Genomic DNA, 144,179 nt, shown 5'->3' on the forward strand with positions numbered 1-144,179 from the left:
GGAGGGGGGGTGGGAGATGGGAAAGGGGGCTAAGAATGGAATAATGTTTATCTGTGTATTGTTTTCTTTTATTATTAAGTATGTATGCATCTTGATGGAGATCTCTGTTATTTGGATGGAAATAGGTTAAATTCAAAATCGTGCAGAGATTGATGATAATAGATGGAAATGAAAAGATGAAATGAAAAGATAAGAAGGTTAAGAAGTAATTAATCAGCAAAGCTGTAAGGTAGAGGAAGGGTACGACTATAGGGAAATAAAAATAGTCGGGGGTAGGAGGGAGGGGAGCAGGCTGGAGCTTTTTTTTTTTTTCTTTTTCTTTTTTTTTAGAGCCTAATTGGACCAGCCCCTAAAATAGGTTAGTGCCCGCCAAACCATTGGGGAGGGGGGTTAAAGGTGGGTGAGTGCCCTTTGGGGGTTTTAGAGGAGGGTGGGAGGGAGGAAGTTGAGTACGTAGAGGGTGGGATAAGGTAGGGGGATTTAGGGTTTTTTTTTTTTTTTCCTTTCTCGCTGCACAGGAGATGGAGGGAATAAAAATAACCTCCCTGAACGCCAAGGGACTTAATGTTCCAGAAAAACGCAAGATGTTGTTGAATGAACTGAGACGCTCGGAGACAGATATAGCCTATATACAGGAGACACACTTCAGGACGGGAGGACTCCCACTCCTACAGAACAGGTTCTTTCCCTGTGTATATCATGCAGGAAACCAGGAAGCAAAATCCAAGGGGGTATCAATTCTGATATCTAATATAATTCCCTGGTCACTAGAAAATAGATACCAAGATCCTAAAGGCAGATACCTTTTTATTAAAGGGAGCATCGGAGGAATTAAAGTGACTCTGGCCACGGTGTACGTGCCAAATGTACATCAGGACGTATTTATGAGGAAAGTTCTCAGGGAGTTGATGGAATTCTCGGAAGGTAAATTAATCTTGGGGGGAGATTTTAATATCTCCCTGAACCCAAAAATGGATACCTCCAGGGGAACTTCGTCTACCACAGAGGGGATCAGAAGGGGCGTACTGCGAAAACTATACGAGGTTCAGTTGGTAGATGCATGGAGGACGTTGCATGGAGAGGAAAGGGACTATACCTTCTTCTCCAACCCACATCAGGTATATTCCCGTATAGACCTGTTTATGATTCCTCATTATTTGATCTCCTCTGTGATGGAAGTGTCCATTGGCAGTATAACGTGGTCAGATCACGCCCCGGTTAGTTTGCGTCTCTCCTTGTCCAGTGCAGTCTTCGCTCAAGAGAGAAGGTGGCGCCTAAACGAAAGCTTGCTACAGAATTCTGAAGTTAGGGAAGATGTGGCCCGGGAGATCATAGCGTATTTTCAAACGAATGATACACCTGAGAGAGATCCGGGAATGGTTTGGGAGGCGCATAAGACTGTGATCAGGGGGGTCCTGATTAAACATGGATCGAATTTGAAAAGGAGGCGAGAACAACAGGTTAAAAAATTATTATTGGAAATTCAGGAATTGGAACTCCAACACAAAAAGACACAAGCCCCCCAAATAGGAAGAGAGTTAGGTCAGTTGAGAAGGCAGATTACAGAGATCTTACGGTATAAGGCCAAAGCAATAATACAAAGGGGAAGAAAAATAAACTACGAATTGGGAGACAAATGCAGTAAATTGTTGGCCGGGAAACTGAAGGAAAAAAATCTTTCAACGTACGTCCCGCAAATTAAGGGGAAGGAGGGACAATTAAAACGAAAACCAAAAGATATAGTGGAAGAGTTTAGTAGATACTATTCTACTCTGTATAATTTGGCACAAACACCAGTGGCCCCGTTGAAAATGGAAGAATATCTCTCTTCAGTAGACTCAGAGGCTTTCATCACCTGCCCGAGCTAGCTTAGAAACACCCATCTCGACAGAGGAATTAAACGCAATATTAAAAACCATGAAAGCCGGGAAAGCACCGGGGCCGGACGGCTATACAATTAGATATTATAAAGAATTTGCTACATTATTAAGCAGCCAGATAATAAAGGTTTTTAATGCAATGGGCCAGACTGCTGCATTTCCGCCGGACGCACTGTTAGCACACATTACAGTTATTCCCAAAGAAGGGAAGGACCCGGCGGAGTGCAGTAGTTATAGGCCGATTTCATTATTAAACACTGACTTAAAACTTTTTACGAAGATACTAGCAATGCGGCTTCAGACTTGGCTACCTGAGTTGGTAGACAAGGATCAGGTAGGATTTGTCCCTACAAGGGAGGCAAGGGATGGTACAATAAAGGTCCTTAATTTAGTACATTGTGCCAATGAAGGGAACATTCCCTGCGTGTTCCTAAATACCGATGCTGAGAAGGCATTTGATAGAGTAAGTTGGGGTTTCCTTTTCTCAGTGCTGCGTCACGTGGGGCTGGGGGAGAAGATGATTGGATGGATAGGAAGCGTTTATACAGCCCCGCGTGCCGCAGTAAGAGTTAATGGAATATTTTCCAAAACTTTTCAAATCACAAATGGTACACGGCAGGGATGCCCTTTGTCACCCTTATTATTTGCATTATCTTTGGAGCCTTTATTAAACAGAGTACGCCAAAACCCGGATATACAGGGAATACAGATAGGAGAGGGGATGTACAAAGTATCAGCCTATGCGGACGATCTGTTATTCTCTATATCAAACCCACATGTCTCACTTCCCAATCTTGTGAAAGAGCTTGTAAAATATGGCGAACTGTCAAACCTAAAGATAAATCAGGCTAAATCCGAAGCGATGAGTGTGGCAATGTCAACTCAGAAGTGTAATATAATACAGCAAAATTTTGGATTTAAGTGGAAAACCGCGCTAAAATACTTGGGTACCCTGATTCCAGCAAACATAAAGGAAGTCTTTAAAATAAATTTCCCACCACTTTTTAATTTGGTAAGAACTCTGCTTGAGAAATGGCAACATGGATTACACTCATGGTTTGGACGAAACAACATAGTTAAGATGAGTATCCTGCCAAAAATTATGTATTTGTTTTAGACTATACCAATTACTATACCAACGGCCTTTCTCCAGCAAATGAGTTCCCTCCTAATGAAATTTATATGGGTAGGGAAACGACCAAGGATAAAAAAAGAGGTGATGAGGCTACCCAAGTGCTTTGGGGGGATGGCAGTCCCAGATATTGCTAAGTATTATCAAGCGGCCCACCTGACAAGATTGGTAGATTGGTGCAGACATAGATATTACAAACGTTGGGTTGATATAGAGCAACAGATTAGTCCAATATCATTATGCAGAGCCCCCTGGTGCTACAATGTATTACCAAGTAAACTGAAGAAACACCCTATAATCGGCCCAACGCTGCTAATTGCAGCTAAAGTCTGTAGAAATCAAAAGTTTTCAACGAGCCAATCTCCCTTGTTCCCTATAATGGGGAACCCAGGTTTTAAACCAGGAACAGAGGGAGCAGTATTCAACAAACTAAAAGAAAAGGGCATGGTGCAGGTCTCACATTTTTTGCAAACAGAAACTTGGCCATCCATCGATGTTTTAATGAAACCAGGGGGAAACTTTGAGCTAAGCTTCTGGCAAGCTTTACAAGTAAATCATTTTATGAGATCCCTAGGACAACCGTCTAATTTCCGGCGACAGTTAACAAAATTTGAGAGCTACTGTGACGATGAGGAACCAACACAACGAGTGAGTTCTAAGATGTATAGACTGTTGAATTCTCCTCAGGAGGATTTTGTGTTGCCGGGAATTAATAAATGGGAAAGAGACCTGGGGAGGAAGTTTTCACTAACTCAGCGTAAACACATTATCTATCTAGCACTAAACTCATCAGTATCTACGCGAATACAGGAATCCAACTACAAACTATTGAACCAATGGTACTACACTCCAGTAAAGATGCATAAATTTTCTATAGAAAACTCAGAATATTGCTGGAGATGTGGACTGGAACAGGGAACTCTGTTGCACATATTTTGGTCCTGTGTAAAAGTAAGGAAATATTGGTTGGAAGTCCAGAGAATATCTCAAAAATTCACGGAAATTCAGCTACCGGATGATCCGGCCCTTTTCTTGCTCCACAGTTCACAGATCCCGGTGCGAGCGTATAAAAAAATCGGTGCTATGTCATTTGATAAATGCTGCTAAAAGTGGAATAACCTTACAGTGGAGAGACACTAGGCCACCCTCCATTACGAGATGGCTTAATAGAGTCCGAGAGATAGGAGCCATAGAAGATCTAGTTCTTTCCGCCCGAAATAAAAGAGAGCAGTATGTGGAAACATGGACAGGATGGAATCTGTTTATGTATTCCGAAGAGGGGATGAGACTGATGGAGGAGTAGAATAAGGAGTGAAGAGTCAACCACGGGAGGAGTGCGTATAGGATTTTGATGAATAGAAATAAGAGAGCCCCTCCATTTCTTGTGCAGGGGATAGGGGGGATAGGGAGGAGGGGAGGAAGGGGGTTGTTGTTTTTTTTTTTTCCTTTTTATTTTTTTTTTTAGAAGGAGGGATAGGTAGGGTATATAGAGACAAGGGAATAGAGAGGCCTAAGGCGTATGAAAACAATACAGTTAACTTTAGAGATTCTAATTAAAAGGTTTAAGATGTGTTGTTAATTATACAATAACAGGGTAAGGGAGACGATTGGATAAGCCTAGTTGGTGGCTACTTTCTTTCTTTTGTGTGTGTTTCTCGCTGTCTGGAACGATAATATGTATAGAATTATGAATTCCTTGCTTTTGTGATGTTAATATCTCTCTGTGACCTTGAATACAAAAATAAAAACAAATAAATATGAAAAAAAGACCATAGGACCTCAGGAAAATGGCAGCCGAGCCATATAAAGCGTGACTACGGCAAATGGCGGCTGTTGCGCATTTAAAAAGCACCCAGAGTGACAGCACCTCAACGCAGCACACAAAAGACCCTGCAGTAAACACACACAGCCCCCGCTTACACACAGGCCCCGGTGTAATAAAGAGACCCCCGAAAGCCCCCCCCTCACAGCCGCTACCCAAATGGGAAAGGAGGGAGAGGAAAATAAGGGAGAGAGGAAAGCAGGGCAAACCCTCAGTCGACCTCCCAGGGGAAAATTCCAGCCACACCACCTTACCTGAGCAAGGGGCCACTACTTACCCATCCTGCGACCACCGGCTGGAGACAGAATCCGCTTAAACGGCATGGCTGTCGGCCAGACACACTGTGACAAAGCCATAAAGACCGGTCATATGTGTGCCCTAGAACAAGATGTTCCCCGGCCGCCCCTGGAGCAAAGGGGCCTGTCGTGGATGACCCAGAGCTGAGCTGAAGGCCGGCACACGCTCGCTGGCCGAACATGGGGGGACTACAAGAGTCAAGACCCAGCCTGTCACCCAGTCGGCAGTTGATAGAAGAATCTCAGGATCCAAAAAATGCAGGAACAAAACAATAAAAAGCGAAAAAAAAATCGCAAGAAAAAAAATCTCCAGAGTACAGGACTCCAGAGTGCCTGTCCTGAGGCAGAAAAAAAAATGGAGCTGCTAGAGCAGGGTGTGGGTTATACCCGGGGAAGCACGGCCCCTGGGAGGACCTGCACTGAGGAAAGTGTTGTGAACACTTAAAGTGCTTTGTTTCTGCCTAACTCTCCTGGAAGGAAGTGGATATAACCCTAAGGTCAAAGGCTGCTGTGTCCATCCATGAACGGAAGAGAAAGTGAAGCGGTGTGAAGACTTTCCAGATGCACTGCATGAACATTTCACCAGGTTTCCTTGCTTTATGATTTACTATTATATTGAGCTGTAGCCATGCTATTTTCTGGCACTTTGTAATGAAATCTCAGGGGTCGCTTTATAAGGCACACATGATTATTACTGCAAGAGAGGTAGGTAGAGGATTTTTGTATAGTGTGGAATTTGCAAGCAGCGGCTGGGCCACCAACCAGTGGTTATTTCCTCAATAAAAATATTCGTCATAATCTTCAGCAGCTGCACGTTTTCAGTGATGAAAACAAAAATAAAACGCAAATTAAGTCAATTGACTAAAATCAATTCCAATTTTCAACTAATGAAAATGTGAGGGAGACACGGACATTTACCCAGTTGAACTTCCACTTTGATCGGAGCTCCACCTGTCTGGTAAAGCCTCAGCCCCCGGACAAGCTGTGTTGGCAGACACAGGCTCCCCTCTGTCTGCCTGCTGCTGGGAGTTCTGGAACAATGCCCAACAAACCACATGGTGAGTGTTTACCCTCCCAGCAAGGTAGCGCTGTGTAAAATAGCCCCCCCCCCCCCCAGACCAGTTCTCTGCCCTCCCATTTACGTACTTAACCTCACTACCTTATTAGGTTTTTATTTTACGCAAGGCATATAGGAGTTTGGAAATTCTAGAAAAATGCATTACAGTTTAACCCCTTGCTGACTAGCGGCCGTCATACGGCAGCAGGTTGGCTCCCCTGCGCAAATCGCCACATCTGTACGGCGGCCGATTTAAGGGGTACGCGCACCGGAGGGGCTGATGCACGTGCCTGGCGGCCACAATGTCCACTAGGTACCCGCAATCGCTCCTGAGAGAGAGAGAACGGAGATCTGTCAATCTAAACAGATTCTGATGATGCCCTGTGGGAGGGGCGAAACGCGTCAAGCTTAGGAGTACCTGTGAGGGCTGTTTGTATGCCACGGCAGTGTTTTTTCTGCACGATTTTAAAGATTTTGTTGTAAGTGTAATAATTTGGGAATTTTATAAATAAACCTTGCACATCATATATCTTTTTCCCTTTATTGCCAGACTTTTTTTTCCAATGGATGTCCGTTGACCGTGTAAACTTGAAGGGTCCAGGACACCTGTATGGTTCCAAACACATACTGGTGGAAGACGACGAGTCATTCCTCTATAGTGGCAATATATACAAGCCCCAATCGATGATGGGAGATACAATTTTCACGCATAATTAAAGACGTATTTAAAGCTTCTTTCTGGTGAGTGGGGACCCAGGAGGGGAGCATGGAAAGTCACCCGAGAAATATTTCAGCTCGTCACAAGCCCAGCACATCATATTTGATGAACTTTAAATGATTGCGCTTTATTTGCACTGTATTAGCATTGAGCACTTTATTATGTTACCATTAGGGCTGGGAAAAAAAATCGATTTGAATCGAGTTGCAAGGGCAAATAGATTCAGATTTTGACCAAATCGTTTAGATTTTTTTTTTTTCCATAGGACCGGTGCTCCGTGGACTAAGCCGAAGCCTCGCCTAAAGAATCCTGCCCACCGCGATCCTGGGAAAAGGCCGCCGCTCGCGCTCTTTTCCCAGAATCGCTGCAAGCAGGATTTTTTTGGCGAGGCCGCGGCCTTTTCCCAGGATCGCGGCGGACTAGGCCAAAGCCTCGCCTAAAAACTTAGGACCGGTGCCGTGTCCATCAGGAAAAAAAAACGATTTGAATCTTGAATAGGAGTTTCTCTTTTTAACAATTGCAGATTTTTTTGGGCCCAAAATCACCCAGCTCTAGTATATACATGTTGGTATAGGCCAGGGGTGCCCAACCAGTGGCCCGCAGCCTCCAGCCCAGTTTGCCAGTCGCTGACCCCCCATCCCAGAGCATCAGTTTTGTGAATGAAGCCAGTTGTAGAGCAAGCAAGTGACTGCAGAGCAGAGCTGCATTAGTCGATGATTCCTGTATAGAGCTGGCTCCTGTCATGGTGGCGTGATACAAAATGCATTGTGCCTGGGACACCAACAGCCAGTGATACCTGAATGAGACTGTTATTGAAGGTAAGCCTATTACTAAAATCACACTGTATATATGGGCATATCTGCTCTGCAGTGGTTATTGGGCTGCTTTTAAACTGATCCGCAGGTGCAGAGCACCTGTGGGTTACCTTCATTGAAACAGACTTCTGTCATTACCTGCGGATTTAGTGCGTTCACAAAGTGCACCACACTTGCAGGATAAAATGGACGTCTATGGCAAAGTGCAGCTAACCCGCAGGAAAGCCACACACAAGTGCACTGCCCTGCATCCCAGGGTGTGGGTAAACCGCAGCACATCAGTGTGAAAGCAGCCTTGGGCCCCTTTCACGCGATCCTTCCAACCCAATCGGACCCTCCATTCACCTCTATGGAGCTGCAGATGTAAACCGACTTTATTACACCCGCCTACCTCCGATCCAATCTGCCAAAAAATACAGAAGGTGATCATCCCCTTCCATCTTGGAGGATCGGTGGAATCTGCTCTGCATATGCAGAGTGGACACGGACCTGTCATCTGTCTGCTCCATCATTTGTGGCCCGCAACCAGTTACCAAGTCGCTTAAGTGTCCCTCGGTCTTCAAACCGTTGGGCACCCCTGGTATAGTCATTTGAATGGTAGACGTCATTGTTTAGGACATCTGAATGTTAGAAGTTATATTGTTTGAATTACAGGAGCAGAGCCAAGCTTATATATTTTTAAATCTCCGTCCTAGTTAAAAGGAACAGCGATCGGTCTCCTCCTCTAGTCAGCCCCCACAGTTAGAAACACACATGATGGAACACATTTAACCCTTTGATCACCCCCTAGTGTTAACCCCTTTCCTGCTAGTAACATTTTACACAGTAATCAGTGGCTTTTTTTTTTTTTTTAGCTCTAATTGCTGTATAAATGCCAATAGTTCCAAAAAAATTAAAATAAAGTATCAAGTGTGCCGATCTGTTCGCTGCAATCCCACTAAAAAAAAAATCACAGATCACCGCTATTACTAGTAAAAAAAAAAAAAAATATTTATCCCCTATTTTGTAGACGCTATAACATTTGTGCAAACCAATCAATATACGCTTACTGCGTTTTTTTTTTATACCAAAAATAGAATACTACATGTTGGCCTAAACTGACGAAGAAATTAGTTTTATCGTATTCATTCTTTACAAGTCATGTGGTCTGCTCTGATTGGTCACAGCGATCACATGACACTGGCAGCGGGCCAGTACAGTGGTCAGTCATCCGCTGGACGCAGCAGGCGACAGTGTGCTCTGGGACACACGAGGTGCGTTTTTGGGATGACAACATAGGACGTCCTCACAGAACAATAGGGTTCCTGCCCAGGAGTAGGCTCCTTCCATGCAAAACCATCTATCTATTGCTATACATGCTCCAACTTAGGAGACACTGCAAATATAAGCATACGCTGCAGTACCTACATCAGTGGTCCTCTGTGTACTGCAGTCCTTAATTTTCAAACGGGTAATGTGAATTGTTAGTCAGGGTCAATTGGGTGTTTTTGCAGGCTAACTGTAAGTGTGCTGAGAAAGTTTTGCTTGCCACTGCAGAATATTGTATGACACTGTGGTGGGGACACATTTTCCTTTAAAGTGCAACAGCATATGCTTGTGTTAAATTCACATCAGCTCTGAATGGACCCATAACACAACACCACAAAAACAGGACTGTGATAACGTTTATGTATTTATTTACAAACACTTTCTAGTTTTCATTTTGGAAAGAAAAATATACATTAGATATGCCAAGTTTTATTTGGCAAAACCAAGATAATACCATTCAAAAAAATAATCATCTTTAACAATGGCACCCTGCGTGCAATGGTACTGAGGCCTCTCTTTAAATAGCATTAAGCTAGTCTTCCTGCCTCAAAAAAAATATATATTAAAAAAAAAAAAAAAACTAAAAAAGAAACTGGAAAACATTGCAAGAGCATTTGCCAACAAAATACGTTTAAAAAACTGTGAGGAATTCACATATGAAGACAATATCGCTGAAAACAAGCAATAAGGCTGTCCAATCCAGATACACCTATATAGAAATGTGTCCCGTAGTCTTCCTCACACAAGTCTGCTTTGGGGATTTGAGGCAATGAGAGAATCCGGGGAGCTGTAGTGGGTGAAATCTCTGATCCAGGACCATGAGTTCTCAAAACCAGCGACCAAATCACTGTCTGTACTGTAACGTTAGTACAAGGTAAAAGACTAGCAATAAAGATTTCTTGAAAAATTACTATTACATTTATACCAGTCTACAGAGTGGACAACATAAACATCTGTTTAAATAAGTGAACCTGTGAGAAATGGAAAAGAAATTTACACAATGATCCCTATAGTTCTACTTCACATCCCGGAGCTTGTATAGTTGTTAGTGAGGTTCAGTGATCTCATGAGCTGGGAGATTTCCCTTTTGTCGTCGTAGTCTCATCCTTGGCCAAGTGTTTCTAGAAAGAAAAGGGCATTTATTATTTCTAAAGACAATAGAAAAAAGCTGCGCCAAAAGGAAAGGGTATAAAACTAGCAGACAGCATGTACTATAAAATATACTGTACAACAAGAGTGTGTGTGTGTGCAAGTAAGAGTGTGTGTGTGTGTGCAAGTAAGAGTGTGTGTGTGTGTGAGAGTGTAAGAGAATGTGTAGAACGTACACTATTGTCAAAAGTATTGGGACAACTGCCTTTACACACACATGAACTTTAATGGCGTCAGTCCATAGGGTTCAATATTGAGTTGGCCCTTCCTTTGCAGCTATAACAGCTTCATCTGTTCTGGGAAGGCTGTCCACAAGGTTTAGGAGTGTGTCTATGTGGGAATGTGTGACCATTCTTCCAGAAGAGCATTTGTGAGGTCAGGCACTGATGTTGGATGAGAGGGCCTGGCTCGTAGGCTCTGCTCTAATTCATCCCAAAAGGGTTTTATTGGGTTGAGGTGCAGGCTAGTAAAGTTCCTCCACCCCAAACGCGCTCATCCATGTCTTCATGGACCTTGCTTTGTAAACTGGTGAGCAGTAAGGGGTCACCCCCAAACTGTTCCCGCAAAGTATATACACACACACACACACGCATACTCAATGAAAAGTGTAGGATAGCGAAAAGGGAACGTGCACTTAGGACCCATATATTTAAGGCTGCAAGACCGACCATTGCAAAAGCATGGAAAAAAACTCTCCTTTCGTTTTAGAGATAAAAAAAAGAACGGGTCCACGGTACATTAGTAAAGGAAAAAAATGACAATACTTTGACACGCATGACAAATTTTAGATCAGTTCCCATTGATGCGATCGCCTAAGTTTTATGGAATTGTAGGGTGCTGCATCAGCTTCGCTGTGTCAACCGTCCTCAGAACCAATGTCCCCACTGAAAGATTTCCCCTTTATTACTTTTCTGAGGACAACCCAATATTTGGGATTTTCTTTTACTTTCAAGGATAATGGTAAACAGAAGAAAGAGAATAAAGCTCTCTAACAGGGGCACAGACAGCATTAAAAACTGACAAACGTTCCAATCTATCCAAAACGAAGAAAAATGTTTTGCCTTTAGTTATACCGTATAACCCCCTTGGGTTCTTGAAGTATATACTTCCTGCGTATTCAATTGTTTATAGTCGTACTCTTCGTCCTACTCAGCGGAGCGAACGCCGTATTGAATATTTAACTCTGATGCTTAATGTTTACTATAGGCTTATTTTACTGCGATGTCTGATTTGTCAATACTCATTTCGGACTCTTTTGTATGTTAATTTTTTTTCCCAATAAAAATATTGTGAAAGGAAGTGTAAGGCTCCATGCACACTGGACACTAAAATAATGTTATAAAAACGCCAGCTTTGCGTCTAACCTTTAACGTTTTTGCAATAGCATTTTTTTTTTTGTTAAACAATTGTTTTTCCAATGGATCCAAAACGTTAAACGCTGGTGAGCCACGTTTTGACGTTTGGTGTTTTATGTGGTCAGAAAAACTACTCCTGAATGTGATTTTAGGGCGTCCAGAAAACAGCCCATAAACTCCACTGCTGATAAAATGTCCAAAAACATCCATGTGTGCATGGACACATAGGATAACAGAGGGGAGTTTATAGGCTTTAAAAAAAAAAAATTAAAATGCCCAAACTCCAGTGTGCACGGAGTAGAGCTGTGCGATTTTTCCCTCTAAAAAAAAAAAGAACGGATTTTTTTTATTCAAAAAAATACAAAAAAAAAAATAAAAAAATGTATGATTCGAATCAAGTCTCTTTTTATGGACACTGCACCTGTCCTGAGGAGCTGCGGGCAGGAGATTTTAGGCGAGGCTGCGGCCTAGTCTGCGGTGTCCAGCCTCACGGACTAGGCCGAAGCCACGACCTTGCCTAAAAACTACTGCCCGCAGCTCCTCAGGATCGGCGCGGTGTCGGCACTGTTCCTGGGGGAAAAAATCTTTTTTTTTTTTTAAATATGAATTAATTTGACCTACCAACTTGACTTTTATTCCCATCCCTAGCACAAAGCCTAAAATATCTGGTCCATAAACAAAGTGAGGAATAAACTCTGCAATCCAATGTCTAGAGGCGATGGCAAAATGTGATCACATACCGCCACCTAGTGGCTAAATTGCATACAACACACACAGGTTCAGAACATTTCAGTACCTGCACTGTCTGGTAATGGCGCAGACTCTTGCAGTGTTTCAGCTTCGATGCCTCATCCATGTAAAAGAGTGAACACAGCTCACAGAAATATCCAGTCTTAGGAATAAGAAACTCTAGGCCTGTAAAGAAAAATGTAGCGTTTGAAAGACCTTTCGGGCGCGTTGTACAAATCTAATGTTGCAGATGAGACACTCATGCTAAAAGATCTCTTGCAGGTTCACCCTCCTCCCCCACCCACATTCACCTTTCCCTGTGCTTCCCTTCCATTGGTGCCAGGAGTCATAACTGCCAGCTTCGTATTGATAATACTGAATGGGCAAAGTGACAGCAAGGTCAAATGTTGAAAGAATTTTCTTCTGAAAATCACAAATGTTGTGTTTTGAGATTCGGTGCCACCAGTGATTTTAAAAATCACGCACCAAACCTTTAAAATCACCTCATGTTGCTACAGAAAAGAGAGTTTGTGGTGAGGAATATTTTCTTTCCTGGGAATTTTCTTTTCTTGCACATTTCTTTTTCGATTACATTTCTCACACGATTCTCCCATCATTGATTAGAAAATGGTTTAAAAAAAAAAAAAAAATTCCAACATGCCCGATTACTCAAATGTGATGGCCGCACAAAATCGGCTGCAGCTTACTAATGGTGCAAAATGAAAACGAAAATTCTTAGAAAAGATTTTAGAATTTTAGGCATAAACCATCATCTGCTAGAATCTAGCTTTCCATTGGAAAAAATAAATAAATGCTCAATCCTAAATACGCCTGGAAAAAAGATACACAAAAGAAAAGGTTCCCAAACCCCATGTAAAGGCTCAGTGTGAATGCAGTCTAAACTCTGTTGCTGGCAAGTACTAGAGAAGGAGGAGTAAGTGTCATTCTAGACCAGGGATCTCAAACGGCAGCTGTTGCGAAACTACAAGTCCCATGAGGCTTTGCAAGGCTTGCAGTTAGAAGCATGACTCCCTCAGGCAGAGGCATGATGGGACTTGTAGTTTCGAGACAGCTGGAGGGCCGCCAGTTTGAGACCCCCATGCTAGACTGATCTGCAACAACTGACTTGAGTACACAACTTCAAATTGGTTTCTCCCTGCACCATTTTTAGGTTAAATTTCGGTTTCGTTAACACAAATTGTAATGAAAAGCTGTAGTGGTATTGTATTATGGTCACAAAATTGTCACGAGGATCAGCTGATCCATGATTGGGCAATCCTGTAACATGCAAACACTCACCCACTGGCACCGTAGCATTAAATGGGCCCAATTTGGTCTTCCCTGGGGAAGGAGATTCCAGTTTTGTTTTCTTTGCTGGAGTTTCAGAAGCTTTGGGTGCACCTGAAAAAACAAAAACAAACACAAGAGGTTGGACCAGTTCAGGTAAGTTGCAGTACAGTGATTGTATCAGTTAGCAATTTGTCTTTTTCCTACAGATCGAAGGTAGAAACAGTTCCTACACCGGCTCCATTTGGATGTTGGGCTGCTACAATTTTCTAAACCAGCTATAAGGCTGGATTCACACCTATGCAGTTTTAACACTATTTGCATTTTGCGGATTTGCTCTAAAGAATATGTTCCATAGAAAACCATGTTAAACAGACTGTAGTGCAATTTGGCAAAAAGCACAAAAAAAAAAAAAAAAAGGGTGTCCTAGCCCTGATCTCCCAATCCCCTTATAAAACGAGAGGGAACAATAAGTGCCGGTTCACACTACAGCGACTTGGGATCCGACTTGTCAGACCTCAAGTCGCTTGACATCCGTAATCCCATGTTGGTCAATGAGAGGCGTCTTAATACACACTACTGAAGTCGCTCCGACTTCAGAAAAGGTTCCTGTACTACTTCAAGGCAACTTGTACCCATAGATTTCAATGGAAGTTGCCTCCAAAGTCGGATCTCCATCTTAACTGAAGCAACTTTACAGGAAAAGAAAATAGTTTACTCAGGCAAACCCCTCTCTCCCACAGAGCTAATTATTCTGTGATTGGCCACAGCCAAAGTAGCCAGTCCTGGAGGCAACTTTAAGTTGCGTTGTAAGTTGCTCCAAGTCACGCTGAAGTCGCCTTGCAAAGTTGCGCTGTAAGTCGGGTTGCCCCTGTGTGAACCGGCACTTACTGTGGCACAAAATAATTCCTTAGTGCCGGTTCACACAGGGGGTAACCCGACTTACAGCGCGACTTGAAACAATTTACAACGCAACTTAAATTTGCCTCCAGGACAGGAAACTTTGGCCAATCACAGAATAATCAGCTGTAAAGTCGCTTCAATTAAGATGGAGATCAGACTTTGGAGGCGACTTCCATTGAAATCTATGGGTACAAGCATTGCCTAGAAGTCGCCTTGAAGTAGTACAGGAACCTTTTCTGAAGTCGGAGCGATTTAGTCACCTACAAAACACTGGATGAACAATATTTCCAATCTTCCTCAAAAGCCACTAGCAGTATAAGATTTGTTTACAAACATAAAGGGCAATGTACAGGCATACCCCCCACTTAAGTACTCAATGGGGTTTATTTACTAAAGCTGGAAAGCACAAAACCAGGCTCACTTCTGCATAGAAACCAATGAGCTTCTAATCCCAGCTTGTTCAATTAAGCTTTGGTAATAAAACCTGGAAGCTCATTGGTTTTTATGCAGAAGTGAGCCAGATTTTGCGGTTTTCAGCTTTAGCAAATAAACCCCATTGTGTACTTAAAAGTGGGGTATGCCTGTATACATTTAATACCTTTCCTTGTTCCCCCCCAGATTAACATACAACTTTTCAATTAATTTTGTTTTCAAGAAATAACTCCCTAGACTAAGTGACCTAATTGCTGAATCCTTCTACTGGCCTTCGGGCTGCAATAAGATTGGGATTCAAGGGGGAAGGGGGGATCATGCAGGCTTCATGTAGCTGTCACCAGCCCCCTACCTTGGATCTCATTTCCAGAGCATTATATTAAACACATCCCTGGCAGCCCTATAGATGTGTAATGCTCCTCCCTGCTGTAGACTATAGCTGTGCAATTGAGCTGTGATCAGTTTGCATTAAATGTGTTTGATTGCACCGAGAGGATTATTCACTCATTCTACTGTGAAAACCATACAAGAGAATGGGTGGAATGTTCATTTACTACGAAAGGAAATTAAAATATCGCCAGGAGTTCGGTTTGTTTTTTAATCAATTATATCATTTTCCTCATCACATTTCCCTTAGATTTACCTTCACCTATGTAGTGCAAGAGGCTGCCTGATTGCATACAAACTGGTTTTGGTAAAACTAAAAAAGGAAAAAAATGTACAAGAAAATTGTATGGCTAGCCATGGCAATGAAAACCTGAAACAGGCTCTAACCCATGGGTCTTCAAACTACGGCCCTGCAGTTGTTCAGGAACTACAATTCCCATCATGCCTAGTCATGTCTGTGAATGTCAGTGTGTTACAACGACTCATGGGATGAGTAGTTCTACAACAGCTGGAGGGCCGTAGTTTGAGGATCCCTGTGCTAACCCTTTCTGCCCTATCCAAAACCAATCTAGCTGCAGCTTGGCTTTACAATGCAATACGAGATTGCCGGCAGCTTAAATAGGGTTGAAGTGCTGCCAGGCTCTTCCGTGATACAACCTTTCGATATCCATAGGATTGTTAGAAATATATTAACAAAAAGGCATGGAAAATTACAGACTATCTACTCCACTTTTTGAAAACACACACACACACACACACACACACACACACACACACACACACACACACACACACACACACACACACACACACCTACCAGCTGAAGGCTTTTCTGGGGTGGCAGTAGGGTTGCCCCCTGCTTTGCCATGGTCAGCGCCTTTAGTAGCCGTCTTCGGTTTAGTCTTAGTAGGGGTCTTATCAGACTCACTGCCCATACTGGAATCAACAGAACTCTGCAGTGATGTGTCCTTGGCGTCCTCGGCGGATTCAGATAAAGGACGTTTTCTGGGCCTGCCTCTACGCCCAGCTGGCGTTTTGGATTCTATTTAAAAATAAATAAAAGATAAAAATGGGTTTGAATACCCAAACAATATCTTCTGTACCTCCATAAAAGTTGACTGCAAATCTGAGCATAAATCGGAATGAGAAAGCAATGTAAAAGAAAATCTAATCATTTTGCTTTGTAAACGCTACCAGTATAATAATCCGTTTCCGAATGGAAACATTAACCACTTGATGACCAACAATGTACCCATATGGCGCTGGACTTCAACTGGGTTTTGCAGCTGCAGGCATCATCAGGTACTTTTTTTTTTTTAAGAGCAGACGGCTGGTTAACTCATGTAACAGCAATTTTAGCAACCAACTACCTACTGGATTGCTTTTACAAGCAGTGGGAAGGTATGTCCCCTCTCTCCCGCTGCTTCTTCCGGCTGTCCCATCCCACCAGGACACACAGTCGATCAGTCAGTGCTTCCGCCGGCCGATCATAGAAAAACAAAGACCGGAACTGCTGTGTTCATCTTTAATATGGGGAACTGGAAGTGATGCCCTTACATCTGTTTTTGTTTACCCGGATGTAAACGGTGCAATTTCGGAAAATAAAAAGCATTTGAGCACACGGGTCTTGGTGAGATCAAATGCTGTTATTTAAAAACCCCAGATCTCTCCAAAAAGAATACCTGTCACATGCCTATTGCTGGCACAAGTGATGTTCATATTACATAAAAGTGAACAAAATGTAAGTGTGTAAACAGAAAAAATAAAAATAATTAAGTCCCGTCGCAAAGACAAATGCACGTGTCAGCCAAGCATGCAAATAGTGATTATTCCACACGTGAGGTATCGCCAGGAACATCAGATTATGGGCAGCAATTCTAGAACCAGATCATGTAAATCTAAAGTGGTAACCTGTAATGGCTTTTTAAAAGCGTCGCCTATGGATAGTAAAAATGTACGTCGCCGTTACACGAGCGTGCGCAATTTTAAAGCATGAAATGTTCGGTATCTATTTATTCAACGTAACATTTTATATTTTACTAACAAAAAATTGGATTACATTATCAAAAAAGTGCCTCTTGTAAAGATGATGCACAAGAAAGTCTGCAAACAGTTTGCTGAAGACAAGCAGACTAAGGACATGGATTACTGGAATCATGTCCTGTATTGTGATGAGACCCAGATAAACTTATTTGGTGTCAGGCGTGTGGCGGCAACCAGGTGAGAACAAAGACAAGTGTGTCTTGCCTACAGTCAAGCATGGTAGTGGGAGTGTCATGGTCTGGGGCTGCATGATTGCTGCCGGCACTGGGGAGCTACAGATCATTGAGGGAACCATGAATGCCAACATGTACTGTGACATACTGAAGCAGAGCATGATCCCCTTCTCTTCAGAGACTGGGCCGCAGGGCAGTATTCCAACATAACGATCCCAAACACACCTCCAAGACGACCACGGCATTGCTAAAGAAGCCGAGGGTAAAGGTGATGGACTGACCAAGCATGTCTCCAGACCTAAACCCTATTGAGCTTCTGTGGGGCATTCTCAGAACGGAAGGTGGAAGAGCACAAGGTCCACCAGCTCCGTGATGTTGTCATAGAGTGAAAGAGGACTCCAGTGACAACCTGTGAAGCTCTGGTGAACTCCATGCCCAGGAGGGTTAATGCAGTGCTGGAAAATAATGGAGGCCACACAAAATATTGACACTTTTGGGCCCAAATTTGACATTTTCACTTAGGGGTGTACTCACTTTTGTTGCCAGCGGTTTAGACATTAATGGCTGGGTTTTATTTTGAAGGGACAGCAAATGTACACTGTTATACAAGCTGTACACTCACTACTTTACATTGTAGCAAAGTGTCATTTCTTCAGTGTTGTCACATGAAAACATAATAAAATATTTACAAAAATGTGAGGGGTGTACTCACTTTTGTGAAAGAGATATATATATATATATATATATATATATATATATATATATATATATATATATATATAAAAAAATTACTAATATTCACAAATACATTTACTACAAAGTTGTAATACTTTTAATCAGTGTGCGAATGTTCTAAAGCACACGTGTAAAAAGTCTTGAATACCCCAATAAAACTAACCTGGTTGTGATACTTTCGGACTTGTTCTTGAACTTGTTCTACTTGATTGGGGCTTGGACTCTGCTACATCCTCTTTAACCTCTGAATCTTCCTCTTCTTCACCAACTTCATCAACCGTTAAGAATTGGTGTTCTATATCACCTATGGAATCCTCCTCCTCGTCGTCGTCGTCGTCTGCCACCACCTCATCCAGTGTGAGCATAGGCTGCTCTGCATGGCTCTCTCGGTCTGGCTCTTGGGGACGGACATCTGGATTCTCCTTTGTTTTGGGGTTCGCACTCTTCTTCTCCCCTTTGTTCTCAGTCTTGTGGATGGATGGCTCAGAATGTGAAGTCTGTTCTTCATCTTCGCCGCTGACCTCATCGAGCGTCAGAAGCTGGTCTTTGTCTAGGATGGTGGAAGAGCCGCCCGGCATGGCGGGACCATTTGGCTCCTCATCATCACTAACTTCATCTAATGTCATCAACACGCTCGACTCCTGTGTTCTAGAAGGGGGGCCGTTGCCTGCCTTGACTTTGTCTACTGCCTGTACTTTGTCTTCAGCGTGGACTTCGTCTACTGTCACTAGGGATTGGGCTACCTCATCCTGGGCACCTTCTGAAGTAGCTGCGTTATCCTCCTCATCGCCAACCTCATCCAAAGTGACAAAAGAAAGCTCCTGGGCCTCTCCGCTTGCCTCCTTGGGTTTCTTTGTGTCTGAAGATGGGGGATGATTTTCCTTTCTCTTTTCTCCTCTCTTGGTGGCACCAGTTTCAGACTTTTCCTCATCCCCTTTCGGCTTTTCTGGATTGTCTTCTACAATCTCATCCACTGTAACAAACTCATCAAGATTGAATGGGAAAGGTTCTTCTCCTTCCTGTAAAGACGCAAAACGAATAACTGATCAATGAAGGCGATTGTAACCCTTTCACTGCAAAGCATCGTAGGGACACAACAGAATGGTGTGCAACTCTAACAAGCAGACGGCCACCGGTCAAATGAAAGCAGCCCGGCAGCAGCGGTACCACTGCATCTTTCACCACTTGGGTAATTTATTGCCTTTGCAGTAATATTGTGCAACATACAAAAATGGAACCTACCACTATTCTCTAGGGCATTGGTTCTCAACCCTGTCGTCAAATACCCCCAATCGGCCATGTTTTGGGAATTTCTCTTAGATAAAATAGCTGTCCAAAATACCAAGCCATTCACTATGATTTAAAGCACCTGTGCAAGATAAAGCAAAACCTGCAAACACGGCCTGTTGGGGGTACTTGAGGAAAGAGTTGAGAACAACTGCTCTAGGGCATGTGTCAAACACAAGGCCAAATACTCTCCTCGCACCTCTCCCGCAGCGGGCTCCTTTGTTTCCCAGCTCCACCCCCAGCTTCTTGAGATAAGGGGGATTGCACTTGTAAGGGAGGGTGGGATGCCCTTGACATCTAAGGGGGAGGGGGGAGAGCCTGGACATCTAGTCAGATACAATCAGATTTTTGGAGGACAACCATAATGCTGATGTAGCCCACCATGAAATGGAGTTTGACACCTTTGTTCTAATCTAGGGTGTCTGCTTTCAGAAAATAAATGTTTTGGGGGTTTTATGCAATCTCCAGGCCTAAACTGATTTTTTAAACAGGTGTGCAAAACAAACAAACAGCTCTGTTTTGTGATTAAAATGGTAAGCGTGCCTGCAAAAAATAAGTAATTTTTTTGCCTGGAAAGCATTGCATTTGTGCTCAGTGGATGAAGGGTGCCATGTCTCGATTATTTACCGTATTTATCGGCGTATACCACGCACTTTTTTGCCCTGAAAATCAGGGCAAAATCGTGGGTGCGCGATATACGCCGATACCCGCGCCGAGTTTTAATACTGCGCCGACATATACCGAGCGCAGTACACTCGTGTATTGTCGGGCAGTCTCGGCTCCTCTCGCGCTGACGTCCTGGACGTGAGCGTGACAGTAGCCGAGCCTGCCCGAGTGTACTGCGCTCGGTATATGCCGGCGCAGTATTCAAACTCGGCGCGGGAAACGAGTGAGGACGACGCCGCACCCGACGAAGAGGACACCCGAAGCCGCAGACGGACCCGACGAGGCCACCGCGCAAGACACCAAACTAAGTACAAATATCTTTTTTTCCACAGGAATTGGGGCAACTTTAGGGGTGCGCGCTATACCCCAATAAATACGGTATATAGTCTATTCATTCACAGGCACCAAACACAATGAATGATGCGGCTGTGTGGGTTAAGTTCCACACGGCCGTACTGTTTTTGTATTGTAACAGTGGTTGCAGAGAGATCATCCCCGCCATCATGCCGAGAGGGAAAAGAGGCTACAGGAGCTGGAACATGTTACCTGTTGCACCTTAAATACTACCCACCCAAAGGGTGAACCTAGACTTTATACTGATGGAACATGGACATTTTTCTTTAGCTCTGTATGGCCAGACCTCACCCAGGTGTGAGACCTCCTGGACACACTGGAAATGATCTGTAGGATCTGAAAGGTGCGACTTCAGACTGTCAATCTTTTACAGCCTTACACAACAAACCAACTAAAAAAAAAAAAAAAAAATCTAATGGAATGGTCCAAGAAAAGCACAAGTCTCACCTCATTTGATTTCTGTCCTCGATTCTTTCGAGCGGAGTTCCGTACCCACCTTCCCGATGATGAATTCTGCACAAAAAAAAATTAAAATTGTATGTCAAAAATGCATGAAATATTCCTGTCATTTCAAAAACACATAATGACCTGCGCTGAGATTTTATGGCTTGCCATACAAATTCCAATACATATAAGGAACTGCGTATGGAGGCCATTACTTGCCTGGATGTTAATGCGCTCTATACTTTGTTAGAGCAAGCATGCGGCTAGTAAGCACTGAAGCTTTTGTGTGTGCATGACAGATTGGAAATTAACCATTAACCATGACAGATTGGAAATTAACCATTTCAAATGGGAGGGTTCAGTAGAGGCAGTCCACATATTGTCTCAAAACAAGTCCTCTTGAACAGAATATAACACATCACCACTGTGTTAACTGTTCTTAGAAATGATAGAGAGGGACATTGCCAGGAATAAATCAGTTCATATTATCCTCCATTACTATTATGACAAGACCAATGACTTTCTGGTGCAGCGAAAATCCCATATTTTTGACTGCACAAGGGAAAAAAAATACGTTAATGGCAACACTGCCACCTGCTGTTCCTAAAGGGAATCTGCTAAAAAGTCTGGAGCGTGGATTCAGACTGCATGCCAATTCTCAATGACCGTGATATTAAAAAGCAGACAATTGCTAGTTGGTCCCTTTATGAAGAAAAAAAAAAATCCTCCACAGAGATTCAGATTTTTAGTCCCCAAAATGAAACACGTGAAAAAGTATTTCAACGTATAGAATAGGACACCTGTCAGGTAAACCCTACCTCAGGACAAAATACAGCAGAACTTCACCAAAATAGGGAAGTTACTTGTTTGCATCCTACCCCCCCCCCCCCATCTAGCACTTTGACAGGTACCCACTCCCGGTCAGATTGTCATGGCAATCTGGAGAAGTTTGCGCCAACCCCTCACAGCCTTGTGGGACACAACAGGTTCTATAGGCCTGCAGGACCGTTCACAATACGCAGCACGGCTTGCGCATATGCTGTACAAAACTGATTTCTCTTACCCAAGATGCCAGAGCTTGCACCCAAAGCAGGCTGAAGACAGGCAAGTGTCCTTATATTAAAAGTCAGCAGCTACACTGGCAGGGGTGTCAAACTGGCGACCCTCCAGCTGTTCGAGAACTACAAATCCCATCATGCCTCTGCCTGTGGGAGTCATGCTTGCAATGCCTCATGGGACTTGTAGTCTGGAGGGCCGCCCCTTTGACCACTGTGAGCTACAGTATTAGTTTTTGCTGACCTAATTGTTTTTGTGGGCGGGGGAAGAGGGGAGCTCCTGTACTCCTTAGATTACTTTTATTTAGGCACTACATTTCAAACTGTTGTGTCAATACCCCCCCCCCAACACAGCATTTCTACCTCTCAACTCTTCCTGAAGAAATCTGGTTTGAATCATTTAATATGCATTGTTTATACTACAGGGGTGGACAAATCCTCCCCAACACACTGCAAATTCAGAAAAAAGAAAACTAATTTCACACTTGTACAACTTCAAAATTGCACGACTTTGGAGTGCAACTTTGGATGGGCGTGACTGACCAATGATAATGGACAAATTTTGCAGAACGGTCGCATATAGAACATTCAGATGCGACTTTTGAAGGTTTACATTGCAGTCCATTGCACTCCAGTCGCATTGAAAGACAGACCCAGTGCTGCAACTTAAGTCGCAGATATCTGAACGGTGTTATAAAAAATATGTTGTTAGATTTTAGTGTCCAAAATCACATGACAAGTTACACAAGTGTGAATAGAGTCAAAGTGTTAAAGCGTTAAAAATAGCGCCTGCAATCCGCCCTCAAACAGCTTCTCCATTGTCTTCAGTGGGAAAGCCCGAGGGGTCTATACCCACAACAGTAAAATATGACTATATGCAGCATAACACGCTTGCTATACTCACTGTGGGACTTAAGGGGTTAATTGTCTGCATTGTGTAAAATAGGATTTTTGTACTCACCGTAAAATCCATTTATCTTCCGTTCATGGACGGACACAGCAGCAATTGACCTTAAGGTATTATCCTCCCTTTTAGGAGATCGACTAGGCAGAAAAACAGCATGTTAAGGGTTAAACACTCCACACAGCACAGTACCTCCCAGGGGGCGGATCCCCTGGGTACATCCCTCTCTCCATCATTCAGCCTCAGTTCGTAAACAAGCAGTACAAAGGAGGGGTGGGTGCTGTGTCCGTCCATGAAGAGAAATGGATTTTATGGTGAGTACAAAAATCCTATTTTCTCTTCCGTTCATGGACGGACACAGCAGCAATTGACCTTAGGGACGTCCCCAAGCAGTGTCAAAAAAATCGAGGGGTGGGAAAACACAGCAAACCAAACTTCACCCCAAACAAACCAGAGCTCCTCAACGGAGGAACTTCAACCTTAAACAGCCGCCTGTAAAACCTTGCGGCAAAAGGAGGCATCCGAAGATGCACTCACATCCACCTTGTAAAATTTTGAGGTGTGGATTGACACACCTAGGGCATAGGCCTGAAGCACAACCTGTCTGATCCACCTAGAAATGGTGGCCGACGAGACCGACAGACCCTTCTTAGGACCAGTCTCCGACACGAACAGTGAATCCGACCTCCGAAATGGAGCCGTAGCAGACAAGTACACCCGTAGGGCTCGAACCACATCCAAGGAATGTAACGTGGCCTCCTTTGGGTTCGTCGGCCGAGGACGTCGGCCGAGGACATAAGGATGGAAGAACAATGTCCTCATTGATGTGAAAGGCCGAAACAACCATAGGAAGAAATGACGGCTGCTTCCGCAGCACCACCTTATCCTTGTGGATGACCAAGTAAGGAGCCTTGCAAGACAAGGCCGCCGTTTCAGAAGCCCGTCTGACCGAAGTAATCGCCACCAGAAAGACCACCTTCTAGGAAAAAAGAGTCAAAGGGATTTTTCAAATGTCCTCAAACGGAGACTTCTGAAGCACAGAGAGAACTAAGTTCAAGTCCCATGGAGGCAGTGGAGGCCACATGTCGAACCCCCTGCACAAACGTACGCACCAGAGAGAGTGCCGCCAAGGGTCGCTGAAAGTAAACAGCCAAGGCCGAAATCTGACCCTTAAGCGTACTTAAGGCGGGAGCCTGATCCACTCCACACTGTAAGAACAGCAGAATCCGGGACAACACGTATGTACGAGGGTGCCAATTCATCTCCTCACACAGAGATGTAAGCCTTCTACGTACGATGATAAATCTTCCGGGAAGTAGGCTTCCGCGCCCGCAGCATGGTAGAGATCACCGAGTCAGACAGGCCTCGATCCTTCAGCACCTGGCTCTCAACAGCCACGCTACTAAAGCCAACGACTATAAAGGAGGATGAAAGATAGGGCCCTGCGACAGGAGATCCTCTTGCAGAGGCAGGTGCCAAGGAACGTCTGCCACCAGGCGCACCAGATCTGCGCACCATGGGCGGCAAAGCCAATCCGGAGCGATCAGGATTGTTGGTATCCCCTCGGCGCAGCAGACGAGGAAGAAGCTTCAGAGGAGGGTAATCTGGGTAATCCAAACAAGCGGAACTACGTCACACAAACACCTCCGGACGCTGAACCGCTCAGGTACCGAGGTGTGGAACGCACGCCGGCGGAGCGATACGGAGAGCAGTAACGCTGGACAGACTAGTGCCGGTCAGGATAGGCACTAGATCATGTGAGTGCAAACTTATTACGGGTTGTGTGAATACATATCAAGCCTTTTAACTTTAAAAGTTACTCTACCTTATTGGGGAAAGAGCTGTGGAAAAAGGAGAAACTTCTCAGATCTGGGGAATTGCAGGCGGATCCCGTTACAGGCTTTAAAGTGTGGTCTGGTGAGCGCATTATTTGTTAAGTGGTGGTGACACAACAAGTGAAAAAGTCACAAATATTTGATCGATTTAACCTAATGGAATCTGCAATAGCTGCACTTTGAAAAGAAATGGACTTTTTATTTGCACTTTTCACTTATTGAACCTTTTTTGGACTATATATATGGGTTGGAGCACTTCTTGTTGTTTTGGTGTATATTGATTATCGATTTATTTATTTAAATTGGGTATGCATATTGGTTGACGGAGTCGACTCACAATTATATATACAACTTTTTGGGGAATATATAAATTCATTTTATATATAAATTCACTGGTATATCATATTCACATTATTAATAGGATCAGCGCAGTAATATATGCATACACATATATATTTATTTATTTCTTCAGAGGAGGGAAGGTGTAGATTAGGCGATAGTGAGCCCACGGCGTCTGACGCGTCCGCCCAAGAGTCTCTTGACCTGGCCACGAACCGTGACACCTTCCGACTGAGACGAAACGACAGAAGATCCACGTCTGGAGTGACCCATTTCAGACAGAGACTCTGAAACGCATCCGGGTGTAGCGACCATTCTCCTTGGTCTAGCGTTTGGCGACTTAGTATGCCTGCCAGTTCTGTATCCCCGGAATGTACACGGCCGACAGAGCCAGAACGTACCTTTCGGCCCACCGGAGGATGTACGCGACTTCCGCCGCTGCAGCCGAACTCCGTGTGTTCCCTTGATTGACATACGCCACCGCCGTGGCGTTGTCGGACTGGATCCTGATCGGTCGACCCTGCAGACCCAGCGACCACTTGGAGAGGCACAGCCTGATCGCCCGGAGTTCCAGGACATTGATTGGCAGACAGGACTCCTCCCGAGTCCAGCGCCCCTGGGCTGACTGGACACCCCAGACACCCCCCCAGCCGGAGAGACTGGCATCCGTCGTGACCACCGGCCAATGGCACGGCAGAAACGAATTACCGGAGGGTCTGGCAGGTGATAGACACATCCACCTCTGACTCTGAGCTTGAAGAAGCTCTCAGGAGAAGGTCATCCAGGTATCCTACAATAGCGATCCCACGCTGCCTCAGCAGGGCCAGAATCGGAGCGAGCACCTTGGTGCCGGAGGCCAGGCCGAAAGGGAGAGCCACAAATTGAAAGTGGTCCTCTCCGACTGCAAAGCGCAGAAATCTCTGGTGCTCTGCGCATATGGGGATATGCAGGTACGCGTCCTTGGTATCCAAGGACGCCAGAAAATCCACTTGATGGGTGCCGCCACTACAGAGTGAACCGACTCAATCCTGAACTTTTGTACCTTGACAAAACAGTTGAGGGCCTTGAGATCCAGGAGCAAAACCCCTGAAACCGTTTCAGGAAAGGAATCGGCACAATCACTCCCCTGACCAGCAGATCCTGAACAGCAACTGACAGGGCCCCCCCGACGTTCCGGAGGAAGCTGGAGGTTGGAAGGAAAAAATCTGTTTGGCGGACAAGAGAAACTATCTTGTACCCCGAGGAAACTACTTCGCAAACCCATCGGTCAGAAAGAAGAGACCTCCACCGAGCTGCGAATTCGCGAAGCTGGCCCCCCACCCGAGATACGGGCGGGGGCAGACCTTCATGCGGACGCAGGCTTATCCGCAGGCTTGTTGGGCTTGCGGAACCAGGGTCGCTTCTGCCCTTCAGAGGGCGCCTCCCTGGAAAAGTTTACCTGCCGCACCGGGCGGACGAAAGAACCTCTTGGGGGCGGTAAAGGAGGGGCCCCTGCTTAGGGCGAGGCTCCTTACCTTTACCCGCTTAAGGGAGTAGAGTACTCTTACCTCACGCGGCATCTTTAAGGATGTCATCCAGAGACGCCCCAAAAAGCCGTTCACCCTTAAAGGGTAAGTCCACCAAGGCCTTTTTAGCAGACTGGTCCGCAGACCAACACTCCAGCCACACAAGGCGGCGCAACACTACCGCAGAGGCCCTGGAGAGCAAGGGAAGCGTATTCAGGGCTTGCTCACAAACAAATTTTATGCCCTGCACCAACTGGTCGGCCAGCGCCACACAGTCCTCAGGAGGCATTATGCGCCTCCAACTCCTGAAGCAGCAACTTTGCCCGTTCCGGCCAGGACTGGTCCCACCGCCGACCCCACCACTGAACATGGAGCAGGCCACAGCCTCAGCTCTCCTATCTGCGGGGTCCTTAAAAAGCGGGAGCCCCTTCCACAGTCAACGTGGTCGCCTTGTTCAGTCTGGACACAGGGGGGTCCACCGACGGAGGAGAGGTCCACGTTTTTAGGAAGTCCTCCTCAAAAGGATAACGGACCGCAAAGTATTTTGTTACAGAAAACTTTCTGCGGCCGATGCCATTCCTTGTACATTTTTTTTTTCCAGATAAGGAACACAAGGAAACACTTTTGCAGTGCGGGCCGGCTTGCGGAACCCAAAAAGGAACCTGCATCTCTGATGCCTCCGCCGAATCCTCAAGTTTTTGAGTATCCCGCACTGCAGTGATAAGAGCTCCAACAAGCGCCCTATCATGCGCTGACCCTAAGCAGAGTCATCCTCACTGTCCACACGTGGACTAGGCCTGTATCCTCTGACATTACGGAACCAGGGCCGGACGCAGTAGCAGGGCCCGATTCCGTGTCAGACATCCCCAGAAGAAGGCGGAGGGAGGGGGAGCTTTTTACCCCCCCTCTGGCCACTCGCTGCTTCGATCCTGGCAACAAACGCCTCAAGGACTGCCGTCATAGCATCCACAGAGGCCGCAGGAACAGGGGCACTAAGGGTTAACTCCGGTATGTCTAGGGGGGGAAGCCTCCGGTTCGGATGCCATGCTGACCCACCCAATTGCCGCCCTTGGACTGCAAGGCAAGACCCACAGGCCACCCCCGATCGACCTTCCCAGGAACGCACCACCATGCCAGGGCAAGGGGACTGCTACTTACCCGTCCTGCGACCACCAGCTGGCGACATCCCGGACAGAACTAACGTCCGCGCAGTTACGGCATGGCTGTCGGCCCGGCACACTGTGACACGGACATATAGCCCGGTCATATGAGTGCCCTGGAGCGTATAGCTCACCGGCCACCTCTGGAGCAACGGGCATGTCCTGGACAGCCCAGCGCGTAGCTAAAGGCCGGAACATGCTCGATGGCTGAACATGGGGGGACTACAAGGATCGAGGATCCAGCCTGTCACCCAGTCGGCAGTTGATTGTAGATCACAGAATCCAAATATGCAGGGAAAAAAATAAAATAAAAAGCAAGAAAATTGCAAAAAAAATCTCCAGAGCACAAGGGCCCAGAAGAGCCATGCCATCTGCTTTTGCTAGGCAGAAAAAAACTGGGGCTGCATGATGCAGAGAGGGGGATGTACCCAGGGGATCCACCTCCTGGGAGGTACTGTACTGTGTGGAGTGTTTTAACACTTAACATGCTGTTTTTCTGCCTAGTCAATCTCCTAAAAGGGAGGATAATACCCCAAGGTCAATTGCGGCTGTGTCTGTCCATGAACAGAAGAGAAATAGTTTTATCCTGTATTCATAGATCCTTCCCCTCCTGCACCGACTAACTTGGGAAAGCCAGCTAACACAAAGGCATTAGCCAAGCCTGCACATGCTCAGTTGTGTCTTATGCTGGAGAAAACAGTTTCTTGTTCTCAGATATAGCCAGGTCACACGATATTGACATCACACAAGTGGGCGTGTATACTGGCTGTAGTGAGAAAATCTCCACCCACCTCAGCACTGAAGAAAGAAACTGTGCAGTTTATTATGTAACCGTGATATAGAGGCAGTATTTTTTGTAAAAAAGATTTATAAGCGGTGGGCACTGTGATGAACTATTTTCTATGGGACAGCAAGTAGAGGTAAATCTCCCCCAATGGGACAGAGGACAGAAGAAAAAAAAAAAAAAAACACAGGGTTATAACCTTCCCCCTACTTTATCTGAAAAAAAAGTCATACTGATGACTGCACAAATCGATAAAGCTTTTTTTGTTTTGTTTTTGAAGTACTCAGACTTTGGTTTTAAATTCACCAGCCTTAATTTAGGTGTAAAAAAACTACATAATCGTTTAGCATTGTGTGTAATGCCAGGATATCCTGCTGTCTGCTTTCTCCTCAGACAAGCATGACGGGAGAAGCTTGCGATCATGAAGAGGGGGTTATTCAGCAGATAAGTGAGGCATCAGAAGGAAAGGTTTCATTGTCCACCACCCAAGAAGCAGAAGGTGTTTTCATATTTCACCAAAAGCAGAACACCTCTTAAGGGCTCAGTCACACGCATGTCGATTATACAGAATGAAAGCAACACTAATGAATGCACCTAGAGCATTGATGGTGTTTTTGACACGTTTTTGTAGCATTGAAAAAAAGCATGAAAAGTGCTTGCTGAATGGCCATGAAGGTGTTGATTTTCTAGTAAGAAGTGCTTAAAGTGGCTCTTCACTTCATCTGTGCTCCACAAACTTAAAACCATACTTTATTAATATTAAAAGCAAACTCCCCCGTACATCCCCTCCATGCTTTTTTTATTGAGAAATTGCTTAGAAAAAATTGGCCCAGCATTTCTGGCTGTGGCCATGTTGAATACGGAAGGTTGACTCATGTAGCATTTACTTCCTAGAATCCATCTGCCTTTAGTTCAGGTATGCAGGAGAGTGTACTTAGCTGGGAACCCCCCCCCCCCGCCTGAAAACTTCCGGAATGTACATTTGCCTAGGCAAAAAAAAAGTAATAAGCCCAAAAAAAGTTAAATATGAAATATTTTCCTCTTTACTAATGCAAGTAGCATGAAGATTAAAAATAATCAATGTTGACTGTGAAGTTCCACTTTATAGGGAAAGGGATGAAGAGGAAGTCTGCTGAGGCGTGGTTAGGTTGCGGTGTGATGAGGCATTTTTGTGATTTCTCTGCACGTTGGATCCATATGCTTTGATCTTTGACATATGGCTTGGTCCAGGTCAAGATGATCATGAAAAGATTGTCACATTCACTTGCAGGAACTGACACTAAAAGCTTTGCTACCGACAATGCTCATTGCCTTTGCTCCTGCCTGGCACTGTCGTGTTGCTGGCTTGCTGCTTTTGCCTGCACACAGAGGCAAATGTTACCACACGGCTGCTTTGTACAAACAGGAAGTGGCTGGAGCTGTGCCATTCTAGTTCTCTATTAAGTGCATTCTGGGATACAGGAGCCTCCACTGCCTCTCCCCCAGCACCCAGCTAACACTTTATAAAAGCTGCACTACTGCGCCATTAAATGCTACAGGTTAAGGCATGTTACCACTGAATTAAATGGGAGGTAACTGATAAGCATTGATGCCTTATGAAAGAGTCATGCTGCTTCATTTTTAAAGACCATGCTACTGCATCTGTGTGTACAACACAGGGTGGTGTCCCATTGTAATATTCTTGGCAGGCATTACAAAACACTGCATAAATGCCGCTTAAACACCGGGTATTGACAGACGTGTGAACAAGCCCTTAGTGTAAATTCAGCAGACTTACTTCTAAATATCTTATCTAGTAATTCAGCACACAGGATTCAAATATATGTACCTTTATTAAACTCTGAGAGATGGACGTGTCACCTGTACTTTGATTAGACTCCCCTATGCCATCACCAACAGATTCAAAGCAAACCGGCTGCAAAAATAATCAGTACTGCAATTACCATTAGATACATGTCCATTTGCTATATACCCAAAAGTCTGGAAAGAGCACATCAATTCAGGCCTAGGGCTGCATAACAAGCTATGTAGCACAAAATAAATTAAAAAGAGACCCTGTGACCATATCAGGAGCATCAAGCTTAAGATATGTGTTACAGCTTCTATGAATGGGGGCCAGGCAGAGGATTGATAGAGAGGAAGATTTCTACTGGAAAAAGAATCAACACAAGGGACACATCACACCAACTGTAAAGCTCCCTTGTGCCGATTTCGTTTTTTTGCTTAAAAAAGGCTTTAATGATTTAGGTTACATTACATCTGGAATGCACGCAATGTAAGTTCATGTAACAGTTTAGGTCGGATTTAAAGATATATTCTTAGAAGTACTTGAGTACAGAAATCAATTACAGTGTATGCATTATGGTGAATGACCTAGCGAGCTTGAAAGTGCTTAAACCGCATTAGAGACATTGCCAGTTTATAAACACAAACACTACCACAAAATCTGAAACAAAAAATAAATAAAATAAAGTATAGTCTTATTGATCTGTACTCCCTTGTTTAAGTCTGTATAAAGTCACCCAGGCAGATAAGAGACAGCATAGCTGAAATTCTGTCACCACAGAATATATGTTTTAGAAGGCATCCTAGTCAACTATACGATAACCTACAGCTTACCTTGCAAACTCTTGCCTATACAAATTCTGAAGGTCTTTCATTTTCTTTGAGACACTTGTGAAATATCTGAGCAACTATATTTTAATTCACCTTGTAGGTTAAGGTGTTGGGATCACTTTACAAGCCTACAATACTGTTAGGCCTTGTTGGCACAGAAATATTTATGTGTATGCCCGTGCAAGGTCCACATCTCCCCGCACAGGAATGCACAAGTGTTTGGTGCATCACCACACAGGCAGTCCCATTCCTGGCCATAGGGAAGCAGCAAGTGCATAAAGCCTCGACTCCCAGTTTGGATAGCAGTGCGAGCGCACAGCCCCAAACGTTGATAGCTGCCAAACTAGAAGCAGCTGCTGTATCCCAACGGCATGAATGGGACTGCCTGCACAGGGATGCATGGAACACCCGAGCATCCCTGTGAAGGCAAACACAGCTCTCACACAGCCAAATGCTTAAGTACGCCCATGTGAACGAGGCCCAAAATGCGAGAATTGCAAACACTGCATGCACTTTCACAATGAGGTCTCATTTGACCAGAAAGAAATTTATAGGCTGCAATATTTAAAGGAGAAGAAGTTCACTTTAAAAAAGTGCATTTACTATTTTTTTAGGAGTCTGGAAAGCATTGCACCATGCAAGTCTCCTGCAGACTTGTCAGTGCGAGCCATCTGCCCCGTACAGCAGTGGTCATCAACCCTGTCCCTCAGGGCCCACCAACAGGCCAGGTTTGCAAGATAACTGAAATACATCACAGGTGATATCATTTGCTGCTCAGTGATTGCAGTATTCTAGTCTGCATCACCCCAAGGTAATACATAAAACCTGGCCTGTTAGTGGGCCCTGAGGACAGGGTTGATGACCACTGCCCTACATAGTACAGCCAGTTTCACACTGACAGGAAGACTCAATGAACTACCACAGCACTTTGTTTTGTGACAGTACCCAGAGAACTACAAGTCAACAGCCGCAAAGGATAGAGTTGTGAATGAATGATGCGGCCGTGTGGGCGGGGCCCCGCACTGCTTTCAAAATCTGACAGCTAGTATGGGGAATCTCTCCCTGTACGGCTGTCACAGGGAGAGGAGGGAACAGCGAGCAGCTGCAGCACTGGTAACAGGTTACATGGTCCACCTCCTTTTTTAGGGTGTAATATATTCCCAAAGGTGAATTTCTCCTTTAAGAAAATCACTGTGATGAAAAGCTTTTTGTAGGATGAACAAATTGCTTTACAAATCCTAGGCATGCAAGAACAGGAACATTGTCCTAACCTTGAAAGTCCAGCAGTAGAATTTTATGCTGCCATTTACACAGAAATTATACTTTGAGATCATTTGCAAAACATTTGGATTTAACCTAGAGATTTGAGATGTTGAGCATGCAAAGTTTGAGAGGCCTACTCCATTAGAAAAAATTGATAGCTGATCACACTTCATGTTTGCCAAAAAATCTCAGATTTGTGAGTGATCTGCTTAGAAATACATATGAAAACCAGCTGGTGTAGGTGTTCTCCAATGTGTTACAAGTCGTACACAATACAAAAATCGTCCAAAAAAATAATAAAAAAATCACTGCTTTCACAGCAATCGTACGATAATCAGATCATTGGTACAGAGCTTTCAAGAGCCAATCTTGACAGTTCGTCAGATATCCAATCGGACAAGCACAAAAAACTTGTACGATACCAGATCGTACGATTTTCGTTTAATTAGTACAGTTGTCGTCAAAAATACAATATAAAACACACTACGACACATGATGTCACTTCCAATTTTTTATTCTGTCGTATGAGAATTTGTGACTTTAGTAAACTTCTTTTCGAAAAAAACGTACGATCTTTCTTCCCATTGCCAGGTTGTGTGTACGGACCATTCATCACCTGGTTTCTATGTAAAACTTGGTGGTTGATTTACTACAACTGAAGTTCAAAATCTGGTGCAGCTGTGCATGGTAGCCAATCAGCTTCTAACTTCAGCTTGTTCAAATAAAGCGGAGTTCCACCCTAAAGTGGAACTTCCGCTCATCTGATTCCCCCCCCCTCCGGTGCCACAATTTCTTAAGACGGTTATCCTTTCCCACTTCCGGGGGTCCGGGCCCCAGCCCATGATGTTACTGCTGGGCTCCTTCCTCCTCCCCCGGGCCAATAGGAGCGGGCCTCAAGCATGCGCAGTAGGGTTCCCGGCGAGAAGCCGAAAGGCTACATTGCTGAGTTCCCATACCTGAAAAAAGGATTTTTGTACTCGCCGTAAAATCCATTTCTCTGAGTTCATAGATGGACACAGCCTTCATTGACCTTAGGGTTATGCTTCTTCTAGGAAGAAGCATAACCCTAAGGTCAATGAAGGCTGTGTCCGTCTATGAACGAAAGAGAAATGGTGGCGGCAGCACCCAACAGCTGTGGTGCTGACATCGAGGGACTCCAGGACAGGCAAGTGTCCCAATATTAAAGGGGTTGTAAAGGTACAATTTTTTTCTGCAAATAGCTTCCTTTACCTTAGTGCAGTCCTCCTTCACTTACCTCATCCTTCCATTTTGCTTTTAAATGTCCTTATTTATTCTGAGAAATCCTCACTTCCTGTTCTTCTGTCTAACTCCACACAGTAATGCAAGGCTTTCTCCCTGGTGTGTAGTGTCGTGCTCGCCCCCTTCCTTGGACTACAGGAGAGTCAGGACGCCCACTAACACACAGCTCCTTTATCTGCAACGTAGAGAGCGTCCCGACTCTCCCGTAGTCAAAGGGAGGGGGCGAGGGGATTTCCCCCCTCCACACATTCAAAAAAGGTAGGTGGGGGAATCCTCCCCCCGGTGCACCATTGCCTTCTGCCATTGCTGCAGATCGAGCGGTATCCGACAATGTGGTTGAACGGATGTCAAACAGTAGAAAGACTACAGTGACCACACATGGCTTAAATTGTGGCTGGGTTCACCAGGAATACATCCATGGCCACCTTTAGCCGCTACAGGGAAGTTCTGCAAATCTGTACAATATAGAAATTCAAACTTCAACTGCATCAAGTAACCCAAGGAAAGCATTAGCATAACTCTTCAGTATCTTGCTTTAAAAAGGAATATGACCAGGAGACAACGTTGGATCAGTTAAAGTGGAACTTCAGTCATTCCCCCCCCCCCCCCCCATCTTTAAATCTTCTGCCCTTATCGTTTTATCTTTGGATAGCAAACGTTTTTCTGCCAGTAAATACCTTATACAGCCCACATCTTTTCTGGTCACTGACCTAGACTTATGACATGCACAGCTCGTTCTCTCACTCTTGTGAGCGTTTGCCAAGAAGGGAGGGGTGATGAGTCATAAGAGGGCCATTGAGAGCTGCAGAATTGGGGGTGTGCTGAGCGTGTGCAAATCCAGGAAGTGAACAGGTAGCTGCCCACAGTTAAAATGGCTGCAGCCAGACTCAGTGGAGGGAGATTTCTGCAGCATATTTGGCAAGTACAGAATCACAGTATATATAAAATATGCAAAGTGGTTGGAGGGAAGCTTCAAAATGGCAAACATGTTATTACAAATTATGTGAGCACACTGCAGTTCCTCTTTAACCGTATACAACTTTGCATTTGCATAAAATTTAGGCAATATGTGTGTAAAACTAGCAAATACAAGAAGCTCCAAAATCGGGCAACAGGACACAAGAATGAGATAAAATAAACTTACGCTATCCTTTGATCGGTCGTCCTTCCTGTTTGACCTGACGTCGACGTCTCGTGCTCTGGAGGGGACTTTTGAGTCTCTGTCCTGAGTGCCGACACCTCTGTGACCGCTCCTTGTCTGGTGTGACGCAGTGGCAGTTTTTGGGTTACTGGATACGCTCTCTGATGGACTGGATCGATTACTACTCGATTTTGGGGTGCTGCTCTCTCTTCCTGAAGATCCCCTGTCTCCAGAATACTTCTTTCTGGGTTCCGGAGTCTTTGAAGATGACTTCTGACCATCCACTGTGAGTGTTACAGACAGTTCCCCCTTTTGAGGATTAAATTTCGCAGTCCTGGTCGCAGGTACTTTAGTTGCCATGGCTGCTTGTTCTGAGTCTTGGGGCTCTTCAGCGTCTTCTCCGGCTGCCTCATCACCGTTTTTTCCATGAGACGACTGCTTGCTCCTTTCTCTCTTCTGCTTAGACTTATCCTCATTAGATTGGCCATTTTCTTTACTCCTCGCATCCCTTGGACTACGACCAGATTCAGGTTTGGCTTCCTTATCGCTGCTCTCCTCAGCTTTGACTGAAGAAGTCTCCTCTTTACCGAGAGAGCCGATGACCGCAGTGGAACCCTCAGACTCCTTGTTTGTGGGTTCAGGAACCGTCTCTGGAACTTGAGATACTTCAACACTTATCCAATCATCTAGTGCAAAGATATTTTGGTCATCTACAGCTGAGGCTTCTTCTACAGGTTTTGGGCAGTCACCTGACATTTCCTTGGTAGATGTCTCCATATCATTGCCATCAGACTCTTCCGAGTCTTCTGCTGTTAGCATGTGTTCCATACTGACACTGTCAATCACTGGTATTTCAGGACACTGTTCTTCACACTCTTCCTCATCAGATTCCACAGACACCAGAACGTCGGACTCTTCCGTGACATATGGCTGAGCAATCGAACTACATATAGGCTGCTCTTCTACAGGCTGTGGCTGGATAAAGGAAGCTGGCGCCTCTGGTGCTTCGGGTGCCTCCGCAGCCTCCTCATAGTCATCGTCGTCCTCTACTTCCTCCGCTTCTTCGTTGGTAAACACACCTGCAGCTTCCACATCTGCCTCAGCAATGTCGGCGTCAGACACAGGCTGCTGCTGCTCTTCCAGCTGCATCTCTTCATCAAGATTTGGGGCCACTTCTTCACATATGTTTTGATCAGGCTCGGAGCTGGAAGGCGTTACATGATAAAATGTTAAAACACCCTTCCTGGTTACCTCAGACTAGGGTCAATCAGACCAAGATGCCCAATATTCCCTTGTGTGAGTGTCCAAGTAAACTGAATTTCACCTAGTTTCCTGTCCTCTGCTACAGGGTCCCAAAGTTGCAAAACACAAGTTTCCCCTACTGAGCAACCTGCTGGCAAAATTAAGTAATGGGAAATATCTGACTGAGGAAATTCAGGGGACAAGAGCACCCCCCGTGTGCCACTATCAGACAGGTGGTCCCAATTACAAAAAGTATGAATTTAAAAAGTTCCATTCCCTACGTACAAAACAGTATTTTATACTTCAACTGTCTCCTTTTATATCGTATCTCCTCTAATGACAATCAAGTAAACAGTAGGATGGTCTAAGGGCCCTTTCTCACGGGCGGACCAATCGGGTCCGCCTCTCAGTTTTTCAGACAGAGCCCCCAGTCTTTTTTATGGAGCGGTAGGTTTCAACGGACATGTGTGTTGACACCCACTGGCATTTGATCCTATCCACTAAAAACAGACGGACCCTAAAAATTTACCCTAAAGAAAAAAAAGAATAAAAAAAAAAGAAGACGGAACCGTTCGGCGGATGTCAGATGTAAACATACTGGCAGTCCGTTTAGGAGAGCGGGTTGTGTCTACTCTGCAAAAGCAGGCTCAGCAAAAAGATTCCCAGCAGAACAGGCAGATTACAACAGAGCCTGCCCTTTGTGTAAGGCCCCCTATTGTTTTGGGTTTAAACGACTCCCAACGGAGCCCACCTTTTTTGTAGGACCCCCTATTTTTTTTGGGTTAAAACGACACTTTACTAATGTCAAAAAGTCACCCTTGCTAAAGGTTCAGAGAAAGAAAATTGAAACATACTTAACACTATCAAATAAAATTGATTATTTTTTTATTACCTTTTCTTCTCCTCCAAGTAAGTCTCATATTCATTCTAGACAGGGGGAAAAAAATAGATGTAAGACAAAGTATAAAATGTGCGTAAGCCTTCCCAATGCACAAATCGCAGGTCTATATTCCATAGCGCTTCTGGTGTTCAGCTAGTCAGATCTCATGCATTTGGCTGGTCTTACCTCGGGTAGCTTGGCCTTGAAAACCAGAGAGCATTTAAGTACAGTGTCCTCAATACGGCCTGGAAACCGGGACAGGACAGCATGCATACTCTTGGCAGCACTAAAACTGGTCATGTGAAGGATTGCCTGTATAGTAAATGACAAATATATGATGAGCAAACAGGTTCATTAAAATAATTTTAACCCAAAAAATGTTTTGGCTACCAAGGTTTAAAGGACAGCTGTGTATATTCTGGTTGTATATGTTGAACTTTACTTTAAAAAAAACCTGTCTGCCTAGACTTTTTTTTTCCGGACTCCACTATATGTAGCTTGGTTCTAGATCACCAACAAAGTACCAAGGCCAGAAATAGTCAAGCAGCTAGTAAAGTGATATTAAAGTCTTTTTTTTTTGTTTAAAAATAACAAATGTGTTATACTTACCTGCTCTGTGAAATGGTGTTGCACAGAGCAGCCCAGACCCTCCTCTTTTCAGCCAGAACCCTAGTATTTCTTGCCAGCACCCTAAGCTATTATGAAAGCAGTTACCTGGCTCTTGGAATTATGCAAATACCCAAAATGCCTTGATGGGTGGACGTCAGTCTGCACAACTGAAATCCAATGAAAGGGGGGTAGGCCAAGGACAGTTGGGGCGGGGAGGAAAGGACTATTCAATGAACATCCTTCAGCCAGGAAATGACGGGCTTTGACTTGCTACAGCTTCTAATGCACACTTGAGAAGCTTGTACTGCAGTGAAATCAGAGCAAGCCATTTAAGTCCAGGAGAGGAGTTGGTAAAATGGAAAGACTGAATGGATGACTGGCATTCAGTGTTAACAAAAACAATAGCAGGCTCCATACTACTTAAAGCGGGAGTTCACCCATTTATTTATTTTTAGACCTTTTCCCCTTAGATTCCTGCTCGTTTTGTCTAGGGGAATCGGCTAGTTGTTTTAAAATATGATCCGTACTTACCCGTTTTCAAGATGCATCTTCTCCGTCGCTTCCGGGTATGGGTCTTCGGGACTGGGCGTTCCTTCTTGATTGACAGTCTTCCGAGAGGCTTCCGACGGCCGCATCCATCGCGTCACTAGTAGCCGAAAGAAGCCGAAAGTCGGTGCGGCTCTATACTGCGCACCGACGTTCGGCTTCTTTCGGAAAATCGTGACGCGATGGATGCGACCGTCGGAAGCCTCTCGGAAGACTGTCAATCAAAATAGGAACGTAAACCGTAAGTACAGCTCATATTTTAAAACAACTAGCCGATTCCCCTAGACAAAACGAGCAGGAATCTAAGGGGAAAAAGTGTTCTCTATGGGTGAACCTCCGCTTTAATCGCTCTCAGCATTACACACACGTCTGCCTGCAAATAATACAACTATATCGATCTAACGAGTATTTAAATTTTACCCCCATAATTCCTATTAGGGCTTCTTTTGCATAAAAAGAACAAGTCGGCAATTTAAAATGCATATATATATATATATATATATATATATATACACACACACACACACACACACACACATATCCATCTATCTCTAGAATAAAATAAATGACAGCCATATAGAGGACAGGAATTTGAGGCCTTACTGAAAAACTACTGTTTATACGAGGACACAAAAAAAATGGTACATTACAGCCACCAAGTGCATATTGAAGTAATAAAATACTCACTTTTCTCCTATTGCTGATCACTATATAATGCTCCACTTTTCCAAACCGAAGCCCGATACGAGTTAGCTCAAACTCTTCTATTTCCCCTTCAGGCAGATTTGAGAGATGCACAAACCTTTCATAGATGCTTGGCGTGATCTGAAAAAGAAAAGTCAAATCACATGATTACAAAAAGAGAACGGTGAAGCCTCACATTCAAAACTACAGGTACAGTAGACAACCCCTTAAAAAATTGCATTTCCACCACTGCTGCTAAACTGGGACAAACTCAGCAGATCATGGGTTTAATATGCCATGGTCCTGCAACTTGTCTGTATCCGTCTGCCTGTACCTCCGATATTAAATGGCAGGAAGCTCAGTGAACTACTTAGAGCGATCAATAGCACCCAAATAGTTCACTGAGAACTACAAGTCGTCAGCCCTAAAGGAGGTCAGGACTTGTTTTCGCATTCACAGGTGCTTTTGTAACATGTTAACACCCTGAACACGGGTGTAACATGCTACAAAAAGATGAACTTATCCTTTCAATACTAAGTAGGCTATGTAAATTGGAACACAACATAGTGGGGTGGGTGCAAATCTGACTGCAAAAGTGGAAATACACTTTAGTACAAATAAATGCACAGCAATGTGTTACCTTGCATGAAGCTTGTTCAATGATCTCAGCAAAGATTCGATTCTGTGGAGAAAAAATAAAATTATTAAAACAAAGTTATAGCATGGAGTGAGAATTCACATATACGTGATAATTCTTAGAGATCAAACGCCCATTTATAATTTTAACTTATAACTGCAGGTTGAGGTTTTAAGATATTTAGGAGAGCCATATTTTTCCTCAATTATCAGGCCCCTTCAATAACACATTCAGACTAGTCCATTTATAGTATACTGCGACCACATGAGGAGCATTATAGCTGCTAATGCTGGAAGTGTTTTTAAAGAGACATTTTATTTTTACCCTCTTTTTTAGGAAATATAAAAAAAAAAAAAAAAAAAAAGTACCCTTGGTCCAAAATTCCTCCTGAAAAAAAAAAATCTGTGCGCTTCCTGACTCAAGGCCAGCCTCATAGTAGTTTCTCTGCACTGTGAGATCTAAGGTACTGCTGCTTCTGACTGCTAGTCACAAAAAGATCTGATGTCACTACAAATTATACTGCTCACTGGCCAAAACCTGCAGGAAGCGATCACATAATAGCAGGCCTCTGGCACAATCAGCTGTGACTGGGAAAATCCCCACATGACCAAGGGGTGGTGGGGATGATAGAGATCACGGATCTGATATAGCCACATGGGTCTGAATCTTAGCTCATGCTTAGTTCGGACATGACACAAAAGCCCTGTCAGGATTGCCGCCTTCATACAAAGTGCAAGGCATGGTGGGGTTGATTTACTAAAACTGGAGTGCAAAATCTGGTGAAGCTGTGCATGGTAGTCAGTTTCTACCTTTAGCTTGTTCAATTAAGCACAACCCATACAAGTAACATTTAATCCATTAATTGGAAGTGCTTCCTCACCTCATCCTTTAAATCCTTGAATGCCGGAGCCATGGCGATGTTCAGTGTATTTCCAGCAAGGCAGGTTGGGAACACACTGTAAAACTTGAGCATTGAATCTAAAGAGTTTCTACTGGTCAACTCCAAATAAGCCTGAAAAACAAGAGAACACTGGCTAATTAAACACACAGATTATCAGGCCTATTTATTAAACAAAATGCACAAAAAGCAGAGTCGTTACATATAGTGACCAGACAGTTCTTTGAGAAAATAAGGAATATATTTATGGAAACGACTTTTATAACAATTTTCTTGGCTTTTAATAAATGCAACTGTATAAGGATCAACGGAAGCAAAGTGAGTCTAATTTTCAAAGATTATAGAGCAGCCTCTTGTTCTGTTGACTATTCTTGTCAACAGTAATGTCAGATGGAAAGTTACCCAGTCACTTCCCTGAGAATAGTGCCGATTAACTGCTTGCCGACCACACAACTTACTTATATGGTGGCTGAGCGGCTCTTCTGTGCTGGATCATGTACCTAGTACATGATCAGCACTTCTGATGTGTTGCAGCAAAAGATGATCAGTAGGTCCTCAGCCAACGATTGATTGCTGGGACCCGCTGATCGGCTCAGTGATGGTAAACACAGAGCTCTGTTTAGTGACAGGCAATCTTGTTTTTTTATTTATTGCTAAGCAGAGAAAAACAAAATCAGCACACACATTAACACTTCCTAGGCACAGTTAACCTTTTGATTGCCCCAGATATTAACCCCTTCCTAGCCAGTGTAATTTGTACAGTATCAGTAGTGTATATAAGCACTGATCTAATGGGGGGTGGGGAGTTCTGCTTTAACCGCTTAGCGACCAACCCACGTACATACACTGCGGCTACTTTGTGCCAGATCACGTACCCAGTAAGTGAGCTGACACGTCTCGTTTTGAGGTGCGTGCGCCACCAGTGACCCGCTCCCACTGTGATTGGACACAGCGGGAGCCAATCAGCAGGTTCGGCAGACTCTACGTCCACCGGGACCCGACAATCGTTCAGGAAAGGAAAGAAGCAGAACCGCTGTCTCCCTATGTAAACAAGGCAACCGTTGTTTTGTCATTTGAAAGGGTAGTGATCCTGTTTCTGCCACAGTACAAGCACACACAGTAAAGAAGCACATTTTAGGCACACAGTTAACCCTTTGTTCGCCCATGTTAACCCCTTCCTAGCCAGTATCATTAGTACAGTGACAGTGCATATTTTTGATCTGATCACCGTATTGGTGTCACTGGTCTCCAAAAAAAAAAAGGTCACTTGGTGTCAGATTTGTCCACCACAATAAGTCTATCGCAGTCCCGCTATAAGTCGATGATTGCCGTCATTACCAGTAAAAAAAAAAAAAAAAAAAATATACCTCATGGTTTGTAGCCGCTAGACTTTTTGTGCAAACCAATATAGGCTTATTGGGATTTTAACCAAAAATATATAACAATAGATATTGGTCTAGATTTACGAAGACATGGATATGTTTTATAGCATAAAGTAAAAAATTGTTGTCCCCTAAAATTTCAAGTGCCAGTTGGTCAAAGAAAGAATTTATCCCTTCTGATGCAAAGCTAATCAAATTTGAGGCTCAATACTCGGATTTCTAAGTGTATGGGCATATTAAAGAAGTAAACCTGTTTTTTTTTCTTCTCTGCAAAGCAAAAGGTATAATGTGCTAGAATGCATACTAGCACATTGTGACACCTGCAAGTGAAGCCCACTATATGCATGGCATACTAGCACATTGTGACACCTGCAAACGAAGCCCACTATATGCATGGCATACTAGCACATTGTGACACCTGCAAACGAAGCCCACTATATGCATGGCATACTAGCACATTGTGACACCTGCAAGTGAAGCCCACTATATGCATGGCATACTAGCACATTGTGACACCTGCAAGTGAAGCCCACTATATGCATGGCATACTAGCACATTGTGACACCTGCAAGTGAAGCCCACTATATGCATGGCATACTAGCACATTGTGACACCTGCAAGTGAAGCCCACTATATGCATGGCATACTAGCACATTGTGACACCTGCAAGTGAAGCCCACTATATGCATGGCATACTAGCACATTGTGACACCTGCAAATGAAGCCCACTATATGCATGGCATACTAGCACATTGTGACACCTGCAAATGAAGCCCACTATATGCATGGCATACTAGCACATTGTGACCTGCAAATGAAGCCCACTATATGCATGGCATACCAGCACATTGTGACACCTGCAAACGAACCCCTCGCTGTCCCCTCTCAAGGCCGCATCAATCTTCACCCGTCTTTCTTCCGGGTCCGTGGACTCTGGCCGCGTGACATTACTCCCGCTTGCATGCACGCCACAGCCTTCTGAAGAAAAGGTCACGGGCAGCTGTTCCTTCAGATCGCATGCACCGATGACATTGGCGCAATATACAGTGAATATCTTCTAAATGGCGCACGTTTGAGATATTTACAGTACCTAGGGGTAAGGCTAGAATGAGACTTGCCTATAGGTACAAGGCAGGTTTACTTTCTCCAAGACATTAGTCATCACTTCACACTTTATCGTTCACTGACCTTTCGATAATTAGGGATGACAAGGATGTCGTTCACACCACCAAACGGCTTGGCCAGGTTGGATATTTCCTCCACAGTGTATTGTTTCTCAGGCAAATTCGATACAACAACAACGCATTTCTCAGCTTCCTACAAAGCAGAAGCATTTACATGAACATACATAACAAGCACGGTTTGCTTTCTCTGCAGATACACACAAAAAACAGAAACTGACCTTCAGTAGGGGATCAACGAGGCGGTGACATTTGACGAAGCCAGGGGGAACCTCTGAATGGAGAGAAAAAAATAAAATAAACAGGTTACTATATGCAACACAGATTTTATTTGCTGGTGAAAATGTAAACTCCACATCCAGAACAGCACAAGATGCTCAGTCCACCAAACACTTCAATAGCAACACTGGATTATATTGGCCATTCCCCTTTTGTGGGATTTAAGTTTTACCTACTTAGTGGACCAAAGATTCAAAGTAGAATTCTAGCCTCAGCCCAACTAGTTTTAATAATGTCCCCACTCCTAACACCTATGCGGACTACCATGTGTAAAAAAATAATAAAAATAAAGCTAGCTTTAATTAAAATATTATATATATAATATTATATGTGTAATTTTATATATATATATATATATATATATATATATATATATATATATATATATATATAAAATTACACACACACATTTTGATGGCACCTTTCCCAGCTATTGTGGAGTGCGATCTCCTCTTCCCTGCAGCCACTTCTGGCTGCCCCAGGGGATCGTGTAACTGGACTGGGCTGAAAATAGGTGAATATACACTCACCGGCCACTATTCGGTACAATTGTTCAATTGCTTGGCAACACAAATTGCTAATCAGCCAATCACATGGCTACTCAATGCATTTAGACATGGTGAAGTTGACTTCCTGAAGTTCAAACTGAGCATCAGAATGGGGAAGAAAGGGGATTTAAGTGACTTTGAACGTGGCATGGTTGGTGGTACCAGACGGGCTGGTCTGAGTATTTCAAAAACTGATAATCTACTGGGATTTTCACAAACAACCATCTCTCAGGTTTACAGAGAATGGTCCGAAAATAAAAATATCCTGTCCTGTTGATGTCAGAGGAGAATAAGCAGACTTGTTCCAGATGATAAAAAGGCAAGACTATGAAAGAACCACTCGTTACATCCAAGGTATACAGAATACCATCTCTGAACGCACAGTACAGCGAACCTTGAAGACCACACCGGGGGCCACTTCCATCAGCCGACAGGAAACTGAGGCTACAATTCACACAGGATCACCAAAATTGGACAATAGAAGATTGGAAAAACGTTGCCTGGTCTGATGAGTTTTGATTTCAGCTGTGACATTCAAATAGTCGGGTCAGAATTTGGTGAAAACATGAATCCCATCTTGCCTTGTATCACCGGTTCAGGCTGGTGGTGGTGTAATGGTGTGGGGGATATTTTCTTGGGACACTTTGGGCCTCTTAGTCCCAATTGAGCACCGTGTAAACGCCACGGCCTACCCGAGTATTGTTGCTGACCATGTCCATCCCTTTATAACTACAATTTTCCCCATCTTCTGATGGCTCCTTCCAGCAGGATAATGCACCATGTCACAAAGATCCAATTATCTCACCACTGGTTTCTTGAACATGAGGTCACTGTACTCCAATGGCCTCCACAGTCACCAGATCCCATCCAATAGAGCACCTTTGGGATGTGGTGGAATAGTAGATTCCCATTATGGATGTGCAGCCGACAAATCTGCAGAAACTGCACAATGCCATTATGTCACTATGGACACCTTGTTGAATCTATTCCACGAAGAATGAAGGCAGTTGTGAAGGGGTCCAACACGGTACTAGCAAGGTGTACCTAATAAAGTGACTGGTGAGTGTATACATCCTTTTTGGACAGGTCAGTTAGTGTTAAAAGGGTGTGTGTGTGTGTGTGTGTGTGTGTGTGTGTGTGTGTGTGTGTAACATTTATAAAAAATAAAAAAAAGACTAGTTAGCTTGAAGTGGGAATTCTAAATAAGCCATTCTGTCTGTAGCAAAAAATGTGCTGCTGAAGAAATACAAGCAAATAAATCTAGAAAACCAAAAACGAAGAAAAACTATTGTGTGTGAGAAAAACCTGCACAACACCTACCAATATTATGCTTTACTGTCTCTGGCTTTTTCTCCATCGTCTCTTTTTCCTCTTTGCGTGTGTTTTCATCTTTTTGCTCCTTTGCAGGTGCAGCTGAAAAACAAAACATCAGTAATAAGAAATGCGAAGGCAACAGCGAAATACAGATACATACACAAATTTCCTCTTCATCATCCATCTCTACCAAGCATCAAAAAGCTTTGCAAACAGGTTATTTAGAGACACAGTTCCGATCCACTGAATACTGATGAATTGCCTTTTTATGACAAGACAGCTCGGTAACTGCCTCTAGTGTTACCAGGGAATCTGAGAAATCTCCTCATGCCTTATAGAATCATTGATGGTTTTGGAACCAAGGAGCCTATATTTATAGGACAGAGAGCAGATACCAGTGCTTGCACTTCTCCCGCATTTTAGATATTTATCACATTTCAACGGATTAAACTGTATTCTTGGCTTAAAGGGGTTGTAAAGGTAATTTTTTTTCTCCTAAATAGCTTCCTTTACCTTAGTGCAGTCCTCCTTCACTTACCTCATCCTTCCATTTTGCTTTTAAATGTCCTTATTTCTTCTGAGAAATCCTCACTTCCTGTTCTATCTGTAACTCCACACAGTAATGCAAGGCTTTCTCCCTGGTGTGGAGTGTCGTGCTCGCCCCCTCCCTTGGACTACAGGAGAGTCAGGACACTCTACGTTGCAGATAGAGAAAGGAGCCGTGTGTTAAAGGGCGTCCTGACTCTCCTGTAGTTCAAGGGAAGGGGGCGAGCACGACACTCCACACCAGGGAGAAAGCCTCGCATTACTGTGTGGAGTTACAGACAGAAGAACAGGAAGTGAGGATTTCTCAGAAGAAATAAGGACATTTAAAAGCAAAATGGAAGGATGAGGTAAGTGAAGGAGGACTGCACTAAGGTAAAGGAATCTATTTAGGGAATTTTTTTTTCAACCCCTTTAAGCCATGCAATAACCTTACAACAATCCCCTCTGCCATGGTAAATGTCCCCGGTGCATTTGTTTTTTTAAAAGAGGCGGCCGGTCACGTGGGCGCTCTGAAATCAGGTAAACAGCGGCATTAAAAAAATAAAAAAAAGCACTGGGGACATTTAACATAGCAGAGGAAATTGTTGCAAGGTTATTGTATTATAGCAAGTGGGGAGGCTTGTGGAGCGGACACAGCTGACATGCAGGAAGGGGGGTGAGAGGAGGGCTGCAGATGACAGAGGCACATAAACTGACCACTGTCAGAGCTCAGCAGCCATGATAAATCGTGGTCAGTTTACAAAGGGGAGGGGGGCATAGTCAGGTAGGATCAGCCAGGTTATACAGAAGGCCGAAATTAAACAGCACAAGCAATGTGCTGCAATACATGCTTTAAGGCACGCGTCTCAAACTGGCGGCCCTCCAGCTGTTGCAAAACTACAAGTCCAATGAGGCATTGCAAGAATGACAGTTACCAGCACGACTCCCACAGGCAGAGGCATGATGGGACTTGTAGTTTTACAACAGCTGGAGGGCCACCAGTTTGAGACCCTTGCTTTAAGGGAACAGGATCCATGTATTTATTTTTGGGTAACAAACACTTTCAGATTCTCAATAAACTAGAATGCATACACTAATGAGCTAGCTAGCTTGTTCTTAATAAACTGCCGTGTGGCTTTGCAATGTGAGCCTGGGAAACCGCTCCTAAAGTGGTTGTAAAGGCAGAAAGTTTTTTTTCTTTATCTCGGCTTTTTATTGGCTTAGAGACAGCAGTGGGAGCCATTGCCTTCCGCGGCTATAAATCACAACTAGTGAGAAGAGATCAGGGCCAAGCCACGCGCTGTGTGCCTTATGGACACATGGACACACACACACACACACACACAGGTGTCTCAGGAGTGAGCACACACACGAGTGTCTCCATAACAAGTGGATTGCCATAGTAAGCACTTGGTGGGGGGGCTGGGTCAGAAGTGTCAGTGGGGACCCAAGAAAAGCAGGATCAGGGCTGCCATGTGCAAAATCAGAGGAAAAAAAACCCGATCATTTAGAATCACATTAAATGTGCACCATAGTCATATTTGTATTCTTGAAGGGCTTCCTGCCCACAATACGCAGAGTCTCTTCTCCACACGCATTGCAGTCTTTCCATTCTGAGTCTGACATCCCCCCCGTTTTTTTTTGCCAAGGAGTGACTGTTGTCACTTTACAATCCTACACTAAAGTTTGATACAGCCAGTGCTATCCTTATTACTCTTTGGATACAATGGTGAAGAGCACTGGTTGCCAAATCTTGCAACTATATTCAGAATAAGGATTCTCATCAAGAGACATATTTAGGATTTAAAAAAAATAAAAATAAATAAGCAACTTGAAAGAACTTACCTTTCTGAGGTGGGGGTTTCTTAGACTCTGCGTCACTGTAAAATGAAAACCAATGACAAAAATAAACATACCGCCGTAAGTGAATAGGTGGGGGGGGGTTGAGAAGGTAAATGGAAGTTACAGCAGCACGAGGGGCCTTTTACGCAGTGGGGCAAGTGGTTAAAAAAGAAAAAAAAAACACAAGTTTTTACTCACCCGGTAGCTTTAGTATCTGCCTTAACTTGTACCTGGGGGGCCTGGGGAGGAAGAGTAAATTGAATGAATTTTAATTTTACAAGTACTTCAAAAGTAGCAGAAGGCAACCACAGATTTGAAAACAAAAAACAAAAAACAACATGTGGTACAGTGAAAGTGGATAGTCTACAATGGAGCAGCCTTTCTAAAAGCTAGGGATTATGAGTATAGACTACATGGTCAGAGCTGGAGCATCTGACCTAATAACATGATGCAGCATCAGACCGATGCTGCATCCACCTAGGCAAGCATGATTCTGAAAAAAAAAAAAAAAAACACACCCGCATACTTCTCATCCGAAGCACGGTCGTGGGTATTGCGGTGATTGCATTCAGCTGGCTACCCAGCATGCACCTCCCGATCTCGCGCTTGTGCAGTAATGACACTGCGCAGAGCAGTTTGATTACAGGTTGCCATAGCAATTGTAGTATTGGGGGAAGTTTCCACCCCAGATAGGCACGTGCGGCCGGGGAAAGCAGCAAGCCCTGCTTCCCTTAGACTCCTGGAATAGAGGACGCCGAGTCCATTTGAATCACCCAATGTCATTGTCTAGGCAACATACATACACAAATATACATCTCTCCATTTAGGAATGTACACCAGGATGGCATAGAGAACTTGTAAAAAAAATTTAAACTTTGCTTTAAACCAGTAGCTCTAGTCGGAGTCAGCAAGTCGATCGCAATCTACCGGTATCGACTATTGGATCAATACCACGGCTCTAAACCCCCCCCCCCCAGTTAACTGCCGAGCGGGAGCTGATGGGGGGGGGGGGGCAGGAGCTGCTTAGCGATTGATTAAAGGGGGCAGAGGACATAGAGGAGCTCAAATTTTATTTTTATTTTTTAAGGGCACCATATAGTAGACCCCGCACCCCTCCTAGACAATATCAATAAAATACGTAGGTTGAATAAAGTTCTTACTTTTTTCCGTCCGGCCAGAGACAGGACCAATCGTTTGCCGTTTATCATTACTGGCACTGTTTCGCTGAATTTAACAGCAGCTGCTGCTGCCTCCTTGAAGTTGGTTTCCAAGAAAGCCTAGGAGAAAAAATGAAAGCCACTGTAATTACTCCAACTTTATCATCTTTAAAATTAGGACCAGAAGTATTGTTGAACCATTTCCCTGCAACTTAAAATTTGACAGCTCAAAATCCACCAGGCATTACTAAATAAAGCTAAAAATTTGCTCAAATGAAAATTTGCTTGCAAAAAACCTTTAGATCCGAGTGGAATGCAGATGGCCATTACCTCATTTTTGGATCGAATAATGAGGATATCACCGACTTTTCCAAATGGCTGGACAATTTTCAGGATATCTTGATCTGTGTAGCCACTATCCGGTAGATTGGTAACATGAATGATCTTTTCGGAGCCACTGGTAAACTGAAAAAATAAATTGTGCAATATGGTATGTCAGACAAACAATGATACTGAACGGCAAGTGAAAAATATGTAATTCAGTTATTAATGAAGTCTGGAGGGCCGAGGCGCACTGGATCCTTTTCAGGGTAAGGACTCTAAACTCATTCTCCCTGCAGTGCCGTCTTCTATATAAAAGTCGATCCATAACCCTGTTCTATAAGATTAATGCTTTTCCATACACTGCACTGATGATAAACAAGTCTGAAACCCAACAACATTTTAATACTTTCCAACTCTATTCAAAAGTTTAGAAACAGCAGGTAATAAGCATTGAGCACGTCATCATTCAATGTAAATATAATAAAAAAGCTGCAATTGCCATTTTCACCACATGTCGGTAACAACCCATACAAGGAAACAAAAACAAATAAGTTCAGAGATTAAGTTATGTGTAATAAAATGGAATGATACAAGGAAAAAAAGTATTAAACACATGAGGAAAGGGAGGTGCAAAAAAGCATGGGAAGCCAAGACACCAGCTGAAATCTATAAATTAGAAAACAATCCTGCCCCATGTCAGTGGCAAATATCAGCTGGTTCAGTCTCATCTGATGGCCTATAAAAAGGGGTCTCATTACTAAGGTGTCACAAGAAACATCTCCTGATGGGTAAAAGCAAAAAAGCTCTCGCAAGACCTTCACAGCCTTATTGTTGCAAAACATTCTGATGGCATTGGTTACAAAAGGATTTCTAAACTTCTGAATGTTCAAGTGAGCACTGTTGGGGACATAATTTCATCATAAACCGGCCACAACCAGGTGCTCCTCGCAACATTTCTGACAGAGGAGTGAAAATAATTATAAGAGGTGTTCAAGAGCCAAGTACCACTTGTGGAGAGCTTCAGAAAGACCTGGAATTATCAGGTACAACTGTTTCAAAGAAAACATAAGTAATGCACTCAAGCGCCATGGCCTGCATGACCACTCACCATGCAAAAGAAAAAGCATGTTGAAGCTCATTTAAAGGGGTGTTCCAGCCTGTTTTTAAGTTTATTAAAGTCAGCAGCTACAAAAAGTGTAGCTGCTGGCTTTTAATAAACAGACACTTACCTGCTCCACGGCTCCAGAGACGCGCCTGCCGGGGCTCCGCTCCTCGCAGGCCGGCGTCTGCATTCCTAGTGTGGGCACCCAGCAGTGACAGCTTTCGGCTTCACGGCCGGGCACCCACTGCGCATGCGGCGCCGTCCGATTGGACAGGCGCTCGCCTACAGGGAGGGGCTGCAATAAGGCGATTAAGGTATTCGCCTTACCAGCCCCTCGGCGGAAGGGGGACAGGAAGTCCCACTCCCCCCCAAAAAATTACATGCCAGATGTGGCATGTAAGGGGGCAAGGAGTGGATTAAACGGAAGTTCCATTTTTAGATGGAACTCCGCTTTAAAGTCTGCTGCACAACATTTAGACAAGCCTGTGAAATAACTGGGAGAATATAGTCTGGTCAGATGAAACCAAAATGGAACTCTTTGGATGTTAAAATACAAACCGTGTTTGGAGGTCAAATGGCAAATCACCCCAAAACCAAACCGTGAAGTTTGGAGGTGGGAACATCATGGTGTGGGGCTGTTTTTCAGCATATGGTACTGGAAAACTTCATATCATTGAAAGAAGGATGAATTGAAAAATGTACCAAGACATTTCAGACAAAAATCTGCATCCATCTACCAGGATGATGAAGATGAAACGAGGGTGGACATTTCAGCAAGAACCTGATCCAAAAACACAAAGCCAATGAAAACTTTCAATTGGCTTCAAAGAAAGAAAAAGCTGCTAGAAGTACCCAGCCAATCACCTAATTTGAATCCAATAGAATATCTATGGAAAGAACTAAAGATCAGAGTTCATAGAAGAGACCCACAGAACCTTCAATATTTGAAGACTGTGGAAGAATGGGCCAAAATCACAGATGAGCGACGCATGTGACTAGTTTCTCCAAAGTCTTGAAGTTGTCATTACCAACAAAGGATTTTGTACAAAGTATTAAATACAATTCAGTTAGCGTGTTCAATACTTTTTCCCTGTGTCATTCCATTTTATTACACAACTTACATTTCTGAACGTATTTGTTTTGGTGTCTTTGTATGTCAATAGCATCTTTAGAAATATATTTACCTAGAAAAAAAAGGATTTTTGTACTCACCGTAAAATCCATTTCTCTGAGTTCATAGACGGACACAGCCTTCATTGACCTTAGGGTTATGCTTCTTCCTACCAGGAGATTTAGGCAGAATTCTACAGCACTTAAGGTGTTAAAAACTTTCCTTCATGCTGCTCCTCCCAGGGGGCGTGGCTCCCCCAGGCATAACCCACACCCTGCTCTAGGAGCCTCAGTTCGTAACAAGCAGTACAAACAAAGGAGGGGTGGGTGCTGTGTCCGTCTATGAACTCAGAGAAATGGATTTTACGGTGAGTACAAAAATCCTTTTTTCTCTTTCGTTCATAGACGGACACAGCCTTCATTGACCTTAGGGACGTCCCCAAGCAGTGTCAAAAAAATTCGAGGGGTGGGAAAAATAACACAGCAAAAACAGGTTACACCCCAAACAAAAACCGGAGTTACTCAACGGAGGAACTCCAACCTTAAACTGCCGCCTGTAACACCCTGCGGCCAATGGAGGCATCCGAAGATGCACTCACATCCACCATATAAAACTTTGAAAAAGCGTGGACCGACGACCAGGTCGCAGCCTTACACACCAGTAACACAGAGGCTTGGTGTCGGAAAGCCCAAGAGGCCCCGATCGCCCTGGTCGAATGCGCCATGACCCGAAAGGGGGGCGCCCGCCCTTCAGGGCATAGGCCTGAAGCACAATGCGTCGGATCCACCTGGAAATGGTGGCCGACGAAACTGCCAGGCCCTTACTGGGACCGGACACAGACACGAACAGCGAGTCCGACATCCGGAACGGAGCTGTCGCCGACAAGTAAACTCGAAGGGCCCGAACCACATCCAAAGAATGTAAAGTGGCCTCCTTCGGGTTCTTCGGCTGAGGACACAAGGATGGAAGAACAATGTCCACATCCAAGTGAAAAGCCGAAACGACCTTAGGGAGAAAAACGGCTGCGGCCGCAGCACCACCTCATCCTTACGGATGACCAAGCAGGGAGCCTTGCAAGACAAGGCCACCAGAACAGACAGACACCCGTCTGATCGAGGTAATTGCTACCAGAAATAAAATCACCTTTTGTGACAATAAAACAAAAAACCTCCCGAATGTCCTCAAAGGGAGCATCCCGAAGCACTGAAAGGACTAAATTCAAGTCCCATGGGGGTAATGGAGGGCGCACCGGAGGGGCCACCTGCCAGACCCCCTGACCCAACGCACGCACCCAGGAGTGCTATGCCAAGGGTCGCTGCAAGTAAAAAACAGCCAGAGCAGAAATCTGGCTCCTAACCATACGTAAGGCGAGAGCCTGAACCACTCCCTGCTGCAAAGACAGCAGAATCCTGTACACAACGCATGTGCGAGAGTGCCAGTTCATCTCCCCACACACAGAGAAGTAGGCCTTCCATGTATGAGGAAAAAACCTACGTGAGGTAGACCTCCGTGCAGGCAGCACGGTAGAGACCACCGAGCCCAATAGGCCTCGGTCCTTAAGCCCCTGGCTCTCAACAGCCACGCCGCTAAGGCCGGTGGCTGTGAAACAGGGTGGAAGATTGGACCCTGTAACAGAAAATCAATTCCCAGGGGAAGACACTAGGGGGCGTCTGCCAGCAGACGCACCTGGTCCGCGTACCAGAAGCGACGCGGCCAATCTGGGGCAATCAGGACCGATAGAATCCCTACAGCTTCTACTCTGCGCAGCAGGCGAGGAAGAAGCTTCCGAGGAGGGAAGGTGTAAAGTAGGCGACAGCGACCCCAAGGAGCCACCAACGCGCCTGACGCGTCCGCCCACGGGTCCTTAAACCTGGCCACGAACCGTGGCACCTACCGATATAGAGACGGGACGCTAGAAGGTCCACGTCCGGAGTGCCCCACTTTCGGCACAGACCCCGAAACACCTGCGGGTGGAGAGACCACTCTCCTTGGCCCAGTGCAGTGCGACTTAGGTAGTCGGCTAGCCAATTCCGTATTCCCGGAATGTACCCGGCCGATAGAGCCGGAACGGACCCTTCGGCCCACCGAAAGGATGCGCGCGACCCCAGTCGCTTCAACAGAACTCCGTGTGCCTCCCTGATGATCAACCTACGCCACGGACGTGGTGTTATCGGACAGGATACTGACCGGTCGGCCCTGTAGATCCAGGGACCACCTGGTAAGGCAAAGCTTGATTGCTCGGAGCTCCAGAACGTTGATCAGTAGGCAGGACTCCACCTAAATCCAGTGCCCCTGGGCTGACTGGGTGCCCCAAGCGCCCCTCCCCAACCGGAGAGGCTGGCATCCGTCGTGACCACTGTCCAGTGGCCTGCAGAAAAATGACTTTCCGGCCCGAAGCACCGGAAACGCCAGCCACCATACCAGGGGAGACATGATCAGATGACTCAACTGAATCTGGTAATCCAGAGATGACGGAAGCTAGTCCCATCGCGACAGCAGTTCCCTCCGTAGTACCCTGGCGTGGAATTGGGCATACGGAACCGCCTCGAAAGAGGCTACCAACTGACCCAGAACCTTCCTGCAGAATCGCAGAGATGACCGCTTCTGGGTCGGCAACTGCTGCACAGCAGATAGCAGAGTCTGAAGTTTTTCCGCTAGGAGAAAAACACTCCCGCCCAGGAGGAATCCAGGACCAGTCTCAGGTATCCCTGAGACGGAATCAACCCTGATTTCAGGACAATCCAGAAACCAGCCGAACACTCGGAGAGCCTGACACGTGATAGACACGGCTCCACCAATGCAGAGCTCGAAGAAGCTCGTAGGAGAATGTCGTCCAGACATCCCATCATAACAAACCCCCGCTGTCACAGCCGGGCCAGTATCGGTACGAGCACCTTGGCGAAAACCCGCCGAATGGGAAGGACACCATTGAAAATGGTCCCCCCCGACCGCAAAGCACAGAATCTCTGGTGGTTTGAGGATATGCAGGTACACGTTCATGACATCCAAGGATGCCAGAAAAACCTGACAAAACAAAACGATGGACTTGAGGCCCAGGATCGACCGGGCCCCATCCTCCATGGGGACACAAACAGAATGGAGTAAAACCCCGAGACCGTTCCAACGAGGGAACTGGCACAATCACTCCCCTGACCAGAAGATCCTGGACAGCCCCTGACAGGGTCAACCGGCGAACCGGAGGAGGCCAGAAGCCGGAGGGAAAAAACCTGTTTGGCAGACAAGAGAGAAACTCAATCTTGTACCCCAAGGAAAACACTTCGCAATGCGAAGCCAGTCTCCCACCCGAGACACGGGCGGGAGCAGACCTTCAGGCGGAAGCAGGTATGTCCGCAGACTTGTTAGGCATGCGGTATCCGGTGCGCTGCTACCCCGCAGCGGGGATTCAAGCACCATGTAGACCTACCCCCATCGCACAGGGCGAGCGAAAAAACGCTCGGAGGTAGGCAAGGAGGGTCCTTGCACAGGGCGAGGTCCCTAGCCCTTCCCAAACCGTGGGAACAGCATGCGCTTACCACCTGTGGCATCCTCAATGATGCCAGTCAGGGAAGACCCAAAAGGACCGTTCACCCTTAACGGTGATCACCAAGGCCACCTTAGAGGTCCTTCTTCCAGCTCCTGCAGCAGGAGCTTCGCCCTTTTAGTCGGGGCCTGCCAGGGCCCCGGCCAGAGCCGGCCTCACCGCCGAACCCACCACCGTGAATAGGGAGCGGGCCACGGCCTCCACTCTCCTATCAGCGGGATCCTGAAATGCAGGAGCCCCTTCCACAGGCAATGTGGTGGCCTTGCGCAGTCTGGACACAGGGGGGTCCACTGGCGGAGGAGAGACCTACTTTTTTTTTTTTTTTTTAAAGCCCCCCTCAAGGGGGTAACGGGTTGCAAAGTTTTTTGACAAACTTTTTGCGGTGCATCCCATTCCTTGTATAACATATAGTCCAAATAAGGAACACAAGGAAACACTTCAGCGATGCGTGGTAGTCTGCTGGTACTGACACGGAGGTGTCTCCGCCACATCCTCAATTTTTAGAGCCTCACGCACCGCAGAAACAAGAGCTCCAGCAAATTCTTGCCAGCAACTGACTGCAGCAGAGTCATCCTCACTATCCATAAGGGTTAAAACCCGCAGCCTCTGACATAACAGAACCAGAAAAAAACAGCGATTCTGTGTCATCCCCAGAAGCAGGCTTCAGGGAGGGGGCGCTTTTTTACCCCCCATCCGGGCACTAGCTGCTTCAAACCTGGCAAGAAACCCAGGACAGCCAACATAACAGATGTGGCAGGGGGAGGGGCATTAAGGGTTAACTCAGGCATAGCTTGAGTTCCATAGTGTCAGCGCTGAGTCACCCACCCTGCAAGGCAGGACAAAAAAACCCCACTGGTCACCTCCTTGCTGCTATTGCAGAGCATGGGGGCCCCCGGTATTCACCACCCCACCCAGCTGCAGAGGGAGCTGAAAAACCTCAGGTGTGCTCTGATGTGCTGACTGTGATGTGTATTCACCTCATGGAAGATTCACAGCACTAAAACTGTAACAGCACTAAAACTGACCAGAGGCTGTGCCGAGTCATCTCAGGGAAGAATCACATCGTTACCAAGGAGATTTCCAAGATGGCCACCATCTGAGGTAAAAATTACCTCATAGAACACAGCAGCACTGACTGCTTTGTTACCTCAGAAAAGAATCACAGCGTTACCAAGGAGATTTCCAAGACGGCCGCTGTCTGAGGTAAAAATTACCTCATAGAACACAGCAGCCCTGACTGCTTTGTCTGTTACCTCAGAAAAGAATCACAGCGTTACCAAGGAGATTTCCAAGACGGCCGCTGTCTGAGGTAAAAATTACCTCATAGAACACAGCAGCACACAGCAGCACCCCCCAGAGTAACAACACAGTCCCCCTAACAACACACGGGCCCCGGTGGTAACAAAGAAAACCCAGGAGGCCCCCCTTCACAGCCACTACCCAGTCAGGGGAAGGAGGGAGAGGAAGGGGAGAGAGGAAAGCAGGGCGGACCCTCAGTCGACCTCCCCAGGGAAACCACCAGCCAGACCACTTACCTGAGTAAGGGGCCACTACTTACCTGTCCTGCGACTACCCGGCTGGAGGTATCCCAGACAGAACCAACGTCCGTAAACGGCATGGCTGTCGGCCAGACACACTGTGACAAAGCCATAGAGACCGGTCATATGTGTGCCCTAGAACCAAAGTTCCCCGGCCGCCCCTGGAGCAATGGGGCCTGTCGTGGACGTCCCAAAGCTGAGCTGAGGGCCGGCACACGCTCGAAGGCCGAACATGGGGGGACTACAAGGGTCGAGGACCCAGCCTGTCACCCAGTCGGCTGTTGATAGAAGAATCGCAGGATTCAAAAATGCAGGAACAAAATAATAAAAAAAGCGAGAAAAATCGCCAGAAAAAAACTCCAGAGTCCAGGAACTCCAGAGATAGCCTTGACCTCCTGTCGTTAGGCAGAAAACAAACTGAGGCTCCTAGAGCAGGGTGTGGGTTATGCCTGGGGGAGCCACGCCCCCTGGGAGGAGCAGCATGAAGGAAAGTTTTTAACACCTTAAGTGCTGTAGAATTCTGCCTAAATCTCCTGGTAGGAAGAAGCATAACCCTAAGGTCAATGAAGGCTGTGTCCGTCTATGAACGAAAGAAATGGTGACTTGCTCAAAACTTATTGTACCCGCTGTACTCTACATCAGCATTTTAAAAAGGCATAGTTTGCCTTTACCAAAAAACTGCTTATAAAAAAAAAAAGTAAGGGGTTGCCTTTGAATTAAAAAAAAAAAAAAAACAACTGTTTGGACCAAAGCTGAATTGTTATAAGTGTAGGACATGTACATACCCCCTGAACTGGAAAACTCCCAGATATGGCAGACCACCTACCCCAACTTTTTGCTAGCCATTACTGTTCATCCCCCCAACCTCACAGGAGGGAGCTCTCAAAATGATGAGCTCAGAGCTACCGAGTCAAATGAAAAGAAAGCGCATGTGAGGGTTTGAATGAAAAATAAGCTTGCTCTTGTGATGGTGAACAAATCTCTCAACATCCTAGCAATCAGGAGGATGGAGGTCTGCCAACTCTGGGAGTTTTCCAGTCAAGCTTCAGGAGGTACGTAAATGTAAATGGCCTATACAAAGGGCATTATTCAACTTGGATACAAGTTGCAATGTTTTTTTAATAATACGTTCACTTTTGGGAAGGTTTTTTTTTTTTGGGGGGGGGGGGGGCGGCATGTTCCCAATGCTGCAGCCACTGCTGTTTTTAGCAATATTACTCTACGGTCCTTTGAATCTCACGGCAAAGAATTGGGCTTTTCAGACTGCCAGCGAAGGACCCAGTAGGAGTGGAGGTTGTCACCATACCCTGGTGTGATTCGTATTAGGTGTATCCTGCGCTAGCGATTTCTTATAATATGGATATCCTAGTTCTCTGGTAAGGGAATTCATATACCTATGCTCGAGTAGGTTGGGACCAACATGTGGAATTGTGGCCCAAGATATTCATGTGAGCTGCTCAGGCTGCATGGGAAGTCCTGTGACCACCATGAGTGTTGGCCAGGAAGGTAGCTCATCTATGCTCCAGGCAATAGAGTAGAGAGTGAGACGTCCCAGAGCATCGCCATGATTAATCTCTGGTGGACGGTCCAGGCTGAGACTGCCACTCACTATCACACAGCAGGCTTTGATTTGATGTGCGGCACCTAGTCACACTCTAACATAAAACCATGGCTTTTCGTTTTCACATATTTTTACATTGGCCCCCTAGTGGTGGCCTCAAATATTCCATCAGGAGTGCACTTTCATTATATCATTGTTTGATTTATATTGAATATGCCTTTGTTTTTCCCCTTTCATTGGTGCTGATATTTGTTATCACTTTGCTTTCATTGTCATTTTTATGGCCAGAAGTTTTGCACACCGTTTATTATTTTGTTTTCCTGTATCCAGAACATAGTGTGCAGTATTACTTTCTAGCAAAGAATGCATAATCATTGAGGTTTATTCATTATTTGTAGTACATATTCGAACTTTAGTGCAAGTTTTATATGTGGATATATTCGATTTAATCACAGCTACTTTTTATTATTAGAGTTTAGAATTGCAATTGTACTTTTGCTGAATACAGCGGTTGTAGAGGATGATATAGATACGCCAAGTTATCTTGTACTCTGAAAAGCAGAAACTAGGAGCAGATTCATGTATATATGCGTCAGGTTTCTAACCTAAATCTATTGCAGGTTTGCTTTGATATGCCCCATTAGCTTGTGGAAGATGATATGCTAGAGTGTAAACATGTCATACCTTATTCAGTGGGTTGAAAGGTTCTGCAGCTTTCGGTGAGTTAGACGTCTTGTTTGCTTGCGGTTTCTTGCTGGCTACAGATCCAGTTGTCTTTTTAGCTCCTGTGCTTACAACAGGTTTCTTGGGGCCTGATGAGCTGGGCAATGGCTTCTTGGGAGCATTGCTAGGTTTCCGTGAGGCACTGCCACTACTATTGTTGGACTTAACAGAGCTGACGCTACTAGGCTTCTTTGAATAGCTGCTGGAGCTTGAATTACTGTTTTTCCTTGGTGTGCTGCCAGAACGGTTTGCTGAAGGACCGCCGCCGAATGGTTTCTTGCCTTTTACATTTGTGTTCGCTGGCTTTGGTGGCAATTTCTTTACATCACCAGCAGCCTTTGGCTTCTCTCCACCTTTGTCTTGCCGTCTTTCCGCTTCAATAAAGCTCTGCACAGCAGCATCCACAGCTCTCTTGTCTGAAAGAAAACACAGCATAAAGGGTTAGTATACAAAACTAGTAATGTGCATTCAAGAAAATGCGGTCCACTATAGAAAAGGCAGCCTTTTGTATTACCAGGTGGAGTGCCTCTTCTAGGTCTCCTTGGTGATGGTGAACGCCGTGAAGGCCTAGGGCCAGGGGACCTTCTTGGGCTGCGTCGAACACGGCGCGGGCTTCGACTCCTGGATAACTTCGCAGATCTTGGGCTGCGGGAGCGTGACCTGTTAACCCTTGATCTCGATCCAGACCGCTTAGCTCTACGAGGACTTCCACTCTTGGATCGCGATACCTTTGGTGCGGCCTCATTTTGCTTGCCTTCATTCCTGCTATTACAATAAAAAAATCATGTTAAAATTTGTGCCATGTCAATGTTCTACAATATTCTTGCTTAGTTGAAGTTACACAATATTGATCAATTCCTCGTTTTATCAACGGCAGGACAGCGTTTGCAACTAAGCAAATTACATTATGTATTGGTAGACACAGTACCCCGTCATCAGTTTAGAGCATACACCTGGGAAAACCATTATACTGTATGCTTTCTACTAGCACATGGGTCTCCAAACTTTTCAAACAAAGGGCCACTTTATTGCCCTTCAGACTTCAGGAGGTCCGGATTGGGGCCAGCAAGGGAAGAAAATGTCACGGGCCCGGCATCAGTGAGAACAAATATGGCCTCAGGGTTGGTGGTCAATAGGAAGAAGAGTATTCCCCCTATTAGTAGGAGGAATAGTATCCCATCATTGGTATCAGTGGATAATATAGTGCCCCATTGTTGGTGTGAATAGGAGGCATAGTGCCTCATGTCAGAGGGAGGAATTGTGCCCCAAGAGCCGGATAAAGGCTAGCAATGGGCCACAGTTTGGAGACCCCTGTACTAGCACATGCACCAAACTGCAAGCAGTTCTCAGAATACCTGGACAGTCTTGGCTTCAGTGTCAACTGCCACTTTGCATCAAAGATAGCCAAGTGTTTACAAGGAGGGGTGCGTGCAGAATATGGACTATGCCTTTAAAATGTTTACTTATCCATATTTAAAGTCAATGGATTTTTAGAAAATAAATTAAAGCTGCACTTACTTTAAAGTGTGGACCTGGGGATTCCAATCTGGGTACCTAAAAAAAAAAAAAAAAAAAGTTAACTTCAAGTCAAATACCTTTAAAAATGTTGAGATACTTTGCCAAACCCAAGCAAATGAGCGCATCAGAAAATGCTATTGCAGTGTACAGACCTAGAAACACCAAGAGTATTTCCCCCCAGACTTTCCCTTCTGCACTCAGGGAGACTAACAGGGTATAAAACAGAGCTCCAGGAAACTATTATGCTCATCCCCATACAATTTTTACAGCACTATGGCTCTCCAAATAAAATGTGCTGAACATATGCCCCCCGCCCCCATAAGACTTGGGGGGGGGGGGGGGGGCATATGAGAAACCTGTGCAGATCACTGCACCCACTATCAGTGGATGGCTGGTGCAATATCAGGCTCCTGCAGACACTGCCTCCAGCTTTCTTGCTTATATCGCCATATGGGCTTGTCAGTCTGATAGCTGGAGGGTGGGTTTGTGAACTATGAGGGCACCTTGCAGTGTATTGGAGAACTACAAGCCATCTGCCATGATCGTGTCAGTTCTTCATTCACAGATTCAGGTTTAATGAATGCTGCACCAATTTTGAAATGTGAAAGCGGGTGCAGGGAGAAGATCCCCGCCTATTGTCACAGGGACAGGCGGGAACTAGAGCATGTCACAAAAGGTGACCTTTAATAGGGATGCACAGATTACCCCCCCCCCCTTTTTTTAATCGGCGATACCAAGTACCGATACTTTGCGGTGCGATTTGCGTCCATACAAAATAAGAATACGAGGAGAAACCAATCAGGAGTGCATAACTGGCAATCCTTGCCACATACCAAATAAAGAGAACATTTTGGAAATGAGGTGCCCCAGGGATTTTAGTTTCCAGACTGCTCCTGTGTGAACCCAGGCTGGTCAGTGATTTTGAACCCTAGTTCACACAGGAGCAGGGAAACCTCCCTGCACAACAGGTTGCACCATCTCAGGCTCCCATCAGACTGTAGACGACTGGACATCTGCAGTTGCTCCTGGCTATCACATGGCTTTGTTCCCTCCCCCCAAATACCCTGCGGCTTTCTCTACTCTGACCATACGGGCTAGACCGTTTCTGATTGGCCAGCGCTGTCAATGTGATGGTGCTGACCAATCAATCCCTGTAGCTTGTACCGTCGTCAGCACTAGGAGGAGATGGCTTGAGCCGCTGGGGCTAGGGGGGAGAGTACCGTTAGAGGGTGACACAAAGCCATGGGAGAGGCAGGAGGAGCCAAAGATGCCCACAGTCGGATGGGAGTCAGAACTGCTGGAACCCGTCATGAAGGGAGGTTTCCCGCAACACACCTCTCCCCTGTTCAAATTGCATGCAATTCTTTGCAGTGCGATTAGTGCCCATTCATTTTGTATGGATGCAAATTGCACCGCAAAGTATCAGTCTCGGTCTCAGCACCGTCACATCTCTAAACTTAACCTTTATAGTAACTCCTACATTCGTATCAGATGTAAAGTGTGTGGACTGGGAGTATTAAGGCCAATGCTACCAATTTATTTTTGGAGAGCCATAAGCAGCGACAAAATTGACAAGTTTGCACCTTGCCAAACCAAAAAGTCATGCATTAAAAATATGATGTCCTTACTGTTGACGCAACTTCCGACAGCTTTCAATGTGGCTTGCGTTATTCTGGTGTTTAATCCAGTCCTATCAGATGGAGGAAGTAAAAAGTTATTCATAATCAGAAGTACAAATTGTCCTACAGCACCTGACCCAGTGTAGATAACCTCTAAGCACTTTCTTTAGAACAGAAAAAAAATCTTCCAAAATCAACTGAATTCCTTTACAATATTATATGCATTGAAATATGGAGTGTATGCTTTATACACAGAGAATGTAAAATATTTTGCTCCCCCCCTTCTTTGGCCCACTTTATATTCACCAACATTTGAAATCTACTAATGCTGTGGTGAGCTTATACTGTTGCAGGGGGGGGAAATGAAAAGTAAGCAAATCTAAAAATGAAAAGCATAATAAAAGCCTAAACAGGGTTCATATTTGATTGAGAAAATGTGTTCTACAAGTTGAATTTAATTACCCCAAGTGCTTTGGCACTTACCTTAAAAGCAAATAAATCACCTAGCCAAAAAAAAAAAAATCAATACATTTTAATTGTCAAAACTGTTATAAAAACAGATTTACAAAATGAACGGTGATGATTCTGGAGGTTAACAATTCCACAGCTTCTTCTAAGCAGCACTTATCTGCTGGAATACAGGAAGAGACTTGCTTCTCTGGACCACATAGGAAAAAAAAAAACACATACACCGCATCTGGTGCTCCTTCTCGGAAAAGTCTTCACTTTCACAGTGGCAGCATCAGTTCTTCTCTTTACCCCCAATGGCTGTGTTGGGTTTTCTTTTTTTTATGGTTTTTCAAACATATTCACCCCCACACTACAATGCAAGCAATTCTACAACACTAGCTGATGTTTCAGGATAACCTGCAAATGTATTCCTTACTTCTGTTCAAAGTGGTGTCTCATCTCTAGAAAGTCTCACAATTCATATGTAACACTTATTACAGACAAGTTTTTTTTTTACCCTAGTGTTTTTATACTCTGTACAGCTAAAGTAAAAAAAAAAAAGTTTGCATTACATCTAATGCGTTAAAGTTTCACTAAACCCACATCATAAAAAGCTACCAATAAATGGTGTATTATTCATGCTGTTCATGAGATTCATTTTCTGTATTCTGCAAACTTGCGTGATCCTTCTGCTCTCCATCGCCCCCTTATGTTCGTGTCCCCAATTCAGCTAGGGCTTTTGCCACCACAACTCTGCACATGCTCAGTTTTCAGTGAGTTTCTATGCAGAGCATTTCCTCCTTGTATCTCAACAGCCCATGTGACTATAGACACACATGTGGGCGTATACAGTGATAAAATGACAACCCACTCCCTCCCTCCTTCCATGCCCACTAGCCAGCTAAACACAATGGGGTGGGATATTACATGTAGGTTAACTGAGGATTCACCTCCCCAAGACACAGGCAGGTGGCGAGTGACAGCATGTGACTGGAAGAAATCCACCCATACCATGTTATTGCCAAAAATATATTTGATTTCAAATATATATTTGTATGTCAATTTAAAAACAAAAAAAAAGTTTATGGATATGGTTTATTTTAACTCTGTATTCCACAGACTTTTTTTTATATTGAACATGTGACCAGCAGTAGAGGACTAGAAGCTCCTCCTTTCCTCGGTTTCCCTTCAGACAGGCTGGGAAAGATCTGGGTCACGTGACAGGCTGGGAAAGATCTGGGTCACGTGACAGGCTGGGAAAGATCTGGGTCACGTGACAGGCTGGGAAAGATCTGGGTCACGTGACAGGCTGGGAAAGATCTGGGTCACGTGACAGGCTGGGAAAGATCTGGGTCACGTGACAGGCTGGGAAAGATCTGGGTCACGTGACAGGCTGGGAAAGATCTGGGTCACGTGACAGGCTGGGAAAGATCTGGGTCACATGACAGGCTGGGAAAGATCTGGGTCACATGACAGGCTGGGAAAGATCTGGGTCACATGACAGGCTGGGAAAGATCTGGGTCACATGACAGGCTGGGAAAGATCTGGGTCACGTGATAGCTGTTTCCATTAGGAAAAAGTTATTTTAAAATTACAGTGCTATCTCCTCCATATACAAGGGACAATGTAAATTAAACAGCGTGTGTTTGGAACTGCCATTTATTTTTTTCACCTGCGTCATTTTTCATTCATGGACAGGATGAGAAACTAGTAACCTTACTGGATGCCGCCTCCTCCTCTCCCCTCCCCTTATCTTTCCTCTACTCAAGTACTCCTACACTTGGCCTCATCAGGTTTGGACTTTAAGATATTGTTAGATTTTGCTATAAATCTCTTTAGTAATTCTTTGATACATCACTGCAGATCTTCATGTGGGGGGACTTGCTACCCCAGCACAAGCAATAGAAGATCTTTAGGGAGCTTGGGGGGCCGATTCGGGACACCTATTCGGCCCTGGTGAGCTGTGTGGACTAGACAGTGTGATCCCTTTGGGGTAGCCTGCAGGGCTCTCACTGGGGCCATTGGGGTTTAGGGTTGGCTACACCACTTTCCCTGGTTTACCCCCTCCCCCCCCAATCTTATTTCATTCCCTAGTTCAAGGTGATTTCGCAATTTCCCTACAGGGTTGTTTAATGTTCATGTATTGAGGTACAGGTGACAGATCACATTCTGTTTGCTTCAAGCGTATACTGTTAACTGTATAACCTACTAGCATAGGTCCTCCCTGATCGGCCATGATGGCCCTAGGTTTGAGCAATTGTCGGTGATGTTTTTTTATATGTTTCTTCATTACAAAACTCAAACACATTGAAACAGAAACTAATGGGATCTGGTTGTGCCGAGATGTGACCTATAGCTTCATGTGGAAAGGGATTTTTTTTAGGAGGGGTCCATTTAAAGTATTAACCAAAGCAGATTAACTTGTCAAAACCTTAAAAACTTTGATGAACTAATAATGTACAGCAATACATGGATCATTCTAGAGATTTTTAAAAAGTTTTGATTGCTTCAAATTGAATATAGAAAAGAAAAATATTTAACTGTAAGAAGTTTTGACTTGCAAAGAAAGTACATAAAGTTAAGGATTATTCTGAGTAACAACTAAATCTGTTTAACAGGTAATGTTGTGGCATTTTGTGACTTTTGCAATTCATATTTCACAAAGCAGTATTTAGTGGGAATACCTATAAGACATGCATTTACAGAGTATGAAAATACAAACAAACATAAAAACACTCACCTTTAAGTGTCTACATTCTAGGTTACACAGAGAACAGATATGCGGAAAAATCCGTGGAGAGGCAGCAAAATAATCGTTCATCATGGAAGGAGTTGGCATGCGCTTCATCTTCTGGGCTTCCTCTTGAGACAAGGGTGGCGCCAAGCTCCCTTTCCCGGCAGTAGGATTTGCTTCAGCAGGTGACGCATAGTTACCCTGGCTAACCACAGTCCCAACTGGAGACTCTGCAGTCTTTCCTGAAAAGGTGGTGGTAGCGGCAGTGTCCGAGATAACAGGAACATTGCGAAGAGTGGTAGAAACAGTCTTGACTGCGTTTGCAGGACTCTCTGCATTCGAGACGGTGACTGAGCCCCCACTGGCTTTAGCAGTTGTCTGATCACCAACCAAAGGCTTGTTTTTGTTGAATCGGTCATTCTTGGGAGTCTGCCATGCTCCCTTGCGGCTGTTGGCTATAGTTGGGATTTTATTATCCATTGGGTTTTTGCCTTTCCCCCCCTTGTTAGCGTTGGAAGGTCCTGGTTCCTTGGAGACTGGTGACGGTTTCTGTTCTGATCTTGAAGAGTCAAAAGGTCGTGAAGGTGTGGAATTGTCATTAAACTGAAATTTGCTTGAATGTCCATAGTCAATAACTTTACTTGGTAAAACATCACCTCCTGAGCGTCTTCCTCCTCCTCCTCCACCTTGATCATGCGTGCCTCCGGTACGGTTGATTTTGCGCAGTCTGATGTCTCGCAAAATGTTGGGCAAGTTTACGGGCGTCAACTGTTCATCAGGATAACGACTGAGCTCCTCTAGGTCTTCATTTGATAACCCAAAGCTTTCCAGTATACTTGAAGCACTCTCATTAGTATAGCGATTCTGGACGTTTGGCATCCCGGCCAATGATGAAGATGGGCCTGATTTTATTCCCATATTCTGATTTAAATTTCCAAACATACTTAGGGGGTTTATTGGTTTCTTCTCCATTAGATGAGATGCTTCTGGTATGGAGGTTTTTGGATTCCCCCTCGAATTATTGGAAGAATGAACCACCCTACGATTCACGATAGATGGTATTTCTTGACTCTGCATGTTATTTCTGGGTTGTGCTGGAGTCATGGGGCTGCTGGAAGTAGGAAAACGTTGTGGCAAACCCTGAGGACCCATGTGTCTTTCAGGTGTTCTGAGTGGCAAGCCTGTCATTCCCATCGACTCATTGTTTCCTCCAAGAAATGACCCAGGACTGTCCATTGACCTCACACCAAACCCTTGGTTTTTTATTTCAGATTGAAAACCCATTCCTCCTTGATTCATGCCAGAAGGGCCCATTCTAAACACATTCATTCCAGACTGATTCATCCCAGATTGATTCATCCCAGATGGATTCACATTGGAGAGACCTAGATTTGGGTTTATTACGGGATGGCCCATGCGGGGCATGCCAGTGTTCATGTTTGGCTGGTTCATTCCTGAAAGGTTCATGCCTGAAAGGTTCATGCTTGGCTGGCTCATGCCTGAAAGGGTCATGCTTGGCTGGCTCATGCCTGAAAGGGTCATGCTTGGCTGGCTCATACTAGACAATCCCATGGCACTCATGTTCATGCCAGACATATTCATACCCGACATATTCATTCCAAGGGGATTCAGGCCAGGCTGGTTCATCCGTGGAGGTCCCATTGGTCTTTGACCAGGGAATCCACCTCTTGTGTTAAACATGGCTTGAGCTGTGCTGATTTTTAACAAAGCTTGATTTAACAAAGCATGAATAGGAGGTGTACTGTTTGAAGTGACCGACGTCAACTGCTGGAGAGCCAACTGAGTCTTAAGGTGGACAAGCTGTAAATGAGGATGGTTCAACAGGACGGGGCTAGAAATGCCAAAGTTCAAGGTATTCACAACTGGTGCGCAATTTTCCAAGAACAACACAAAGCTGAAATTTAAAACACAGATATTAGATTAACAATCGTTTATAACGGTTATACAGTGGCTACAACCAGAGATGGATATACTGAAAGGAATTATAGCCCATACGCAAAAAAACTTGCTGATAATAAAATGAATAAAACTTTTTACAAACGTGAGATATCTTAAACAGACTTGTGGGTGGTAGTAGGTGCATGACAAATCTGAGGTACTTCCAAACCGGCTGTGGATACACAAAATTTATATACCATAGACAAGGGAAAAAAATAAAATAAAAATCTGTATCTGTTTTTAGAAGGTTCCAAATCATCAGTGCATGAAACACGCCAAGAAACTGCAATTAAAACTTTTTAGTACTCAGGATTTAGTTTAGCCTGGAGCTTAAAAATATCATTACATACTAATGTTAAGAACAGTGCAGCAAGCCCCCAATACAGTCAAGTAAACGTACTGAAGTTTACCCAATTGCAAGAGCAGTTTTTGAGAGCAAAAAAAATAAAAGAATGCATTAATTTCTCTTATAAAACTTGATTTTAGGATTTCGTTCTGGGGAAAAATTCAAGTTGGATACAATGAAACCATAAGCAAAAACAAACCATTTAATTGCACATAAAGAACTATTTTTCATGTCACAGATGAGTAAATCCAGGCACTCCAGCAGAGCCAGGTCCTTGACCATAACTGCTGCAGCAACGCGGGTTGGTCAAAAACATTGGTCAGGAAACCGACCATTAAAGTGCTTATACTAGGTGATATTCAAGATAAGTTCAGACATAAAATTGTTGCATTTAAAATTCTTTAAAAAGAAGGCCAGCCAAAGCTTGTTTGTCTGGGCTTCTCCTATGGATCACAGGAGGGCAATTGGTTTAGTGACCCTTTTTTAACAGAGAGCAGGCTGAAGTCCGCTCTCCGCTGACGTCAGAGAAAACAGTGCAAGCACCGCATCATCACGATAATAAAGAGTGGATTCGCCAGGTGCCTGGACTGATACCCATCTCAGCCAGCCTCAGAGTCTGAGACGGCTGCTCTCCACACCTCCAAAGCTCATCTCTCCAGTGAGCGCATGTGTGTGTGGGGCAGAGCAGAGGGCTGTGACTGACTGGCAGCAGCAGCTCTCTGCTCGGGGAGCCAAGAGAACTGAGTCATCGGTGCAGAGGCAGCGGGGCAAAGATGCAGCATTGGACCGATTGCTGCATCCACCTTGGCAAGTACGATTCTGGAAAAAACATGCTTCTCTTAAGGTTTAATACATAACCATTTATATATCTGGAGTTCAGGTTTCAGTTTAAGAAATTTATCAAAATAAGCAAACGTAGAAGCCATATTAGTTTAAATTGCAACTGTCATCGGTAAGACTATTCAATTCAGTTTATTTTCCCCAGCAGGGGTGTCCAACCTTTTGACCTTTCCTGGGACACATTGGAAGAAGAGGGGGAATGGTCTTCGGCCGTACAAAAAAAAAAAAAACACACTAATAGGGAGAGCCGAATAGCAAAAAAAGTCAGGCTAATCACAAGGCCACCATTGATATAGACAACGTACCTGCATTCAAAATGATTTAACTTTTTATAATAAAAAAAAAAAAGACACTATTTGGTAAAGTGATGCATCAATCTCTGGTTCTATGGATGTAGTAGCAATTCTCAGATATTTTGATTCGAATGGCTTCATCCTTGAAAATAGTTGCCCATAAATATAGGTGCTGCTGAAAATGACATGAATAAGGCGTGATTGTGAAGAGTGGGAGATTTTCTTTGGAAAAATGCAACTTATAAAAAAGTCCAGTAAAGAGAAACTTACTTTTTTTTTTTTTTTTTTTTAAAGGGGACGTGTTTGTGATTTTGTATTGGCCCACATTCATAGCCGTCTTGGGCCACAGGTTGGACACCCCTGCCTAACAGACAGGGTCTTCTCAGTGGCTTCAAAACAGACTGTAACCCCCTGACAATCATTCCGCCCGTTATAACTTCCTTCACATTCCGTATGTAAAGTTTTTTTTTGTACACAGAGTTGGGCATGGGTAAGGTGAACAATGAGAGTGCAAAATTAAGACTATAGATGCAGATAGAGTGACGTTGGGAACCCTGGCATATAGCATCACAAGTTCAGGATCCCAGATCATTAGGTTCTTAGCACCCGGATGACCCATAATGAAACAAAGTGGCGTATTAAAAAACACAAAAAGGTTCCCAATGGGTGGCCTTGTGCCCCATATCTACTGGGTTTATTTCTAGGTTTCACAAATTGCCTTGAGTGAAACTTCCACGTCAAATAAATTTTCCTTGCTTAGAAACGGCAGAACGCCAAAAGCCAAAAAAGATAAAAATGAAGTAGTCCATTAAACAAAAAAACAGCTTCAGTTCAAAGATGTCCCTTGCAGCATGTTTTTTTCCTGCAATTAGACGTCTTCGGTCAGCATAATTGAACACATTACCTATGACTCCGGGTCGTTCTGAACCCTCCCCAGAAAATAGGTAAGTGATTAGGAAAAAAAAGTTGACTATTAAATAAAATGTTAAGTGTTCAGGGACAGCAAACCCTGGGACGTATTCTCATTTATTGCAGCTTCAACAGAATAGGATTATATATCAGACAGGAGGCTCATATCTTATGCATTAATCTTCCTTTATTTATGCTCACAGCAGAATACATTTCTAATAACTTAATGTAAAAAACTTTTTTTTAAAACAGACTACCCCTTCAGTAGTCCATATAATCCTCTAACCACGCCCCTAACAGTGAACCCATAAAAGGGGCTGTCTGTGAATGTTCCTCCTCTTTCTTTCTGCTCACAGATCAGATAAGTACTCATTTATTACTGTATTATTGTGATATAGGAATACTAGTGAGATTCCCTCCGGTATTTCCTATATTCAGGATTTTTCAGATATATGTGTTTTCCCTTACTATGTATAATCTTTTTTGATATACTTGTCTTGGTATAGATTTATACAGGTTCTACAGTCTGTCCTGTGTCTCCAGGATTTACAGTGCCTTTACCCTTAACTGCTTCTGCTGAACATTCTCTGTTCACCTGACTCACTTTATATTATACCGCGCGTCATTCAGTCAGCAAGGGTGTCGGGAGCGCGTCTCCGTCCGACACCTCTGACAGATCTGGCGTTTGGTTCTCATCGCCATTACTGTCATCTTCTCCCTCACGACACTCGCGCGCTCTCAGGGGGCGGCCCCTCCCTCGTTCGCCGCTCAACCAATCAGCGCGCACCGGACGAAGTCTCGCGAGACTTCGTTCCCAGGCCGCTGCAGTTCTGAGGCTCCCCTCTTCTCCGGAGCCTACGGAGGAGAGGATAGGACAGGAGCCTGCATACATTGTTCAGCTAAGTACAGTGGATTGTTTCCCTGAGACTGGATACTTCCCCAGCGCTGTCTAGCTACAGTCACCCTTAATTGAATTAGCTATAATTGAATTAGCCATAATTAACAGAGGGTCAATATACATATTTACCAACCTGAGCAACTAGTTTAGAAATACTAATCTAAAATTCATTGCTCTAATACTGTCTTAAGGGTCACTTGTCAAGATGACTGAGCCCAATCCACTGAACCCCAGTGGGGAGATACAAACCACAGGCATCTCACACACCCTGAGTGCCTCCCAACTCCAGGACATCATACAGATGTCTATTCAGGCTGCCCTAGCCTCCACTACCCCATCCCCCTGGGCACTACAACCCACGGATGTCACACCTATCCCGCTTCAGTGCGGTGAACCGCCCACTAAGAAGGGAAAATCCTTGCAAAAAAGGAAACACACCCTTGCGGTCCATGACTCCCCGGCAGGGGAAGTAAATAATCTGCTACAGGTAGCCCCCACCACGGTCTACCAACCCCAGCATCATTCAGATACATCTCGACCCCTGAACCTCAGGGAGACCCAGAAAAGGGGACTTAATGCCACCAGAAGGGCAAAACCTGACTCATACGTGGATTCCTCTGAGGAGGACTCTGCCGACCCTTTAGAGGGATCGGACGGATCTGACTCCGACTCAGATATTGAAGATGCTGGGGCTACGGCTCTTAATACAGCAGCCACTCCTGCCACGCAGGACGAGGTCCTCCTGGACGCCCTCGGGGAACCCTTCTTCCACCCAGACGCAATAACACACCCGCGTTCTGGAGAATGGACTCCTTTACCGCACGTTTCACAATACGTGGAACTGTGGGCAAGGAAGTCCTTAGACAAGGGTAGCCGTAATAAATTGAGGGCCGAATGCCCCAGACCCTCCATTCCCAAAAAAGTGGTAGCCACCCCGGAGGTTGATGCGGTTCTAACAAAATACCTGTTAAAAACAGGAAAATTCCAAAAGAAAGGCATTGAACGGTCCTTCCGAGCCATACAAGACCACGTCCTGGACCTGATGGGTCCGTTAACTAAAATACTCAACCTCTCAGAGAAGGCTGCGGCTTCTGGACAACCAGTTGACCTACCACAGCTTAGGGGTTGGGCACAGAGAGCCCTGTGCCTGGCTGGCACCGCCAACACGGCATGCTCAGTGGAAAGACGCAGGTCAATCCTTATGCGTTTAGACCCCCAGTTATCCCACCTGGCGGAGTCCGAGCCCGGCACGGCAGCCGAAGGCATGCTCTTTGGTGACATGGTCATCAAGGATATAAATAAATTTGTTGGACTGTTCACCAGTCTGGATAAGGCCCAGAATTCCCTAAGAAAGACGGGAACCAACAAGGTTTTTAACAGGGCCGGCAGAAATAGAGGCCGTTCTGCCGGCCGTTCTACCTTCTTCAGGCCACAGGGCAGATCCCCTGCTCAATATCAGTACCAGGCTCCGTCCTATGCCACCCCGATGGCACAACCTGCACCGTTCTTTCCTCCTCGAGGCAGACGAGGCTATCCACGATCCCGACCTCCTACCGGTGAGCATACCTTACACCAAACTCGATTGCACTCCCGTGGGGGGACGTCTGAAGTATTTTTCCCACAATTGGTCTGCGATTACGGCAGACGCATGGATCTTACACTCCGTCACGGGGTTTGTCATAGACATGCAATTCCCACCGATTCTCAATATGATTCCCCCACCCATTCGGTTTGCAAAGCAAAAAGAACGCCTCATAGACAAAGAAATTCAAGATCTGGTGACAAAACAGGCAATTATGGAAGTAGATCCCTCTTCCCCAGGTTTCATAAGCAACCTGTTTCTAGTAAGCAAGAAAGGAGGAGGCTTCCGCCCGGTAATAAACCTGAAGGGCTTGAACCAATATGTCGAATACCGACATTTCAAGATGGAAGGAATTCACTTCCTCCGAGACCTTCTCCACCCCAGCGATTGGCTGGTGAAGGTGGATCTCAAAGATGCGTACCTTACGGTTCCCATACACCCCGACTCACAACATTTACTTTGCTTCCCGTGGAAGGGCAGAATGTGGCAATTCACTTGCCTTCCGTTCGGCCTGTCGTCTGCCCCATGGTGTTTCACCAAACTTATGAAACCAGTGGTGGCAGCTTTGAGGAGCAGAGGAGTCCGTCTGATTATCTATCTCGACGACATCCTCATCATGGCCTACTCCCAAAAGCAGGCCCTCCTTCACATGTCTTGGACAATTTCCCTACTCCAAGAACTGGGTTTCGTAATCAACTACGAAAAGTCCAGTCTGACCCCAGCCCAACAAATAGAGTTCCTGGGCTTTACGGTAGACACCGTCCAGTCAACCCTCAGTCTACCCAAAACAAAACTTGCGCTTATCCGCAAAGAGATTCGGGCAGCACTAGGCAGAGGTTTTCTATCCCTCCGCACTCTAGCGCGGCTGGTGGGCCTGCTTGCGGCCTCCATCCAGGCCATCTTCCCGGCCCCACTACATTACAGAGCCCTTCAACGGCTCAAAATTATGCACCTGAGACAAGGTCTCAAGTATTCAGACGAGATTCCCCTATGTCAAGAGACTACCGAGGAACTGAGATGGTGGCTTCATCATGCCGTGGAATGGAACGGCAAGACCATCTTCAACCCCTCCCCGGACGTCGTGATAGAATCAGACGCCAGTCGCAGGGGCTGGGGCGCCCGGTGCGGGACGTCCTCCACAGGAGGGACTTGGTCCGCAACGGAAACCTCCCTGCATATCAATGCACTGGAACTTTTGTCAGCTCTGTTCGCCGTCAAGAGTTTTATGCCTCATACGTCCACATGCTGTATTCTATTTCGCATGGACAATGTGGCAGCGGTGCAGTATGTCAATCGACTGGGAGGCACCAAATCCAAGACGCTGGCATACATCGCGAAAGACTTCTGGCACTTCTGCCTGTCTCACGACATTACCCCTATAGCGGAATACATCCCGGGGGTATCCAATTCGGTAGCCGACTGGAACTCTCGATATCTCCGAAATTCCAGCGATTGGAAATTGGATCGATCAACTTTTCTTCAGTTGCAACAACTTTGGGGTCCGCTATCTTTCGATCTCTTTGCCTCACGCCTCAATCGCCAGCTACCTCGTTTCTTCAGCTGGAGGCCAGATCCGGAAGCACATGCGGTGGACGCTCTCCGCCAACCTTGGCCAGAGGGGACACATTACGCGTTCCCCCCTTTTCAAATAATCCCCAGACTTCTCCTACGGATAACCAACCTGGGAGCCACGGTGGTCCTAATTACACCATGGTGGCCGACCCAACCATGGTTTCCTCTGCTACTGGGAATGACTATAGACCTTCCCAGACCGATTCCTTACTCCCCTCACCTCCTCACCAATCCGACCGGGGATCCTCACCCCCTGGTTCTGGAGAACAACCTGCCACTTCTGGCGTGGCTAGTCTCGGGATCCCGACCACAGATAGAGGCCTTTCAGTCTCGGCTCGGAATCTCCTCACCCTGGCCTGGGCCCCCGGGACTAGATCGGCATATCGATCAGCCTGGGGACTCTGGGTTCGTTGGTGTGATCAACGACAGGTTGATCCCATACAGGCCCCTGTTTCGCTAGTAGTTAATTACCTGGCGGAGTCTTTTGAATCCGGAAAGGCATACAGTTCTATTAACATCTATCGCTCAGCTATTTCAGCCTATCATTGCCCCGTGGATTCTTTACCGGTTGGCAGACATCCTTTGGTATGCCGACTGTTACGAGGCATAAAATTTCAACGTCCCCCTAGGCCTAGATACCAAGTGACCTGGGATGTTTCCAAGGTACTTGATATGTTCGCCAATTGGGGGGACAATTCGGACCTATCCCTGAGACTTTTATCCATAAAATTGACACTCCTTTGTCTAATTTCCATTAAGAGGGTGTCAGATGTTAGGGCTCTTGACATCTCCAGAAGACAATTTTCGCCACACGGCGTTGAATTTTTCATCGTGCGCAGGACCAAGACCGGTATTCACTCAGTCTTCTATCCTTTTCCTGCTCACCCCCTCCTCTGTGTCGTTCGGTGTCTTCAGACATACGAATCCCTCACGGCTAATCTACGCTCTGCGGGTTCTTCTCAACTTCTTATATCCTATGTCAATCCCCACCTTCCTGTCTCGTCTGCCTCCCTGGCACGATGGGTGAGAACCGCCATGGAAATGGCGGGGATTGACGTTACCCTGTTCGGAGCTTATTCCGCCAGGGGCGCCATGGCTACTAAAGTAGTCATTTCAGGAGGCTCTCTCTCTGATCTCTTGAGAGTGGCGGATTGGTCTTCCGAGACCACATTCCGTCAATTTTATTTCAGACCTCAGGACCATATCTCCCCATCGGTCCTTTCTTAGATTTATGACATTGTGTTTAATCATATCTGTATGTGTAAAATTTTAGCTTTGAACTTGCACAAGATATGAGCCTCCTATCTGATATATAATTTGAGATTTTCCTAGCTTGTGACGGAAAATATTGATTATATGATGACAGGAGGCGAGTATCTTCCCTCCCGACCCTCCCTATTACGATTGTTTTCACTTTTCGCAGGTTACTGAACGCCGATCTGGGACATACAGACGGGTAATCCGGTTTGGAGAATGATTGAACCCTGCCTTCTCGTTGGAATGCAGCTCACTTGAAAATCCTCGTTTTGGATTCATTGTTCCTGGAACCCCTGTTGGGTCATGGTTGGTGGTGCACTTCCCGTTGGAAGTCATTCAGAGGTCGACCGGCCGGTCTTCACTCCAAGGACGCGCTTCGATCCTCCTTCTGGTACCATTCTTATGTGGAGATTATCGCATCAAGAAAGAGGAGGAACATTCACAGACAGCCCCTTTTATGGGTTCACTGTTAGGGGCGTGGTTAGAGGATTATATGGACTACTGAAGGGGTAGTCTGTTTTAAAAAAGTTTTTTACATTAAGTTATTAGAAATGTATTCTGCTGTGAGCATTAATAAAGGAAGATTAATGCACAAGATACTCGCCTCCTGTCATCATATAATCAATATTTTCCGTCATAAGCTAGGAAAATCTCAAATTACACAGGCAAAGCTGCTGGTATATAACAAACAGTTGCACTAAAGGTTCACCCACACAGACTTGAAGTTGCATGTTTCATTGTTCCATCTGACATACAAGTCCTACTGTATAATGAAAGACATCTAAAAAAAGAAAAACTAAATTATGGTTCATTTTCTGAGGCACTGAATGCCATTCTATTGCTGGACAGTTATCACCCTGAAACATTAACCATAGTCAATGCCATGAAATCTCATCTCTATATATTACATCATGCTGCGCTCCTCTGGGTAGGTAACAACTTGTGTCAGTAAGTTGAAGACCCCTGATATTGCAAAAGCTGTTAAATATACCAAAATAACCATCATTCATCACTTCTGCAAAGCCTGATGTCTGGGCCCCTTTCAATAATTTAGGCCAACTGCTGAACCAACAAGCCCAAATTGTGGAGAGATCATTTGCAACCCCAATTCCCAAAAAGTTGGGACGCTGTGTAAAAACTACATGAAAAACTGAATGCAATGATTTGCAAATCAAACATTTTATTCCCAATAGAAAATATCAAATTTTTAAACTGAAAAAAATGCACCATTTAATAAAAAAATAAATTTTCCAACCGTTTGGGGTAGCTGAATAGATTTCTGTGTTTTGGTATGAGAACATTGCTCTGTATATCGTATTTATCGGCGTATACCGCGCACTTTTTTGTCCTTAAAATCAGGGCAAAATTGTGGGTGCGTGATATACGCCGATACTTGCTTCCCGCGCTGTTTGAACCACTCCGCCGACATATACCGAGCGCAGTACACTCAGGTATACTCGGTATATGTCGGCTGAGTGGTTCAAACACAGCGCGGGATGCGGGGATCGACTGAAAAACACAGCGGGGAGGACACCACGATGGCCACTGAAGGACGCCGGACCGGACAAGGCCGCCGATGGACGTCGGGCAAGACACCGACGAGGGGCATCCAAACTAAGCATTTTTTATTTTTTCCAGGAATTTTCCTTCCAGGTTGGGGGTGCGCGCTATACGCCGAGGCGCGTTATATGAAGATAAATACGGTAATTTATTGTCCTGACCTACTTTTGGTTAGACATATAAATGCACTTTGTTGTGTACTCATTGCTGTATCTGGAGGTCTTGCATACCTGATAAGGGCAGGATCTTTAAGTCGTACGATATAAACTCTGTATTCTCTTATTTTGTACGTCGTTCTCTTGCTTCCACTTATTCTATGGAAGTGATTTTTCTGTCCAAATTTTGTTGTAAAATATATAATCTGTTTAATAGAAAATGACCCGATTAAAGAAAATCTTTTTTTTTTTTTTAAATTGATGGCAGCAACAAGTTTCAAAAAAAGTTGGCACAGGGTCATGTTTAGCATCCCCTCTCCTTTTAACACCACTCGAAGTGTATGGGAACCAAGGAGACTAGTTGCTGGGGTTTTGTGAGAGGAATGTTGCCTAATCCTTGCCGCATATACAATTCTGACTGCCCAACAGTCCTGGGTCATCCGTCCTATGCCGTTTTAAGATGAGATAAATATTTTCAGTTGGTGAAAGATCTGGACTGCAGGCAGGCCAGTTAAGCATCCAGGCTCTACTACTACGAAGCCATGCTGTTGTCATAGATTCAGTATGCGGTGTAGCATTGTCCTGCTGAAATATGCAAGGCCTTCCAGAAAAGGAGGTTATGTGGATGGGAGCATATACTGGTCTAAAACCTGGTTATATATCCGTCAGCATTGATGGAGTCTTTACAGATGTGCAAGCTGCCCATTTCATACACAGTAATGCACCCCCTCCCATACCATCAGACATGCCAGCTTTTAAACCAAGCACTGATAACTAGGGGTCAACCAATTTAATTTGTTTGGCCGCCTTTCAGGCCGAAATTCTTTACATCACACCTTCACCTGCCACTCAGATGCAGCGTGTCACTACTTACATTACTTCTGGCAGCCTCCCCTCCGAGCGGGCAAACTTCCACATGCGGGCAGTGGGGAATGACGTAACCATCTCTGCTCACCTGCAGCTCTGTCAAGAGCAGCCTCCATGGCCCTGATGTAGGGCAAGAACAGCAGTGATGCAAGATGGGCAGTGAGATGTTATTTCTCTGCTGCCTGCCGCACCACTGACAGATTGGCAGTTACTGCAGCGAGCGCCACGCAGGGACAAGGGGAGAAGGTCCAATATCGGTAAGTTACTGACACATATTGATTTGAAAAATCGGAATATCAGCCCCCAATAATCAGCCACTCTGATAATTGGTCGACCCCTACTCATAACAAGACAGAAGGCCCCCTCTCCTTTGATAGAGGACGCAGCGTCCATGGTTGCCAAAAAGAATGTCTGATTTAGATTTTTCTGACCACAAAAAAGTTGTTCACTTTGCAACAGACCATTTTAAAAAGGAGCTTTTGCCTAGAGTAGACGGCGGTGTTTCTGGATCATGTTCAGATATGGCTTCTTTGCACAATAAAGCTTTACCTTGTATTTTTAGAAGGCATGGTGAACTGTGGTCACAGACAGTGATTTCTGGAAGTATTCCTATCCATCACAGAATCATGCCCGTTAGACCCCTTTCACACTGAGGAGTTTTTCAGGCGGTACAGCGCTGCTATACCGCCTGAAAAACTCCTGCACTGCAAACTCAATGTGGGAGGGCTTTCACCCTGAGGCAATGCGCTGGCGGGAGAGAAAAAAAATCTGCCAGCAGCATCTTTGAAGCGGTGAGAGGAGCGGCGTGTATACCGCTCCTTCCCATTTAAAACAATGGGAAACCGCTGCAATACCGCCCGCAATGTGGTATTAACCCTTTATCGGCCGCTAGCAGGGCTTAATACTGCCCCGCTAGCGACCGAATCCTGCGTCAAATCCGACGGTATAGCGCCGCTATACCGCCACTACGGCTCCCGCCCCAGAGTGAAAGGGGCCTTAACGCAGTGGTTCCCGAAGAGCACTAGCATTTAACATTGCGTTTCAGCCTTGCCCCTTGATCCAGATTTTCTGAATCTTTGGATATGTACTGTAGATGATACATTTAAAGTCTTTGCAATTTTTTCTTTGAGGAAAAAGATTTTGCAATTGTTGTCAGCTTTTCAAAGACTGGTGAACCTCTGCCCCATCTTTACTTCTGAGACACTGACTCTCAAAGACGCTCTTTTTATACCCAATGTTACTAACCTGTTGCCAGTTAACCAAATTAGTTGCAAAATGTTCCTTCAGGTCAAGTATCTACTTGTCAGCTGTTTCCCTGTCCCAACTTTTTTTAGATGTGTTCCCAATTTCAAAAGTATACAGGATTACCTTATTTTTTCTTTAAATTGGAGTTCCAGGCTAAAATGAAAAATTGTGTAGTTTTGTAAATTTTTTGATCTCTCAGAGTGGACGTCCATTCTACCATGCGAGGTATGCCATTACGGCCCCCCGTGCTGTCTTCTGGGACCTGTGTGTGTCCCAGAAAATGACGGGACCATTAAGAAAGTGCAGCACGAGTGACTTGCTCATGCACAGTAGGAAACTGGCTGTGGAGCCTTAGTTGTAATGTCTGTGTCTGCACCCAAGCTAAATCAGTGTGGAGGGGGGAGACATCGCTGGATCCCTGGATAATGTGTCCTTGTATTAAAAGTTGTAAAAAAAAAAATTTAGATGCTGGAACTCCACTTTAAGAAATGGTGATTTTTTTTTTTTTACGCGGACCTGAGTGATGGTTCCTCTAAGCTATGCCAGACGTGTGAATGGTGCGCCCCACCGTGTGCGATTAGTCCGGAAGGGAGATGGGAGGGTTTTAGGTTGTATCAGCTGTATGCACATGATGTCTTCTGAAAATCAATCAGCTGTTTGATGTTTTGAATCCAATGTGTTAATTATGCTCAATATATATTAGCGTGGTGCAGGTCTGCAGGTTTATGCCCCAGTTGGAAGAGCCATTTGCTCGAAACATGTAGGGTACATAGCCTGCCACAGCCATCTGTCTACCACGCTTTTGCTCTCTGTACTTGCCTTTCACTTAGAGTACCCTGTTTTTATTTACTTCTTAATGTTTTTATGACACTTTATACCTTGCTTTTGCAAAATAAAGCCGCTTATCCCTCATTTGGGTTTAATCGCACTATGTGGAGCCTCCCTTCATTTGTTTGCATGTCCTTCCATGTGAATTCACTTCCATTCATCATACTCCGGACACATAAGATCGAGGACTCTGGATTGCTCTGGTTGCCTTCGGTGTTCCTTCTATGGACGGTACCAGCTCGAGGATCTCGTATATGCCTGATTGACACACCACCGCTGGTAAGTGTGTCCACGACGTCCGGTAAGAGTACCCACTCTCTTCATATATCCTTTTCTGGCTTTGGATTTTATGGTGGATATTCCGTTTGAACCTTGAAATTCATGAGTGATGCGACTCACCTCACATGTCCTACATAGCCGCATCACTGAACTATTTATATTATCCTTCACAGTGCCTACTGTGATGATTTTTGGACTGCAGCACTTTATTTTGTTTATCACTGTGTATATGTTTTTCTATGTACCATAGCATACTTCTATATGTTTATATTACACATTTTGTATGCACTCAGTCGCATGGTTTACACTTACTTCCACATGATAGTGGATCATAGTGTTTCCATACTCCTTTTAGCGCTGCATTTTTTGTTTAAAAAAAATTCAGTTTAAACATTTTATATGTTCTCTATTGTGAACAAAATATGGGTTTATGAGATTTGCAAATCATTGCATTTTTATGTCGATTTTACACAGCTTCCCAAATGTTTCGGAATGTTTCAGGCAAAAATCGTGATTGCAAGCCATTTATCAGAGGGTTTCATTACATTTAGGCCGAAACTACTAATCGATTAATCAACTAATCGATTATGAAATTTATCGATTAGAATTTTCATAATCGATTAATCGGCCAGTAACATAATGGGGTTAAAAAAAAAAAATTAGCCCTTTATAGTACAAAAAAGCAAATCGCTACTGTAAATATTACTTTCACTGTCCCACACTAAAAAAAATGAACCCCTTACAGTAGCGATTATTTGCTCTTTGTACTTTTGTTTTTTTAACCCCATGTTACTAAGCATCTCAGGCCTGGGTTCACACCTCTTTTTTTGCAGAAACACACTACAGTTCATTTACATGTTTTCCTATGGGACACGTTCACATCCATGATTTTTTTTCAGCTGCTGCGTATTTGGAAAGGGCAAGGACTTTAACGCAAAACGGTGCTATTTTTTTTTTTTTGGTTCAATATACTTCAATGGAGAAAATGCAGAAAAGCATGCAATGTGTTTTTGCGGCAATTTGTGTTTTGTAATCAGCCCAACAACAAATTGGCCGAAAAAAATGTAAAAATGCATTTTTTTTTTTTTAGCTTTTATCCGATTAATCTAAACAATAAATTGGCCAACTAATCGACTATGAAAATAATCGTTAGTTGCAGCCCTACCTTACATCTGTAAAAAAAAAAAAAAAAAAACTTTTAACAATTAGCACCGAATCCATAGTTAAAAATATGCAGGGTGCAATTGCTGAACGCCTGCTGAAAATACTCGTTTGCCTGGTTGTCCGTCACCGATACCTAAAGCAGAGTTCCACCCAAAAGTGTAACTTCCGCTTAATCCACTCCTCGCCCCCTTACATGCCACATTTGGCATGTAATTTTTTTAAGGGGGGGGGTAGTGGGACTTCCTGTCCCACTTCCTCCTTCCGCCGAGGGGCTGCAAAGGCGATTAGTCTAATCGCCTTTTGGCAGCCCCTCCTGTAGGCGATCGCCTGGGACACGTGACAGGTCCCAGGCGATCCCCTGTCCAATCAGATGGCACAGTGCCGCTCGCTCATGCGCAGTGAGTGCCCAGCCGTGAAGCCGAAAGCTGTCACGGCCGGGTGCCCACAGTTGGGATGGAGACGCCGGCGGAGGGGGAGCGGAGCTCCATGCGGCGCTGGAGCAGGTAAGTATGTTTATTAAAAGCCAGCAGCTACACTTTTGTAGCTGCTGACTTTTAACATAAAAAAATGAGTGGAACACCCCTTTAAATTGAGACACTGATGAAGTACCAGAGTGAAGTCTGATTCACCTCATCTTCAAACTAGTATGGATACATGAATCAAAAAAATACTAAAGACTCTGTACCAGCAAGATCCCTTCTTTTTTAGGAGAAGCCAGCACAAACCTTCCATCATACAGGTTTCCTTTAATATGCAGGTCAAATTGTACTCTACGGGCAGCAAGAATCCTCCAGGGCCTATAATTTCAGTTTACTGTGAATGCATAAAAACTGGAACCTACAATTTTTGGTCCCACTCAGTTTCATCTTTTTCAACAGGGCAGAATGTGTAAATTACGACGTAAAAACCATTCAAATCGCTGCAATGAATCTTGCACATCTTTTGCACAATAAAAAACAAACCCCAGTAAATGATTTGTTAATATTCTCACCACAGGATTAGGAGGGAGCAGCGGGGGAGTGCCTTGACCAGCCTAGGCTACAGGGCTGTGTTTCTATTGCTTCACAGTGTGGGAGGCACAACTCTAGTCCCTGTATGCAATAGTGACTCCATAGGATGCTGGAAGAAAACAGGCGCCACCCTGAAGCAACCCGGGGCAGCAGTCATTGCAGCAGCTAAAACTGGAACACTTTCTGTCTAGGGTGACAATGCTGAACAGTGTTGTCGCTTTAGTAGATGGAGCACTTTAGGACTACATAACACCTCCCTCTTTATCGCAGGGGGAGGCGTTTGAGTCGACGAAAATAGAGAACAATGCTAACTGATAAGTCTAGAGGCAGGAAGTCATCGGCTCACACATTTTTGGCTAGATGAACTGCTTTTTTGGCTTCTAACAGATAGAATGAAACACTTTCAACTGAATGTTTAACAAATCAGAAGGAAGCAAATGAGAAAAAAAAATTACTATTAGTGTTTAATCGATAGCCAACAGATTGATACCCAACATGGTACAAGACTACTACCTCACCTCCACAAAACGTCACAAAAATAAAGGGCATAAAAAGAGGTTCTAAACCTCAGACATGAAATATGAACAAAGAATATCCCTCCATAGTGTGTACTTGTCTCAATCAAGTGTAATTTCTGTCTGCTACTTCCTTGCTCTGCTATGTGCACAAGTCACTTCTGATAAGTTTTCCTGATGGCAAGAGAAAAAAGGTGACAGGGGACAAACTCCAGCACACAACCTGTGACTGACTGCCTCAGTTCTGTGCCTTTGTGAAGGGGAGGCTCTCTTCTGAGATCTGCAGAGTAACTTCAGCTCCTTCCCCCCCGGCTTTCTGAAATTTAGGACAAGCTGTAAATTATGGATTTTGAATGGCTGTAGAGAAGACTGCAGACCAACAGGTAAAATTCACATAGGAAGGAGGTTTTTTTTCCCCCATCTGAAGCCAGTCATTTCACTGGGTATATGTGAGGTTTTATAACCACTTTAACTTCTTAGGTGATTAATGGTGTTGATTTTACAATGCCCTGCCTGTGAGGAAGATGTATTTGTAACATGCTGATATACAGTATTCACAATGACGATGGGCAGCTTCACTTCAGTCAGTAACTGACTGATATCTTGAGAGATTTGTATTCTATTTCTGGCTGCAATCTCTCTCCAGCCCCAGGGTGTTTACAGCACGCCCTTCAATTTCTCCTCGCAGCTGATGAAATGCTTATATATTTTGTATATAGCCAAATTATAGTTTAACATTTACTAAGAGAGGCCATTCTGTTCTTCCACAGGGCTCTGCATCAGCCATTTGGCCCCCCGAAATAAGAAAACAGAGAAGTCTATTTGTTTTTCTGCTGGTCAGTACTGAGAAAGGTCAGACATGCAGCTTATTTCATTCCTAAAATAGTTTAAAGCGGGGGTTCACCCTATATAAAAAAAAAAAAAAAAAAATTCCCTCTAGCATTAAATCCGGCATAGTAGCGGGAGCTACACTATGCCGGTCTTAATTTTTTTTCCCCCGTACTCACCGTTATATCCTACATAGAAGATTCTGGGGAATGGGCGTTCCTATGGACAGGGAAGGCGATTGACGGCCGGCCGTGGCACGTCACGCTTCTCCGGAAATAGCCGAAATAGGCTTGGCTCTTCACGGCGCCTGCGCATAGCCTGTGCGCAGGCGCCGTGAAGAGCCGAGACCTACTCCGGCTGTCTTCGGGGAGCGTGACGTGCCAGAGCCGGCCGTCAATCACCCTCCCTCTTGCTAGGAACGCCCATTCCCCCCGCGGCAGACGGAATCGTCAATGCACGATATAACCGTGAGTACCGGGATAAAAAAAATTAAGACCGGCATAGTGTAGCTCGCGCTACTATGCCGGATTTTATGCTGCATTGTTCTTAAGGAGGGTGAACTACCGCTTTAAAGTAGAATTATGCTCATTAGCCATACTTCTCATGCAGGAAACAGGAGTGCACTTAGTCGTGCAGCCGTTCCCCAGATTCAGTGGGCTAAAGCCTAATGTCTCAGAACCACGCTAGGCTCTGGTCACGATCTTTAACCAGCCTGGACCGGCTCTGACATCAGCCAACTGGCAGCTGAAAACGGACCCCTGTGATAAACAGAAGTAAAGCCAAATGACCACTGGCTGTACTTCTTTAAATAGTTCTTTTAGACTATATGTGCCCACTGTGCAATGTATAGACTGTACAGCACTGTTCCTGACAGCAGGATGGGGACTTCACATACAACTCCATTTTTGTCCAGGAGTCAGGCTGAGCACTACAGCTTCATCTGACTGGCTGATGACTTGACCTCCCTCTCAGCAAATAAGAAAAAGCTTTGTATTCATTCATAGAATTCAGAGCTCCCTGTGAATGGCTGAGTAGCGCTCAGCCCAATGCGATTTAAATTCCTGGGATGGGAACTTCCCGTCCCACTGCCAGCACAAAGCTCTGTATACGGTATTATAGCTGAAGCAACATACAGTTTATACAGAGCACACAGTGGGTACATCTGGTAGTGAAGGTAATAGTTTGTCTGGAACAGCTGGTCCAAACTCACTTAAGCTTCACTCACGTACACAAGACAAGACTACACTGGCAGCCCCCAAACATCAGTTTATGGGCTTTTGGCATTCCGTTGCTAAAGCTCCTAAACTACACTCCATAAAAGCCTGTGTTATAGCTGCACAACTCTGGCTAAAATGAGAATCAAAATTTTTTTGCTTAGAAGATAGATCACGATTCTCGCGGCGTAACATTTTTCACATTTTAAACAAAAAAAATCGGCCTTACTTTACGGTTTCTTTTTTTTTTTCATTGAAGTTTTACTTCCTGCATTTACACATAGAAGATTGCTCTAAGAAGGAAGTTACAATGTTTCATATTGTTACAAACTTGGCAGACTGCCTGGATTTTTTTCTTTACACACAGAAGTTTATCCCAAGAAGGAAGCGTTAGTTACAATGTTTCCTGTTTAAAAACTTGGCAGACTGCCCGATATTTTCTTTTGACAGCTGAGTGAGCAGATAAAGTCTCTCCACTTGTTATATAAACGAATTGGCAAACTCTGCATTGGAGATTGTGAGGGGGGTTGAAACGAGATCAAGATTTTAACGATTAATTGTGCAGCTCCACTATGTGTCAATGCACACAGTCATTGAGCAGAATTTAGGAGCTCCTACGTTCAAAGTGAGCTCCAACCCCCCTCTCCTGAGCGCAGAAGAATCTTGCTCAGGATAGGAATGCTTTGATTGACTGCTGGCTCTGGGGAAAAAAACAAAACAAAATCGTGACGTCATCGCAGTTTCGACCAATTACAGCGCCAGAGCCCGTGATACCCGGAACTCTGGGAGTCATGTCGCCGGGCAGAACAGTGTGTCTGGACTGCGGCAGGCGCTTTGATCTAAGGTATTTCAGAATGAGCCAGTATGCTATGCATACTAGCTCATTATGCCCTTATATTGAATTTTTTTTTTGGGGGGGGGGTTCACTAAAGCCAACAGCCTACATGTGTCTTCTATACATTTTTAGACAAACTGAAGACCACAAAAACATCCAATTAAGCAAATATTTCCCTACAGGATGATTGATTATACTGTACATATATGTAAATACTAAGTATCTTACTGTTTTTTGTTTCTGGGTCATTGCAGTATTTTGCCATACAAGGACACGTCCAAATAAAGAACATCTGACACTCAGAAAGATCACTAATGACTCAAAATAGTGAAGACTGAATAAATTAAGGAGAATACCATGCAGAAGCACTTGGAGAAAATAATTCTCTTGAACAAAAGCAGCAGATAGGAAAAAACAGACAATGGTTCTGACCCTTGCATCACCCCCAAAGAAAAGAAAAAAAAAACGTAGGGCTTTAGTTGCACTTTAACCTACAGCAAAATGAAACATGTCTCCTCTACTTTGTTTATCAGTTCCAATATGTGGTTGGTCTGGGAAAACAAAATCCAGTTGCAGAGGGGGTGGGGAAGGGGGTTGGGGGGTCAGTGGTGAGTACAGACAAAACTTTATAATTCCCCTACTCATAGAGCAGTCTGATCCACATTAGCTATTCACATATTTGTCAGTAACGTGCATGATAAATCCTCCTTACTAAATTTGTGGTTAATCTTGTATTCTTATGTTGTAATATGTAAATAACATTACCATATCCAGCAACAACTAAGTAAGTGTGTGTTACACGCACAAATTGTTTCTTAGATATAAATGCTAAAAAAATAAAACATGTAGTCTAACCTGTAATGATTGCAAAACCTGCGTTCCTACAAATGGGTGAGATGTAAAGCACTAGTTTGCTATTATTGAGGTCGAAGTCCAGCAACACATGAAGGTCTGTCACAAAGTGGAACGATTTCACAATGAGAAGTTGTTACACAATGCCATAGAATGCGTCGAGAGGCCGGTTCCATGTGAACCACACAAGACAAGTAAAGTTACGGAATAAGAAACGTGCAGCAACACGCTTCACCTTCCTTCCAGAACCATCTTACTTGCACCTTTGGTCTTCCTCACTGAGAACATATTTACTCCTTAAAGGGGTTGTAAATGGAGGTAGACCGATATGGATTTTTCTCTGGCCGATGCCGATGCCGATATTTAGAAATCGGGGCGGCCGATGGCCGATATGTGATGCCGATTTTTGCGGCCGATATTTTGGGCCGATTTTTGGATTGGGATGCATTGTGGAGGGGGGGATGGATGGTGCTGGGCGTGGGTGGGGGATGTGTTGGAGGGGGGATGGATGGAGCTGGCCATGGGTGGGGGGTGCGTTGTGGAGGGGGGGATGGATGGTGCTGGGCGTGGGTGGGGGGTGTGTTGGAGGGGGGATGGATGGAGCTGGCCATGGGTGGGGGGTGCGTTGTGGAGGGGGATGGATGGAGCTGGCCATGGGTGGGGGGTGCGTTGTGGAGGGGGATGGATGGAGCTGGCCATGGGTGGGGGGTGCGTTGTGGAGGGGGATGGATGGAGCTGGCCATGGGTGGGGGATGCGTTGTGGAGGGGGATGGATGGAGCTGGCCATGGGTGGGGGATGCGTTGTGGAGGGGGGATGGATGGAGCTGGCCATGGGTGGGGGATGCATTGTGGAGGGGGGATGGATGGAGCTGGCCATGGGTGGGGGATGCGTTGTGGAGGGGGGATGGATGGAGCTGGCCATGGGTGGGGGATGCGTTGTGGAGGGGGGATGGATGGATGGAGCTGGCCATGGGTGGGGGATGCGTCGTGGAGGGGGGGATGGATGGATGGAGCTGGCCATGGGTGGGGGATACGTTGTGGAGGGGGATGGATGGAGCTGGCCATGGGTGGGGGATGTGTTGTGGAGGCGGGTGGATGGATGGATGGATGGTGCTGGCGGTGGGTGGGGGGTGCATTGTGGAGGGCGATGGATGGAGCTGGCCATGGGTGGGGGATGCTTGTGGAGGGCGATGGATGGATGGTGCTGGCCGTGGGTGAGGGATGCGTTGTGGAGGGGGATGGATGGTGCTGAGTGTGGGATGGATGGATGGTGCTGGCCGTGGGTGGGGGATGCGTTGTGGAGGGGGATGGATGGTGCTGAGTGTGGGATGGATGGATGGTGCTGGCCGTGGGTGAGGGATGCGTTGTGGAGGGGGATGGATGGTGCTGAGTGTGGGATGGATGGATGGTGCTGGCCGTGGGTGGGGGATGCGTTGTGGAGGGGGGATGGATGGATAGAGCTGGCCATGGGTGGGGGGATACATTGTGGCGGGGGATGAAGATGATTGAGTTGCATTGTGAAAATGGATGAGGATGAGTTACATTGTGAAGAGGCTCATATCCACCCAGAGTCATCCTCATCCATTTTCACAATGCAACTCAATGGCAGCTTGTCAGTCTTAGCCAGGTGTCCCATCAAAGCAGATTAAAGTCTACAGGGGGCACATTTGGCAATTCAGTATAAAGACAATTTCAGGTAAAAGTGTGGCAGGCACCAAGGTATTGCACTAAAGCGATGTCTGGGCAAAGAAGAAACCATATATGTTGTACATTTCTGCAATACACGCACATTTCATTATGTTTTTTCAATGTAAAAAAATCTACAAGGACAGAAAAAATATCTGTTGATCCTTCCAGTGAGCCCATTACAATATGAGTACTCTGCCTTCGCTGTGCTAAAATCAGCTTTTCCTAAATTCTCCTCTTCTCAACTAAACATCTCCCCTTATTTTTCTGGAGATAAGCAGAGGGGGGGAGGTTTTTGGATGCCTCAAAGAAGAATGTTGCAGACAGAAGCTGTTTGTACCAGTTCTCTTAGCAGAAACTCGTCCACTGTGTTCTTCTAACACATTACTTTTTTCACTTACCCTTCATCCATGCAGGAAGGAAGAGAAGGTAGTGCTGGCCACGATCACCTGCTGAGGAGGGGGGGAGTTACTAGTCACAGGCAGCAGCGGCTCGGGCTAGTGACATGCTTGCTGATGCTTTCTTCCTCTGCTATAGCCCGCCAAAGTCGGGGGGCGGGGCTGGGCGGCTCTACTGAAACTTGTTTCTCTTCTCCTATAGGGGCCGGCGCAGGCTATCAGCGGCGCGGGTGAATGATTTCTCGTGCTGCTGTAGCTGTAGGTGGAGCGGGGCACTGGTCAGCAGAGTTTAGCACCCGAAAATCGGCCGAATTTTCACAATAATCGGCCGATGCCGATATCTTAAAAACGGCCAAATATCGGCCGATATATCGGCCGACCGATATATCGGTCGACCTCTAGTTGTAAAGGTAAAAAAAAAAAAAAAAAAATCCCCTAAACAGCTTCCTTTACCTTAGTGCAGTCCTCCTTCACTTACCTCATCCTTCCATTTTGCTTTTAAATGTCCTTATTTCTTCTGAGAAATCCTTACTTCCTGTTCTTCTGTCTAACTCCACACAGTAATGCAAGGCTTTCTCCCTGGTGTGGAGTGTCGTGCTCGCCCCCTCCCTTGAACTACAGGAGAGTCAGGACGCTCTCTATGTTGCAGATGGAGAAAGGAGCTGTGTGTTAGTGGGCGTCCTGACTCTCCTGTAGTCCAAGGGAGGGGGTGAGCATGACACTCCACACCAGGAAGAAAGCCTTGCATTACGGTGTAGAGTTACAGACAGAAGAACAGGAAGTGAGGATTTCTCAGAAGAAATAAGGACATTTAAAAGCAAAATGGAGGACTGCACTAAGGTAAAGGAAGCTATTTAGGGGAAAACATTTTTACCTTTACAACCCCTTTAATTTTATGATCATAATAGGAGGAAGAGCAAGCCACCAGTCTCTTTGGTGTCTAGAACATTTAACATGTCACTAAATCCTCCAATTGAAGGAAAGTTTACAATCCAGAAAAATGAGAAGAGGATGGTTTCTGCAGCAATGGCTGGACAATTTATCTGAGAGCTCTGCCTCCAGCATCCGCCGGCTCAGAGCCTCCCGACAGGTGCCCCGACATCCTCTGCGCCCAACTGTCAATCCAGCGTGAAGACCCAAATCTCACATCTTGGTTACATTTTGCTAGTCTATACATTCTATACCATCATTCTACAATAACCCCAGAGGGCGTAAATAAAAAAAACCTGCATTTCCACCTGGTATTAGCTAACCTCAGTGGTCAGCACTTGCCTTGCAGCACCGGGGTCATCGCTTGGAATCCCAGCAGGCCACTACCTGTACTCCCTGTGCTTGCATCTCCTTCACTCAAAAGACATGCTCTTGTCTAAAATGGCCTTAGTATGTGCACATGTATGCATGTGTGATTGAAACACTAGACTGTAAGCTCCTTGACAACTGGGACTAATGTGAATGTAACTATGTAAAGCACTGTAAATTGTCAAAAAAAAATAAAAACCCCTGACCCCTCGATATAGAAGGGTGTACGGCACATCATTGATCGATGACAGGAGCATGCACTGCTCACCGCTCAATCTTAGGTCTCTATCAAAATTTGTGATTTTTTTCACAGCTTCAGAATTGCTTTTCTTAGCTCTTAGCTCTTTTTTGTGATAAAATGCAGTCAGTGAACGGTCTCGGTCACAAACTCCAACACATATGAGGCTCAGTTGCTGAGTGATTTACATTGTGTTTGGAGCTAGCCACAGAATCTCCAGCATAGAAACCAGCTGCCAGGGACACACCAGAGCAGAAGTTGCAGAGAAGCAGCGTGGTCAGCTACAGAAGCAACTCTGTATCCGGCTACTGGTCACGGAGAGATCTGTGGCTGCTACAAAGTTCTTAGGACTCATTCACACAAGTGTGCTCCATATAATCACCTCTGTTGTGTAGGGGCAGCGCCACTCACTGTAAAAACAACCTTCACTGTTCACTTTATAGAAATGTTATAAAACATGACATTTCATTAAACCCTATACATCAGGGATATGCAATTAGCGGACGACCTCCAGCTGTTGCAAAACTACAAGTCCCATCATGCCTCTGCCTCTAGGTCTCATGCTTGTGGCTGTCAGAATCTTGCTATGCCTCATGGGACTTGTAGTTCTGCAACAGCTGGAGGTCCGCTAATTGCATATCCCTGCTATACATGTACCATGGTGCAGCGTAGTGCTGCATTTTTGCACGATGCACATTGTGTGTTGTGAACAGGGTACATAGAAAACAATTTCCCTGTCCGCTTGCATTCAACTAGGTTGTGTGTCAAACACAAGGTCCAGGGGCCTAATCCGACCTGCCAGGACATTTCATATGGCACTCGCACCTCTCCTACAGCTTCGGCACGCTCCTCGCCCCCCACTTTGTTTTAGCAGTCAGCAGCAGAGAGGACAACAGAACACCTCCACCAGACGTGTCTGCCACTCCCCTCTATCTCAGCACTTGGCAGAAGAGAGGACAGAATTCTTCCTCCAGATCCTGTGCAGCTGTAGTACCCCCCCCCCCTTATCTCCACCTCCCGTTCTCAGTATTCAACAGACCCTGGCAGCTGACTCCAGCCCTCCTCCAGACACTGCACTTTCCGGTTTCCATCTCCACCCCCCAGCCTCCTATTGGCAGCAGCACAAGATAAGGGGCTGTACAGTGATATACGAGTGTGTGGGGGGTCCGGAATTCTGAGGGTGGTTGCAGGAGCAGACACAAACAGCGCTGGAGGGAGGACCTAGCTTAGAGTCATTATGGGAACCGAGGGTCCATCATCCGTGGGGTCCCTCGCCAGCATCTTCTCCCCGGATTCTTCTAGGTGTTGGTCTTTGGCCGTTTTGACTGGCCAGTGAGGAAATGTAGTTATCCTGGCTCATTGTCGCAATGCAAACTTTATCCTGCAAATGGGCGGAGAACAGGCAGGTAAGTGTATTTTCCTGCAGAAGAGACATTGTACATCCATGTCCGCTGTCAACAGTGTGTAAATCTGACCAGCCAACTGCCTGATGGAATCTGATCCGCCTCTTCTCTTCCCCCCCCCCCGGTAACTGTAGACTGCATTCATTTAACTGGAGGACAGGTGAGACATATGGGGTCTTTTAGACCCCTGATCTCTAAATAAAGTGAAGCACTCACAAAAAAAAAAAAACACACCCTACATAGGACACCAAGATCCCTTTATGATGAAAAATTAATTCAAAGTTACACCCAAGCACTTAAAAATCCCCACCTCTGAAAATGTTAAGCCCCCACTGGGTAAAGTGTTAGGAAGGAAAGGATGCCATGTCATTGGATGGAAATGAAAATCATCAACCTATAGGAGGGCTGAATTTAAAGACACCTTGAAAATTAAAGTGAAGAAATTATGTAGCAGGCTAGGCCATTTTGCTGAAATTTCATTGCAGCAACTTAAAATGGTCCTGTCGGTAAACGCTCCTAATGAGATGGATGGTGTCCTGGGGTATTTCCTCCCAGATCCGGACATCACTGAGCTCCTGAACAGACTGAGGTGCAACTTGGCATCGTCAGATGGACCGACACATAATGGCCCAGAGGTGTCCTATTGGATTTAGATCAAGCGAGCGTGGGGGTCATTCAATGGTATCAATTCCTTCATCCTCCGGGAACTGGCTGCATACTTGAGAAACCCAGAACCCACTACACCAGCGTAGGGTCCGACAATGGGTCAAAGGATTTCATCCCGATCTCTAATGGCAGTCAGCGTACCATTGCGGTTGAGGTCTGTGCGTCCCTCCATGGATATGCCTGCCCAGACCATCGTTGACCCACCACCAAACCAGTCATGCTGAACAATGTTACAGGCAGCATAACATTCTCCGTGGATTCTCCAGACCCTTTCATGTCCGTCGCATATGCTCAGGGTTAACCTGCTCTCCTCTGTGAAAAGCACAGGGTGCCAGTGGCAGACCTGCCAGTTCTGTTCAATGGCAAATGCCAATCGAGCTCCACAGTGCTGGGCAGTGAGCACAGGGCCCTCTAGAGGGCATCAGGCCCCCCTCATGAAGTCTGTTTGATCAGAGACATTCACACCAGTGGCCTGCTGGAGGTCATTTTGTAGGGGGTTCTGGCAGTGCTCATCCTGTTCCTCATTGCACAAAGGAGCAGGTCCCGGTCCTGCTGATGGGTTAAGGACTTCCTATGGCTCTGTCCAACCTGGAATCTTCTCTATACTCTTGAGACTGTGCTGGGAGACACGGCAAAGCTACTGGCAATGCCATCCTGGAGGAGTTGGACTCTGCCTGTGCAACCTCTATAGCAGTGATGGCGAACCTTGGCACCCCAGATGTTTTGGAACTACATTTCCCATGATTTTCATGCACTCTGCCGTGGAGTTGAGCATCATGGGAAATGTAGTTCCAAAACATCTGGGGTGCCAAGGTTCTCCATCACTGCTAAAGGATCCAGGTATCGCCTCGTGCTACCAGTAGTGACACTGACCCTAGCCAAATGCCAAACTAGTGAAAAACAGAAAAGGTAAGGGAAATAAAAGTGTCAGCGGCCTCCACCTGTAAAACCCATTCCTGTTTTGGAGGTCGTCTCATTGTTGCCCATCTAGTGCACCTGTTGTTAATTGGCACCAAAGCAGCTGAAATGGATAAAAACCCCTTCTACGACCTAACTGACCAGATCAATATGCCAGGAGTTTGACTTAATGCTATATACCCTGATTAAAAATTGTTCCTTTAATATTTTTTTTTCAGCAGTGTATACAAGTGTCACATATGACACCCTTATAAAATTATTAGCTATAGCGCCCCTAGTGGTGGAGAGGTTTCTACCCCCTTATTACAGCAGGAAGATGTCTAGCACCCCAAGTGGTGGAAAAGATTGCACCCCTCATTACAGAAGGAAGCTGTATATATCGCCCCTAGTGGTGATGTTTCTACCGCTTATTACATAAGGAAGGTGTGCATATAGCGCCCCTAGTGGAGATTACACCCCTAATTACAGCAAGATCTATAGCACCCCTAGTGGTGGAACAGATTACACCCCTTATTACAGAAGGAAGCAACATATAGCACCCCTAGTGGTGGAGAAGATTACGCCCCTTATTACAGAAGGAAGCTGTATATAGCGCCCCTAGTGGTGGAGAAGATTACACCCTCATTACAGAAGGAAGCTGTATATAGCACCCCTAGAGGTGGAGCGGATTACACCCCTCATTACAGAAGGAAGCTGTATATAGCGCCCCTAGTGGTGGAGAAGATTACACCCCTTATTACAGTATAAAGCTGTATATAGCGCCCCTAGTGGTGGAGAAGATTACACCCCTCATTACAGAAGGAATCTGTATATAGCGCCCCTAGTGGTGGAGAAGATTACACCCCTTATTACAGTAGGAAGCTGTATATAGCGCCCCTAGTGGTGGAGAAGATTACACCCCTCATTACAGAAGGAAGCTGTATATAGCGCCCCTAGTGGTGAAGATGACATCCCTCATTACAGAAGGAAGCTGTATATAGCGCCCCTAGTGGTGGAGAAGATTACGCCCCTCATTACAGATTGAAGCTGTATATAGCGCCCCTAGTGGTGGAGAAGATTACACCCCTCATTACAGAAGGAAGCTGTATATAGCGCCCCTAGTGGTGGTGAAGATTACACCCCTCATTACAGAAGGAAGCTGTATATAGCGCCCCTAGTGGTGAAGATTACACCCCTCATTACAGTATAAAGCTGTATATAGCGCCCCTAGTGGTGGAAGGGTTTACACCCCATGCGGTTAGGTCGCACCGTCTAGGCCTCCACTCGGTATGTAGAAGGCTCCTAGTCCTGAGGGAGAAGGGGAATCCCGCATAACACACACAGGAATACAGACGAGACTTCCCCCTATCATGGCGGCGGTAGGAGGTGAGGCCTTTCCTCAGTCCGCCATCTTCCCTCACGCACAGCACGATGTAGTGTGGCGATGTGTACGATTACCTGATCCCTCTCTGTGTCCTCTTCTTTTTTTTTTATCCTCCCTTACACCGTGTGCCGGTCCCGGCCTCTCTCTTCTCACCGAACGGCGGACACCTCCCTCGCCACACAAAGCACCGAGCGCAGATCTCCGACAGAGTGCGCGTTCACACACTCCAAGCTTTCCCCATCGTGCGCGCCCCGAGCGGAGCGTAGCCACCCCCTCCTTCGCAGCGCGCGCGTTCACGGACTCTAAGGATCTCCCAACACCGAGCGTGCGCGCCCCCGCCCCTCGCTTATCTCAGCCTGTGGAACCCGCCAAAAGAGAGCGCGCGCCTGCAGGCTGCGTGTGACCACCAGAGATCTTTTTCTGTCGCCATTTTGGTTCAGGTTGCTCTCAGAGTCTGTCAGTGGGCGAGTGAGTCTGCTGTGTGTGACATGAGGTCAGCCTGAAATGACCACAGAGGAGGTGATAAGTGGGCTTTCATGTTTCCTAAGTATTCCAAGCACCTAATGTTCATAAGACATACCTACACCATTCTCCTCAGTCACCTCCACACTTATCCCAGTCTCCATTCATCCTCCCCAGTCAGCTAACAGCCTTCCACGTACCTCTTACAACATGGCCCCCTACTACTGCTCTTATAGCAGTCCTTACTAGGGATGAGCTCTGGTGTAGTGTCACAGTTTGCTGCCTATCCTAGAATGCTGTCACGTGGCGGCCAACTGCGCGATGCGTTCCAAATGCAAGTGCGATGCGTTCCAATGGATTTTCGACAGTACACACCAGCGAACCCGGCATTCAGGGCGACGTGGATTTAGAGGAAAGTGGCCAGTCGGCCTCACGTCCTCGCTCCGCTCGCTCAGCCTCCTGGCTCTTTTTTTAACATCCTCCAATCCACGGGGATGTTAAGGAAAGAGCCTGGATGCCGACCGAGGTTTCACTGGTGTGCACTGTCGTGAATGCATTGGAACGCATCGCATTTGCGTTTGGAACGCATCGTGCATGCGCAGTTGGCTGCCACGTGACTTCCGGAGCATTCTAGGATAGGCAGCAAACTGTGACAATACACCGGCGTGTTCGCACAGTCCACGTTCATAGCCCGCCAGAAAGTCAGCGCGGCTCTGCGCTAACCACAGGCAGGGAGACATTTCCCGATCTCTGCAGTCGAGCATCGGGACAATGTCTCCCTGCCTGTGATTAGCGCAGCGCCGTGCAGACTTCCTGGCGGGCTCTGCACGTGGACTGTGCGAACACGCCGTTACACGCTGCACTGATGTGCGAGCACCCGTAAAAGTGCAAAGATTGGCTGAATAATAAATACACCTATAATAGAAGCTTTTTTTGGTGTGTCGTATGCATGTACGTGTGTAAAACGCTGTCCTGCAACGCATTTTATTTTTGTTTACTGATCTACTATATACAGTGCATCCGGAAAGTATTCACAGCGCTTCACTTTTCCCACATTTTGTTATGTTACAGCCAGCGCCAGCGCCAGCATAAGACCCCTTTCACACTGAAGCATTTTTACAGCGTTTTAGCATTAAAAATAGCGCTATTAAAACGCTCATAGAAAGCTCTACATGCATCTCAATGTACCCTTTCACACTGAGTCCTGCAAGCAGCATCTTTGGAGCAGCTTTTGGGCGCTGAAAAAAAACGCTCCAAAAACGCCCCTCTCCATTGAAATGAATTGAAAGCGCTGTAAAAACGCCTTGCCCTTTCACACTGAGGCTTTGCACTGGCGGGGCGTTGAGAAAAGTCCAGCAAGCAGCATCTTTGGAGCAGCTTTTGGGCGCTGAAAAAAAAACGCTCCAAAAACGCCCCTCTCCATTGAAATGCATCCTATGCATTAAGGTGAAAAAACATCCGACAGCACCGCCCCCCCGAGCCCCTGTTTTACTTACCTCGAAAGTCCCGCGCGCGTCCCCATCATCCTGTTCGGTTCCCAGCCTGGCCGTTGATCGGCTAGGTTGGACGGATTTATAGCAATGCTGTCAATCACATCCAATAACGCCTGGCGCGCCGGGGCCGAGTGATACAGTAGGCGGTAATGGCCGCCGCTGTATCACGGGAGCGCGCTCGCAAGAGCTTTCCACCATGCAAGGGAGCTCGCATGAAGGTGGAAAGCTCTCGCGAGGAGGAGCCTAGACAGCCGCCGAGGGACTCCAGAAGACGAGGATCGGGGACACTCTGTGCAAAACGAGCTGCACAGTGGAGGTAAGTATAACATGTTTGTTATTTTACTAAAAAAATAAATTCTGCCTTTAGGCCCCTTTCACACTGGGACGTTTTTCAAGCGTTATTCAAGCGTTTTTCAAGCGTTATTCGAGCGAAGCCTGATCTGCAATCCCAATGTGCTGGTAAAGCACCGCTAAGACCCCTTTCACACTGAGGAGTTTTTAAGGCGGTACAGCACTAAAAATAGCGCTGCTATACCGCCTGAAAAACTCTTTCACTGCCTACTCAATGTGAAAGCCCGAGGGCTTTTACACTGAGGCGATGCGCTGGCGGGAGAGCAAAAAATCTCCTGTCAGCGGCATCTTTGGAGCGGTGAGAGAAGCGGCATGTATACCGCTCCTTCACCGCTCCTTCCCATTGAAAACAATGGGAAACCGTGGCAATACCTCTATAGAGGCGCATTGCGGGCGGTATTAACCCTTTAACAGCCGCTAGCGGGGGTTAATACCGCACCGCTAGTGGCCGATATCCGCGGCAATCCCGGCGATATAACGCCGCTATTTTCAGCGGCGTTATACCGCCACCGCGGCTCCAGCCCCAGTCTGAAAGGGGCTTAAGACCCTAAAGTTTTAGGGCGTTTTTGCAGTGCCTCGGTGTGAAAGGGTAAGGCGTTTTTACAGCGCTTTCAATTCATTTCAATGGAGAGGGGCGTTTTTGGAGTGTTTTTTTCAGCGCCCAAAGGCTGCTCCAAAGATGCTGCTTGCAGGTGTCAGTGTGAAAGGGTCAATTGAGATGCATGGGGAGCGTTTTATGAGCGTTTTAATAGCACTATTTTTAATGCTAAAACGCTGTAAAAACGCTTCAGTGTGAAAGGGGTCTTAGTGTTCCTTTAAGGGGGCGTGGCAGGGTGTGTGTCCTATGCCTACATACGTTTGCTAGTAGGTGTCCCTCATTGCCATCTCAAAATGTTGGGAGGTATGATATATGCATACCCAAATATAAACAGAGCTGTGCAAAAGACCACCCGTCCTGCCTATCACGGCGATCACATGGTCAGAAACCCCACCCTGACATCTGAAACCCCTTAACCACTTAAGCCCCGGACCATTTTGCAGCTAAATGCCCAGGCCAGGTTTTGCGATTCGGCACTGCGTCGCTTTAACAGACAATTGCGCGGTCGTGCGACGTGGCTCCCAAACAAAATTGGCGTCCTTTTTTCCCCACAAATAGAGCTTTCTTTTGGTGGTATTTGATCACCTCTGCGGTTTTTATTTTTTGCGCTATAAACAAAAATAGAGCGACAATTTTGAAAAAAATGCAATATTTTTTACTTTTTGCTATAATAAATATCCCCCAAAAACATATATACATTTTTTTTTTCCTCAGTTTAGGCCGATATGTATTCTTCTACCTATTTTTGGTGAAAAAAATCGCAATAAGCGTTTATCGGTTGGTTTGCGCAAAATTTATAGCGTTTACAAAATAGGGGATAGTTTTATTGCATTTTTATAATTTTTTTTTTTTTACTACTATTGGCGGCGATCAGCGATTTTCTTCGTGACTGCGACATTATGGCGGACACTTCGGACAATTTTGACACATTTTTGGCACCATTGTCATTTTTACAGCAAAAAATGCATTTAAATTGCATTGTTTATTGTGAAAATGACAGTTGCCGTTTGGAAGTTAACCACAGGGGGCGCTGTAGGAGTTAGGGTTCACCTAGTGTGTGTTTACAACTGTAGGGGGGGTGTGGCTGTAGGAGTGACGTCATCGATTGTGTCTCCCTATAAAGGAGATGACACGATCGATGCAGCCGCCACAGTGAAGCACGGGGAAGCCGTGTTTACACGCGGCTCTCCCCGATCTTCAGTTCCGGGGACCGATCGCGGGACCCCAGCGGCGATAGGGTCCGTGGGTCTCGCGGTCCCGGAGGTTCGGACCGGGTCGAGAGCGCGTGCCCACGACCCACGGCTGGGTAGATGTAAACGACGTGCCGTTACGTCGATCTGCCCAGCCGTGCCATTCTGCCGACGTATATCGTCATGCGGCGGTCGTTAAGTGGTTAAAAACGTCTCTCCATGTTAGTCTATGGTTTCATGCCCACCATGACGTTTTTGAGCTGTAGATGGCTGAGCCATTTTTGAGCTGCAAAAAAAAAAACCAGGACCAGTGCGTTCTGAAGCTCCAGCGTTAGAGCTGTAAAGATGTCAGACGCCGGCAAAAGTGATTTAACGAGGCTTAACGCTGTGTTAAGCCTCGTCCTGCATTTCTTTCTCTATTCAAAATCAATGGTTCCCTATGGGAGCCCATTGATTTGAATAGAGGTCGCACCAAAAGTCGGATCAGGATGATCTTGAAGGGGAACCCTGTGCAAATTAAAAAAGAATTTGCGTGAGGTTCCACCCAGGATGATACCAGACCCTACGGTCTGGTATGGATTTTAAGGAGAACTCCTACGCCGAAAAAACGACATGGGGGTTCCCCCAAAATCCATACCAGACCCTTATGCAAGCACGCCACCCGGCCGGTCAGGAATGGGGACAAGTGAGCGCCCCCCCTTCTGAGCTGTGCCAGGCCGCATGCCCTCAACATGGGGGGGTGGGTGCTTTGGGGGAGGCAGGCACTGCGCCCCCCCACCCCAAAGCACCTTGTCCCCATGTTGATGGGGACAAGGGTCTCTTCCCGACAACCCTGGCCGTTGGTTGTCGGGGTCTGCGGGCGGGGGGCTTATCAGATCCCGGCCCCCCACCCTATGTGAATGAGTATGGGGTACATCGTACCCCTACCCATTTACCGGGAGGAAAAGTGTCAATAAAATAAAAACACAACACAGGTTTTTAAAATAATTTATTAGCCAGCTCCGGGGGTCTTCTCCGCTCTCCGGAGGTCTTCTTCTGCCTTCGGGGGTCTTCTCCGCTCTCCCCGGTTCTTCTCCCGCTCTCCGGTGCCATCTTCGGGGCTGGCCGCTGCTATCTTCTTGCAGCTCTTTTACTAGCAGCGGCCAGCGCGCTCTTCCGCCTTCTGCCTTCTTCCGATGTTGCCACAACGCTCCCTCCCGCTGCAATGCCGGGTGTGCGGTGCGTGATGATTTATATAGGCCTCTTATGACGTCACAGTCCCAGCATGCTCCGGGTGGTGACGCTTTTTTCCTGGCGTCTGTACTAGCTTTACAGCCCGTTTTTAAAACGTCCATGGAACTGAAGCCTAAAAGTCAGCAGCTGCAAACACTGTAGCTGCTGACTTTTAATAAGCACACTTACCTGTCCAGGGTGCCCGCGATGTCGGCTACCTGAGGCCGGTCTGTCCATTGGATCGGGTTCCGGCGTCGCCATTCGAAGTAAGGGAAACAGGCAGTGGAACCTTACGGCTTCACTGCCCGTTTACTACTGCGCATACGCGAGTCGCGCGGCGCTATGTGAATGGCCGGCTGTCTTCTGGGACACACACAGGTCCCAGACGACAGCATGCCCAAATGTTTCAGAAGACAACGCGAGGAGGAGAAGACAGATCACCGCGGAATAGGAAGTGGCAGATTAGGATGATCTGCCTAGCAACAGCCATTTCTGGTAAGTATAAAAAAAAAAAAAAAAAAAAAATTATTTTTGAAGCCTTTTTGTCTATTTTTATTTACCGTATATACTCGAGTATAAGCCAAGTTTTTCAGCCCTTTTTTTAGGGCTGAAAATACCCCCCCTCGGCTTTTACTCGAGTCAGTACCTGAATTCTTGCCAGGCGTCCATTTTTTTAAAAGTCGCGGCTTCCTCCTGGTGTTCCATTTCGTGATGGGCATTTGACGCTGTGTTCCACCTATCACGGAGGTCCTCTCATCCTCGGACAGTTTCCAATTGCGGATGTCCTCTTGTTCAAGGATGAAAGAATGTCCGTGATTGGCAGAACACTGAACACAGTGTCTGCTGGGAAACTGAGTCCGAGGAGGAGAGGACCTCCGTGATAGGCGGAACACAGTGTCAAATGCCTATCACGGAACAGAACACCAAAAGGAAGCCACGACTTTAAAAAAATGGATGCCTGTCAAGATTGCAGGTACTCTGGCACAGAGAGGTATGGCACAGAGAGACTGCAATGGACACAGTGAGGTATGGCACAGTGAGACTGCAATAGGCACAGTGAGGTATGGCACAGTGAGGTTGCAATGGGCACAGTGAGGTTGCAATGGGCACAGTGAGGTTGCAATGGGCACAGTGAGGCTGCAATGGGCATTGTTGACCCTCCTTTCCACTTACAGTAGCTGCTGCATGCTCACCCTCGGCTTATACTCGAGTCAAATAAGTTACCCCATTTTTTTGTGGTAAAATTAGGTCCTCGGCTTATACTTATCCTCGGTATATAAGGTATTTTATTTTTTTACGGTGGACCTCCGCTTTAACCACTTAACGACCCCTTCACGCCGATATACGTAGGCAGAATGGCACGGCTGGGCACATCAACGTATATGTACGTTGTCCTTTAAGCCCAGCCGTGGGGTCGCGGGCGCGCGCCGCTGTGACCACGGTCCGGTCTGTGACACGGTCCGAAGCTCTGTGACCGCGGGACTCGCGGACCGGATCGCCGCTGGAGTCCCGCGATCGGTCCCCGGCACTGAAGAACGGCGTCATCGATCATGTGATCCCTTTTATAGGGGGACACAATCGATGACATCACACCTAAAGCCACACCCCCCTACAGTTGTAAATACACTTGAGGTCACACACAACCCCATCAGCGCCCCCTGTGGTAAACTCCCAAACTGCAATTGTCATTTTCACAATAAACAATACATTTTAAATGCATTTTTTGCTGTGAAAATGACAATGGTCCCAAAAATGTGTCAAAATTGTTCGAAGTGTCCGCCATAATGTCGCAGTCACGAAAAAAAATCGCTGATCGCCGCCATTAGTAGTAAAAAAAATTTTTTTTTATAAAAATGCAATAAAACTATCCCCTATTTTGTAAACGCTATAAATTTTGCACAAAACCAACCGATAAACGCTTATTGCAATTTTTTTTACCAAAAATAGGTAGAAGAATACGTATCGGCCTAAACTGAGGAAACATTTTTTTTTTATATATTTTTGGGGGATATTTATTATAGCAAAAAGTAAAAAATATTGAATTTTTTTCAAAATTGTCGCTATATTTTTGTTTATAGCGCAAAAAATAAAAACCGCAAAAAGGGGCAAGGTCCTTTAGCTGCATTTTGGTTCGGGGCTTAAGTGGTTAAGAGGTATCTCTTCTTTGTCATATCGGACAGCTGCTTTGACCTGGCAATCTGGGTGCATAGCTTAAAAGCTGCTAAAAAGAAGTAAAAAAGTATGAAAACTGAATATACAACAACATTTAGTTGTATACATTTCAAGTGATAATTATACATTTTTGTAGATTGAGGAAAAGGTGTGGAGAGGCTTAAAATGTATAATGACACTATGCTATGCAGGGAGCTTAGTACTTTGCTTTAGGCAACCAAATACTACAGATAATGAAGAAGTCATGGGTGTAACTCAATCAATTTACATTTTTATTGTATAACCATGTTATTTTTAAGCGTGCTCAAGTAAATCTAAAGCCTCATACACACGATCGGACTTCCAACTGACTTTTCCGTGGATTTTGCTCCGAAGGGCGTTGTCCGTGAACTTGGTATGCATACATATGGTAGGACTTTTTCAGCCAACAAACACAAATGTAGTGACGTAATAGACATACTACGTGGTTTTTCAGCTCTTTACCGCCACCCTTGGGGCAACTTCTGCTATTGTTGTCCGATCTTTAGCATGCCATGAATAGCTTTTTCTCTGCAAGGATTTATTTATTTATTTTTATCCCTCTTCACAAAGAATTTGTCCTTAGGCTAAGCAGATGGCTGAGCCACATTTTTACTGCCCCCCCTCCCTTAAGGCAGCTGAATGGGGTTACATAGTTACATAGTTAGTCAGGTTGAAAAAAGACACAAGTCCATCCAGTTCAACCACAAAAAATAAAAAAACACAGTAAAATCCTATACACCCAACTCCATACCCACAGTTGATCCAGAGGAAGGCAAAAAACCCCAGCGGAGCATGATCCAATTTGCTACAGCAGGGGAAAAAATTCCTTCCTGATCCCCCGAGAGGCAATCGGATTTACCCTGGATCAACTATACCTACAAATCTTAGTACTCAGTTATATTCTGTACATTTAGGAAAGAATCCAGACCTTTCTTAAAGCAATCTACTGAGCTGGCCAGAACCACCTCTGGAGGGAGTCTGTTCCACATTTTCACAGCTCTTACTGTGGTTATATACTTGCCAGGCCCTGAGTGCCGCAATAGTCATACCCCCGTTGCATTCAGCAGGCAGTACCTCCTACAGAAGGTGAGAAGGGTCATACTGCAAAAGAAAGAGACACAATGCCTCGCAGCCACCTCTGAAAATCTATCAATCTCAGACAGTGGCGGCTGGTGCTCAAATTTTTTTGTTTTGGGGGGGGGGGCAAAAAAAAAAAATTGCAGCCTCACTGTGCCCATCAAACGTAGCCACTGTGGCATCAATTGTCACCAATGTGCCATGCCATCAAATGCAGCCACTGTGGCATCAATTGTCACCAATGTGCCATGCCATCAAATGCAGCCACTGTGCCATCAATTGTCACCACTGTACCATGCCATCAAACACAGCCACTGTGCCATCAATTGTCACCACTGTGCCATGCCATCAAACACAGCCACTGTGCCATCAATTATCATCACTGTTACATGCCATCAAATGCAGTCACTATGCCATCAATTCGCACCATTGTGCCATGCCATCAAATGCAGTCACTGTGCCATCAATTCGCACCACTGTGCCATGCCAACAAACGCAATCACTGTGCCATGCCATCAAACGCAGCCAATGTGCCATGCCATCAAACACAGCCACTGTGCCATCAATTGTCACCACTGTGCCATGCCATCAAACGCAGCCACTGTGCCCCTCGATTGTCGTCACTGTGCCAATTGTCACCACTATGCCCTTTAATTGTCGCCACTGTGCCCATTGTTGCCACTGTGCATGTCACTGTGCCCTTTAATTGTTGCCACTGTGCCCATTGTCACCACTGTGCCCTTTGTCACCACTGTGCCCATTGTTGCCACTGTGCATGTCACTGTGCCCTTTAATTGATGCCACTGTGCCCTTTGTCGCCACTGTGCCCTTTGTCACCACTGTACCCATTGATGCCACTGTGCCCTTTGTCGCCTCTGTGCCCATTGTCGCCGATGTTGCCCTGTAAAGTGCACTTACCCTTCTGCTTCCACATCCCTCGATGTCCTCTCACGCCCTCGATGACGCTTCAGCCAATCAGGTTACCGATAACCAGAATCGGTGAACCTGATTGGCTGAGACGGCCGTCAGTCTTATCCAAGGGACGCAGTCCCTGTATGTTCCGAGGATAAGACATCCGGGAGACGAGGGCTGTACTCGGAAAGCACTTCCGCACAGCCAACCAGCTGCCATTATTCAGGTAGCCGGCACCCTATGTCCGGCCATCTGAATAGACCAGCGACAGCTGGCCACAATAACATACTTTCATGCAATGCATGAATGTATGTTATTTGCGAGAGCCAGAGTGGGGGCGCTGCAGAACGACATTCATAAAGGGACCTAGTGTTTTTTTTTTTTCTTTTTTATGACTACAGGAGGGGGGGGCAGTGCCCGGACGCCCCTTATGGACGGGCCGCCACTGATCTCAGATCACTCCTCAGAGGGAAAAGATAATGTAAAGGGGCCCTTACTGTGGGCTGCCAACACTATAAACCACGGGTGCTCAACCTGTGGCCCTCCAGCTGTTGCAAAACTACAAGTCCCATGATGCATTGCAAGCTACTGACAATTTCAAGCATGATTCCCAAATGCAGAGGCATGATGGGACTTGTAGTTTTGCAACAACTGGAGGGCCACAGGTTGAGCGCCCATGCAAAACTCTGGCGACCTCTTCACCACCTGTTTTACCCCCCTGTAAATGCTGCACTACCACGTGGTTGTAGCACAGCTTCATTCACTTGAATGTGACAATCCCTGCCACAGCCACAAAGCAAAGCATTGCAGCCAGGGTATGTGTATGCCCCTGGCTGCTGCCTTTGCAGCTTAACCACTTCCCGACGGCCGTATGACTTTATACGGCCGCAGGGTGGTTCTAATTCTCTGAGTCGCCGTCTTTTTACGGCCTCCGCTCCTCCTGGCCACTGGGGGGCGCGCGCGCCCGCCGCATCACTGGGATGCCGATGCGTGTGCCTGGCGGCCGCGATGTCCGCCAGGTCCCCGCGATCGGCGGTTACAGAGACAAGGACATGGATCTGTGTGTGTAAACACACAGATCCACGTCCTGTCAGGGAGAGAAAAGACCGATCTGTGTCTCTTGTACATAGGAACACAGATCGGTCACCTCCCCCAGTCAGTCCCCTCCCCCACAGTTAGAACACTCATTAGGGTACACATTTAACCCCTCCCTCACCCCCTAGTGTTAACCCCTTCAATGCCAGTCACATTTATACAGTAATTAGTGCATATTTATAGCACTGATCGCAGTATAAATGTGAATGGTGCCAAAAATGTGTCAAAAGTGTCCGATGTGTCCGCCATAATGTCGCAGTACCGATAAAAATCGCAGATCACCGCCATTACTAGTAAAAGGAAAAAAAAAAACTGTCCCCTATTTTGTAGGCGCTATAACTTTTGCGCAAACCAGTCGCTTATTGCGATTTTTTTTTTTTTACCAAAAATATGTAGAATACGTATCGGCCTAGACCAGTGATGGCGAACCTTGGCACCCCAGATGTTTTGGAACTACATTTCCCATGATGCTCATGCACTCTGCGGTGTAGCTGAGCATCATGGGAAATGTAGTTCCAAAACATCTGGGGTGCCAAGGTTCGCCATCGCTGGCCTAGACTGAGAAAAAAAATTGAGCTATTTATTATAGCAACAAGTAAAAAATATTATTATTTTTTTCAAAATTGTCAAAGTATTTTTTGTTTATAGCGCAAAAAATAACAACCGCAGAGGTGATCAAATACCACCAAAAGAAAGCTCTATTTGTGGGAAAAAAAGGCCGCCAATTTTGTTTGGGTGCCATGTCGCACGACCGCGCAATTGACAGTTAAAGCGACGCAGTGCCGAATCGCAAAAAGTCCTCTGGTCAGGAAGGGGGTATATGTGCCCAGTAAGCAAGTGGTTAAGGAGGTGTAAAATCCCGGCTCAAACACAGTGGGCTTTTTTCACACAGGCAGCAGTTTCTACCTCCCTCTGAAAAGCAATCCATGGTGGATCACTTTTCAGAGGACAGTAAGGTGCCAGGCTTTCAGGAGGCAATCCTGACGCCTTCTGACTGTTTTTTTTTTTTTTTTCTGTAAATCAAGTTACATTTTTCGGAAATCATCATGGCATGTGTACCACCCTTTCTGGGTGTTAGAATTTAAAATTTAGGTGAGTGGCCAAATGGATCAACTGAATGTTTTTACTGCCCATTGGTGCCCATGTAAAATGACCCTATAGGCAAACAATGCCTGTAGACACAATGGAGGGAGATTTACAAAGGCTGAGTTCACACTATCTTCGCATTCAGCTCTCGGCAGGGGGTCCGGTGCGTCCCCGTTTACCATTTCATGGACGAATCGGGTCAGAATTTTTGTCTGAATTTGGACCTGAGACGGAGCGAAAGAGGCACAGGGCTCCTGTGCAAGCCGCCACGGAGATGTGTGGACTGGTTCTATACAGAGACCGTCACAGTCTGTGCCAGGAGAAACCCACATCTAATTCGCATAGGTGTGAACCCGGCCTAAAACTGGTGCACACAGAATCTGGTGAAGCTGTACATAGTAACCAATCAGCTTCTAACTTCAGCTTGTTCATTTAACCACTTTAAGTGGTTGTAAACCCTTAGGCCCTGTACACACGATCGGATGAAAATGGACTGAAGTTCAGTTTCATTGTTCCAAACCGACCGTGTGTGGGCCCCATCGGTCAGTTATCCTTCGGTCCAAAAATTTAGAACTTGCTTTAAAATTCAACCGATGGATGCCTAACCGATAGGTCAAAACCGATGGTTAGTACGCAAAAGCATCGGTTTCAAACCCGCGCATGCTCAGAATCAAGTCGATGCATGCTTGGAAGCATTGAACTTCATTTTTCTCTGCACGTCGTTGTGTTTTACATCACCGCGTTGGACTCGATCGGTTTTAGAACTGATGGTGTGTAGGCACATCAGACCATCAGTCAGCTTCATCGGACCGTTCTCATCGGATGGACCGCCCGTGTGTACAGGGCCTTACAGACCACTTAGACCTACAGGTAAGCCTAGATTAGGCTTACCTGTAGGTGCAAGAAATATCTCCTAAACCTAGACATGCACCAATGTCTACGACTCATGCGCTGTAGACAACGGCGCGCAGGCGCACTGAGAGTGCCGTTACTAACGGCGATCATGCCGTTAGTGGCGGCACCCGCGTGCATGCGTGGGAGTGATGTCATTGCGGCTCCGGCCAGTCACAGCACAGACAGACCGGCAGTGGGGCGGGCGGTGCCGCAATTGAGCTGAGGCACCGCCCACCCTAGCCCCTTCCCACACACTACACAGACAGACCGGCAGGTTCACTTACCTTTTCCTTTGATTTCCCTTCTAAATGTTTTTTTTTTCTTTGTCACTTCCTGTTCCTCCTCAGTAAGCTGTTCTGGCTGACTAACCCACAGCCAGAATGGCTCGGATGATGGGGGCAGGGGAGGGGGGGCAGGGTGGAAATCTCCCCCCGGGCTGGTGACACTATGCACAGCCACCGGCCGCCACTACACGGACTCTGATGTAAGGGGGGCCTCTTAGGGTGACCACATTTCCAAACTGCCATTCAGGGACACACCTCCTCTCTCACCTTCCCCCAGAAAAGATGAGGGGGGCAGGGGTAAATGTAGTCTCGGGGTTGATGGGGAATTAGGCGGCGGGTTATTTGTCAGGTGAATATGCCACCAGATGCAGTACCGCTTGCCACCCATAGCCTGCCACCAGATGCAGTGCTGCTGTCACTCCCTCTGCATGAGCCACGTGCATAGAAGGAAATGAGTGGCGTCACTATCTGGAGAGTGAAGATCACACCAGTCCCTGCTGCTTGCCGCTGGGTGCCAGAGGAGGAGGAGGTGCCGAAAAAAAATTGAGCTATTTATTATAGCAACAAGTAAAAAATATTATTATTTTTTTCAAAATTGTCAAAGTATTTTTTGTTTATAGCGCAAAAAATAACAACCGCAGAGGTGATCAAATACCACCAAAAGAAAGCTCTATTTGTGGGAAAAAAAGGCCGCCAATTTTGTTTGGGTGCCATGTCGCACGACCGCGCAATTGACAGTTAAAGCGACGCAGTGCCGAATCGCAAAAAGTCCTCTGGTCAGGAAGGGGGTATATGTGCCCAGTAAGCAAGTGGTTAAGGAGGTGTAAAATCCCGGCTCAAACACAGTGGGCTTTTTTCACACAGGCAGCAGTTTCTACCTCCCTCTGAAAAGCAATCCATGGTGGATCACTTTTCAGAGGACAGTAAGGTGCCAGGCTTTCAGGAGGCAATCCTGACGCCTTCTGACTGTTTTTTTTTTTTTTTTTCTGTAAATCAAGTTACATTTTTCGGAAATCATCATGGCATGTGTACCACCCTTTCTGGGTGTTAGAATTTAAAATTTAGGTGAGTGGCCAAATGGATCAACTGAATGTTTTTACTGCCCATTGGTGCCCATGTAAAATGACCCTATAGGCAAACAATGCCTGTAGACACAATGGAGGGAGATTTACAAAGGCTGAGTTCACACTATCTTCGCATTCAGCTCTCGGCAGGGGGTCCGGTGCGTCCCCGTTTACCATTTCATGGACGAATCGGGTCAGAATTTTTGTCTGAATTTGGACCTGAGACGGAGCGAAAGAGGCACAGGGCTCCTGTGCAAGCCGCCACGGAGATGTGTGGACTGGTTCTATACAGAGACCGTCACAGTCTGTGCCAGGAGAAACCCACATCTAATTCGCATAGGTGTGAACCCGGCCTAAAACTGGTGCACACAGAATCTGGTGAAGCTGTACATAGTAACCAATCAGCTTCTAACTTCAGCTTGTTCATTTAACCACTTTAAGTGGTTGTAAACCCTTAGGCCCTGTACACACGATCGGATGAAAATGGACTGAAGTTCAGTTTCATTGTTCCAAACCGACCGTGTGTGGGCCCCATCGGTCAGTTATCCTTCGGTCCAAAAATTTAGAACTTGCTTTAAAATTCAACCGATGGATGCCTAACCGATAGGTCAAAACCGATGGTTAGTACGCAAAAGCATCGGTTTCAAACCCGCGCATGCTCAGAATCAAGTCGATGCATGCTTGGAAGCATTGAACTTCATTTTTCTCTGCACGTCGTTGTGTTTTACATCACCGCGTTGGACTCGATCGGTTTTAGAACTGATGGTGTGTAGGCACATCAGACCATCAGTCAGCTTCATCGGACCGTTCTCATCGGATGGACCGCCCGTGTGTACAGGGCCTTACAGACCACTTAGACCTACAGGTAAGCCTAGATTAGGCTTACCTGTAGGTGCAAGAAATATCTCCTAAACCTAGACATGCACCAATGTCTACGACTCATGCGCTGTAGACAACGGCGCGCAGGCGCACTGAGAGTGCCGTTACTAACGGCGATCATGCCGTTAGTGGCGGCACCCGCGTGCATGCGTGGGAGTGATGTCATTGCGGCTCCGGCCAGTCACAGCACAGACAGACCGGCAGTGGGGCGGGCGGTGCCGCAATTGAGCTGAGGCACCGCCCACCCTAGCCCCTTCCCACACACTACACAGACAGACCGGCAGGTTCACTTACCTTTTCCTTTGATTTCCCTTCTAAATGTTTTTTTTTTCTTTGTCACTTCCTGTTCCTCCTCAGTAAGCTGTTCTGGCTGACTAACCCACAGCCAGAATGGCTCGGATGATGGGGGCAGGGGAGGGGGGGCAGGGTGGAAATCTCCCCCCGGGCTGGTGACACTATGCACAGCCACCGGCCGCCACTACACGGACTCTGATGTAAGGGGGGCCTCTTAGGGTGACCACATTTCCAAACTGCCATTCAGGGACACACCTCCTCTCTCACCTTCCCCCAGAAAAGATGAGGGGGGCAGGGGTAAATGTAGTCTCGGGGTTGATGGGGAATTAGGCGGCGGGTTATTTGTCAGGTGAATATGCCACCAGATGCAGTACCGCTTGCCACCCATAGCCTGCCACCAGATGCAGTGCTGCTGTCACTCCCTCTGCATGAGCCACGTGCATAGAAGGAAATGAGTGGCGTCACTATCTGGAGAGTGAAGATCACACCAGTCCCTGCTGCTTGCCGCTGGGTGCCAGAGGAGGAGGAGGTGCCGAAAAAAAATTGAGCTATTTATTATAGCAACAAGTAAAAAATATTATTATTTTTTTCAAAATTGTCAAAGTATTTTTTGTTTATAGCGCAAAAAATAACAACCGCAGAGGTGATCAAATACCACCAAAAGAAAGCTCTATTTGTGGGAAAAAAAGGCCGCCAATTTTGTTTGGGTGCCATGTCGCACGACCGCGCAATTGACAGTTAAAGCGACGCAGTGCCGAATCGCAAAAAGTCCTCTGGTCAGGAAGGGGGTATATGTGCCCAGTAAGCAAGTGGTTAGAATGGCTCGGATGATGGGGGCAGGGGAGGGGGGGCAGGGTGGAAATCTCCCCCCGGGCTGGTGACACTATGCACAGCCACCGGCCGCCACTACACGGACTCTGATGTAAGGGGGGCCTCTTAGGGTGACCACATTTCCAAACTGCCATTCAGGGACACACCTCCTCTCTCACCTTCCCCCAGAAAAGATGAGGGGGGCAGGGGTAAATGTAGTCTCGGGGTTGATGGGGAATTAGGCGGCGGGTTATTTGTCAGGTGAATATGCCACCAGATGCAGTACCGCTTGCCACCCATAGCCTGCCACCAGATGCAGTGCTGCTGTCACTCCCTCTGCATGAGCCACGTGCATAGAAGTGCCGAGGTGGGTGGGGACAGCAGTGCTGCACTAGGCGCAGGCCTCGCTCCCGGTCTCACTGTCTGAGAGTAAATTGATACTGGTTGCAAGATGCCAGGCAGCGCCGGCCCTAGCAACCAGTTCCGGAAATGTAGTTATTAGTTAGTAGGGGGTGGCTGTGTCCTCTATTTCATTCTGGGACATTGTATTGTCCCGGAATGAAGGTGCCCAGGACCCGGGACAGACATGTCAATTGCGGGACAGTCCCAGGAAACCCGGGACACGTGGGCACCCTAGGGCCTCTCTGCGGACTCTGATGTAAGGGGGGCCTCTGTGCGGACTCTGATTTAAGGGGGGCCTCTGTGCGGACTCTGATGTAAGGGGGGCCTCTGTGCGCACTCTGATGTAAGGGGGGCCTCTGTGCGGACTCTGATGTAAGGGGGGCCTCTGTGCGGACTCTGATGTAAGGGGGGCCTCTGTGCGGACTCTGATGTAAGGGGGGCCTCTGTGCGGACTCTGATGTAAGGGGGGCCTCTGTGCGGACTCTGATGTAAGGGGGGCCTCTGTGCGGACTCTGATGTAAGGGGGGCCTCTGTGCGCACTCTGATGTAAGGGGGGCCTCTGTGCGCACTCTGATGTAAGGGGGGCCTCTGTGCGCACTCTGATGTAAGGGGGGCCTCTGTGCGCACTCTGATGTAAGGGGGGCCTCTGTGCGGACTCTGATGTAAGGGGAGCCTCTGTGCGGACTCTGATGTAAGGGGGGCCTCTGTGCGCACTCTGATGTAAGGGGGGCCTCTGTGCGGACTCTGATGTAAGGGGGGCCTCTGTGCGGACTCTGATGTAAGGGGGGCCTCTGTGCGGACTCTGATGTAAGGGGGGCCTCTGTGCGGACTCTGATGTAAGGGGGGCCTCTGTGCGCACTCTGATGTAAGGGGGGCCTCTGTGCGGACTCTGATGTAAGGGGGGCCTCTGTGCGCACTCTGATGTAAGGGGGGCCTCTGTGCGGACTCTGATGTAAGGGGAGCCTCTGTGCGGACTCTGATGTAAGGGGGGCCTCTGTGCGGACTCTGATGTAAGGGGGGCCTCTGTGCGGACTCTGATGTAAGGGGGGCCTCTGTGCGGACTCTTGTGATCATGAAAAATTTTAGACTGTTTTCCTCGATCCATCACTTTTCCACGCTCTATGGGCCACTTGACCAGACTTGCCCCCCAGGCCTAAGGCTGCCAGCCCTCCCCTGGATGGGAGCAAGCTTACTGAGGAGGAACAGGAAGTGAGAAATTCAGACAAAGAAAAAAAAACATTTAGAAGGGAAATCGAAGGAAAAGGTAAGTGAACCAACAATGCACTAAAACTAAAAGGAACCTATTTAGAAAATAAAAAAACAAACCTTTACAACCCCTTTAAGTGGTTAAGGAGCACCAATTTTCCATACCCAGCATATACACCAATTGGCCCGGATTCACAAAGCACTTACGCCGACGTATCTCGAGATATGCCGTGTAAGTGTAACTATGCGCCGTCGTATCTGTGCGCCGTGCCCACAATCTGAGATACGGCCAAAAATAGGCTTCCTACGACCGACGTAACTTGCCTACGCCGTCGTATCGTGGGCGCATATTTACGCTGGGCGCATTTGCCGCTCCCATTGATTTTCTATGCACATATGCAAATGAGGGAGATACGCCGATTCACGAACGTACTTGCGCCCGGCGCATAATATACGCGGTTTGCGTAAGTCGTACGTCCGGCGTAAAGTTATTCCCCATATAGGAGGCGCAACTCATGCTAAGGTATAGACCAGGGAACACAGACGTCGTATTTTACGTAGTTTACGTAGTACGTGAATAGGGCTGGGCGTAGGTTACGTTCACGCTATATTTAAGAGGACCTGTCATGCTTTTTTCTATTACTGCAATAGGAATAAAAGTGACCCGAATTTATTTATTTAAAAAAAAAACTGTGTAAAAAAAAAAAAAGAGTAAAATAAATAATGAATTTTCTAGCAAAAAAAAATGTTTTTAACTTGAAAAGCAAAAAACTCAGAAAGAGACTTGCATAGTTGCCAACATTCTGAAATTTTTTATAGGGGCGCTTTTTTGTCTGTGGGAGCGGGGTCTTATTATAATTAGTGGGTGGGGCATTCGTTTGTAGGTGTGATGCAAAGCGTGCTGCACTGAAAAACGTCTTACGCTTAATATTGGGCGTGTCTTAAAGGGGCGTGACTCAAATGGGGGTGTGGTTAGAGTTTGAGATGAACAAGGAATTGAGGGGAGAAACAAAGGGAGAAAGAGAACAAAAGAAAGAAAGAAAGAGGGCTGGTGGGACAACAGGCCCAGATCCTACACCACAATAGAAATATATGTATTTCAGAAAATGTAACAATCAGCAGATACGGATCCTCCGAACACCTGGTGTTGGCACTTTAATCATCTCGGCACCATGGTTGTTATGGTGTCAGGATGATTGAAAGCGGGGGTTCACCCTGTTAAAAAAAAAAAAAAAAGTTTTTTTTTATTAGACCATTAAATTCGGCATCGTAGCGCGAGCTACGGTATGCCGGTCTTACATTTTTTATCCCCGTACTCACTGTGCTATCGATGATTGAAGAATCCGGGGAATGGGCGTTCCTATGGTGAGAGAAGGTGATTGACGGCCGGCCCTGGCACGTCACGCTTCTCCGGAAATAGCCGAAATAGGCTTGGCTATTCACGGCGCCTGCGCATAGCCTGTGCGCAGGCGTCGTGAATAGCCGAGACCTACTCCGGCTGTCTTCGGGGAGCGTGACGTGCCAGAGCCGGCCGTCAATCATCCTCCCTCTCCATAGGCACGCCCATTCCCCGCGGGAGTCGGATTCTTCAATCATCGATACCACAGTGAGTACGGGGATTAAAAATTTAAGACCGGCATACCGTAGCTCGCGCTACGATGCCGAATTTAATGGTCTAATGATGGAAAGGAGGGTGAACTACCGCTTGAAGCTCATTATTTCTATTATTACATTGTAATATAAAATGAAATGCTCACCATAATGCCGAATCAGTGGGAACCCCGAGTGTGTCACTTGCCACGTCGCCTGCAACCAGATGCTATCAGGTGCCCCGGGCAGAGTCCGTCCTTACATCGGGTGTCCCCAGTGGAGTCCCCCCTTACATCAGGCAGTTGAGCTGCGGCACCGCCCACCCCTACCCCTTCCCACACACTACACAGACAGACCGGCAGGTTCACTTACCTTTTCCTTTGATTTCCCTTCTAAATTTTTTTTTTCTTTGTCACTTCCTGTTCCTCCTCAGTAAGCTGTTCTGGCTGACTAACCCACAGCCAGAATGTCTCGGATGAGGGCTGGCAGGGGGGGCAGGGTGGAAATCTCCCCCCGGGCTGGTGACACTATGCACAGCCACCGGCCGCCACTACACGGACTCTGATGTAAGGGGGGCCTCTGTGCGGACTCTGATGTAAGGGGGCCTCTGTGCGGACGCTGATGTAAAGGGGGCCTCTGTGCGGACTCTTGTGATCATGAAAAATCTTAGACTGTTCTCCTCGATCCATCACTTTCCCCACTCTATGGGCCACTTGACCAGACTTGCCCCCCAGGCCTAAGGCTGCCAGCTCTCCCCTGGATGGGGGCAAGCTTACTGAGGAGGAACAGGAAGTGAGAAATTCAGACAAAAAAAAAAAACACTTAGAAGGGAAATCGAAGGAAAAGGTAAGTGAACCAACAATGCACTAGCTTAAAGGGGTGGTTCACCCTAAAAACAAAATTTTTTTATTACAATACGATTAAGGGTATTAATTTTTTTTTATGCTGTACATACCTTTGTACAGCATATTCACCCGTGGCATCCGGCTTGAGAGTCCCGCGGGAGTGGGCGTTCCCATCTGTGATTGACGTTTGACCAAAAACGAGCTCCCCCCGTCGCGTAAGCCGCGTCACGGTTGGTGAAAGGAGCCGAACGGCGAGTCGGCGCTATACTGCGCATGCGCATCGCCGTTCGGCTCCTTTCGCCAATCGTGACGCGGCTTACGCGACGGGGGGAGCTAATTTTTGGTCAAACATCAATCACAGACATGTTAGGAACGCCCACTCCCGCGGGACTCGCAAGCCGGATGCCACGGGTGAATATGCTGTACAAAGGTATGTACAGCATAAAAAAAAAATTTATACCCTTAATCGTATTGTAATGTGGGGGGCCAGTGTAATAAAAAAAAGTCGTTTTTAGGGTGAACCTCCCCTTTAAAGGAACCTATTTAGAAAATAAAAAACAAACCTTTACAACCTCTTTAAGTGGTTAAGGAGCACCAATTTTCCATGCCTAGCATATACACCAATTGGCCCGGATTCACAAAGCACTTACGCCGACGTATCTCGAGATACGCCGTGTAAGTGTAACTATGCGCCGTCGTATCTGTGCGCCGTGCCCACAATCTGAGATACGCCTAAAAATAGGCTACCTACGACCGACGCAACTTGCCTACGCCGTCGTATCGTGGGTGCATATTTACGCTGGCCGCATTTGCTGCTCCCATTGATTTTCTATGCACATATGCAAATGAGGGAGATACGCCGATTCACGAACGTACTTGCGCCCGGCGCATAATATACGTAGTTTGCGTAAGTCGTACGTCCGGCGTAAAGTTATTCCCCATATAGGAGGCGCAACTCATGCTAAGGTATGGACCGGGACCACAGCCGTCGTATTTTACGTCGTTTACGTAGTACGTGAATAGGGCTGGGCGTAGGTTACGTTCACGTCGTAGGCAGTGATCCGTCGTATCTTAGGGAGTAGTTCCGCCGTGATTCTGAGCATGCGCACTGGGATGCATCCACGGGACTTAGTACAAGTACTTCTATGGCGCTTGGCCCATCATTTGCATGGGGTCACGCCTCATTAGCATGGCTCACGCCCACTTCCACCTACGCTGGCTTACGCAGAGGAAACCCAGCGTAGATTTGAGAGCGAGTGGGAGCACTGGCTTCCTGAATGCTGTGCTTGCCTCTCTGCGCTGCGTTGGCGTAGCGTATATTCGATATGCTACGCCGGCATAAATATGCGCCAATGTATGTGAATCTGGGCCATTATCTCTATCCCTCTGCTGAAGCCCAGGGCATGTTAATACAACCAGAAGTCGTTTTCTCGTCCCGCAATCTCTTTATAATAATTCAATTCACGGCAGATTATCGCAGTACAAGTGACACTTGTGTTTCATATTGTACTAGCTACGCCTCTGCAGAAAAGTTTCCTGCGGTAATTAACAAAGGTCTAAAGTTATAACTCGCTGGAGGACTTTAATTTTATCCACAGATCTTCTTCCAGCTGGTGGGAGTCAAATCCAGGACAGGTGAACATTCCTGGCAAATGCAGGAGCCAAGATCCCGTGGGGGGGAAATACTATCTGCATCAATGGAGTCCAGCAAATGTTTCATATCTCATTTAATTCTGGCTAACGGGCAGTCTAGAAAGTAATTGAGATTTAAACGGCACTAAGGTCCCAGGAGAAACGTTTGTGCTAGGGGGTGTGTTTTCCTGCAAACCTCAAACCAAAAATGGAATATATTGCAGCCAATTCCTAGATGTGGTAGCTGCAATTGTTTTATTTTTTTTTCCAGTTTTTTTTTCCTTTATTTTCACCTGGTAATCCTTAGCTGGATTCAGATAGCTTTACGCCGGCGAAACCAGATACGCTTAAATTAGGCTAAGATATGAGCGGCGTAAGTCTCCTACGCCGTCGTATCTTAGGGTGCAATATTTACGCCGGCTGCTAGGTGGCGCTTCCGTTGCGTTCGGCGTAGAATATGCAAATGACTAGATACGCCGTTTCAGAAACGTACGTGTGCCCGGCGCATTTTTTTTACGTCGTTTACGTACGGCTTTTTCCGGCGTAAAGTTAGTTGAACAAATAGCTGGCCTAGTCAATGTTAAGTATGGCCATCGTTCCCGTGTCGAAATTTAAAATTTTTACGTCGTTTGCGTTAGGCCTCGTACAGACGACCGGATCTATCCACTGGGATTGATCCGCGGATCAGTTCCAGCAGATAGATCCCGTCGTGTGTACGGCCTAGCAGACATTTCCCCGCGGATTAAAATCCGGCCGATCGATTTCAAGCAGATAAAAATTTCTTAGCATGCTAAGAAATCTATCCGCTTGAATCGTGTCCAGCGGATTGATCCGGTCGTCTGTACAGACTCACCGGATCAATCCGTCCGCTCCCATCCCTCGCATGCGTCGTAATGATTCGACGCATGCGTGGAAGTAGTTGCCTTCCAGCGTCGCGCACGTCGCCGCGTCATCATCGCGGCGGCGGCGCGACACGTCACAGCGGATGTATTCCGCGCGGATTTCGATCTGATGGTGTGTACAGCCAGATCCAAATCCGCCAGAGGATGTATCCGCTGGAAACGGTCCGGCGGACTGTTTCCAGCGGATATCCTCTGGTGTGTACGGGGCCTAAGTCGTCCGTGAATGGGGCTGGACGTAATTTATGTTTACGTCGAAACCAATACGTCCTTGCGGCGTACTTTGAAGCAATGCACACTGGGATATGTACACGGATGGCGCATGCGCCGTTCATAAAAAAACGTCAATCACGTCGGGTCACCAATCATTTACATAAAACACGCCCCCCTCATCCTCATTTGAATTAGGCGCGCTTACGCCGGCCCCATTTACGCTACGCCGCCGTAACTTAGGAGGCAAGTGCTTTGTGAATACAGCACTTGCCTCTCTGACTTACGGCGGCGTAGCGTAAATACGATACGCTACGCCACCTGAAAGATGCGCCGCCCTACCTGAATCTAGCTACCTGCCAAGAACACACACTGGGGTTGATTTACTAAAACCGGAGAGTACAAAATCTGATGCAGCTCTGCATGGTAGCCAATCAGCTTCTAACTCAAGCTTGTTCCCATCCAGGCCAATTCTGGCACTTACAAAAAATCTAAAAAAAAATCTAGAAAATTATTTAAAACACCCAAACATTCTATGTGTTAACAAAGACCCTAGGGAATAAAATGGCGGTCATTGCAACTTTTTATGTCACTCAGCATTTTCGCAGCGATTTTTCAAACACGTTTTTTCTGGGAAAAAAAAGTTTCATTAATTAAATAAAAATAAAAATGCAGTACTTTTTTTTTGTATAATGTGAAAGATGATGTTACACCGAGTAAATAGATACCCAACATGTCACGCTTTAAAATTGCGCCCACTTGTGGAATGACGCCAAACTTCGGTACTTAAAAATCTTCATAGGCAACGCTTTATTTTAATTTTTTTACAGGTTACATGTTTAGAGCTACAGAGGAGATTTTGGGCTAGAATGGTTGTTTTTGCTCTAACGCACGTGGGGATACCTCACATGTGTGATTTGAATGCCGTTTACATATGTGGGCGCGACTTACATATGCGTTCGCTTCTGTGCGTAAGCGCACGCGGACAGGGGTGCTTACATTTTTTTTACCCTTGATATTTTTTTTTGATCACTTTTTTTCCTATTACAAGGACTGTAAACATCCCTTATAATAGGAATAGTGTGTGACAGGTCCTCTTTATGGAGAGATGTGGGGTCAATAACCCATATCTCTCCTACAGGCTGGAAAGGCTGAGATGAAAGAAAAAACTCTCTCAGCCTGTCCAACCACATTCTTGGGTTTATTTACTTCCGCCGGCCTGGATGTGACGTCATAAGACCTGTGATGCCGCGTACACACGATCATTTTTCGGCATGAAAAAAACATAGTTTTTGAAAAACGTCATTTAAAATGATCGTGTGTGGGCTACACATAATTTTTCGGCTTCTAAAAAACAACAAAAAAATAAAATTCGAACATGCTGCATTTTTTAACGTCGTTTTAAAAAATGTTGTTTTTTGGGTTGTAAAAAAATGATCGTGTGTGGGCTAAAACGACGTGAAAAACCTGCGCATGCTCAGAAGCAAGTTATGAGACGGGAGCGCTCGTTCTGGTAAAACTACCGTTCATAATGGAGTAAGCACATTCATCACTCTGTAACAGACAGAAAAGCGCGAATCGTCTTTTACTAACACGGAATCAGCTAAAGCAGCCCAAAGGCGAAAGGAACTTCCCCTTTAGAGTGCCGTCGTACGTGTTGTACGTCACCGCGCTTTGTTCATCATTTTTTAAAAACGATGGTGTGTGGGCAACGTCGTTTTTAATGATGAAGTTGGAAAAACTTCGTTTTTTGGACATGCTGAAAAACAAAGTTTTTTTCAATGCCGAAAAATGATCGTGTGTACGCGGCATGAGGGTCATATAGATAACTGGGGACCATCTGGGTACCAGAAATCTCTATAGTAAACTTCCAGCAGCAACCGATTTGTTCTCCGGTTCACTGATCGCACGGGTGAGGCGGGAGAAGCACTGGAGGGCGGCCGTCCCCTCCCGCCGCCTGTAAGAATGATCAAGCAGCTGAACTGCCGCTATGATTGTTCTTACGGTGCACAGAATCTCCGGCAAAAAAAATAGCTGGATGATGCCTGTCGTCAATATACCTGGCCCACAGAACTAACTGTGGTCTATCACAGGCATAGACGACATCCTCCTCCCATTTGGCCATAAAAAGGTTGACGAGGCTAGGGGCAAATTTTGGCCCCATTGCAACTCCCTTCTGCTGTAAATAAAAAACGGCCATCAAACCAGAAATAATTATGTTGAGTAGCAAACTCCAATAATTCAATAATAAAATTACTCTGGGCTGTGACTAAGGTATGATCCTTTTTAAGGAAATGCTGTACAGCCTCTATTCCTTCATGATGAGGAATACTTGTATATAAAGAGGCTACTTCTGCAGGCTCACCAATCGCACAGGTGAGGTTGGAGAAGCACTGGAGGGCGGCCGTCCCCTCCCGCCGCCTGTAGGAATGATCAAGCAGCTGAACTGCCACCATGATTGTTCTTACGGTGCACAGAATCGCCAGTGAAAAAAATAACTGGATGATGCCTGTAACTGCAGGCATTATCCAGATATCCCCACTCAAAGTCCATGATGTCATATGATGTACCTTGAGCGAGACGTCGTTAAGCTTAGACAAAAAAGAAACCTGGAACCTGATTGGTTTCTATGCAGAACTACACCAGATTTTGCACTCTCTACTTTTAGTAAAGCAACCCCTGTTACTGGGTAGCTATGCTCACTCCTTCACTGTATCTATGTGGGCAACCATGGTTGTCACCCAGGATAAACTTAAAACCTGTTTGCCTCTGTTCTTCTCCATCAGTAATGAGCTCAGGCGTGTTTGGACATGAGTCTGAACTCGCCTGAGCTACCCCACCAGGAAGTGATCAAAGCTGTCAGCCAATCATAGGCAGTAGAGGCATTCCCCATCCGTATAGATGCCCCTGTATATGTGTGGCTGCAGGGCCGGAATGCCTCCGCTGCCTTTGATTGGCTGTTATATTTTACAGGAGCCATGAAAAAGACAGAGACAGAAAATCCAGTAAAAATCATACCTTTTAATATAATGGTAAAAATGGTACAACTGGTAAACATACTCAAAACATAGCCAGGGTTCGGTAGCCAAATCGGGAAGTCAGAACAAGCCAGGAAATCAGGAAGTCAGAGATCAGCGTAGCCAAAGGCAGCAGACATGATCAGGAACCAGAAGGGATGTCAACCAGGCAAGTCTTTAACAGGAACACATTAGAGAGTCTCTAGATGATGTTGACCAAGGCAAAGGCATTGAAGAACTGAACCAGGCAGTTTAAATAGCCAGAATGTGCTGGCCGTGGGCTTGACTGACGAGCAGGAAATGATCACCAGGTGAGCCACTGTGGAACGATGAGTACTGGCAATTAACTGACAGCTGAGCAACCTGAGCACAGAGAGAGAAGGTCTGAGAGCCCAGCACTGACAGACAGCTTCGCTCAGGCAGTTCATACTTATGTCCGAACATGCCTGAGTTTATCCCTGCTCTAGATTAGTTGGGCCCAGATTATGTACCTGCTGCAGATAAGCACAGAACTTAATTCGTCCCAGCACACAGTCTGCTCCTCTTATTTCAGCAGGCTGTGCAGACACTCCTACTGCCAGCCTGATCTGAAACTTAATGATATTAAAGGTATTTAAAGTATATGTAAAACCCAACACTAAAGAGAGATTTAAAACAAAACAAAAAATGTTTACAGAGATATTCACCCTGTGAAACATACATTCATTGTGTAATTGGGTGTAAAATCCAATGTTATAAGGCTTTTTTTTTCTACAAGTCAAGTTTTTGTTCATTCATACAGAACAGAGTGGATCAGGAAAATACCCCATTATTGCCACTAGATAGAGCTGATGTTCATAAGAAATAAATACTTATCTACTCCACCTTGAAAGAAAATTGTCAGGACAGGGCTTCACCCTTCACTGTCAGAGCTCTGTGCTCAGCTTTTGGTTAATTGCCAAAGACTCTTTTTTCCACAGTGACTCACCTTGTCTTCATTAACTGCTTGTCAGCTAGAGCTGCTGGTTATATAAACTCCTTGGATCAGATCTTCTGTGCCTTTGCCTTGGTCAACATATCCGGACTCTCTCTGCTGTGTTTTCCTGTGAAAGATTTTTGCTTGGCTGACTTCCCTTCTGGTTCCTGATTCTGTTTGCTGCCCCTGACTTCACTGATCTCTTCCTTCTACAGTGACTCACCTGGCCTTCATTTCCTGCTCGTCAGCTACAGCTGCTGGTTATATAAACTCCCTGGATCAGATCTTCTGTGCCTTTGCCTTGGTCAACATACCCGGACTCTCTCTGCTGTGAAAGACTTTTCCTGATCCTGTTTGCTGCCCCCGACTTCGCTGATCTCTGGACTCCTGTTTCTCTGGCTTGCTCTGACTACCCATCCTGGTTACCGAACTCTGGTAATTTTTTTAATATGTTTGCTCTATTTATACCATTTTATTAAATGGTGTGATTTTTACTGCACTTCTGTCTCCGTCTGATTCATGGTTCCTGACAAAAATAGCCTAATGACATTCATTTTTTTCCACATTCACACTGAACAAATGTATACTGTATTTTAAAAATGTTAATGTCATTTAAAAATAATTTTTAGTCTTTTTAAATCTGCAGCTTTCATTAAAATAGCGCCTAGTGATCCTGCAACAAAGGTGCAATGCACACGGGACTCCAATAGAGACAAGGGGCCATTCCAGCACCATTATGCAGGCATGGTCAAACTCTTGTTACCATCAGGAAACTTGTCCCGAAATGCCATGCAGCCATCACTGACGTGTACTTAGGGAGCACCAAAGCCAGGTATCTAGCATTTTCAAAAGTGGAATTCAGGAAGACTCTACGTTTATCTCATTAACATTTGCTTTCAATATGAGAAAGGAATATGCAATTGTTTAAATATAGGTTTAATAATTGTGTCTATGTTCTGTTTTCTATTTCATTGCTGTTTATAGAAATTCTAAATTTGTTGAAGGTTTATTGCCCTGGAGGATTGAGCTGGCAGCACAGGATTAATTCCTGACTGTAATATTACTATGGGCCAGCAGAGGGAGACATAACACTGCATACATGCTAAAGGTTTTAGGACCAGCTGTTGCACAATTCACTTGTACTCTGACACCTCCGCACTATGTGACAATGTAAAATCTTTATATAATTTACTTTTACTTGACAAAACTCATATATATATATTTTTTTTACTGGGCAGTGGGCACTACATCATACAAAACACTCAATAGTTTTGGAGAGCATTGAAAGGTGGAAAAAGAAAAAGAAAATGAGCATGCTCACCCTGAAAGAAGAGAGGTTTTAGAGGGGACTTAAAGGGGTTGTAAAGGTACAATATATTTTTCCTAAATAGCTTCTTTTACCTTAGTGCAGTCCTCCTTCACTTACCTCATCCTTCCATTTTGCTTTTAAATGTCCTTATTTCTTCTGAGAAATCCTCACTTCCTGTTCTTCTGTCTGTAACTCCACACAGTAATGTAAGGCTTTCTCCCTGGTGTGGAGTGTCATGCTCGCCCCCTACAGGAGAGTCAGGACGCTCTCTACGTTGCAGATAGAGAAAGGAGCTGTGTGTTAGTGGGCGTCCTCATTCTCCTGTAGTCCAAGGGAGGGGGCGAGCACGACACTCCACACCAGGGAGAAAGCCTCGCATCACTGTGTGGAGTTACAGACAGAAGAGGAAGTGAGGATTTCTCAGAAGAAATAAGGACATTTAAAAGCAAAATGGAAGGATGAGGTAAGTAAAGGAGGACTGCACTGGGGTAAAGGAAGCTATTTAGGAAAAATAATGGTACCTTTACAACCCCTTTAAGGCTAAACATTAAGCAGATGTAGCATCCTGATATTTAGGCAGGGTTGCTATCAAATGTATTTGCCAAGTGATAGTTGCCTTGGCCAATTGATAGGTCAATTGATTTCCCCCATATTCTGGAATTGCTGCACTTCTCTCTTCTGTCACTAGATGGCCAGGTATTTGGTGACATTAGGTAAAACAAGGGCAATTCAAGGACAGATTAGGAATAAATGGGGTGTCTCAGCCAATAGGCAGGGATTGTCTTGGGTCCCTTGGCCTGCTAGGACAACCTATTTATTTGGGTGGAGTCAGGTGTTCGGGGTTCTGTGCCACCTGGACGGCTGTCTGGGTGGACGTGTGTTGAGCTGCCCAGGCTGCTAGGCCATAAACCTTGGGCCTATCCCGGGGACATCTGGCTGCTGGGCTGTCTGAGGGCCTATCAAGAAGCAAGAGAGCAGCGTAGGGTTGGGATTGGGGCTTGCAGTTCAACCAGAAGCAACGGTTCTGCCGGCCGGAGAACCAGCTGTGGTCGGAGTTAGAGGGGAAGCTATCACCACTAAGAGGCCATCCACCTTACTACTGGAGACCAGTGCGAGTAGCTAAAGCAAGTACCTGAGCAGTATTCTCACCAGCCGAGGATGGTAAAAATTGGGAAAACTTCAGCAGGTGCCAAGCCAGGGACCCAGCAAGTGGAGGTGACGCTTGCAGAGCATTATTGTGTGTCAAGCCAGGGCCAGAGCAGGCCAGTGGGGTGACGCTTGAGGAGTATCTGTGAGTACCAATCTATGGACCCAGCAGGGGCGCAGGGGTGACACTTCAAGAAGTGTCTGGCGCCCATTAAGCTACCTTGCATTACACCCACCATACCTTGTAACCCACTCTACACAGAAGGATGTCAACTGTCCCTTACTCTGGAGGTCACCATTAGGCCTCAGGGGTCCCCGGGACTTTGCTACACAGATATGTCAAAAACCCTGTCAGGTAACACAGGCTCACCTAGGGGGTGGAGTTTAAGTAACAACCTGGTTTGCACTAGAGTACCCCCAAGGAATGGTAGCCAGATGATCCTAGTGGCCCCTGGGCTGCTTTCCTTCAAGCTGACACCAGATCACGGCCCTCAGGACCTTCCCACCAAGCAGTTGCCTAAACAAGATGGCTATGCTGTAGAGACAAAGTACAAGATAACAGAAGTTCAAGTCCACACTGAGGTCGAGGCAGGCAAGAGAGTATGTGGGGTTACGGCAGAGGCCAAGGCAAGCGACAGAGAATAACAGCAACAGAAGCAATGGCAATCTAATGTGCGGGGTATCTGGCAAGACACAACACCAACCACTAGAGGGGGAGGTATTTAAATACCCTCCAAAGCCTGTGAGCACGTCCAGCGTCAGGGACCCACACCAATGCACCCTAATGAACCTATGCCAGCATCTGGCATTGGAGCTATGCTACCACAACCAGGGGAATCTTCTGCTGCCTGTATAGTTTTGGCACTGAAGTCATCAGGCAGGTTAATGCAGCATGAGGCACAGAATGGCCCGGATTCACAGACATCGGCGCATATTTATGCCGCCGTAGCGTATCTTCTTTACGTTACGCCGACGCAGCGCAGAGAGGCAAGCACTGTATTCACAAAGCCAGTGCTGCCAAATCTGCGCTGGGTTTCTTAGGCGTAAGTCGTCGTAAGTGGAAGTGGGCGTGAGCCATGCAAATGAGGCGTGACCCCATGTAAATGAGGGGCCGAGCGCCAGACAGATACGAATAACGAACGGCGCATGCGCCGTCCCGTGGAGGCATCCCAGTGCGCATGCTCAGAATCACGTCGGAACAACTGCCTAAGATACGACGGATCACTGCCTACGACGTGAACGTAACCTACGCCCAACCATATTCACGTACAACGTAAACTACGCAAGATACGACGGCTTGTGTTCCCTGGTCCATACCTTTGCATGGGTTGCGCCTCATCTATGGGGAATAATAACTTTATGCCGGACGTACGACTTACGCAAACCGCGTATATTATGCGCCGGGCGCACGTACGATCGTAATTCGATGCATCTCCCTCATTTCCATATTTGAATAGACAATCAATGGGAGCGCCACTTGCCTCCAGCGTAAATATGCGCCCAGGATACGACGGCGTAGGCAAGTTACGTCGGTGAGATGAAGTCTATTTTTAGGCGTATCTCAGTTTGTGGGCACGGCGCACAGATACGACGGCGCATAATTGCACTTACGCGGCGTATCTCGAGATACATCGGCGCAAGTGCTTTGTGAATCCAGGCCAATGTCTGCACAGGTAAGTAACCACCAGGCAACAGTGTTGGGGGATTTTATCACACTGACACCAACCATGGAGCCTTCTTCCCCCCCCACTGACTCCTGGTCATTTTTTTCATCCCAGTGACCAGCAATAGAGGGCACTTGCAGTTGGTTTTGCACTCATTAAATATTTGTGCATTACATACTCCTGACCTGTGCACTCTATTCACAATATTGAACGTTACATACCCTGGACCTATGCACTCTTTACACTATGATGTATCTTATATATTCATGACCCCTGCAGACCATATGCTATGTTGTATTTTACATACTCCTAACCTGTCAACACTATACACAATGTTGTATGTTACATACTCCTGAAGTGTGCACGCTATACAGTGTTGTAACTTACATATATATACATATGTCTGTAGCGCCTGTGTACTTATCAGTACAGGTGCTATGTTAAATTTAGTGGGATGAGAGACTTATTTGCTCTCATCCATGTTTGATTTATTTAAATTCGGCTGTCGCCAGCTCTGAACTGTCCTGTGGGTTATTCTGTGCTCCGGAGATGTGGTTCCATCTCCGGATGGCAGGTGGCACCAGAGGGGTCCAGGCGGAGCCGCTTCTCCCCGGAAGCCAATTAGAGGAGTTTCCCCTCGCGGAGCATGCTGGTGAGGCGTATTTCTGTGGCGGAGGCCATGGCTCGGGGTTCTTCGCGGGTTCCAGGTGCGGCACCCACCTTTAGGGTGTGCGCACAACACGGGCCCCGGCTATATGGCCTACCAGGCCAGGGCGCACATGCTACGCGTAGTTCCTGGCTCTGGGCCCTGATGGCCCGGAGCAACTTATGCTGCAAAGGGACCCCAGTGACTTAATCGGTTCCCCATCCCTCATCAAGAAGATCCCAAGCGAGTTGTGCTGTTCGATGGGGAGTCGGTCTGAGGTGAGCTCAGAGGCAGGAAATCCAACATGGCTTAGACGAACCATTGGGGATCTGAGTGGCCGGACACTGACAGGTTGTATGCTGCAAATGCAGCGTCCCACTCAGGACATGTGGGAACTGCAAAAGTATTACTTCTTTGTCATTGCTATATTGCATGTCATTTTGCATTGCTACACCTGTGGTATCCCTGTTCATAGGCTGGTCAAGTGTGCTTCATACTTCCCACCACAAGATGGGGATAGCACCACTCTGGGATATCTATCCCAGCTCAGGTTTATCTGTGGTCAGTTGTTCAGTTCAGGAAGAGAGTGTGCAGAGAGAAAGCAGAATGTGAAGGTGAGAGAGAAGGTCAGTCCAGAGAAGGGACAAATTGGAACTGCTCAAATCAAAGGGTAACAGCCACTAATCGGCAGCAAAGACCTTTGAGTATAAAGGTGAAGGATTTCTTAGCCACCGGCAACCTCACCAATGTCACTGGATTCAAAAGGGACCAGACACAAGTAAGCATTATACTGAACCACAGCCTGAGTCCAGGCCTACTAAAGCCTATTAGCAGTGGATCAGCAGAATTCCTCTATTTACTGACTGTTTGTACTGCAACCAAAACCAGACACAGTAAAAGTTGTGAGTTGTATCTTACCACTGTCTACTTCATTCTTCAATATTGCTACTACAACTGGTTGTACCACCATTAACGGTACTGGCGTCACGACAAATACCATCAAGGGACCCAGCCGCCACAAGCACTCTAAAAACCCCTGTCATCACGGGCACCTCAACCACCATCTTGGCTGGCGTTTCCCTATCACAGAGCGTGCCCCGGAGGATTTCGTGCTGTCTTCCCTTCACTGTGCGACCGGCCCAGGGAGGCTTTCTGCTAACCGTGAGTAAACCGATGAACTGTATTATTGCTGTCTCTCATCGGCCCACCGTGCACCTCACGTGTCTCCCCTGCGGTTCAAATTTCTTGGTTCTGTATGCTCTTGGTGCATTGAGAAGGACCATTACTGGAACCAATCCACTGTATGGCTCTCTCTGCAGCAGCTGAAGTCCGGCGAGAGGGAGTGGAGAAGAAGCCAGCTTTCAGCTGCTGCAGAGAGAGCCATACAGGGGATTGGTTCTAGTTATACCCTCCCCCGTCCCCGCCATGCCAATCACCCTCCCTGTCCACATCTGATTCACATCTGAAAATGGATGCCAAGTGCCTTGAGGCGATTTAGTTCGCATTTGTAGCGCTATATAAGTAATTCACTCACTCACTCACCCAGCAGCCTGGGGCCCCCTGCTGGCCTTGGCCACGTACAGGAGGACCAGTGGTACTCACTTATCCATGGCCCTGACCACAAATACAAGGAGCGTTCTTCCCAGTGACCATCACACTAATGTACCATGAGCTGTATGTGTAGATCAAGGGCCAGATTCAGCATTGAATTACGCCGGCGTATCTATAGATACGCCACCTAAATTCAAAGCTGCGCCGGCGTATCTTCTTTCTGTATTCAGAAAGCAAGATACACCGACATTAGCCTAAGATCCGACTGGCGTAAGTCTCTTACACCGTCGTATCTTAGGGTGCATATTTACGCTGGCCGCTAGGTGGCGCTTCCGTCGTAGAATATGCAAATGACCTAGATACGCCGATTCACAAATTTACGTACGCCCGGCGCTATTTTTTTACGTCGTTTACGTTAGGCTTTTTCGGCGTAAGGTTTCTCCTGCTATTAGGAGGCGCACGCAATGTTAAGTATGGCCGTCGTCAAGACTATGCACGCTGGTGCACTGTGTTTTTTTTATACTTTTGTCACGCAAACAACAATAAAAACTATATGAATTAAGTATGGCCGTCGTTCCCGCGTCGAAATTTTAATTTTTTACGTCGTTTGCGTAAGTCGTTCGCGAATAGGGCTGGACATAATTTACGTTCACGTCGAAACCAATGACATCCTTGCGGCGTACTTTGGAGCAATGCACACTGGGAAATTCCACGGACGGCGCATGCGCCGTTCAGGAAAAACGTCAATCACGTCGGCTCACCTGAATACAGCACTTGCCTCTCTAACTTACGGCGGCGTAGCGTAAATACGATACGCTGCGCCGCCATAACAATGCTAGCCCATAGTAATTATTAGTAGGGGTTCCCCAACCTGCAAAGTCCTTTTAAGGGTTCCTCCATGCTAAAAAAGGTTGAGAAAGCCTGGTCTATAGGTATATGACAACATCGATATGAACAGGCCAGGTCACCTATAGATAGGGTCTCATCAACTGGACCTCTGACCTGGCACGCTGGTGGCAGCTTGTACTGGGGTATGATAATGTCATCAATGTTTTTTTTTTTTTGTGTGTGTAATTATTTTCGCTGTGACATATTCCATAGATAGTCCCCCCGCTGATAGTCATTGTCCGGTTTTAAACTCCTGGAGTGTTTAAGTTGTTTGTGGGCCAGCAAACATTAGGCAGGGATTTCCACCGACAAAAAACAGCGAGCTCGAGTTACCCGCCGTCTCTCTGGGGGCAGCTGGTGTGTTTTCTGTCATCTCACTCATCGCCTTCGTGGACATGTGACTGCGTGACACCACAGACAGCGGCTCATCACTCTTCCAAGTCACTGACACCCCCCCCCCCCCACCATCATTCCCCCGGCCAACTGTCCCGTTTTTAAAGGGACAGTCCCGTTATTTGGGACCTAGTCCCAGCTAATTTAGCCTGCCGGGACTTGTCCCGGCTATTGGGGAAGGCAGGTGCGGCTTCTGGGTCTCGGCAGGGACCTGAGCCTGCGCTGTGTGTTTGGGATGCAAAGCTCCTTTCTGTCTCCCCCTCCCCTCTCTCCAGTCTCGTGCTGCCTGTGCGGGGTCCTTGTTATCTGTGACTCAGCCTCCCCCTCCAATCAGCAGCACGGTGTGCTGTGAGACCTTGGAGGCGGAGCTCACTGTAGCTCCTGTCGGCTGGCCAGAGGAAGGGAGGAGGTGAGTGAGCTGAACTTTTCTGTGGGAAGTTTCCTAGGGTGGATAGTAGTACAAACTTTCAAGGAGATTTTTTCTTAGGAGAAGAATCAAAGGAGATAGTGAGGGGGAGGAAGCTGAGGTCTGCAGCCCAAACACATTTTGACAAATCACTTCTAAGCAGGAACACTCTGTGCAAACATCATCCAATCCAATTGCTCAGACTAGATAATGTGGGGTCATTTATAGCCATTCGTGTAACCTGTGTGTGTAAGTGGTGAGTTCACACCTCTGATTGCACAGACTCAGCACCTGGATACATGTACAATCAGAAGTGTGAACTCACCACATATATATATATACAAGTTACATGAATGGCTATAAATGACTCCACATTATCTAGTCTGAGCAATTGGATTGGATGCAGAGTGCTATAAACTGGATTACATAGATCTGTACTTACATCTAGTACTGTTGTATGATTCATTGTTTTAAATGTTTTTAGTGGATGAGTTTTTTTTTTTTTTATTATATCTGACCATTATCGCTATCTGACCACTTCTCAGTCCCCCTCTCCTGTACATACTGCCCCCAGGTTGCATCACCCCCAGATCACATCATTCAGACATCACTCCGAGCGAAATACCCCCCCCCCCCGCTGAGGGACATCATTCCATGGTCACTTACCTTCCCTTATCTTCCCAACATCACTTCCTGATTACCCCATAGACACCACAAGAAATCCCTCCCCATTATGCCACCGCCATACCCTCCAAACTCCTCTCCCGTACTAACTGTGCCCATCATACCCTCTGCACTCCTCCTCTCCTGTACGTACTGCCCCAGCATACCCTCTGCACTCCTCCTCCTCTCCTGTACATACTGCCCCAGCATACCCTCTGCACTCCTCCTCCTCTCCTGTACATACTGCCCCAGCATACCCTCTGCACTCCTCCTCCTCTCCTGTACATACTGCCCCAGCATACCCTCTGCACTCCTCCTCTCCTGTACATACTGCCCCAGCATACCCTCTGCACTCCTCCTCTCCTGTACATACTGCCCCAGCATACCCTCTGCACTCCTCCTCCTCTCCTGTACACACTGCCCCATCATACCCTCTGCACTCCTCCTCTCCTGTACATACTGCCCCCATCATACCCTCTGCACTCCTCCTCCTCTCCTGTACACACTGCCCCCATCATACCCTCTGCACTCCTCCTCTCCTGTACATACTGCCCCATCATACCCTCTGCACTCCTCCTCTCCTGTACACACTGCCCCCATCATACCCTCTGCACTCCTCCTCTCCTGTACACACTGCCCCCATCATACCCTCTGCACTCCTCCTCCTCTCCTGTACACACTGCCCCCATCATACCCTCTGCACTCCTCCGCCTCTCCTGTACACACTGCCCCAATCATACCCTCTGCACTCCTCCTCCTCTCCTGTACACACTGCCCCCACCATACCCTCTGCACTCCTCCTCCTCTCCTGTACACACTGCCCCCATCATACCCTCTGCACTCCTCCTCCTCTCCTGTACACACTGCCCCCATCATACCCTCTGCACTCCTCCGCCTCTCCTGTACACACTGCCCCCATCATACCCTCTGCACTCCTCCTCCTCTCCTGTACACACTGCCCCCATCATACCCTCTGCACTCCTCCTCCTCTCCTGTACACACTGCCCCCATCATACCCTCTGCACTCCTCCTCCTCTCCTGTACACACTACCCCCATCATACCCTCTGCACTCCTCCTCCTCTCCTGTACACACTGCCCCCATCATACCCTCTGCACTCCTCCTCCTCTCCTGTACACACTGCCCCCATCATACCCTCTGCACTCCTCCTCCTCTCCTGTACACACTGCCCCCATCATACCCTCTGCACTCCTCCTCTCCTGTACACACTGCCCCCATCATACCCTCTGCACTCCTCCTCCTCTCCTGTACACACTGCCCCCATCATACCCTCTGCACTCCTCCGCCTCTCCTGTACACACTGCCCCAATCATACCCTCTGCACTCCTCTTCCTCTCCTGTACACACTGCCCCCACCATACCCTCTGCACTCCTCCTCCTCTCCTGTACACACTGCCCCCATCATACCCTCTGCACTCCTCCTCCTCTCCTGTACACACTGCCCCCATCATACCCTCTGCACTCCTCCGCCTCTCCTGTACACACTGCCCCCATCATACCCTCTGCACTCCTCCTCCTCTCCTGTACATACTGCCCCCATCATACCCTCTGCACTCCTCCTCCTCTCCTGTACACACTGCCCCCATCATACCCTCTGCACTCCTCCTCCTCTCCTGTACACACTGCCCCCATCATACCCTCTGCACTCCTCCTCCTCTCCTGTACACACTGCCCCCATCATACCCTCTGCACTCCTCCGCCTCTCCTGTACACACTGCCCCCATCATACCCTCTGCACTCCTCCTCCTCTCCTGTACACACTGCCCCCATCATACCCTCTGCACTCCTCCTCCTCTCCTGTACACACTGCCCCCATCATACCCTCCGCACTCCTCCTCCTCTCCTGTACACACTCCCCCCATCATACCCTCTGCACTCCTCCTCTCCTGTACATACTGCGGAGTGGGTGGAGCTTCGGGGAAGTGAGTGTGGTAATTAATTAATAGCTGTGCTGCAAAGTGTCCCTGGAATTTTTTTTCAAATGTTGGCAACTATGGAGATGGATGCCGCTATCACATAGCGTAACATATGGATAACCATTGACATCACTCCTAATAAAATGGCTCGGTCATGGCTCACTCTTAAAGCTGAACTCCAGAGATAAAAAATACACAAATTAATGCAGCTCTGTAATTGTTAATATATCATTAAGGACGCGTGTACACGAGCATATTTGCAGATGTACGGTCATACAGCACTGTGCCCGGGAACCCCAGAAATCCTGCCTATAGGAATATGTAGCGAGGTCCCAGGCCTCCTTTAGTCTAATGAGAACCTCCAGAGCCAGGGACAGCTGACATCCTTCTATATAGAGTGGGTTACAAGCAGGGCTCAAGTCCTGCGGGAACGCGTGGGAACGGAGTTCCTGCACTTTTTTCACAGCAGGAACTCAGTTCCCTTTGCAGGACTAGAGCAGCCGAGAGCACCCGAGCCAATCCTTCACTAAGCGGCGATGCCCAGCTCGAGTCACTGTCAGGGGCAGGCGAACCTTAGTAATCCTTTATGTTACTGGTCGCTTCCTGTATATGGATTCATCAGGTAGTGTGCGGGTATTCCGTCACTTCCTCGATGCCGCAATGTCTCCTGGGAGCTTTTGTCATTGTTCCCAGGAGACATTGCGGAGGTCTGCCGCGAGTTATCACGGGATCTAGCTTAAATCCCGTGATAACTCGCGGCAGACCTCCGCAATGTCTCCTGGGAACAATGACAAAAGCTCCCAGGAGACATTGCGGCATCGAGGAAGTGACGGAATACCCGCACACTACCTGATGAATCCATATACAGGGAGCGACCAGTAACATAAAGGATTACTAAGGTACAGTGGATCGAAAAGAAAAAACATGCGGTTTAGTAATTATGCATATGAGCGTATCATTTTATTAATTTTTTTTGGTGGGGGAGTGGATCTTGGGTGGGAGTTCCCACACTTTTTTCCCCAGGACTTGACCCCTGGTTACAAGGGATGGTGGGTGTAGTTCAAAATATATTCATGGGTGCCAGACACTTCTTGAATGCAAAGAGATTTATTTAATCAAATGCCGCCACTGTGCCCCATCAAATGCTGCCACTGTGCCACATCAAATGCCACCACTGTGCTCATCAAAAGTTGTCACTGTGACAGGGTACAGACAATGATGATGAGACCAATAGACAGGGATGTACCTACCTGCTCCTCGCCTCTGTGACTTGGTCCCCTACTAAAGGCAGCAGGAGAAGCAACACGCAAGGTTCTCTCTCTCTCTCTGAGTGCCATGCAGTGCAATCTGGGAGTTGTAGTCTCTGCAGAGCACAGGCACCATAGGACCAAGTTGAAGTCTGTGTGCCTGTGCTCTGTGGGAGAACTACAACTCCCACCATGCGCTGTGGCCGCCGTCACTGACTTTAGGGGAAAAGCTAGGAGGAGGACGGCGCCGCAGCAGTGGAGCATGCTATTGGACAGAGGCAGCCTGAGCCATGCCCACCATGATCGATCTAAAGTGTTGTCCCTCGTCCGCTACTGCGGACCAATCTCTACGGGCGGCTGTGTGCAGCACGCCCTCCGCCCGCTCACCTCGTCCCTCACAACACACACTAACCTGAAAGGCAAATTAGGCAATTGTGAGAGGCCTTTGCTGTGGGTGAGGCCTAAGGCGATCGCCTAATTTGCCTAATTAAAGTGGAGGTTTACCCAAAAACACAATTTTTAACATTAGATTGATGCTCATTTTGTCAAGGGGAATCGGGTGTTTTTTTTAAAAAACGAAGCAGTACTTACCGTTTTAGAGAGCGATCTTCTCCGCCGCTTCCGGGTATGGGCTGCGGGACTGGGCTTTCCTATTTGATTGACAGGCTTCTGACGGTCGCATACAGTGCGGCACGATTTTCCGAAAGTAGCCGAACGTCGGTGCGCAGGCGCCGTATAGAGCCGCAGCGACGTTCGGCTTCTTTCGGCTACTCGTGGCGCGCTGTATGCGACCGTCGGAAGCCTGTCAATCAAATAGGAACGCCCAGTCCCGAAGACCATACCCGGAAGCGGCGGAGAAGATCTATCTCTAAAACGGTAAGTACTGCTTCGATTTAAAAAAAAAACACCCGATTCCCCTTGACAAAACGAACCTCAATCTAATGTTAAAAATTGTTTTTTGGGTGAACTCCTGCTTTAAAGAGCCACCTCTGGTAGCAGGCTAGGAGGCCGATGTGATAGCCTGCTCAGTGCCCTACTTCAGTGGCAGGACAGAGCACTGTGGCAGGCTGGGGTGGGGGTGGCATTATGTTTTACCACACCAGGTGACATCAACCCTAGTGATGCCACTACCTGTGGTTGGTAGTTGCACTCTGGTATCTGCTTACCCAACCCCTCTCTAGTGCTCAAGCCTGCAATTGTCCATTGAGGAGCTAAAAACTGCATTCAGGGAAAGAGGGATGTTTGGAGAGTCAGCCAACTGATGAGGTCATCTCTCTGCCACATCATCCTACTGCATGGTACTTGTCATTCCTGAAACCTGATTGACTCTCAGCCCCACCCCTGCCATTCCCAGACAGAAAGCTACCCAATAGCCAATTACGGAATGGCTGAAATCATGTCAAATGTAGGCATTCTTCTTCTTTTAATTCTTTATTTTAAAAAAGGCAGAAGTTGACAATCACAGTTTCAGTATCAGAACATCTCAGATGCAGCATTTGTATTCAGCCCCCTTTACTCTGATACCCCTAACTAAAACCTAGTTGAACCAATTGTCTTCAGAAGTCACCTAATTAGTAAATAGAGTCCAGCTGTGTGTAATTTAATCTCAGTATGAATACAGCTGTTCTGTGAAGCTCTCAGAGGTTTGTTAGAGAACCTTTAGTGAACAAACAGCATCATGAAGTCCAAGGAACACACCCGACAGGTCAGGGATAAAGTTGTGGAGAAGTATAAAGCAGGGTTAGGTTATAAAAAAATCTCCCAAGCTTTGAACATCTGACGGAGCACTGTTCAATCCATCATCCGAAAATGGAAAGAGTATGGCACAACTGCATCTAGATATGACCTTCTCCCTAAACTGACCGGGCCGGGCAAGGAGAGCATTCATCAGAGAAGCAGCCAAGAGGCCCATGGTAACTCTGGAGGAGCTGCAGAGATCCACAGCTCAGGTAGGGGAATCTGTCCACAGGACAACTATTAGTCATGTGCTTCACAAATCTGCCCTTTTTGAAGAGTGGCAAGAAGAAAGTAATTGTTGAAAGAAAGCCATAAGAAGTGCCAATCGCAGTTTGTGAGAAGCCATGTGGGGGACACAGCAAATGTGTGGAAGAAGGTGCTCTGGTCAGATGAGACCAAAGTGTAACTTTTTGGCCTAAAAGCAAAACGCGTTGGGAAAACTAACACTGCACGTCATCCTGAACACACCATCCCCACCGTGAAACATGGTGGTGGCAGCATCATGTTATGGGGATGCTTTTCTTTAGCAGGGACAGGGAAGCTGGTCAGAGTTGATGGGAAGATAGGTGGAGACAAATACAAGGCAAGCTTAGAAGAAAACCTGTTAGAGTCTGCAAAAGAGACTGGGGTGAAGGTTCACCTTCCAGCAGGACAACGACCCTAAACATACAGCCAGAGCTACAATGGAATGGTTTAGATCAAAACATATTCATGTGTTAGAATGGCCCAGTCATATGATGTCCACCCAGCGGGAAGTGGTTAAATGCCACTAAAAGAAATCTCTATTCGTCTTAAAGGGGTTGTAAAGGTTTGTTTTTTATTTTATCAATGGTCTCCTTTAAAGCGGGGGTTCACCCGTACATAACACTTTTCCCCCTTAGATGGATGCTCGTTTTGTCTAGGGGAATCGGCTAGTTGTTTTAAAATATGAGCCGTACTTACCGTTTACGAGATGCATCTTCTCCGTCGCTGTGGGACTGGGCGTTCCTATTTTGATTGACAGTCTTCCGAGAGGCTTCCGACGGTCGCATCAATCGCGTCACGATTTTCCGAAAGAAGCCGAACGTCGGTGCGCAGGTGCAGTATAGAGCTGCACCGACGTTCGGCTTCTTTCGGCTACTAGTGACGCGATGGATGCGACCGTCGGAAGCCTCTCGGAAGACTGTCAATCAAAATAGGAACGCCCGCTCCCGAAGACCCATACCCGGAAGCGACGGAGAAGATGCATCTCGTAAACGGTAAGTACGGATCATATTTTAAAACAACTAGCCGATTCCCCTAGACAAAACAAGCATCCATCTAAGGGGATTCTTTGAAAAAAATGTTTTATGGGTGAACTCCCGCTTTAAGCTAGTTGTTGGTTCACTTACCTTTTCCTTCGATTTCCCTTCTAAATGTTTTTTTCTTTGTCTGAATTTCTCACTTCCTGTTTCTCCTCAGTAAGCTTTCCCCCGTCATCTGGCTGGGGGTTACTCAGCCAGAACAGCTTACTGAGGAGGAGCAGAAAGTAAGAAATTCAGAGTTAGAGTTAGAAGATAAATTGAAGATAAATTGAAGGAAAAGTTAAGTGAACCAACAATGCACTAGCTTAAAGGAGCCTATTTAGAAAATAATAAACAACCCCTTTAAGAATATTATATAAAATGTACAGTATTTGGGTGGAGTGTTGCATACCTGAGTAATTGTCAGTCAAACTATCACAGCGCTGAAAAATTAAAATGGCCTCTGGTAATGAAGGGTTAACACCCCGAATACTCGAGTGGTTAAAGTAAATGCTCATTCACAAGACATTCTACTTTCCATTAAACAAACTATCATGGAGAAACTCATTTTTTTGGGTGGTGCATGTGTTTACCCCAGCAGAGTTCCCCGGGTTACTATTGACCTCCAGCCGCAGACGGAAAAGTTGGCCGATCCCGTAATTGGAGCCGCTCTTACCCGGTCTAGACTGACGAATTAAAGAGCTCTCTCCCAGTGACACAATGCCCCGAGAACGGCTCTTTTATGAATATTGGAAGGAGGCGTTGTCGGACACATGGGAGCTTAATCTTCGGATGTATTTCTAGCTGTCTGCTCGGGTTATTTCCAGGTCCTTGGTCATCCGTTGAGCGCTTGAATTGCCTCTGGTTAATATAATCAACGTTGGAAATAATTCAATAAATAAAAAGTCTAAAAGCTGCAGAAAAGTAACAATATGCAAAGTGCAATTATCCTGAGCAACCAAACAGAACTCAGCCAGCACGGATCTGGCTAGTGAATCCTGAAATCTACTGAAGCTTGAAAATCATTATCATCCTCATGCTCTGCAGCATTTCATTTAAAGCTTAATCCAGATTTTACTCTCTTTAAATAGTTTGCCGGGACCAAGCTGGTCCAAACAAACTATTTCCTACAGTAATATTTGTGCCTGTTGTCAGTGCTGTAGAAACTGTACGTTGTATGTTTTATACAGGGCTTTTTTTCACAGAGAAGTGGTGCAGGAACTCCTCCCTTCTTGACTCCACCCCCTACCCACCACCGAGCACCGTTCCTTGGTTCCACCCCTTACCCACCTTCGAGCACCGTTCCTTGGTTCCACCCCTTACCCACCTTCGAGCACCGTTCCTTGGTTCCACCCCTTACCCACCTTCGAGCACCGTTCCTTGGTTCCGCCCCCTACCCACCACCGAGCACCGTTCCTTGGTTCCACCCCTTACCCACCTCTGAGCACCGTTCCTTGGTTCCGCCCTTTACCCACCTTCACGCACCGTTCCTTGGTTCCGCTCCTTACACACCTCCGAGCACTGTTCCTTGGTTCCACCCCTTACCCACCTCCGAGCACCGTTCCTTGGTTCCACCCCTTACCCACCTCCGAGCACCGTTCCTTGGTTCCGCTCCTTACACACCTCCGAGCACTGTTCCTTGGTTCCACCCCTTACCCACCGCCGAGCACCGTTCCTTGGTTCCACCCCTTACCCACCTCCGAGCACCGTTCCTTGGTTCCGCTCCTTACCCACCTTCACGCACTGATCCTTGGTTCCACCCCTTACCCACCTCCGAGCACCGTTCCTTGGTTCCGCTCCTTACACACCTCCGAGCACTGTTCCTTGGTTCCACCCCTTACCCACCGCCGAGCACCGTTCCTTGGTTCCACCCCTTACCCACCTTCGAGCACCGTTCCTTGGTTCCACCCCTTACCCACCTTCGAGCACCGTTCCTTGGTTCCGCCCCCTACCCACCACGAGCACCGTTCCTTGGTTCCACCCCTTACCCACCTCTGAGCACCGTTCCTTGGTTCCGCCCTTTACCCACCTTCACGCACCGTTCCTTGGTTCCGCTCCTTACACACCTCCGAGCACTGTTCCTTGGTTCCACCCCTTACCCACCTCCGAGCACCGTTCCTTGGTTCCACCCCTTACCCACCTCCGAGCACCGTTCCTTGGTTCCGCTCCTTACACACCTCCGAGCACTGTTCCTTGGTTCCACCCCTTACCCACCGCCGAGCACCGTTCCTTGGTTCCACCCCTTACCCACCTCCGAGCACCGTTCCTTGGTTCCACTCCTTACCCACCTTCACGCACTGATCCTTGGTTCCACCCCTTACCCACCTCCGAGCACCGTTCCTTGGTTCCGCTCCTTACACACCTCCGAGCACTGTTCCTTGGTTCCACCCCTTACCCACCGCCGAGCACCGTTCCTTGGTTCCACCCCTTACCCACCTCCGAGCACTGTTCCTTGGTTCCGCTCCTTACACACCTCCGAGCACTGTTCCTTGGTTCCACCCCCTACCCACCACCGAGCACCGTTCCTTGGTTCCGCCCCTTACCCACCTCCGAGCACCGTTCCTTGGTTCCGCTCCTTACACACCTCCGAGCACTGTTCCTTGGTTCCACCCCTTACCCACCTCCGAGCACCGTTCCTTGGTTCCGCTCCTTACACACCTCCGAGCACTGTTCCTTGGTTCCACCCCTTACCCACCGCCGAGCACCGTTCCTTGGTTCCACCCCTTACCCACCTCCGAGCACCGTTCCTTATTTTTGTTTATAGCGCAAAAAATAAAAACCGCAGAGGTGATCAAATACCACCAAAATAAAGCTCTATTTGTGGGAAAAAGGACGCCAATTTTGTTTGTCGTACGACCGCGCAATTGTCAGTTAAAGTGATGCAGTGTCAAATCGCAAAAAATGTCCTGGTCTTTGGCCAGCCAAATGGTCCGGGGCTGAAGTGGTTAGGACTGATTCTTGTTGAAAACAATAGTTTAGCAATAGGGACTTTTTAAGGATAAATCTCCAGGATCTCCAGTTCCCAGCTGGAATTTATGGATCACCATTCTAGAATCTGGGGGGGGGGGGGGGGGGCTACTTTTGGCTCAGATCATACAGATTGCAGATCAACCTATAAAAACCCAATGTGAAATATAATAGACCCGGGATCTGATGTTCATCATTAGCTTTTGTGCCACACTATGTAACAAACACCAAAATGCCGACAGGGTTAGGCAGATACGGCTTATTACTGAGTTGTGCATTTTATCTAGAGTTCTTCTTTAATCCGTCTTTGGACTGAGTAAAATGTAAGCCTTTCACAAGGAGAAGTTGGCCATCTGACCGTAAATATGAGATGGCTGGGATTTTAAAGGAGGACTTTGTAATTGGAGAGGGATGTAATTAGCCGGTCTCATCTCTTCATCTGCATCCCCCGGCAAACTTTCCCCACCGTTATTCTCACAAGTGTAACGCTCTCGGTAATCCGCTATGTTCAGAGGAGAAATATGGACTATATATAGAGATGGGATGTCGTCTGTCAGCAATGCCACTCTTTATTCCCTGGTGGGTGTTATACACGGGGGGGGGGGGGGGGATTTTCTGGAATAAGAGGTTCATAGTGAAATGATGCTCATTGTAAATGTTAACCACTTAACCCCCAAGCCATATTGCTGGTCAAAGACCAGAGCACTTTTTGAGATTCGGCACTGCGTCGCTTTAACTGAAAATTGCGCGGTCGTGCGACGTGGCTCCCAAACAAAATTGGCGTCCTTTTTTCCCCACAAATAGAGCTTTCTTTTGGTGGTATTTGATCACCTCTGCGGTTTTTAGTTTTTGCTCTATAAACAAAAATAGAGCAACAATTTAAAAAAACAATATATATTTTTGCTATAATAAATATCCCCAAAAATATATATAAAAAAAATGTTTTCCTCGATTTAGGCCGATACGTATTCTTCTACCTATTTTTGGTAAAAGAAAATCGCAATAAGCGTTTATCGATTGGTTTGCGCAAAAGTTATAGGGCCAGATCCACATACAATTGCACTTGCGCCGCGTATCAGAGATACGCTACGCCGCCGTACCTTACCTGGCGGAATTTTGAATCCTCAACGATTTTGTGCCGTAAGTTACGGCGGCGTAGTGTATTTCTGGCGGCGGAATTCAAATCGGCGATTAGGGGGCGTGATTCATTTAAATAAAGTGCGTCCCCGCGCCGAATGAACTGCGCATGCGTCGTTCCGAAATTTCCCGTTGTGCATTGCGCTAAATGACGTCGCTAACTTAGACGTGAGTTACGTCCATCCCTATTCACGGACGACTTACGCAAAAAAAAAAAAAAATGTTGACGTGGGAACGACGGCCATACTTAACATGGTAAGTCTATCTATACGCCGCAAAATAGCAGCTTTAACTATACGCCGGAAAAAGCCGACTACAGACGACGTTAGAAAATGCGACGGCCGCGCGTACATTTGTGGATCGTCGTAAATCGCTAATTTGCATACCCGACGCGGAAAACGATGCAAACTCCACCCAGCGGGCGCCAAAGTATTGCACCTACGATCCGAAGGCGTACGCCTGTCGGATCGAACCCAGAAGCCGTCGTATCTTGGTTTGAGGATTCAAACTAAAGATACGACGCGGGAAATTTGAAAGTACGCCGGCGTATCAGTAGATACGCCGGCGTACTTGCTCTGTGGATCTGCCCCATAGCGTATACAAAACATGGGGTATTTTTATGTCATTTTTATTAATATTTTTTTTGTACTAGTAATGGCGGCGATCAGCGATTTTTTTTCGGTACTGCGACATTATGGCGGACACTTCGGACACTTTTGACACATTTTTGGGACCATTGTAATTTTTATAGCGATCAGTGCTATAAAAATGCATTGGATTACTATAAAAATGCCACTGGCGGTGAAGGGGTTAACACTAGGGGGTGGGCAAGGGGTTAAGTATGTTCCCTGAGTGTGTTCTAACTGTAGGGGGGGTGAACTGACTTGGGGAAATGACTGATCTTCTGTTCATACATTGTATGAACAGAAGATCAGCATTTCTCCCCCTGACAGGACCGGGAGCTGCGTGTTTACACTCACAGCTCCCGGTCCCCGCTCTGTAACGAGCGATCGCGGGTGGAAAGGGAGTCACCGCTCCAGGTGGGTCTTGTGAGCAATTAGGAACTTCTCAGGAAACCAAGGTGCCGGCAATGCACTAGGCAAATGTAGGATTTTCAGGAGGGATGGACAGCCGCTCTCCAAAGGAACTTTATTTGTAAAATCAATGGACATGCATCACAGAATACAGTCAGAAAAGGGACAGCCGACGCGTTTCACACTAATCAGTGCTTAGACATGGCAAGCGCACGGGAGTCGGGGGCGAGCGAGAGCCGACGTATAGCTGCGGGCTCTCGCGCAGGGGAGCCGACCTGCCGCCGTAAAAACGACGGTGGCTGGTCGGCAACCAGTTAAAGCAGAACTCCAACCAGAAATAGGAAGATAAAATTAAATAGTTCATTAAAATGAAACCAACTTTGCTTGCAATATTCACCTTCAATCCTGAGATTCCCCACACTTTTTTTTCTGTAGTTAGATGGGGCCATTATCATTTAACCCACTTTCCCTGAGCCCAGGTCATCCTGGATCCACCCTCAGACTGGGATTGGGCAGTCAAACAAGAAGCAGCATAGTGATGAGCTCATCTCGTGGACACTCTACTTTCTCCTCCTATCAGCATGCTTGTTGTCAGCATATGAACTGACTGGCTCCTTGTGCTGCTTTTCAATTCTGAGCTCTGCTGTGCAGGGACTGCAATGAGGCTGATAGTAGATTATATTCAGGTACTTGCATTGCTTGCACTTAAAGGGGTTGTAAATAAAAAACTTTTTTTTGCTGAAATGACTGTTTACAGGGTATAGAGACATAATAATTTGCTGACAAGTGACGTGACAAATGACAAGCTGCATCCACTGACAAGTGACGTGACAAATGACAAGCTGCATCCACTGATAAGTGACGTGACAAATGACAAGCTGCATCCACTGATAAGTGACATGACACACTGCATCCGCTGACAAGTGACGTGACAAGTGACAAGCTGCATCCACTGATAAGTGACGTGACAAATGACAAGCTGCATCCACTGATAAGTGACATGACACACTGCATCCGCTGACAAGTGACGTGACAAATGACAAGCTGCATCCGCTGACAAGTGACGTGACAAGTGACAAGCTGCATCCACTGATAAGTGACGTGACAAATGACAAGCTGCATCCGCTGACAAGTGACGTGACAAGTGACAATCTGCATCTGCTGACAAGTGACGTGACAAGTGACAAGCTGCATCTGCTGACAAGTGACGTGACAAGTGACAAGCTGCATCCGCTGACAAGTGACGTGACAAGTGACACACTGCATCCACTGACAAGTGACATGACAAGTGACAAGCTGCATCTGCTGACAAGTGACGTGACAAGTGACACGCTGCATCTGCTGACAAGTGACGTGACAAGTGACACGCTGCATCTGCTGACAAGTGACGTGACAAGTGACAAGCTGCATCTGCTGACAAGTGACGTGACAAGTGACACGCTGCATCTGCTGACAAGTGACGTGACAAGTGACACACTGCATCCGCTGACAAGTGACGTGACAAATGACAAGCTGCATCCACTGACAAGTGATGTGGCAAGTGACACACTGCATCCGCTGACAAGTGACGTGACAAATGACAAGCTGCATCCACTGACAAGTGACGTGACAATCTGCATTTGCTGACAAGTGATGTGGCAAGTGACAAGCTGCATCTGCTGACAAGTGACATGACAAGTGACAAGCTGAATCTGCTGACAAGTGATGTGGCAAGTGACACACTGCATCCACTGACAAGTGACGTGAAACGTGACACACTGCATCCACTGACAAGTGACATGACAAGTGACAATCTGCATCTGCTGACAAGTGACATGACAAGTGACAAGCTGAATCTGCTGACAAGTGAAGTGGCAAGTGACACACTGCATCCACTGACAAGTGACGTGAAAAGTGACAATCTGCATCTGCTGACAAGTGACGTGACAAGTGACAATCTGCATCTGCTGACAAGTGACGTGACAAGTGACACACTGCAGCCACTGACAAGTGACGTGACAAGTGACAGGCTGCATCTGCCGACAAATGATGTGGCAAGTGACAATCTGCATCTGCTGACAAGTGAAGTGACACGTGACACTCTGCATTTGCTGACAAGTGATGTGACAAATGACAAGCTGCATCCGCTGACAAGTGACGTGACAAATGACAAGCTGCATCCACTGACAAGTGACGTGACAATCTGCATTTGCTGACAAGTGATGTGGCAAGTGACAAGCTGCATCTGCTGACAAGTGACATGACAAGTGACAAGCTGAATCTGCTGACAAGTGATGTGGCAAGTGACACACTGCATCCACTGACAAGTGACGTGAAACGTGACACACTGCATCCACTGACAAGTGACGTGAAACGTGACACACTGCATCCACTGACAAGTGACATGACAAGTGACAATCTGCATCTGCTGACAAGTGAGATGACAAGTGACAAGCTGAATCTGCTGACAAGTGAAGTGGCAAGTGACACACTGCATCCACTGACAAGTGACGTGAAAAGTGACAATCTGCATCTGCTGACAAGTGACGTGACAAGTGACAATCTGCATCTGCTGACAAGTGACGTGACAAGTGACACACTGCAGCCACTGACAAGTGACATGACACACTGCATCCGCTGACAAGTGACGTGACAAGTGACAGGCTGCATCTGCCGACAAATGATGTGGCAAGTGACAATCTGCATCTGCTGACAAGTGAAGTGACACGTGACACTCTGCATTTGCTGACAAGTGATGTGACAAATGACAAGCTGCATCCGCTGACAAGTGACGTGACAAATGACAAGCTGCATCCACTGACAAGTGACGTGACATTCTGCATTTGCTGACAAGTGACGTGACAAGTGACAATCTGCATTTGCCGACAAGTGATGTGGCAAGTGACAAGCTGCATCCGCTGACAAGTGATGTGACAAATGACAAGCTGCATCCACTGACAAGTGACGTGACAAGTGACAATCTGCATCTGCTGACAAGTGACGTGACAAGTGACACGCTGCATCTGCTGACAAATGACGTGACAAGTGACAATCTGCATCTGCTGACAAGTGACGTGGCAAATGAAAAGCTGCATCTGCTGACAAAGTGCTGCCCTAGGTCTGGGCCTTCTTGGCCTAGGACAAGATACAGCGTTGCAGCCACCCATCTGGCACCCACTGCACAGCCCATCAGCAGCATGTCCAAAAACGTTTATTGCAGTGAGGAGGCAATTCCGATTCTGAATCAAATTCAGCATTTGAACCGATTGATTGCAGTGGATCGGCAAATGAGTCAGAGGAAGAATGAGTCCCTCCTAAAAGGGTATGGCGCTCTGGAAACCAGACAGCCGCGAGCAATAGACCCCAGGAGAGAATGCCCAGGCCCAGTACCAGTGCTGCCCCCAGCGATAGACCCCAGGATCAAATTCCCAGGTCCAGCACCAGCTATGTTAAATTTGGTGTTATCGCTCTCACTCTCTCATACTGGTCACTGGAAGTTCAACATGGCACCTCATGGCAAAGAACTCTCTGAGGATCTGAAAAAAATAATTGTTGCTCTACATAAAGATGGCCTAGGCTTTAAGAAGATTGCCAAGACCCTGAAACTGAGCTGAAGCACGGTGGCCAAGACCATACAGAGGTATAAAAAGGACAGGTTCCACTCAGAACAGGCCTGGCCATGGTCCACCAAAGAAGATGAGTGAATGTGCTCAGCGTCATATCCAGAGGTTGTCTTTGGGAAATAGACGTATGAGCATACCTCCTCCAACTTCAGAATGAGGGACAAATGAGCATACTCCCCAAAC

General features: G+C 46.4%; 1 protein-coding gene and 1 long non-coding RNA gene across 6 annotated transcripts; one reads left to right on the forward strand and one right to left on the reverse strand.

Annotated features, from left to right (window-relative positions):
* Positions 1 to 9,374: 9,374 nt before the first annotated feature.
* ZNF638 (zinc finger protein 638) lies at positions 9,375 to 77,246 on the reverse strand. Of its 5 annotated transcripts, none has more exons than XM_040335544.1 (26): positions 76,226 to 77,246; positions 64,786 to 66,694; positions 61,605 to 61,666; positions 59,977 to 60,012; positions 58,973 to 59,223; positions 58,420 to 58,874; positions 48,889 to 49,023; positions 48,562 to 48,678; positions 47,600 to 47,631; positions 47,405 to 47,439; positions 45,041 to 45,133; positions 43,115 to 43,167; positions 42,901 to 43,029; positions 40,313 to 40,444; positions 39,436 to 39,477; positions 38,799 to 38,936; positions 37,143 to 37,268; positions 36,969 to 37,003; positions 34,838 to 36,038; positions 30,383 to 30,469; positions 20,976 to 21,041; positions 18,385 to 19,240; positions 16,088 to 16,312; positions 13,561 to 13,662; positions 12,329 to 12,447; positions 9,375 to 10,149 (listed from the first exon to the last, which is right to left on the reverse strand). In XM_040335544.1, exons 1-26 carry the CDS (start codon positions 76,588 to 76,590, stop codon positions 10,093 to 10,095), a joined length of 6,858 nt encoding a protein of 2,285 aa, XP_040191478.1. In that variant the 5' UTR covers positions 76,591 to 77,246; the 3' UTR covers positions 9,375 to 10,092. The 5 variants fall into 5 exon arrangements, with proteins under 5 accessions (XP_040191478.1, XP_040191477.1, XP_040191476.1 ...); XM_040335543.1 differs by having other exon boundaries at positions 47,600 to 47,640; positions 58,973 to 59,220; positions 76,226 to 77,245; XM_040335542.1 differs by having other exon boundaries at positions 47,600 to 47,640; positions 76,226 to 77,245.
* LOC120924564 lies at positions 67,817 to 85,331 on the forward strand. The gene is made up of 3 exons (XR_005746382.1): positions 67,817 to 67,895; positions 82,829 to 82,910; positions 85,190 to 85,331. It is a non-coding gene; the product is annotated as an uncharacterized LOC120924564 (long non-coding RNA).
* The last annotated feature ends 58,848 nt before the right edge of the window (positions 85,332 to 144,179 follow it).

This window comes from Rana temporaria, chromosome 1 (genome assembly GCF_905171775.1).
Source record: "Rana temporaria chromosome 1, aRanTem1.1, whole genome shotgun sequence".
NCBI classification, from domain to species: domain Eukaryota; kingdom Metazoa; phylum Chordata; class Amphibia; order Anura; family Ranidae; genus Rana; species Rana temporaria.

Coding starts and splice junctions, on each gene's coding strand:
- ZNF638 (XM_040335542.1), bottom strand. CDS start 76,590: ATGACCCAGGACTGTTGGGCAGTCAGAATTGTATATGCGGCAAGGATT. Junction 58,875..58,972: donor TAGAAGAGGCACTCCACCTG/GTAATACAAAAG, acceptor GTTTTCTTTCAG/ACAAGAGAGCTGTGGATGCT. Junction 36,039..36,968: donor TACTTGGAGGAGAAGAAAAG/GTAATAAAAAAA, acceptor AACGCCTTCCAG/CTCCGAGCCTGATCAAAACA.